At 44.8% G+C, this 121,250-nt stretch overlaps 2 protein-coding genes across 5 annotated transcripts; both read right to left on the reverse strand.

Annotated features, from left to right (window-relative positions):
- Positions 1–359: 359 nt before the first annotated feature.
- CBFB (core-binding factor subunit beta) lies at positions 360–76,867 on the reverse strand. Of its 4 annotated transcripts, none has more exons than XM_003262871.4 (6): positions 76,535–76,867; positions 76,211–76,297; positions 69,000–69,116; positions 35,151–35,267; positions 18,676–18,802; positions 360–2,707 (listed from the first exon to the last, which is right to left on the reverse strand). In XM_003262871.4, the coding sequence occupies exons 1-6, from the start codon at positions 76,610–76,612 to the stop codon at positions 2,685–2,687; spliced, it is 549 nt and encodes a 182-aa protein (XP_003262919.1). In that variant the 5' UTR covers positions 76,613–76,867; the 3' UTR covers positions 360–2,684. The 4 variants fall into 4 exon arrangements, with proteins under 4 accessions (XP_003262919.1, XP_003262920.1, XP_012360568.1 ...); XM_003262872.3 differs by having other exon boundaries at positions 18,707–18,802; positions 76,535–76,865; XM_012505114.2 differs by lacking the exon at positions 69,000–69,116 and having other exon boundaries at positions 18,707–18,802; positions 76,535–76,865.
- A 22,155-nt stretch (positions 76,868–99,022) lies between these two features.
- On the reverse strand, positions 99,023–121,177 carry CES4A (carboxylesterase 4A). Its single transcript, XM_004087306.3, is given in 16 exon segments — positions 99,023–99,751; positions 100,035–100,104; positions 102,593–102,665; positions 102,891–103,019; positions 104,017–104,170; positions 104,547–104,627; positions 105,196–105,336; positions 105,865–105,903; positions 106,058–106,162; positions 106,244–106,276; positions 106,279–106,350; positions 107,941–108,094; positions 108,407–108,540; positions 108,613–108,754; positions 113,891–114,092; positions 121,120–121,177. Coding segments are annotated over 16 exon segments (1,701 nt in total). The 3' UTR covers positions 99,023–99,637.
- Between the last annotated feature and the right edge of the window lie 73 nt (positions 121,178–121,250).

Consider the following 121,250-nt stretch of genomic DNA (forward strand, 5'->3'; position numbering starts at 1 on the left):
GAAAAGGGCTTTTCTGTTGTAGGAAAATGCCAGGAGTTTTAAGAATGTTTGATATAATACCAGCACAATCAAAACGGCTGTATATTTCCAAAACAACTAGCTTGAAAGATGGAACTAATTTGGATGTGTAATTTAAAATTCTTTCTCCCAACATCACTACTTTATGGTCATATCTCACAGGATGGGTAAATCAAACCAGATTTCTTGAAAACCATAATATACACTGCGGGATTTGTATACCTTGTGATACCTATACTTAAAGTAGTCTTCTTTGGAATCAACAGAAATTACCACTAGATGCCACTGTTGTTGCTTTCTTAGAAATTACTGGGTTAGGTCAATAAAGAGCCAAGACCCTGTTTTTACTACACGGAAGTTTATTGTGAAAGTAATTAAACAAACAAACACACAGTATGGCTAATGGTGGCAAAAGCAATCTGGTAGCTTAAGGCAAGTTTTAATGGAGATGAATTTAGAAAAGATGATGCAATGATGTAATTTTGTTTAAATATAGATTATGAAAAAATATCAAATTGCATCAATAACTTAATAGAAGTAGTTTTCAAAGCCTGTACTACTGGAGAAAAAGGGCTCATGATCTTAATGCCAGCATTAAGACAGACAGAAGCAGTACGGTGCTAAATGACAGGAAAATCCAGTATTTACATTAGGATGGTAACAGGAACATTTAAGAGCATTTGATCTTATTTACTGGTGGACTGAAAGCCCTTAGCTAGACAATAGAGGAAATGTACCATCATCATGTTATTTAAAAAAATTTAAGTGCAGAAGTAAAAAACCAAGGAGCTCTGTAATAAAGTAACATAAAACACCACTGTAAGCATCACTTAAAAAGCGATTCCCTCAGGGGAAATTAGGGCACTGAGTGTGTAAACATGTGAGCTGTACAACACCAAAACCAACCAAATTTATTCATAGTACTTATAGTTATGCAAGATCAGCATGGCCTTTAATGATGCATTATTGTTTATAACAATTTAAACACACTCCTTACCATGCATGATTTCAAATATATAACAAATATTTTTATTCGATACAGGATATCCGTTTATGAAATAAGACCTATATACAATGAAAGTAACACCTCCCTCATCAATCAAGTACAGTTGTATGCTCTTTAAATGCAATGACCTTATTCAGACTTCAGTTCATTTTCTGAATTGACTGTGTCAGTTTTTCATCCTTTAAAATAATGCCATTTTATGATAAAATACATTTTTCAAAAATTCAGAAACGTAACATTTAATAAATGTGATCATGAAAAATATTTGTAAGGAGGTGCCAAATGACTTAGCACTTTTTTCCAGTCTGTATCTAAAAAAAAAGTTGCAATTTGACAGTAAGCCTATTTAAAAAATATTCTTACATTAATTCATCTCAAAAGGTTCTATTAATAGTCCTTTTGCAAAATACCATATATATAACTGTGAATGTTTTTTCCAGAATTAATGGAAGAAAATGTATCCTCTGCACAGATGAACATTTTCTCTCTAAAACTAATCTTTCATCACCCAGCATGTTTTTATAAAAGCATGCAATATAAAATACACATAAAAGCAGCTATCTTAAACATGATTTTAATACAATATTACCTTTGTAGCTGATTCATCACTGTCTCCAGTTTAATATGCTGTTACATACATGAAGAAGCTCCAGTATCCCTTTTCTGATTGACTTTTTAAAAAAATCCCTGAATAAAACAGAAGCCAGCCTGTGACTTCTTTAGGCATTTCAGTAGAAGATCATCTATGGAGAATATCTCCAACCAAACTCATGATTACAGAACAGAAGCTAAAACAATCTGGGGCAGAGTACAGAGTTAATACCAATTTAAAACTTTTATGTTTAAAAAGAAAGAGCCTGTAATCCCAGTACTCTGGGAGGCTGAGGCAGGAGGATCGCTTGATGCCAGGAGTTCAAGACCAGTTTGGGCAACACTGCGAGACCCTGTCTCTATTAAAAAAAAAAAAAAAAAAAAAAAAAGAAAGAGTGCTGATTACTAGCATTTAAAAGGATACTGCAACTTTAATAACTGTAAACTTTGTCAGAAGGCTGTGGCAGACAGCTCTATGCTACTAGGTTTTTAGCCTGTAAATAATGCAAACAACATCAGCAGTTTTAAAATGCTATAGACTATAAAAACACAAAAGGAAATGGGGCAAACAAAATATAAGAATGCTTATCTAAAATGAAGCTGTATAACCAAAACATCTAGAAGTACCAAAAAAAAATAGAAAAAATGATTGGAGAAAACCCTCTGATATAATTTTAATTTCTTGACCTGTTTTAAATGACATGAACTTTTAAATTAAAGTGGAAGAAAAGGAGCTTTACAGTTGATAGTTTCAACTCCCTAAAATAATGCCAACAAGGTAAGCTTGCATAGAAAAAAAACTTCAAATTATTACTGGCTACATGCTTAAAAAATTAGAAATGCAGGTATTATAATCATAGTGCAAAACCATGGCAGTTTGTGATGTCTATTACTGCCTAAGGTTGAGAAACAGACCATAGTACCTCCAGTTATCACAGTTTCTGGTCTTTTAATCAATTATTTCTACCAACTAGAAGCAATGTGTATGTAAAGACGGGCAGCACACATCTGCTGTGCTATTAATTAACGAAGTTTGAGGTCATCACCACCACCTAAATTGGAACCAGGACTAGGGTCTTGCTGTCTTCTTGCCTGCAATGACAAAATCATAATTTGGGGTGAAAAAGTGTTTTGACAATCAAAATGCTAGATATACAAAATACAAGGCAGTAGCACACAGAAAAACTTCATAACTAAAAAGTTTTCAACCAATATAGTCACATGTAACAGGCAAAAAAAAAAAAACAATTAAAATTATGTCTGACATATTTTACTAAAGTTTCCTTAAAAATCAAGAATAAAAATCATTTTTATTCAAAAGACAATCACCATAAATATGTACTACGTATAAAAGAACAACAAATCTAGCACTGGGCGCAGTGGCTCACGCCTGTAATCCCAGAACTTTGGGAGGCTAAGGCGGACAGATCATTTGAGGTCAGGAGTTCGAGACCAGCCTGGCCAAAATGGTGAAACCCTGTCTCTATGAAAAATACAAAAAAATTAGCCAGGCATGGTGGCAGGCACCTGTAATCCCAGCAACTTGGGAGGCTGAGGCATGAGAATCCCTTGAACCTGGGAGGTGGAGGTTGCCATGAGCTGAGATCACACCACTGCACTCCAGCCTGGACGACACAAGTGAGATTCCATCTCAAAAAAAAAAAAAACAAAAAAAACAAAAACCCAACAACAAATCTATATTTACAGTTTTGGAAAATGAGGATTTAACTTTAACACATTAGCCAACTGCCTTAGAAGCAAACTCTTCCTTTTAGTAATAGCTGACATTTATTGAGTATCAGCAGTCTGCAGGCACTGTTCTAAGTACTTTCCATGAATTAAATAATTTTTTAGACAGATGGGGTCTTGCTATGTTGCCCGGGCTGGACTGCAGCGGCTGTTCACAGGTATGAACATAGCACATTACAGCCTCAAACTCCTGGGCTCAACCAATCCTCCTGCCTCACTCGGCCTCCTAAGTAACTAGAACTATGGGCACATGCCATGGGACCTGGCTAGAACTAATTTAATCCCTCCCAACAACCTATGACAGAAGTGCTATTATTTATCTCTATTTTACAAATAAAAAAACTGAGTCACAGAGAAGTATATGTTCTACTAATTATATGACTGAAAAATGTAGCACTTTATGATGGATAAAGTATTGTCTCATATGTTAAAAATAGAAATATAAAATTAGAGTCCTGGGTGCACTTATATTCCCAGATGTTTTTTTTTTTTTTTTTTTTTTTTTTTTTTGAGACGGAGTTTCACTCTTGTTGCCCAGGCTGGAGTGCAATGGCACGACCTCGGCTCACTACAACCTAGCCTCCCGGGTTCAAGCGATTCTCCTGCCTCAGCCTCCTCAGTAGCTGGGATTACAGGCATACGCCACCACGCCCGGCTAATTTTGTAGTTTTAGTAGAGACGGGGTTTCTCCATGTTGGTCAGGCTGGTCTCGAACTCCCGACCTCAGGTGATCTGCCCGCCTTGGCCTCCCAAAGTGCTGGGATTACAGGCGTGAGCCACCACACCCGGCCCCAGATGTACTTTTTGTTTGTTTGTTGTTTTTTTTGAGACAAGGTCTCGCTCTGTCGCGGAGGCTGGAGTGCAATGGCATAATCTCTGCCGACTGCAACCTCTGCCTCCCAGGCTCAAGTGATTCTCCCACCTCAGCCTCCTGAGTAGCTGGGACCACAGGCACATGCCACCACACCTGGCTAATTTTTGTATTCTTTGTAGAGACAGGGTTTCACCATGTTGCCAGGGCTGGTCTTGAACTCCTGGGCTCAAGCCATCTGTCTGTCTTGGCCTCCCAAAGTGCTGGAATTAAAGGCATGAACCACCATGTACGACTCAGATGTATTTTTTTTTTTTTTTTTTTTTCTGAGACAGAGTCTCGCTCTGTTGCCTAGGCTGGAGTGCAGTGGCGCGATCTTGGCTCACTGCAAGCTCCACCTCCCGAGTAGCTGGGACTACAGGCGCCCGCCACCACACCTAGCTAATTTTTTGTATTTTTAGTAAAGACAGGGTTTCTTTGTGTTAGCCAGGATGGTCTCGATCTCCTGACCTCGTGATCCACCCGCCTCGGCCTCCCAAAGTGCTGGGATCACAGGCGTGAGCCACCGCGCCCGGCCCAGATGTATTGTTATAACAATATTTAACAATTAAGAAGCTTGACTAGGGCTATAAAATAAAAATTAGAAAAAAATACTTCCTGTTGACCAAATCTGTTTTAAAAAAAGGCTTGACAATTATAAACACCAAGATTTCAAGATTCACTTTGGAGTAAACATTCCTATTTAAACCCCTTATGGTAAATTACTTAATAGAGAGACTCTCTCTATATATATATATTCTCCTTCACAAGTTCTAATTTGTGGTTATTCTATAAGCTTTCTTTACTGTCTCCAAATGTTGGCCAAGCACAAACATCTGTTTGTATCCAGAATCTGGTACTAAGTACTTTCCATGAATTAACTAATTATTATTATTATTATTATTATTTTTTGAGACAGAGTCTTGCTCTGTTTCCCAGGCTGGAGAATAGTAGCGCAATCTCAGCTCACTGCAACCTCCGCCTCCCAGGTTCAAGTCATTCTCCCGCCCCGCCTCCCAAGTAGCTGGGAGAACAGGCATGCACCACCACACGTGGCTAATTTTTAAAATATTTTTAGTAGCAATGGGGTTTTGCCATGTTGGCCAGGCTGGTCTCGAACTCCCAGGCTCAAGTGATCCACCCACCTCAGCCTCCCCAAAGTGGTGGGATTACAGGCGTGAGCCACCATGCCCGGCTGAATTAACTCATTTTTTTTTAAAGAGATGAGGTCGGCTGGGCGCAGTGGCTCACGCCTGTAATCCCAACACTTTGGGAGGCCAAGGTGGGCAGATCACCTGAGGTCAGGAGGTCGAGATCAGCCTGGCCAACATGGCGAAACTCCATCTCTACTAAAATACAAAAATTAGCTGGGCGTGGTGGCATGCGCCTGTATTCCCAGATACTCGGGAGTCTGAGGCAGGAGAATCGCGTGAACCAGAAAGGCAGAGGTTGTGGTGAGCTGAGATTGCGCCGTTGCACTCCAGCCTGGGCAACAAGAGGGAAACTCTGTCTCCAAAAAAAAAAAAAGAGAGAGAGAGAGAGATGAGCTCTTGCTGTGTTGCCCAGGCTGGAGTGCAGTGGCTATTCACAGGCACAAACATAGCACCCTACAGCCTCAAACTCCTGGTCTCAAGTGATCCTCCTGCCTCACCTTCCCAAGTAGCAACAGTTTTCCTATGTTAGATAACTGCAACTCCATTTCACCAGTTGTTTGAGCAAAAAGCTTTGCTCTGTCGCCAGGCTGGAGTGCAGTGGTGCAATCTTGGTGCACTGTAACCTCTGCCTCCTGGGTTCAAGCGATTCCCCTCCCTCAGCCTCCCAAGTAGCTGGAACTACAGGCACGCACCACAACGCCTACCTAATTTTTTGTATTTTAGTAGAGACGGGGTTTCACCATGTTGGCCAGATGGTCTCGATCTCCTGACCTCGTGATCAGCCCACATCAGCCTCCCAAAGCGTTGGGATTACAGGCGTGAGCCACCATGCCCAGCCTTTTTTTTTTTGAGACAGAATTTTGCTCTTGTTGCCCAGGCTGGAGTGCAATGGCCTGATCTCAACTCACTGTACTTCAGCCTCCCAGGTTCAAACAATTCTCGTGCCTCAGCCTCCTGAGTAGCTGGCATGCACTTCCATGCATAACTTTTTTTACTTTTAGTAGAGACAGGGTTTCACCATGTTGGTCAGCCTGATCTTGAACTCCTGACCTCAGGTGATCCTCCTGCCTCAGCCTCTCAAAGCACTGGGATTACAGGCGTGAGCCACCAAACCCGGCCTCTTTCTTAAAATTCTGATATATTTCTCTAGCATATTTTAACTGCTTTTGTTAGCAGAATGGACAATGACTAAATTTTAGCACATTCTTTTCAATTAAATAGGTTATAGTGCATAGTCACAGATCGAAAGAGCTATGGAATACATATGCATCAGAAAAGCAATTTGTGTTCCATACACAATCAATGCTAAATGTAGTGTAAGGACAGATCAATTCTGCAAAATCAGAGATGGTGATATAAGCATCTGCTTTCAGTCAATGAAGGTTAGAAAGGGGCCAAGCAATGAAGAAACACTGAGAAAAATCAATCCTAATTATATATTTATAAATCACTCTAGCCGTAGTACCAATAATACTTTGTGAAAAGAGTATTTCAGCTTTTGTGTCTTGGGGCAAAAATAATTTTCAAATTATTTTAATAATAATGGGATTACTCCAAATATATGACAAAGAACAGTCATCAGCAGCTGGAGTTTTCCCTACTGGTCACGGCTGCACAGAAATAGCCATGGATTTGTTTAAAATATTACATTTTTGATAAAAGCACAGAGAACAGGAGTAAAGAAAAGTTGTCTTGCTATTATTTGTGGGTTTCGTTTCTATTTACATTGTGAAGGCACTGTGGAAGATGTAAGGAAAGACACTGTGATGAAGAGTCAAGAGTAGGAACAAAAAGGAGGGGCCCGGGCATGGTGGCTCACACTAGTAATCCCAGCACTTTGGAGGCTGAGGTGGGAGGACTGCTTGAGCCCTGGAGTTCAAGACCAGCCCGGGCAACATAGTGAGATCCCCATCTCTTAAAAAAAAAAAAAAAGAGGGAGGAAGTCTAACAATACAAATGAGAGCACAAGAGGGAAGAATGAGAGATCTGGGAGGACATTTAATGCTAGAAGGGAAGATGTATTGACCGTCATATGAAGGAAACAAATACAGAAACAGATTTAGGTTCAGTAAAATAGCTTCCATAGGACTCTAACTTAACAGCTGAAGAAGCAGCTGCTTTAAGAAGCAGAATTTCTTACTGTGGCAGTTTTCTAATGAAGGTTTTTGAAGGATTTCCTCTATGGGTAAACTATACTACATGATGGCAAAGAAACTCTGAACTCCATCATCCTAAAAGCACAAAGTTTGTAATTTCTAGTTTCCTTCTCCTCAGTCATAGGGCCTTGACTCTAACCTTTTAATAACAGTTATTTCAGAACTGGGGTTTTCATATAAAGCACACATCCATGAGTCTGATTTCAGAACACAAATCTGTTCTTAGTATTTATGAAGAATTAATCTCAGCATTGTGCTACAGACCTCTTACTACCAGTTGCTCTCCTGTTTTCTCTCAGTATATCATCTCCCAGGAACAAAGCAAATAGAGTTGCTAGGAGGCAGTCATGAGATGACTCCAAATGAAACGAAAGAACAGACACCAGTAGCTTGAGTTTTCCCTACTGGTCAGAGCTATGCAGAAATAGCCATGAGGAGGGGGTATCCAGAATGAAGAAAATTTCCTGGTTGATCTCCACTCTTTTAATATTGAGATTTCAAAAAAAAAAAAAAAAAAAAACTGCTGAAAACTCTTCATGGGAAAATTCCCTAACAATTAAAAACAACTATATTTTATTGAGTGTGTACTATGTCCAGATACTGTAGTATTCACTTTTCGTTTGATACTTGGCTAAAAGAACAGCTGGGCATGGTGGCTCACGCCTACAGTTTACAGCACTTTGGGAGGCTGAGGTGAAACAATTACTTGATCCCAGAAGTTCAAGACCAGCCTGAGTGACATAGTGAGATCCTGCCCCTACAAAAAATTTTTAAAAATTAGTTGGGCATGGTAGCACGTGGCTGGAATCCCAGCTACTTGGAAGGCTGAGGCAAGAACTGCTTGAGCCCAGGATATTAAGGTGCAGTGAGCTATAAGACTGCACCACTTGGCTCATGCCTGTAATCCCCACACTTTGGAAGGCCAAGGCGGGCAGATCACCTGAGGTGAGGAGTTCGAGATCAGCCTGGCCAACACAGTGAAACCCCATCTCTACTAAAAATATAACAATTACTTAGGCATGGTGGTGCACACCTGTAATCCCAGCTACTTGAGAGGCTGAAGCAGGAGAATCGCCTGAACCCAGGAGGCAGAGGTTTCAGTGAGCCGAGATTCGGCCACTGCACTCCAGCCTGGGCAGCAGAGTGAGACTTTATCTCCAAAAAAAAAGATTGCACCACTGTAACCTAGCCTGGGTGACAGAATGACACCCTGTCTCTAAAAAAAAAATAAAATAAAATTCAGGGGGAAGGAAGGGAGAAAAAATAAATAAAATTCTGAACATAGAATTATAGAATTTTAGAGTGGCAAAGTACTTGAGAGATCTGATTCAACTCTCATTGTGCAAATGAGACTAAGGTTAAGTGATTTCCCCCAAGTAACATAGTTGGAGGCAGAGTCAGAACACAGAATCAGACCTACGGAAAAGATGAGCCTTTAACTTACAACTGGCATTAATGGCAGCCTCCTTAGTCACTAGTTCTCCTTATTGCTAGTTCTCCTTATTGCTAAGTCTGGAGGAGACACAAAGCACAAATTTTAAGTCCCAATATGAGAGAAAGGAATGCACTTTCCCCAAACTCATTAAAAAGGTTAAAAAGCAGCCATAAAAAAGAATGAGTTCATGTCCTTTGCAGGGACATGGATGAAGCTGGAAGCCATCATTCTCAGCAAACTAACACAGGAACAGAAAACCAAACACTGCATGCTCACACTCGTAAGTGGGAGCTGAACAATTAGAACACATGGACACAGGGAGGGGAACATCACACACAGGGGCCTGTCGAGGGGTAGGGGGGAAGGGGAGGGAGAGCATTAGGAAAAATACCTAATGCATGCAGGGCTTAAAACCTAGATGATTGGGAGGCTGAGGCAGGAGAATCGCTTGAACCCGGGAGATGGAGATTGTGGTGAGCCGAGATCGTGCAATTGCACTCCAGCCTGGGCAACAAAGGCGAAACTGCCTCAAAAAACAAAAACAAAAACATAAAAACAAAACAAAACAAAAAAACAACAACAACAACAAAAACCTAGATGATGGGTTGATAGATGCAGCAAACCACCATGGCACAGGTATACCTATGTAACAAACCTGCACATTCTGCACATGTATCACAGAACTTAAAGTAAAATTTAAAAAAAATTTTAAAAAGGGTAAAAAAAAGTCAGCAGACAATTATAAACATCTGTCAGATAAGTAGACTGCGAGAGCTGTTCCAACAGGCATGTCAAAAAATATAGTTCTTACAAAGTATGCAACCTAAGGAAAACTTCAAATATAAAGTAACATTTCAAAATGAAATAGTGGCAATTAATCTACATTTCTGGGCTTGGACCATGATGGCTCTACCACTTTAGCTACGTGACCTTAGGGAAGTTTCTTATCCTCTCAGCCTCGGTTCCTCAAAATGAAGAGGTAACTTACAAGAGCATTTAAAGATCAAATATAAAGCCAAAATTATAATGTACACTGCCTGGCACATAGGATGCACTCATGATGCTGTTATTATAACAAAGCTGCTTATCACTTCCCATTTACATTTATGAACTTCTCAAATAACTATTCAAATGTTGAAAAATCCATATCTTGCAGATGGAATAATTTTTAGAAACTAAAACAAGGCTAAAACAAAAATAAATCTTAATAAAGTCTATCGCTCCTCTGATAGAGAACCAAGACTCTCTTCCTCTGGTAGTGGGGGAAGTCAGATTTCGTATCCTTTTCCTCCTTCATTAATCTTCCGATTCTCATTCTCAGTCTGAGTTCATACTCCCAGTTCAGTCTCATCTACTGCCATTACCCAAAACACAATCCAGGAAGGCCTAGCACAGACATATTCTCATGTTGATTTATCCGTACACAAGAAAGAATACTGGTAGAGTTAGATGATTTGAAAACTGAAGTCTTTGGACATTTAAAATAAAGAGAGGCTGAGATTTTTTTCTTGGACCACACAGAACTGAAGGCCCCAAAACTATGCAAAATACAAATACAAAAACCACATAAAACTTTTTGCCTGTTTTTATTTCCAAATAGTTTCCACATAAAATTCTCCTATGATTTGAATTGTATTAAGATTGCTCATAGTAGGATAAACAATAATTTACCCATTCTCTGACATTAAAGACAACCATTTATCTGCTGCCACTTTATAATCTAACCAAACGTAGACATTTTTAAGATAATAGAGAAAATATCTTTAAGCACCCTGTCACCTTGGAGCTGAGTTAAAAGCCAAGAGTGCCATTTTACAGTTTTAGGTCAAAAGGCCAATCAAGTTGAAGGCAGTCTCTGGAAACAGAGACTAGTGTACAAGTTGCTATCTTTCCAACTCAACTATGATCAGAGCATGAAATCTGTCCTTTATTAACCTCAATCTTCCTTCACAAAAGACATCTGAATTAGTTATAGACATATATACCTCCAAAAGAAAGGTCATGGGAAACATGTCAACACTTTCAGATCAAGGAAGGATTCTCAGACAGAAAAGGCGCTAGGATGCTTCTATATAGCAACAGATGCCAATGGAGAGCATTTCACAAAAGTAACATCTGTGATTATTTTTTATTTTTAAAAGCCTTCTTTTTATACAAGTACAGAAGACTGCCCAAATTGTTAAGTATGTAATGATGAATTTTCACAAAGCAAACACACTCACCTAACTAGCACCCAGGTCAAGAAGTAACATTTACCAGAACGTGGGAAGTTCTCTTCATACCCACTTCTAGTCACTACTCAACCCCCAGAGTAACTGGTAGCCTCCAACAGAGCCAAGAAAAGTCCAAAATCCTTTACTGGTTGTTTCAAAAAACCAAACCAACCAACCAAACAAAAAACACCAGAATCTAAAATAGCTTGGCAAAATAGTATCTTTGACTTTCACAGTCTAAAGTTAGGATATGACTACTTTTACTGCTTTCCTGCCACTCGATATGTTGTGAGCCAAGTGCACAGAAAGGAGGGGTAAAGAAACTGGCTTCGACTGAGTCCCCATTCTAAGCCTCAGATACTGAGCTCTGCAACAACCTGGGAGGGAGTTTTTACTGATGAGGCTCAATGAGAACAAGCAACTTTCTCAATGCTATGTGCCAAGTAGTGGAGCCGGGATGCAAAACCTTGTGCTCATTCCACTACATCCAGAGTCCTCGTTATGTTCTGCCACCCACTGGGTTCTGTAAAAACACCCCCAGGGACACCAGAGGGAGACCAGAACAATCCCTACCCTGGCTTTGCCCAGAGCAGTGCCTTTTAAAAAAACTATTTTATACAGTGGGGCTCTGTATACAATTTCAAATGAAGGAAGGGTTTCACATAAAAAACAGCCTATATGCCAGGGAATAGAGATAGCAAGGTCTAGAATCTTCTGTTTTCATTATTCTGTGTAATACTAAAAGCAAATTTTATTTTTTTCTAAATAGGTAATTAATGATACAAAATTCATAAGGTACAGAAGATATACGGTGAAAAATAGTAATTTGCTTATTTTGTCCCCCAGGTACCTGGTTCTCCCCCATAGTTTCTAGTTCCAGTTTCTTACATAGTCTACTAGAGAATGACTATGCACATTTAAACAAAGATTACCCACAGAGTAGGAAAAATACCCAGAGAGTAAGATATTATACACAGTACTCTGTACCTTATGTATATCATTTTAATGTATATCAATGATTTAAGAGTATTTGGTAAAGGTTACTAACATAAACAATGCTTCTTCATTTCACTATAGTTTCTCATTTCAAGTTAGTGATAATCTGCCACTACCCCTGAAAGGTAAAGAAAATATTGTACTACTGAAATAGGCTGTTCCAGAAAAATGAGAAAAAGAAAACACTAAATCCTATCATGAAGGATCGAAAACTTTCTAAATTTTACACATGGTGAAATGGAAGAATGCTCAAGGAATTTTAGAACTAGTTTCAGGTTAAAAGACTCTGTTGAAAATCAAAACCCCTTGGGCCACCAACCACTTGGAGTTCTGCTTCCCCCCTTAGTAATCTTAACCTTACACATAGATTAAATACTCACGAGCACCAGTGTTACAAGTTTAGCATGGCAGGGCTGGAGGCCTCAGAAGTTATCCAAACAGTGGAGGACATCCCTAAGCCTCTGTGCTGCTAGGATCTCAAGCTTCCACAGGCCGTTTACTGACTTGCTGCCACCCACGAGTTACCACTGTTCTCTGGCCCTCCTCTCCAGTCAGGCATCAGGACCACCCACTAGAACCATTATTTTTCTTTTCTGCCTCAGTCTTCTCTATTCCAGGCAAAATGGTTCTTAATCTCTCCTGGCAGATTTTATTTTTCAGCTTAAGCATATTTACAGGTGGTGTGGAAATTAATTTCCCAGCACTAAGCTGTATTTGTGCAGGCCTCCTGGTTAGGAAACTGGTTTAAATACTCACTTTTTCTTCCATTAACCAAATATCTGAGGGAGAGCAAGTCAATTAATTTTTTGGAGACTCTCAGTTTTATCAACTGTAATAATGTTAGATTAGATGATGTTTGAATCTCTAAAGATATCTGAATCACAGAGGGGAAACAACATTTTTCTCCAATATTCTCTTTTAAGGAAAAAGAAGGTAAACTGCAAGAAAATAAGCTGACATTAGGAATTTTTTATGGATGGAAAAAAAAGACAAAGAAACAAAATATATACACGTAAAGTGCCAAAAGACACACAAACCCCAAACTCCCCTATGTGATTGCCAGTGCCTGCGCTGGAGTCAGATTCCAGCCCAATTTTCCAGATGACAGTTCTCTACAAGAACTGATGTTTTAAATTACTGCCATAAGGGACTACAAGATCTTAAATCATTGATGAAAATATAACTGTTTTCCCTATGCTCTAGTTCATAATGCAGGGAAAGTGCCTTGATACACTTCAGAGAACTAAAAGGACGTTCTTGTTAGCCAAATAATTCAATTAACTGGAACCAGCATTATGGTGGAGCTTTTAGTGCTAAAAAGAAGTACTTTAGAGCTATTATTTACTGTAGGCATACACATACCAAGCATCATACTAAGTGCTTTACAAGCATTTTCCCATTTAATACTCAATTTCTGTGAGAAAATCAGGGCTCTTGAGGCAAGTGATGGAGCAGGAATCTCAACTAGGCCTGACTACAAAGCCCATGCTCTCAATCACTGACAAAAAAACAAATAGAAACAATCTATCTGAGCAAGAAATTATGTGACACTTCTATCAACAGACTACATTTCTGTTCATATATACATATAAACTCACATACCAAAATATTCTTCCAACATTTTAAATTAGAAAAATCAAATTAACAATGTATTTATTTCTTTCTGTGGGGTCAGGGAGACAGGGTCTTGCTCTGCTGCCCAGGCTGGAGTGCAGTGTCACAATCATAGTTCACTACAGCCTCGACCTCCTGGGCTCAAGCGATCCTCCCACCTAGCCTTCCAAGTAGCTGGGAACACAGGTACATGCTACCATGCCTAGCTAGTTTTTAAATTTTTTGTAGAGACAAAGTCTTGCTATGTTGCCCAGGCTGGTCTTGAACTCCCAGGCTCAAGCAATCCTCCCTGAGCCTCCCAAGGTGCTAAGATTAAAGGTGTGAGCCACCGCAATTTAGAATAGAAAATTCTTAAGTCAATTAATCTAGAGTTTTATGTAAAGCAAAATACATACAAAAGCTTTCAATAGTTGTTCCATTAATTGTCAAATAGTTAATCTCCAAATACAATGTAGCTGAAGAGTACTTTTTAGAAAATGATTCCTATATTCATTTAAAGCCATGTTAGCTTGCTCCAGAAATACTGACCAATCACACTCTCTGACTTGGCAGGCTCTCTTACTCCTCTATGCCTTTGCATACACTGTTTGTCCTGCCCAGAATGCTTTCCCCAACTTGTGCAGCTGGCAAAACACACTTTTCCTTCAAATCCCTCTAAGTGTACTATCCTGTGAATTTCCCATGCAGAGACAGACTTAAGCTTCCTCTACACTGCCGCTGTCCCCTTTTTGAACCTCCATTATGTACGGTGGTTGCTGAAGTACACTGCAATGATCTGTTTATCCATCATTTTTCCTCAAGACTGATAGCTGATCAAAGACAGAAACGATGCATTTTCATCTATACATTTCTCAGTCCCTAATGCAGAATACAGACCAACACACTTGGGGTTTATTACTTTACTTAACTAGTTAATATAAACCAACAGATTATAAATATTTAGAATTTTTCCAGAGACCATTAATTTGTATTATCTACTTGAACTATCCTAGCAGGCTCTCCTATGATTCTAGTTTTCAGATAGGCAGGATAGGGGCTGTTTTTTGAAGATATCCAATGAACAACTAAGCAGTGTACAAAGCATTGTGGTAGGTAATGTGGAAGACACAAAAATCAGGGGCTCCATCTCATGGGATTGCCGTAAAGCGGAGGGCACAAATGTTTATAATTGTTTCAACAGGTTGTTCAATAAGAACACTAGTAGAAATAAAAAGTGCTACAGAATGGAAGGGCTTTATGATTATGACTAAGAAGAGTGAGGAAAGGCCTGACATTTAATGACAACATTCAGGTTGGGCCTTGACGGACAGAAAAGAACATTCTACATCAGGGAACAAAGAGCATGAGCAAAAAGGTTCAGAAATGTAACAAATGTATATTATACATTTTAAAGCTTCTAAATTTTACAGATACAGAAAGAAAGGGCATGGTGTGGAAGTCTTGTATTCACATATATGAAAATCACAAGAATTATAACAGCATCAAAGAAAACAAATATATCACATATATCCCTTCTCTTAACTAACAAGTATTCTTGGGGACATCCTCAGCTGCTATCAGCCCATTAGGTTAACTCACTGACAAAGAGATCTAGCAATCACTAAAAGATACTAAATTTTAGGCTGGGTGCAGGGGTTCACACCTGTAATCCCAGCACTTTGAGAGGTCAAGGAGGGAGAATTGCTTGAGCCCAGGAGGTTGAGGCTACAGTGAATCGTGTTCGCACCACTGCACTTCTGCCTGGGCAACAGAGTGAGACCCTATCTCCCCACCTCCCCCCACCAAAAAAAAAAAGATACTAAATTTTATTTCAAGTCTGGGCACGGTGGCTCACTCCTGTAATCCCAGCACTTTGGGAGGCTGAGGCAGGTGGATCACCTGAGGTCAGGCGTTTTGAGACCAGCCTGACCAACATGGTGAAACGTCGTCTCTACTAAAAATACAAAAATTTGCCAGATATGGTGGCAGGAACCTGTACTCCCAGCTACTCAGAAGACTGAGGCAGGAGAATCGCTTGAACCTGGGAGGCAGAGGTTGCGGTGAGCCAACATCGTGCCAACACACACACACACGCACGCACGCATGCACACACACACACACACACTTTAATACACTAACCACCAAATAGGCTTGATTTTTAAATGTATTCTAAGTAAATATATTTTAATACAACTAGAAATTTTATGTAGTACTTTAAATAATATTAACAATAATAATAGCATCTGACACCTAGTCAGTGGCACATACTCTAAAAGTGGTTTCACATGTATTCACTCATTTACTCTTCACAATGACCATATGAGATAGGCAGGATTATTACTCCTATTTTATAGATGAAGAAACTCAGTCATAGAAAAGTGAAGTAAGCTGTCCAAGCTGACAAAGTAAATGACAGAGCCAGATTCAGACTTCTGTCTGGCTGTAGAGTCTGGGCTCTTAGCCACTATCTGCACTCATGCATGCACACAAACACACGTACGCACACACCTGAATTTAAATAATAGTGTACATATAATTTTGTGCTTGGGAAAAACCCACAAATTTTCTTCATTATGTAACATTGACTTTAAAACTTAAAAAAAGAGTAAAATACACATATCATAAAACTTACCATCTTAGCCATTTTTAAAGCATACACTCAGTAGTGTTACGTACATTCACACTGTTGTGCAACCAACTAGAACTCTCTTCATCTTGCAAAACTGAAACTCTATACTCTTTAAATAACTAACCCCCATTTCCCCTGGCAACCACTATTCTACTCTCTGTAGATTCCAAAAGTATGTAGGACATGAATTTAACAATCTTAGGTACATAATACTGATTTTTAACACCTGGAAATGGTTCTGTTTAGTTGATTTATTATAATTATATCTTAATGTGTTTTGATTATCAAAGATGAATGTGTGCTTTTTCTATTTCTTGTATGAAATGTTCATGTTAATACAAAGTTTATAAACTTGAAGCATGATAATAGTAACATTTGACAACACTCTTCTTCAAACACATTAGTTCTTATCTTGATTATTTTTGCTAGAATATACTTTTTTTTTTTTTTTTTTTGAGGTAGGGTCCTGCTCTGTCATCCAGGCTGGAGTGCAGTGGCATGATCATAGCTCCTGCAGCCTTAAGCTCCTAGGCTCAAGCTATCCTCCTGCTTCAGCCTCCTGAGTAGCTAGGACAACAGGCATGTGCCACCATGCTGGCTAATTTTTTATTTTTTTGCAGAGATGGGGGCTTGCTATTTTGCCCAAGATGGTCTCAAATTCCCAGCCTCAAGCAATCCTCACACCTCAGCCTCCCAAAGTGCTGGGATTACAAGTGTGAGCCATCGCATCTGGCCCTAGAATATAATTTTTAAAGAAAATCTGTATTTCTGAACAATTTATATATACTTTGAATATTAATTTTTATAATTGAGGTTTGTTTAAAGCAGAGTACAATTTTGTGTAAAAAAATTAAAATTCCATTGTCAATTAAAAGACACATCAAAATTCAGAAACCAACATGGTAGATTAAAAAAAGCGGGGAAAAAAGATCAAATTTTAAAACTGGGAAAGACTAAACTTCAATGGGTACTAAAACTAAAGAAACACAAGAAATAAATTAACTATAAAAATCGAAATAATGGGTCGGACACAGTGGCTCAAGCCTGTAATCAGTCCCAGCACTTTAGGAGACTAAGGTGGGTGGATCATGAGGTCAGGAGTCCGACACCAGCCTGACCAACATGGTGAAACCGTGCCTATACTAAAAATGCAAAAATTAGCCGGGCATGGTGGTGTGCACCTGTAATCCCAGCTACTCAGGATGCTGAGGCAGGAGAATCACTTGAACCTGGGAGGCAGAGGCTGCAGTGAGCCGAGATCACGCCACTGTACTCCAGCCTGGGCGACAGAGCAAGACTCCATTCTCAAAAAAAAAAAAAATCGAAATAATGATTACTTTTGAGCAGAAATCATGAGAAAGTCATGATTAGATGTATATATGGAAGGGGCTGCTGGGGTAGCTGTCAAAGGTTTATTTATGTATTATTTATTTATTTCCTAGAGACAGGATCTCACTTTGTCATCCAGGCTGGAATACAGTGGCACAATCACTGCTCACTGTAACCTCAAACTCCAGGGCTCAAGTAATTCTCCTACCTTGGCCTACCAAGTGACTAAGGCTACAGGCATGTGCCACCACACCCAGCTAATTTTCTTACTTTTTGTAGAGACAGAGTTGCTCAGGCTCAAAGTTTTATTTTTTGACCAAACCGTGGTTGTAAGGATGTTAACCTTATAGTAATTCATTGGGCTATAGATTTTTTATTTATTATTATTATTTTTAAAAATTTATCCTAAGTAAACCAGCAAAGGAAGCTACAGATTTGTTAATGTTGATTTCTGTTTCTGTATTTTACAATAGAAAGGCTAAAAGAAAAAGTTTAATTCCGTTCTTTGAATAGTTTGAAAATATTAAATTTTCCTTTAGTTAAAATCACACAAATGACCGACAATTATAGTTATAAAATCAAGACAAATATTCATAGAAAAATGGAAAGTAATATTATTCCAGAGTTTTAATAATGTTCTAAAAATATGCAGTCTATGTTAACATAAGCTGATTTTTACAAATAATTTGAAAAATAAGAAAACAAAAGAGATTTTGGGTAAATGAATTAAGAGAAAATATACCTTATTATAGTAAATGATTTTTATGAAGACCAATGAATGAGGAATTAATGTACAACTTTAAAATTAGAATAAATTTCTTCACAGCAATTATATTTAATAAATACAAAGTCAGAGAGTACAACTTTTTAAAAATGAAAGACAAAATTAAACTATTAAAAAGCATTATGCACAAAAATCACAAACACAGCCTGAGAGTTTGGGGGAAAGTACTAACCAGTTACTGCCAGCAGCTGTGAAACTCTCACCTCCATTTCCTCCCGATGAGACCTGTCTCTATCTTCAAATTCGCGTGTCCTTCTCCGAGCCTCTTCAAAGGCCTGTTGTGCTAATGCATCCTCCTGCTGTCAGAATACATGAAACACCTATTTTAATTTTGATTTATAAAAAAAAATACAAGATTTGGGCTTTTTTTTTTTTTTTTTTCCTGAAACAGTGGCCAGGCACAGTGGCTCACACCTGTAATCTCAGCACTTTGGGAGGCCGAGGCGGGCAGATCACTTGAGGTCAGGAGTTCGAGACCAGTCTGACCAACATGGTGAAACCGCATCTCTACTAAAAATACAGAAATTAGCTGGATGTTGTGGTGCATGCTTGTAATCCCAGCTATTTGGGACGCTGAGGCAGGAGAATAGCTTAAAACCCAGGAGGCGAAGGTTGCAGTGAGCCGAGATCGTGCCATTGCACTCCAGCCTGTCTCAAAAAAAAAGGAAAAGAAAAGAAAAGAAAAGGAAAAAAAAAAAAGAAACAGCATCCCGCTCTGTTACTCAGGCTGGAGTACAAGTGCAGTGGTGGAATCATAGCTCAACGCAACCTGAAAATCATAGGCTTAACCCCATTACAGCAATTCTCCTGCCTCAGCCTCCCAAGCAGCTGGTCTACAGGCACGCACCACTGCGCCTGGTTAATTTTTTTTTTTAGTTTTTGTAGAGACTGGGTCTTGCTATGTTGACCAGGCTGGTCTCAAACTCCTGGCCTCAAGAGATCCTCCCGTCTCGGCCTCTCAAAGTGCTGGGATTACAGGTGCAAGCCACCTTGTCCAGCCTTTTTTATTCCGACGGAAACAAACAGCAGAGTATTTCTGAAACATCAACACCATTAAAAAAAATGTTAGAGGTACTTTTAAAAGAAAATTTCAGTATTTCATATTTTATGCTACACCTTGGAAACATGTCATGTTAATCATATTCTAACAATTGAAAATGCTCTTCCGTTTTCTTTACCTACTTAATCCTACTCATCAAAATAAAATCTTGATCAATACAATATTTAAGGCTAAAAAATGTGGTAAATACTTCTATCATTTGGGGAAAAGAAAGGCTCTATGAACTAAAGCCAGAAATATAAATGAAGATGAACACCACTGACTACACAAATGTTGGAAACTTCTGGACAACAAAAAGCAAATAAAATCTCAAGGGAAATTATTAAGGAAAATATATTTATTAACATATAACAAATCTGTCTTTTGCCAGTTAGTGGCTAAAGATCTGCACATGAAGGAAACCCAGATACCTCAGGACTCATTGTGTCTAAAAAGGTAACCAACTTAAACTTTCTCCTCTACTCTTTTTTGGTCTCTGTTGGTGGCACAATTTTTTTTTCTGCGAGAAATCTGAGCCATCATCTTTGACTCTTCACTCTCTCCTTGTCTGCACAATCAATCAACCGCTAAGTCCTACCCACTTGATGTCCTATACATTTTTGGAATCTTCAGTCTCCTCTTCATTCCTATAAAAAATTTCCTAGTTCAGGCCCCTAAAATCTCACTTGGACCATTGCAAAAGTCTCCTCAACAGTCTCTCCTTGCTTCCATTTGGTCACTCCTCAACCCAATCTACCACACAGCCATTGGAGTATGCCTTTAAAGCACAATCTAACCTCAATGCCCCCAACTTAAAAAAGCTCCCTCACTGCATATAGCCCAGGATGCTTGGCCTTTTCCGCCACACACTTCTGAATACTAGATTTTTTTTTTTTTTTTTTGAGACAGAGTCTCACTCTGTTGCCCAGGCTGGAGTGCAGCAGTGTGATCTCTGCTCACTGCAACCTCCCAGGTTCAAGCAATTATCTTGCTTCAGCCTCCCGAGTAGCTGGGACCACAGGTGTGCATCACCATGCCCGGCTGGTCTTGAACTCCTGACCTCAAGTGATTTGCCTGACTTGGCCTCCCAAAATCCTGGGCTTATAGGCATGAGCCACCGTGCCTGGCCAGAATACCAGGAGTTTTGATGGTACACTTGAAGAAACTAAAAGATCCAAAACAATACCAGAAAAGTCATCAATACTACTCACTTTCCTAGATTCACTGCAGCAAGGGGTGGCCACGTAACTCAGTTGTAGCCAATGAGACAGAAACACAAGTCACCTAATGGGGCTTCCAAGAAAGTTTGAGACATTTCACCATTCCACCTTCTTAGGAACTGATGCAGTGCTCAGAGATGCAGCAGCCATCTTGCAAACATAATAATGAGGACATGGTCACACAATGAGCATGGTACAGCAGCAAGATTAAAAGACCTCATATCACGTCGGGGTCAAAAAAAAAAAAGACCCAGGGCCTCTGATAACATAATTAAGTGCTATACCAGGCCTGTGTACTGCTGGATATCTTGTTCTGTGTGATAAATCCTTTATTTGTCACTGTCAGTGGGGTTTTCTAATACTCAAAATTTTCAGTGACAATGTCTATAACGTAAACAGAATGGAAAGATGTAATCAAATTCCCATTCTTATGATGCACTTACTAGCTTTATAACCCAGGGCAACATTATTTCATTTCTCTAAGCCTCAGTAAATTCACATGTAAGAAAGGCAGAGTAATACTTTATAACAAGACTGTTGTAAAGATTAAATAACACATAAAAAGTGCTTAAGCATACTGACAGCATTCAGTAAATGCTATTATTCAACGAGCACGTATGGATACATAAAATTCAAACATTTGACTGAACATCATAACATGGACCTACTATATTCTCAGGACATACTATACGAGCCAGAGGTATCTGCAAAAGAATGCTGTTCCCAATTTCCCACGGCTTTCTATGCACTTAGGTATCAACTGGGACACATCTGCTGATGACAGGAAAAAACTGTGGGCCTGGTGTGGTGGCTCACACCTATAAGCTCAAGCACTTTGGGAGGCCAAGGCCGGTGGATCACCTGAGGTTGGGAGTTCAAGAGACCAGCCTGGCCAACATGGTGAAACCCCGTCTCTACTAAAAAACAAATACAAAAAATTAGCCAGGCATGGTGGCAGGCCCCTGTAATCCCAGCTACTCGGGAGGCTGAGGCAGAAGAATCACTTGAACCCCTGAAGGCGGAGGTTGCGGTGAGCCGAGATCACTCCACTGCACTCCAGCCTGGGCAACAAGAGCAAAACTCCATTTCAAAAAAAGAATAAAAAGTATTATTAATATTTGCAGCAAAATAAGCCTGGAGATATTTAGTAGCCTTCACTTTCTTGTTCCATCTTCTGTTTTGATCTTTTCTTTACTCTCTTTTTTAGAGAAAGGGTCTCGCTCTGAAGCCCAGGCTGCAGTGCAGTGGTGTGATCACAGCTCACTGCAGCCTCAACCTCCCAAGCTCAAATGATCCTCCTGCCTCAGGCTCCCAAGTAGCAGGGACTACAGGTGTGTGCCACCAGAGCTAATTTTTAAATTTTTTATAGAGAGATGAGGTCTCGCTGTGTTGTCCAGACTGGTCTTGAACTCCTGGTATCAAGTGATCCTCCTGCCTCAACCTCCCAAAGTGCTGGGATCGCAGGAATGAGCCACTGTGCCCAGCTTGTCTTGGTACTTTCTAATGACATGTGAGACGTATGTGCAGTGAACAGAATTCACACTTTAACAAATGGTAAAATGGAAAGACAATCAGCAATTACCAGTATTATCCTGATCCTTTCCTGCTGCAATCTAACACCTCCCTTTCAAGGACAGCATAAAGGGCAGCTGCTAATAAAAACCACGTGCTCACCCACAAAGTAGGCTCAAATGGCTAGGAACAACCAACTCCATTCAGGTTTGGGTAGGATAAGGTTTTCAGTTCTTCCGTCCCCACCAGCCACTTGTTACACTACTAGTCTGTTACTCCAAAGTCTATACCACAACCTGCACAATGTAGCCAGGTGGGGTCATCATAAAACATGGTTGGGTGTAAATGAAATCCATGTGGAAAATAAAGGCTTAGCAGTTCTGTCATAGAGCATACACAGAATATTCTGACCACTCTTGTTGTAGTAATTCTCTCTTCACTGTATTTAAATTGTCTTTATTTACTGACTAAATCTACAACTATATATATTTTACAGTTCGGCATTCTTGTTGTAGTAATTTTCTCTTCACTGTATTTAAATTGTGTCTTTATTTATTGTCTAAATCTACAACTATATATATTTTACAATTCGGTCGGTAACACTTACCTTTCTGCAGCAGAGTTTAAAAACTGGAAGTTCATGCTTAATTAAAAAATTAAGAATCAAATTTGTTTCCAAGAAAGTTGATGATGAACATCTAATTTGCACAAAATATCGACATTTACTATTCTCTGTGGGGACCAGAATATCACTGATCACATGAAAACCAAAAGAAATAAATCTGCTGAAGAAGCATCAGTATTTACATAAAAGACAATCAGTATGTGCAGCTGCAAATGGTACATTTAACACATCAATCTGTAGCACGTAACTTCACTTAAATGACTCTTCCAAATTAATTTCACCCACATTTTTGTGCATATGTAAAAAGTAAAGCTGTTTATACGTTACTTCATGAACAGAAAAACCTTGCAAACAAAAAGACACTGATTTTACAGCAGTGTCATCAGGTACTTCAAATAGAAAATTCATCAATTCCAATAATGGTTCAATTTTTCTAATCCAATCATGGAATCAAATAAAACTTTGCAAGGTCATTATATTGAAGGTGAAATATTGTTTTGTGATTGCCAAAACAAAGTCATTTAAAAAGTACAACAATGAAGATAAAATTATTGGCTTATATTGGTAATACAAATGTTGGTGGAACACATATTGTATAAGAAAATACCATTCTCATTGAATTAGAAATCTACTAGGAACTAGTAGTGGTACACATATAATTTATAACTGCATCCAAAGAAATGAAACATTCTATCCTTTAGAAGTTATAGTTTATATAACTTACAAATATCTTTATATATCCACAGTTAAAGTAACTGAACTGTAGAATTTTGACAAAGCTGATGATGAATTAAAAAAATAATCTCATGACAGTACACACTGGATTTTTAGAAAACTTGAGTCTCAAGAACTATGCTAAAACCAACCTAGTTCCTACAATAATACTGACCTTCTTTTGGTAAATGAGTCTTTGTAGTAACGTTTTGTTTAAAATTAGTTGGAAATCTCTGATTATTCAATGGTAAATTGCCAAAATCTTCATATTTTTCAAGCTTTTAGAGAATTATATTAAAAAAACCAAGTGTGGCAGATCACCTGAGGTCAGGAGTTCGAGACCAGTCTGGCCAACATGGTGAAACCCTGTCTCTACTAAAAACACAAAAATTAGCTGGGCGTGGTAGAGGGTGCCTATAATCCCTGCTATTTGGGAGGCTGAGGCAGGAGAATGGTTTGAACCCAGGAGCCGGAGGCTGCAGTGAGCTGAGATCGTGCCACTGTACTCCAGCCTGGGAAATGGAAAAAGACTCCATCTCAAAAACAAACAAACAAAAAACAACCAAGTGTGTAAAGAACACATTCAAACTTAAACTAAAAGATGAAAATACAATTTAAATTTGAATCTTTATAACAGTACTCAGAAATATCTTCATTTATAGAAAAACCTTTGAAATATTTTATTGCAGTATTTTACACATATAAAAAAAGTATATGTATCTTAAGGCTATGCTGTCCAATATGACAGCCACATGCCACAGACGACTACCGCAAACTTGAAATATGAATAGTCTATTGGGTACAGTGGCACACACCTGTAGTACCAGGCTGAGGTGGGATGATCACTTGAGCCCAGGAGTTTGTGGTATAGCGAGACCTTGTCTCAAAAAAGAAAAAAAAAATTAATATCAGTTGAGAAGCAATGTAACTAGACTATACACCCTGAATTTCAAATACTCATTACCAAAATAATATATCTCAATACATTTTTATATCGGTTATATGTTCAAATAATACTTTTGGGCATACTGGGTTAAATAAAATGTAAAAATCACACTTGTTTCTTTTTCTAACTTTTAAAATGGGCATCTAGAAAATTTTATTTTTTTCTAGAAAAATTTAAATTACAGTATATGGCTTATATATTAATTCTACAGGACCGCACTGTCCTAAACTCAGCTTGATAAATTTTCACAAATTGAACTCGCCCATATAACTAGAGCCATATGAAGAAACAAAACAGTATCAGCATCCTGGAAGCCTCCTGCTCCATTCCAGTAATTAGCCCCCTCCACCCAAGAGGGCACCATAACCCTTACTTCTAAAGCATGTGTTAACGATGAATAGACTTTGGGCATTTCGGTTTCTGTGCTGCTCTACCCTGTTTCCCTCCTGTTCCTAGAGGTGACCACTATCTATAATTTTGTGAATACTACTTATGGCTTTCCTATTACCAAGAGGCGTTTTGCTTAATTTTGCCTATTTTTTACTTAGTATAAAAAGAAACAAATGGGGGGAAAAACATGTATCGGTTTTACCTGATTTTGTACTTTTACATAAATCGATTCATATAACATGTGCTGTTTTTTAAATCATTTATTTTTTTGAGGCAGTCTGTTGCCCAGGTTGAAGTGCAATGGCGCAATCATGGCTCACTGCAGCCTTGACCACCTGGGCTCAAGTGATCGACCTACCTCAACCTCCCAAGTAACTAGGACTACAAGTGTGTGCCACCATGCCTGGCTAATTTTTAAAATTTTTTTGAGATGGAGTCTAGCTCTGTCACTCAGGCTGGAGTGCAGCGGCGTGATCTCGGCTCACTGCAACCTCTGCCTCCTGGGTTCAAGCGATTCTCCTGCCTCAGCCTCCCAAGTAGCTTGGACTACAGGAAGCCACTACCATACCCAGCTCATTTTTGTATTTTTAGTTGAGATGGGGTTTCACCATACTGGCCAAGCTGGTCTCGAACTCCTGACCTTGTGATCTGCCCACCTCAGCCTCCCAAAGTGCTGGGATTACAGGCATGAGCCACTGCACCCGGTCAATTTTTAAAAATTTTTGAAATTTTTAAATTTCAGGCTCTTCAACTCCTGGCCTGAAACAACCCTCCTGCCTTGGCCTCCCAAAGTGCTGGGATTACAAGGGTGAGGCACCATAACTGGCCTGTTCTGTACCCTCAATATTTTCGAGGAACTCACACATATTGGTGTTAGTTGTAGCTTTTCATTCTCATTGTATTTGTGTGACCACGCACTTTATAAATTTCACTGTTAATGGCCATTTGCGCAGTTTACAATTTCTAGCTATTACTAATAATACTGTTATAAATGTCCTAGCACATATTTTCTGATGAATATGCATATTCACTCCTGTTGCCATCATGCCTTGGAGTAGAACTGCTAGATCACAGTGTATATGTATATATGCATGCGCAGCCTGCACATTTACAGCCAGTTTTCCAAATGTTGTGCCAATCTTACATAACCAACACACCAACTGCTGCTCTATATTCTTGTCAATGTTTAGTATTGTCTTTTTCATTTTAACCATTCTGATGACTGTGTGGTAGTACTGTAGTTTTAATAATTATTTTTCTGATGACCAAGAAAGCTGAGTCCTTTTCATTTGCATAGCCTGTTTGTGAACTGCCTGTTAAATGTCTTTCGCCAATTTCTTTTAGGTTATCTGTGTTTCCTTCCAATGAAAATATTTTCTCACTGAAATGTAAGAGTTCTTTATATACGCACACACACACATATATATGTATTTTTTTTTTGAGATAGAATCTTGCTCTGTTGCCCAGGCTGGAGTGCAGTGACGTGATCTCGGCTCACTGAAACCTCTGCCTCCCAGGTTCGTGGGATTCTCCTGCCTCAGCCTCCTGAGTAGCTGGGATTACAGGTGTGTGCCACCATACCTGGCTAATTTTTGTATTTTTTAGTAGAGATGGGGTTTTGCCATATTGGCCAGGCTGGTCTCGAACTCCTGGCCTCAAGTGATCTGCCCACCCTGGCCTCCCAAAGTGTTGGGATTACAGGCGTGAACCACTGCACCTGGCCTCTACATATTTCATGTAAGTCCTTTGCCAGAAAACATTTTCCACCACTGTTCAAGTTGCCTTTACATTCTCTTAATACTGTCTTTTGATACACAGTTCTTGGTTTTGCCATAATTCGTTATTTATCCATTTATTTACAGTTTAGCATCTTTTGTGTCCTGTTCAAGTTTTTGCCTACTCCAAGGTCACAAAATGATCTTCTCATTTTCCTTTAAAAAGCTTTACTATTTCGGCCCATGCCTGTAATCCCAGCACTTTGGGAGGCCGAGGCGGGTGGATCATGAGGTCAAGAGATCGAGACCAGCCTGGCCAACATGGTGAAACCTCGTCTCTACTAAAAATACAAAAATTAGCAGGGTACGATGGCACGCACCTGTAGTCCCAGCTACTCGGGAGGCTGAGGCAGGAGAATCACTTGAACCCGGGAGGCAGAGGTTACAGTGAGCTGAGATCATGCCACTGCACTCCAGCCTGGTGACAGAGGTAGACTCTGTCTCCAAAAAAAAAAAAAAAAAGCTTTACTGTTTCACATTTTATAAACTGCTATCCATCTGAAATTGATTTTTGTGAATGGTATTAAGGGGCTCTGATATATTTTCCCCTCACAGAAATGTTTTATTGTCCCAGCGCCATTTACTGAAGAGACCTACCGCCTGCCCCCCAACCCTTGTCTGCACTGCAGTGTCACCTTTGTCTTTGTTTATTGCTGGTATATAGAAATGTAACTGATGGTTACTGACCTTGTATTACATCTAATGCCCTGTGAAATTCACGTGTTAGTTTTCTTAATAGTTTGTAAATTATCTTAGATTTTCTAAGTACATGAATCTTCTGCAAATAACAGTTTGGTGTTTTTTTTTTTTTGTTTGAGATGGAGTCTCGCTCTGTTGCCCAGGCTTGGAGTGCAGTGGCACGATCTCGGCTCACTGCAAGCTCCGCCTCCTGGGTTCACGCCATTCTCCTGCCTCAGCCTCCCAAGTAATTGGGACTACAGGTGCCCTCCACCATGCCCGGCTAATTTTTGTAGTTTTGGTTGAGACACGTTTCACCTTGTTGGCCAGGCTGTTCTCGAACTCCTTACCTCAGGTGATTTGCCCGCCTCAGCTTTCCAAAGTGCTGGGATTACAGGCATGAGCCACTGCGCCCAGCCTCATGTTTTTTTGAGATGGAGTCTCACTCTGCTGCCCAGGTTGGAGTGCAGTGGCACAATCTCAGCTCACTGCAACCTCCACCTCCTGGGTTTAAGTAATTCTCCTGCCTCAGCCTCCTGAGTAGCTGGAACCACAGGCACGTGCCACCATGGCTAATTTTTGAATTTTCAGTAGAGACGGAGTTTCACCATGTTGGCCAGGCTGGTCTCGAACTCCTGACCTCAAGTGATCCACCTGTCTCGGCCTCTCAAGAGTGCAGGGATTACAAGCGTGAGCCACCGCATCTGGTCACATGTCTTCTGTTTCTTTTTGGGCAAAGAATCTTGGATGGAATTCCATTTTTAACTGGAAATGATTTGATTCTGAAGTAACTGAACTTGGCAAAATTTTCAGAAGAATGATAGAGACAGAATCATAAATAGAGACAGCTTCGACAGGTATCGTCTTATACCAAACTTGGACAAAAGCAGAGACAACACCTGTGAAAATATTTCAGCTGAAATAGTTATACAATTTAATATTTCAAAAATGGAATTGACTCCCTTCCATTTAGCTCTTAATACAATTTAATATTTCAAAAATGGAATTGACTCCCTTCCATTTAGCTCTTAGTTTACCAGATACTTCAGCATTTGTTAGAGAGTATTTTGTCAATTTTTTACATAGTTTACAGACACTCAATTGAAGATGTCAGCAGTTCCAAATTTACTAATATGCAACTCTGAAGCGTATTGTGGGCACTTTTATGAAGAAAATAAAAGGGGCTAGATGCAGTGGCTCATGCCTACAATCCTAGTGCTTTGGGAGGCTGTGGCAGGAGGATCATTTGAAGCCAGCAATTCAAGACCAGCCTGGCCAACATGGTAAGACCTCATCTTTACAAAAAATAAAAAAAATTAGCCAAGCACGGCAGGAGCTCGAGGCTGTAGTGAGCTGTCATTGTACCACTGCACTCCGGCCTGAGCAACAAAGCAAGACTCTGTCACAAAAAAAAAAAGAAAAAAGAGGCTCATGTCTGTAATCCCAGCACTTTGGGAGGCTGAGGCGGGCAGATCACCTGAGGTCAGGAGTTGAAGACCAGCCTGACCAACATGGAGAAACCCCGTCTCTACTAAAAATACAAAATTCGCTGGGCATGGTGGCACACGCCTGTAAACCCAGCTACTCAGGAGGCTGAGGCAGGAGAATCACTTGAACCCTGGAGGCGGAGGTTGCGGTGAGCCCAGATTGTGCCATTGCACTCCAGCCTGGGTGACAGAGCAAGACTCTGTCTGAAAAAAAAAGAAAAAAAAGAAAAACAAGACCATATTGAAAAATCTATATATTCTTCAGAAAAATATTAGATACAGATATAAATAAGAGACTAATAAAGTGCATAAGTATCAAGACTAAGTATTCTGCTTATTAATCTTAATGTTCAGAAGACTAACATAAAGATATAACTTTTATTTTGCTTTAATGTGCACGTTATTTTATTTAAAAACATATTTTTGAAAATGTTTTTTGAATGAAACAATTTTTCTAGGGCTAGCAATATAATAAAATCGATTTGTTGGTCAATAAATTTGTGGGTCAAAATGTTACATAATTTCAGTTATTTTAAACATGATCTTATACTTTTAGGAGTAATACAGTGACAATAAGTAATATGGTCACTCTCATCCTGTATCAAATTATATTACATTATGAATGATAAAACATTAACCATGAACTTAAATAACTTTTCAAAAAACTGTTTTTTGGTTAATTCAGAAGAGTTATTTCTGCCTGTGTGATCAGCAGAGAGAAACAAAACTGTGCTGGGCCGTGGAAGTGAGGCTGCCACCAGGCTCACTCGCTAGAGATGGGGCCTATTCCAGCCCAGTGAAAGAGGGCTGAAATCCATGCTTTGTGATTTTACACACTACTGCACAAGACAGACATCTGGAGAAGAGTGGAAACCCTAAGTATAAAATGCTAAAGTACAAGCAGTAACAAACAAGAGTCTTCGTTTAGGAACTGTACTGCACGCTAGATACTGTGCTAGGCACGGCCCTTTACATATGTTATCCCATTCAACTGCCCAGAATCTTGTGGGCAGCATTATCCTATCTTAGGAAGGAGAAATCTGAGGCCTGGAGAGATTTAATAACTTGCCAGCATCACACAGCTAGTGTTTTAGTCATCTCAGGATGCCATACGAAAATACCATAAATGGAGTGGCTTAAACAACAGAAATTTATTTTCTCACATTTCTGGAGACCAGCAATCCCAGATCAACGTGCCAACCAATTTGGTTCCCCATGAGGAACCTCTTTCTGGCATGCAGACATCCATCTTCTCACTGTGTCCTCATATGGCAGAGAGAGAGAGAGAGAGAGAGAGAGCTCTCTCCTGTCTCTTCTCATAAGGACACTAACCCTACTGGATCAGAGCCCCACTCTTATGCCTTTATCTAACCTTAATTACCTCCATAAATGCCCTATCTTCAAGTACAGTAACAATGGGAGTAGGGCTTCAACATATCAGTTTGGGGATGGGGTACACAAACATTCAGTTCATAAGAGCCAGTAAGTGGTGGGGCCAGGATTCACATTATACGACTATGAACTCCTGCCCCTAGCGTCTACATTTCATTGCCTCTTTAGTTATATTATCTTGCAGATGACCTGGGGACAAGAGCTATAGGGAAGTACTGATTGCTGCCTAAATAGTTGGAGTCACCTGCTCTGAATTTTTTTTACTATACATTGTATAACTCCTGTTATCATAAGAGTTATGTAACTCCATTGTGACAGCAGTAAACTATCACAACAGATGGCACTTAGTTTGTAGTGATATAGTTCAATTTGGGGACTATGGAAATAAGGCTTGGAAAACTCCAAGTATAAAAAATGTTAAAAATTTTAACCTATCATCTTAATAAAATAGTTTTTGTTGTTTGTTTTTGAAACAGGGTCTTGTCTTGCTCTGTCACCCAGGCTGGAGTGCAGTGGTGCAATCTCGGCTCATTGTAATCTCAGCCTCTTGAGTTCAAGCAATCATCCCACCTCAGCTTCCTGAGTAGCTGGGACTACAGGTGCACACCACCACAGCTGGCTAATTTTTTGTTTTTTTTTTTGGTAGAGACAGGGTTTTGCCACATTGCCCAGGTTGGTCTCAAAACTCCTGGGATCAAGCAATGCTCCCGTCTCTGCCTTTCCAAGTGCTGGAACTACAAGCGTGAGCCACTGCACCCTGTCAAAATACTTTAGTTTTAAAAGTCAATCCAATCTGAATTTTCCTTATATAAATAAAGTCTGCTTTATCACTTCTTAACAGAAAATAGACTTCTAGATTGCTGGTTGTTTATTATTTTTCTGAAAGAATTGGAAACTCATTAGCATTGTGGAAATCAGGGTAGTTAGTGCATGGATTCTTTCTTTATTTTTATGTTTAGAGATGAAGGTCTCATTATGTTGCTTAGGCTGGGCTGGAACTCCTGGGATCAAGGGATCCTCCCGCCTCAGCCTCCCAAGTAGCTAGGACTACAGGCATGTGCCACTGGGATGGCCTGGGCCAGACCAAGGATTCTTTCTTAAGAATTTTAACTTTGAATCCTAAACTTTTCACTAGAAAGTTTTAATTTTTTGATCCCCTTTAAAGAAAATTCTTACATTTCCATATATAAAGAACTATATGGGAAGAGACAACAAAGCAACAACTAAGAGTTTCTTTATATTCCTGTTATTATTTTAACTTTATTAAGAAGGTTAATATCAGGCAACAATTAAAAGACATTAATACCTGCTAAGAATCAGGTGCTTTTGTGCTTTTACATTTTCTTTGTTTTTAAAGAGACAGGGACTCACTCTGTCACTCAGGCTTGACTGCAGTGGTACGATCACAGCTCACTGCAGCCTCAAACTCCTGGGCTCAAGTAATCCTCCCACCTCGGTCTCCCAAAGTGCTGGGATTACAGGTGTGAGCCACAGCACCCAATCTGCTTTTACATTTTCTTTTGGTGCTTTTACTATGTCATCCCACAATTTTCTAGCCTCTATGATTTCAAGAGAAGTCAGCTGTTAATCTTACCGTGGTTCCTTTGCATGTGAAGAATCCTCTTTCTTGCTGCTTTCATGATTCCTTGTCTTTCAACAGTTTATAATGTGACTAGGTATGGATTTCTTTGTGTTTATCCTACTTAGTGTCCATTGAGCTTCCTGGACAATGTGTATTAATATTTTTCATCAAACGTGAGAGTTTTTGGCTACTACTTCTTAAAATGTATCTTCAGGCTTTCCTTTCCTGAAACTTTCATTACATTTATGTTAGTATGGGTGCTGGTGTCCCACAGGTCCCCAAGACTCTCTAATTTTTCTTGTTCATATGTCAGCTCTTATCTACCATTTAGTCTGTGAACTTTTTGTTACTACTGTACTTTCCAACTCCAGAATTTCTTTTTTCTTTTTTTTTTTTTTGAGATGAAGTCTTGCTCCGTCGCCCAGGCTGGAGTGCAGTGACGTGATCTTGGCTTGCTGCAACCTCTGCCTCCTGGCTCCAAGCTATTCTCCTAACTCAGCCTTCTGAGAAGTTCAGATGGCAGGCATATACCACAACATTTGGCTTTTTTTTTTTTTTTTTTTTGAGACCGATTTTCACTCTTGTTGCCCAGGCTGGAGTGCAATGGTGCAATCTCGGCTCACTGCAACCTCCACCTCCCGGGTTCAAGTGATTCTTGAGCCTCAGCCTCCTGAGTAGCTGGGATTACAGGCATGCACCACCACGTCTGACTAATTTTGTATTTTTAGTAGAGATGGGGTTTCACCATGTTAGCCAGGCTGGTCTTGAATTCCTGACCTCAGCCTTGGCCTCTCAAAGTGCTGGGATTACAGGCGTGAGCCAACCACAGCCAGCCTCAACTCCAGAATTTCTATTTGATTATTTTAATAATTTAGATCCCCTTATTGATATACTCTACTTGATTAGTCACTGCCATCATAATTTCCTTTAACATTAAAAGGAAAGAATTGTCCTTTAGTTCTTTCGGCATATTTATAACAACTACTTTGAAGTCTTTCTCACTAAGAACCAACATTTGGTCCCCCTCGAAGACAGTTTATATTGCTTGCTTTTTCACCTTTGTGTAAGTCACATTTTCATAGTTGCATGTCTCATAACTTTTTGTTGAAAATTAGGCAGTTTAGATAATATACTGTAGCAACTCTGACTTCTGATCCTTGCTTTCAGCTTGTTGTTGATGTATGTTTGTTTAGTGACTCACCTGGACTAATTCTGAGGAGTCTGTTTTCCTCAGCAGTGCACAGCCTCTGATGTCACTGCTCAGTTTTTCTTTTTTTTTCTTTTTAGAGAAAGGATCTCACTCTGTTGCCCAGGCTGCAGTGCACTGGCATGATCATAGTTCACTGCAGCCTTGAGTTCCTGGACTCAAGCAATACTTCCACCTCAGCCTCCTAAGTAGCTAGGATTACAGACACATGCCACCACACCTGGTTAATTTCTAAAATTATTTGTGGAGATGGGGTCTTACCATGTTGCCCAGGCTGGTCTTTAACTCTTGGGCTCATGTGATCCTGCCATCTTGGCCTCCCTAAATGCTGGGATTATAAGCATAAGCCACTGCACACAGTTGTCTTTTTAAGTCTTGCTTTCTGGGGGGGTTGTTCCTGGATCAGCACAGTTCAGCTGTCAGCCAATGACTGGTCAGAGGTTTTACCCAAACATCCTGAGCCAGCAGACTTCCATCTTTTGCCACTGGACTTGTGCGTAGCTTGGGGAAATGCTTTCAAAGTTCAGGGAGTTTGCCAGTCTACCTTGTGTTCACCCAGGGAAAAGTAGCATGCAAGGGCCTTCTGTGCTCTCTTCAAGAGAGCAGGTGTAAGGCTGGGCGCGGTGGCTCACACCTGTAATCCCAGCACTTTGGGAGGCCGAGATGGGCGGATCAGGAGGTCAGGAGATCGAGACCATCCTGGCTAACACAGTGAAACCCCGTCTCTACTAAAAATACAAAAAATTAGCCGGGCACGGTGGTAGGCGCCTGTAGTCTCAGCTACTTGGGAGGCTGAGGCAGGAGAATGGTGTGAACCCGGGAGGCGGAGCTCGCAGTGAGCCGAGATTGCGCCACTGCACTCCAGCCTGGGCGACAGAGCGAGACTCCGCCTCAAAAAAAAAAAAAAAAAAAAAAAAAAAGAGAGAGCAGGTGTAGCCTTGTACATGCACACAGCTTTCTGGATGACATGAGTGTAATCTTAGTAGGGTCTACTTTACCTATCACTTTCCCTGAATCTCCCTGATAAATTTATGGCTGGTCTGCCATTTTGTTGCTTTCTGCAACATTAGCTTTGCCAGATTGTTAGCAAATGAGACCTCTATCATTTTAAACAATATGCCTGGGCATGGATTTTTTTTTTTTCCCAAGACCTGCTTTTAATAAAGTCAGCTCTCTTTGACAGGACAACAGATCTACCAGTGCTCATGGCTTACCCTGCCTGCCCAGGGAAGAACCTGAGGGACCACAGAGCTGGGGAACGGGAGCAGCTCCTGACTAAAATGCCACAGACTGTCACTGATCTTACTGAGATTCAATAGCTTCCATGAGGCCTTAAATGGGCATGGTTTGTTGTTGTTGTTGTCGTTTTTGAGACAGAGTTTTGTTCTGTTGCCCAGCCTGGAGTGCAGTAGCGCGATCTCGGCTCACCGCAATCTCTGCCTCCTGGGTTCAAGCGATTCTTGTGCCTCAGCCTCCCAAGTAGCTGGGATTACAGGTGTGCGCCACCATGCCTGGCTAATTTTTATATTTTTAGTAGAGATGGGGCTTCATCATGTTGGCCAGGCTTGTCTCGAAATCCTGACCTCAAGTCTCAGGTGATCCGTCTGCCTCAGCCTCCCAAAGTGCTGAGATTACAGTCGTGAGCCACCACATCCAGCTTTTTTTTTTTTTAAACAATTTTTGTGAAGTTTTATCATTGCTTTCTTGGGAGAGGACTTGCTGAGCTCCTCACTCAAGCATTCCAAAAGCACGGCTCCTACATTTTATTTTGAACTGTTTTTTCTTTTTTCCCTATTCATGTTCTAAAGATCAAGAACAAATATTTTAAAGAACTACTTACTGGACTTCGAAGCCCCCACTGAGCAGATACGAATAACCCATGAAATTTAGAACTGCTGAAGAAAAAACTTTCCCAAAATCAGGATCAGAATTTGAGTCAACGTTTTCAGGATTCTTTAATATTGCTTCAACATAATACTTTCTATACTTACTCTTAAAGATTGGGTAAAATAGGTCCCCAGACAAAGGCAAGATTAGGGACTAAAGGGACCATGCTCAATAAAGCCTGATGTCACCCTACCTGGGCTCGCTCCTCATCAAACTCCAGACAGCCCATACCATCCAGTCTTTGGAGATCAATCCAGCCTTTCCAGATAACACAGACTCCATTCAGAATCATGGGAGCCTTCAAATATACCTAAGACACAGAAAAGGATGAAAATAATTGAAAACCATCAGACACATGAAAATAAAAAGATTAAACTTACTTATATAAACTCTGTAGAAAAGATGAATAAAATTATGATTGACTGATTGATTGAGATGGAGTTTCGCTGTGCTCCCCAGGCTGGAATGCAGTGGTACGATCTAAGCTCACTGCAACCTCTGCCTCCCGGGTTCAAGCAATTTTCCCGCCTCAGACTCCCCAATAGCTGGGATTACAGGCGCCCACCATCATGCCTGGCTAGTTTTTTTTTTTTTTTTATTTTTAGTAGAGATGGGGTTTCACCATGTTGCCCAGGCTGGTGTTGAACTCCTGAGCTCAGGCAATCTGCCAGCCTTGGCCTCCGAAAGTGCTAGGATTACAGGCGTGAGCTACCATGCCCGGCCAGACACTTTGATTTTAGAATGTTGGGTAGAAAGATGGAAAACAATTGGAAGCCAACACCCTCTGAAGACAGCATGCACTGCTTCCCTCAACGTGGGTTCCTGGAGCCATGTAGGATCAGGCTCTTGATACTCCCTTCAGTTTTATAAACTATCTCATAGATTCCTGATAATTAATCTTTTTTTCTTTTTATTTTTTTGTCTTATTAGCCAGAGTTGATTTCTACTGCTTTTAACCAAAGAACTTTAACTGGTATAATATTTACTATTATATCACATTAAGTAGTATGTGGTTATCTTTAGGTGTCCATAAATAATTCGGAACAAAACACTGCTATCCTTTATATGGGATTTATGAAATTTAATTCAAGCTATTTCACAGTCTTTTATTTATTTATTTTTTACTTTTCCCAATAGGCAAGAGTAAGCTGAATCAGTCTTTTAAATATAGTAGAAAATTTTAAGGTCACAGGGTTTGACTACATGTATGAATCATTTATCTAGAAACTGGTAAGTTAACCCAAAATCTACTTATTTCAACTCCCTGTTGAAATTATTAAATACTATAACAAAATCAACTAAGACAATAAGGCTAGGCACCAGTGGCTAATGCCTGTTATCCCAGTACTTTGGGAGGCCAAGGTGTGAGGATCACTTGAGGCCAGGAGTTCAAGACCTGCCTGGGCAACATAGACCTCACCTCTAAAAAGTAAAAAAATAAAAATAATGAATAAACTTAACCAAACATCTTGAATTCTTAATAAATGGAAATGTGTTTATTCCTTACACATAATACCTTTAGATGAGAAAATTAGCCAGACTTCGTATTGTATCACATCCAACAAGTATATCTACTTATACATTAGAGAAATATCGAAAATAAGTATCCTAGGATATGGTAACGTCTCACATCACTGACAAATTAAATATGTTCACTATACTTCACGCACTGAGATTTTAAAAAGTACCAATAAATTTTAAAAAGATCTTCAAGACTGCTGAAACCAAAAGTATCTCTCATCTAGTGAACCTTCAGCTTTATGAGAAAACTCCTACATCCTGGCTAGGTGCAGTGGCTGATGCTTGTAATCCCAGCACTTTGGGAGGCCAAGGCGGGCGATCACTTGACGTCAGGAGTTTCAGACCAGCCTGGCCAACATGGCAAAACCCCATCTCTACTGAACATACAAAAATTAGCCAGGCATGGTGGTGCAGAGCTATAATCCCAGCCATTCAGGAGGCTGAGGCAAGAGAATCACTTGAACTCGGGAGGCAGAGATTGCAGTGAGCCGGGATAGTGCCACTGCACTCAGCCTGGGTGACAGAGTGAGATTTGTCTCAAACAAACAAACAAACAACAACAACAACAAAAAAGAAAACTTCTTTTACACTTTCATTAGCTTTTCTTCTGAAAAAAACCAAAAAAACAAAAAAACAACAAAACCCAATTTCTTCACCATAGTTTTTCAAGTAAATAAATAACTCTAGGATAAAAATTGCTTTAGGTATACATCATACCCAAATTTAGATCATTTTTGATCACCAAATTAATTCTCATATTGGCTCAAAATACAATTGTTCCCAAGAGTAACTATCCACCCCAGAAAGGATGATGCTAATTCTATCATCTGAGGTGAATATTTTATTGTGATAGAGATAAACAATATAAGAGAAATTTATTACAGTTTCTACAATCTTCCCACTCCTAATACCATACTAACCTAATAGTTACTTTGAAAAACATAATTTTAGGGCCGGGCACGGTGGCTCATGCTTGTAATCCCAGCACTTTGGGAGGCTGAGGCGGGTGGATCACAAGATCAGGAGTTTGAGACCAGCCTGGCCAACAAAGTGAAACCCCATCTCTACTAAAAATACAAAAATTAGCTGGGCGTGGTGGCGGGTGCCTGTAATCCCAGGTACTTGGGAGGCTGAGACAGGAGAATCGCTTGAACCCAGGAGGCAGAGGTTGCAGTAAACAGATTGCGCGACTGCACTCCAGCCTGGGTGACAAAGCTACACTCTGTCTCAAAAACAAATAAATAAACAAGCAAAACACATAATTTTAGGTCTTCTCTACCTTGTTTAACATGAGTTTCTGAATAAACCAGCATAGGTTAATATTTACTGCCTTGAACAAGACATTTTTAATGCAGAGGAAGCGGGAATTCTTTAGTGAGTTTTCAAAACTGCAGATTATCAAATATATCTTTACCAACGAGGCTTTTCATTTACCTGCACCAAATTTATTTTCTTTGGGAAATCCAGTGCTTTGTGAGCTAAAATCTGGCATTATTTATTACCTGTTTAATTATATAAAAATTTGTAAAACAGTCTCTCATTTTGAGGAAAAAGCTGGAAGCATCTTTTTTTTAAAACTCGTATCAGTAGTCTCTTCAGACTCTTGGATTCTTTTTGTTTTTAGAGATGTTTATAAGAATAACTGACTGCCAATAATTATAAATATGATAAAAAAATTTTCTCTGAGATACCTTTAAAATAGTACTTACAGAATTTATACCCTCTGGCTGGCCACAGTGGCTCATGCCTGTAATCCTAGCCCTTTAGGAGGCCGAGGCAGGAGGTCATGAGTTCAAGATCAGCCGGGCCAACATGATGAAACCCTGTCTCTACTAGAAATACAAAAATTAGCTGGGCGTGGGTGTGTGTGCCTGCAGCCTCAGCTACTCGGGAGGCTGATGCAGGAGAATTGCTTGAACCCGGGAGGCAGAGGTTGCAGTGAGCTGAGGTCGCATCACTGCATTCTAGCCTGGTAGAATGAGCAAGACTCTGTCTCAAAAAAATAAAAAATAAATAAAAATTTACGCTTTCCTGGTACATATTTGTATCATTCCCCTTCACTACTGAACCCAATAATTTCTGCTAAGGGCTGCAATAAACCACATTGAACCAATTTCTACTTATATTGGAAAATAACCAAAATACAAAAGGTTCCATTTCTCCTCCTATTTGGACCAAGGGAAATAGTCTTCAGTTACAACTGAAACCGTTTAACCACACATTTCCTTCTGTTCTGATAAGTGCTCATTCCCTTCCATATGTGCATTTAAAACTCCACCAATGTGCACCAAATCAAACAAGTGACTATGCCGACCTCTGCTCAACCCCTCACAAAACCTAAAAACAATAACCCTTATTTCATCTCAGTGAATCTTGATTTACCATCTCTCATGAAGATTTCCATCCAGAAATCTTCATTAATCTTAAATCCTGTTAGAAGGCTAACAGGGGGACGGAGTAGCATGCACTGGGGATTGTCATTTCACCTATTAGCACATCTCATTATAAATTCTAATCATGGAGACATCTTTCTAATAGCAAAGTCAACTTTATACCACTTTAATTGGATTTTATATTAGTCATCAATGATTTATATTCTTTAGAACTGAAGATTCCACATTCTCTTAGCTTATTCTTTTTTTTTAAATTATTATTATTTTTGAGACAGAGTCTCACTCTATCTCCCAGGCGGAAGTGCAGTGGCATGATCTCGGCTCACTGCAACCTCTGCCTCCTGGGTTCAAGCGATTCTCCCTGTCTCAGCCTCCCGAGTGGCTGGGATTACTGGTACACGCCACCACATCCTGCTAACTTTTCTATTTTTAGTAGAGACGGGGTTTCACCATGTTGACTGGGCTGGTCTCGAACTCCTGACCTCAGGTGATCTGCCTGCCTTGGCCTCCCAAAGTGATCGGGTTACAGGTATGAGCCACTGCGCCGGCCAGCTTATTCATATTAATGTCCATAGTCAAAAATATTTTCCTGGCTGGGCGCGGTGGCTCATACCTGTAATCCCAGCACTTTGGGAGGCCGAGGCAGGGCGGATCACCTGAGGTCAGGAGTTCGAAACCAGCCTGGCCAACATGGCGAAACCCTGTCTCTACTAAAAATACAAAAATTAGCCGGGCGTGGTGGTGGGCACCTGTAATCCCAGCTACTCAGGAGGCTGAGGCAGTAGAATCACTTGAACCCGGGAGACGGAGGTTGCAGTGAGCCGAGATCGTGCCACTGCACTCCAGCCTGGTGACAGAGCTAGACTCTGTCTCAAAAAAAAAAAAAAAAAAAATTTCCTTATAAAATTACTAAATTTTTTTTTTTTTTTTTTGAGACGGAGTCTTGCTCTGTCGCCCAGGCTGGAGTGCAGTGGTGCAATCTCGGCTCACTGCAAGCTCCGCCTCCCGGGTTCACACCATTCTCCTGCCTCAGCCTCTCCGAGTAGCTGGGACTACAGGCGCCCGCCACCACGCCCGGCTAATTTTTTGTATTTTTAGTAGAGACGGGGTTTCACCGTGGTCTCGATCTCCTGACCTCGTGATCCGCCCGCCTCGGCCTCCCAAAGTGCTGGGATTACAAGTGTGACACCGTGCCTGGCTAAAATTACTAAATTTTTTAAAAGCCCATTTATTATTTATTTATAAATGTTCTTTCATGACAAAGAAAACCAACGATCTGTTTTGAGAAATTTCTAAATGGTTTCAGAAAATGAGTAAAATTCTTTGTTTTTTGAGATGGAGTTTTGCTCTTAACGCCCAGGCTGGAGTGTAGTGGTGCGATCTCGGCTCACTGCAACCTCTACCTCCCGGGTTCAAGGGATTCTCCTGCCTCAGCCTCCCAAGTATCTGGGATTACAGGCACCTACCACCACGCACCGCTAATTTTTGTATTTTCAGTAGAGACGGGGTTCACCATGTTTGCCAGGCTACTCTTGAACTCCTGACCTCAGGTGATCCGCCTGCCTCAGCCTCCCAAAGTGCTGGGATTACAAGCGTGAGTCACCACGCCCAGCCAGAAAATGATGACAATTTTTAATCAAGACTAATGTCTGCAATTATAATTAAAAATAATATTTAGATGATCCTACTGATTTATTTAGATGTTCTCATTCAAATAAATACAGTTTTATGTGTACATCTTCAAAGTAAATGTTTGGTGCTTTCATGTATTCATGAATACCAAACTTCAAAGTATAAAGAAAATAAAATTCTGTCTCTTAACAGTTTGGCATTTTATAATGTAATTCAATAATGTCATTTAATACACAGTGAAATGCTTCTGTCAAAAAAAAAATGTCATTTAGGCACAAAGACAGTTTTTCACTGAAAATGATTCCTTATTTCAAACTTTAAAAAGTTATTAGAATATGAACTAGGGATTAAACCCATTGTCCTAGAACAATGAAATATTTTATACAAAATGGATTTAAAATGGGTAAACAGGCCGGTCGCGGTGGCTCATGCTTGTAATCTGTAATCCCAGCACTTTGGGAGGCCGAGGTGGGCAGATCCCGAGGTCAGGAGATCGAGACCACGGTGAAACCCCGTTTCTACTAAAAATACAAAAAATTAGCCGGGCGTGGTGGTGGGTGCCTGTAGTCCCAGCTACTTGGAGAGGCTGAGGCAGGAGAATGGCATAAACCTGGGAGGCGGAGCTTGCAGTGAGCCGAGATTGAGCCACTGCACTCCAGCCTGGGTGACAGAGCAAGACTCCGTCTCAAAAAAAAAAAAAAAAAAAAAAAAATGGGTAAACAGATGCAGCTAACCACACATGAGAAAAACAAGAAAACAGTTTATCTTTCCAAAAGTAAAATATCACAAATATGTTTGAGACTTCACAGCAGGTTAAAAAGTGACTATAGTGTCACATCTTGTGTTCTTCTGGAAAAGCAAGGGAAAAGCTAGTTTAACATAATTTTAATCATCTCAAGCTCTAAATATAAGTATTTGTGATGTTATATTCAATTTAAATTATACATGATATCACCTAATTTTCACATTCTGCAGCTTTAAATTTCCCACCACTCATGCAGTAAAGCTTCAGCAAAAACATGTTTGTACCATCAACTGTGGTATCACCTATACAATGGAATATTATTTGGTCATAAAAAGGAATGAAATGTTTATACACACAACAACACAGAATGAACCTTGAAAACATAATACTAAGTGAATGAAGCTAGAAAAAGGTTACATATTATATGAAATGTCCAGAAAGCTGGCTGGCATAGTGGCTCATGCCTGTAATCTCAGCACTGTGGGAGACCGAGATGGGCGGATCATCTGAGGTCGGGAGTTCCAGATCAGCCTGACCAACATGGAGAAACCCCATCTCTACTAAAAATACAAAATTAGCTGAGAGTGGTGGCACATGCCTGTAACCCCAGCTACTCGGGAGGCTGAGGCAGAAGAATCATTTGAACCCGGGAGGCGGAGGTTGCAGTGCACCAAGATCGTGCCATTGCACTCCAGCCTGGGCAACAAGAATGAAACTCCGTCTCAAAAAAACAAACAAAAACAAAAACAAAAAACCCCTCAGAAACGTCCAGAAAGCTAAATCTAGAGCAACAGAGCGACAGGAAGGAGATAAGTAGTTGCCAGGGGCACAGGGGAGTGGCAAATGAGGAATAATTGCTACTATGTATGGGATTTCTTTATGGTGTGATGAAAATGTTTTGAAATTAAATGGTAATGATGGTTGCAGAACTCTGAATGTACTAAAAATCAATGAATTGTACACTCTAAAAGAGTGAATTTTATGGTATGTGAATTATATCTCAATGAGCTGTCATTTTTAAAATTTGCTGCCAGGAGTGGTGGCTCACGCCTGTAATCTTGGCACACTTTGGGAGGCCACGGTGGGAGGACTGCTTAAGCTCAGGAGTTTGAGACCAGCCAGGGCAACATAGTGAGGCCTCATCTCTACAAAAATTTTAAAAAATTAGCCAGGTGTGGTGTCACATAAATGCAGTCCCCGCTACTCTCTGCAGACTGAGGTGGGAGGATCACCTAAGCCCAGGAAGTTGAGGCTGCAGTGAGCCATGATCATGCCACTGCACTCCAGAGTGGGCTACAGAGTGAAACTGTCTCAAAAAAAAAAAAAAAAAAAACGAAGAAAGAAAGAAAGAAAAAATAGGCCGGGCGCGGTGGCTCACGCTTGCAATCCCAGCACTTTGGGAGGCCGAGGCGGGTGGATCACGAGGTCAGGAGATCGAGACCACGGTGAAACCCCGTCTCTACTAAAAATACAAAAAATTAGCCGGGCGTGGTGGCGGGCGCCTGTAGTCCCAGCTACTCGGAGAGGCTGAGGCAGGAGAATGGCGTGAACCCGGGAGGCAGAGCTTGCAGTGAGCCGAGACTGCACCACTGCACTCCAGCCTGGGCGACGGAGCGAGACTCCGTCTCAAAAAAAAAAAAAAAAAAAAAAAAAGAAAGAAAAAATAAATTAAAAGTCTGCAACAATTTTTATCTGCTCCATATAAGTGACATCTATGAGATATCCAAATCAAGATTTTGAGGAGGCAGTTACATAGGGGATTCCAGCATTCTGAGAATAGATCCGGGCTGTTATAAATCTGGCAGCCATCAAAAATACCATAGTATTTAAACCCAGAGGAAAGGAAGAGATCCCTGGAGCAAGCAGGGGAAAAGAAGGAGACCCAGGAAGAATCTGGAGGAAGTCCAACTTTTAGATGCTGGGTAGAAGAAAAAACCCCAGCAGGGCAGGCTATGAACAACCAGTTAAGAAACCTGAAGGAGGGCAGGCTAAAGGTTGTTACAGGCCCCATTTAAAATTTCCCCTTTGTTGGCTGCATTAGATGGAGTTCAGAAAACCTACAGGGGTTTGGGCTTACAGATACGTTTCAAGAAGACCAGAAACTTCTCTGTGCAAAAATGTATGTGTTTGAGCCCATGTGCATTTTTCTAATGAAGTCCATTGCTTTCATCAGATGCTCCAAAGGGGTGTGCAAGGCAAAATGGATTCAATTATGATAGAAAAACTCCATTCTTCCCTTTCTCTCATAGACACAAAGATCTTTCTAATACAGAGCCTGAGATGGTAAATGTTCTTTTAGTAAATGAACCAAACTTAAGTAGCTAAATATTACTAATCCGGTGTTTTGAAATTTAAGTATCAAAGGAAGAACCTAAGTCTACTTCTCATGTATTAACCTGTAGAAATAGTTCTTTGAGAGTCTCGAAGCTACTTATTCTATGAATATCTAAATTTGGAATAAGCAGTGGCATCCTTACCTGTCTTTTCCTCTACAATACTATATAACTTACAGAAAAGATCATAGTTTCTAGGTAGCCGAGATGAGAGAGACAAAGGTACAAATGGATGGCAGAGTTCCCTTTTTTGAGTGATTCTAAAGAAGAGAATTTCAAGGCAATTAAAACAGAATAACGACAGATTTGCAAACAAGACCCCCATGCACATCAGTACTGAGTCATAAAATCAATACACACAGAAACCAAGTGTCAAAGCTATTGACAAAAGCAAGAAGCTGAAACTTCACTGTCAAAAAATCCCTTTCGATTGGAAAGGATATCTCGATTCTCTGTAATAAGTTGTTAGAGCTTAAACACTTGTGGCTCTAGTTTATAAATTGATGTATTAAGAAAACGTAAGAGGGTGTGATCATTCATCACTCCTTAGGTTCTCAGTAAATATTTAAATACTGATTAATAGAAGAACAGAAAACAGCTAGAATCCAGAATTTTTTTCTTGTAAGTTTCCTATAATAATTTCCATTTGAAAAGATCCACCTATTCCACAAATGTTTATTATCTGTTAACTATGTGCAGGAAATGCTTATAAGGGCAGTAGGGATATATGATGAGTTAAAAAAAAGATGTATTTCACCCATCCAAAAAGAGATTTCAGCACTACAATAGCTCTGCTCATTAAGTTAAAGTTTTTAATGAGGAAGAGCTGAATATATAAAAAAAGAACTGTAGGTCGGGCGTGGTGGTTCACGCCTGTGATCCCAGCACTTTGGAAGGCTGAGGCGGGTGGATCACTTGAGGTCAGGAGTTGGAGACCAACCTGGCCAACATGGTGAAATCTGATCAATACTAAAAATACAAAAATTAGTTGGACATGGTGGCACGCACCTGTAATCCCAGCTACTCAGGAGGCTGAGGCAGAAGAATCACTTGAACCCAGGAGGCAGAAGTTGCAGTGAGCCAAGATGGTGTCATTGCACTCCAGCCTGGGCGACAGAGCAAGACTCCATCTCCAAAAGAAAAAAAAAAAAACAACACAACAACAAAAAAAAACGATTTGAGTAACTGGTGTGATGTCATATTCATGAATGGAAAGACTACAAATGACAATTTATCCCAAAGTAATCTTTAACGAAATTCCAATGAAATACGTGAAATATCAAAATAATGTTTTTTAGAATTTGGGAAGTCTACAGTTCACATAAAAGAATCAGGCCATCCATGAAAAATTAGAGAAAGAATAATCTTTTGTCCTTTCAGATATTAAAACATATAACACAATCAATAAATATATAGGAATGCTGTGGCAGTCAGCTACAACTTAATGGAACAAAACCAAAAATTTCAAAAATGAAACCAAGTATATAAATACTTAATTTATGAAAAAGGCAATACTTAAATAAATAGTAAAAGGATATTTTATTTAACCAATGGAGTTGAAAAAACTGGCTAACCATGTGGAAAAGAATAGTTTAGAAAAAATTAACATAACTAACCAAAAATTATGAAAAAAGTTCACTAACAAATATATTAAATCAGAACAAGATAACTATTTTAAAACAAATATTAAAATAAATTGAAAAACATTTTAACAACATGTATCAGGAGGGAAAACAGGTTATATTACATTGTCGGGGGAGGGTAAACTGGCTAATGATTTTGGGAAGGCAATTTGGGGGAATAAGGGTGCATTTTCCTTTGACCCAGCAATGCCACGTCTGTGAATGTAGCCTAAAACTTAATCAAAGATGTACAAGAAATATTCTATTACAAGAATGCTCATTCTCAAGGGATTTTTGTAAATAATGGCAAATGATCAGAAATAACCTAGACGCCCAATGATAATGAGCTGAATAAATAAACTTCCAAATTGAACACTGACCTTTAAAAAGCCTGCTAGAGGCTAGGGGCGCTGGCTCACGCCTGTAATCCGTGTGCTTTGGGAGGCCGAGGCGGGCGGATCATCTGAGGTCAGAAGTTTGAGACCAGCCTGGCCAACACGGTGAAACCCCGTCTCTACTAAAAATACAAAAATTAGCCAGGCATGGTGGCAGGCACCTGTAATCCCACCAACTTGGAGGCTGAGAAAAGAGAATCGCTTGAATCCAGGAGGCAAAGGTTGCAGTGAGCCAAGATTGCACCACTGCACCCCAGCCTGGGTGAAAGAGTGAGACTCCATCTCAAAAATAAAAAGCCTGCTAGAGGCCGGGCATGGTGGCTCACGCCTGTAATCCTGCACTTTGGGAGGCTAAGACGGGCAGATCACGAGGTCAAGAGATCGAGACCATCCTGGCCAACATGGTGAAACCCCGTCTCTACTAAAAATACAAAAATTAGCTGGGTGTGGTGCCACGCACTGTAGTCCCAGCTACTCAGGAGGCTGAGGCAGGAGACCTGCTCGAATCCGGGAAGCCGAAGTTGCAGTGAGCTGAGATCATGCCACCGCACTCCAACCTGGTGACAGAGCGAGACTCTGTCTTTAAAAAAAAAAAAAAAAAAAAAAAAAAAAGCCTGCTAGAATCCAGGCAGGTCTGCTGATCCTTGACCACCAAAAACAAGCATCCCTCACCACCAAAAACAAGCATGTTACACGGGATGTTTACATTATGCTGTTAATGGAAAAAAACACAGTAAAATACTAGGTAAAGAAAACCATTAAGCCTACACACACACACACACACACACACACACACACACACACACACACGACTTGCCATTGTTATACTCTATCAAATCTACATGAACACTGAATTAGTGAACACTAAACCACTGTACCTAGGGGAAATGCAGAGGTAGGTTCCTTCTAGCCTAACATCTTCCTCAACTGATCAAGACATAATCTTGTTTTATGTATGCTTCTGTTCAGACATCGTCTTCAATATATATTGCTGATTCACTAACACTGAACTCAACGGCCGACAGCACTGTAACTCATGACTGAAGGGAACTTATCTAACATATACATTTTCTCCATAAGGCACATTACGGCCGTCTTGCATTTAAGGAATACTAGACAGCACTTTAACATTATGCTTGTGGGCCATTTTAAACAGTGAAATCACCAACAAAAAGCACAAAATGAATAGACCTCGAAAAAGACACGTATTTACAGTATGAAAGCTGAGACAAGAAGAAGGCAGCGCACCACTTTTGTTCTACCTCAACTGGGAACATGCTCTGAATGTTACTCATTTTTTTGCTACTCTGTGTAAGTTTGCAAATGGCTACCAATGATCCTCATTCTTTGTGGATTCTGTACCTGCAAATTCATCCACTACAATTTCTTTGTAAACTCAAACTCAATACTCACAGTGCTTTCACAGTGATTCACAAATATGCCCATGTGTATTGCATTGCACTGCATTGTATTTCATTCTGTCACCCACCCAGGCTGGAATGTCATGGTGCAATCGTGGCTCACTGCAACCTCAACTTGCTGCCTCTCAAGTAGCTGGGACTACAGTTGCATGCTACCATGCCAGCTAATTTTTAAATTTTTTGTAGAGACGGTGGTCTCACTATGTTGTCCAGGCTGGTCTTGAACTCCTGGACTCAAGCAATCCTCCCGCCTTGGCCTCCCAAAATGCAGAGATTATAGGCGTGAGCCACCATACCTAGCTATATATGTTTTGGGTTTTTTTTTGAGACGGAGTCTTGCTCTGTCGTCCAGGCTAGAGTGCAGTGGCGCAACCTTGGCTCACTGGAACCTGTGCCTCTCCAGTTCAAGTGATTCTCCTGGCTCATCCTCCTGAGCAGCTGGGACTACAGGCACCCACCACCACACCCAGCTAATTTTTGTATTTTTAGTAAAGATGGGATTCACCATGTTGGCCAGGCTGGTCTTGAACTCCTGACCTCAGGTGATCCTCCCACTTTGGCCTCCCAAAGTGCTGGGATTACAGGTGTGAGCCACTGTGCCCGGCCATGTATTTATTTTTAAAAGAAAGAAAATATTATCCACTATGCTAACCTCAAGACAGCATGGGAAGAGTGAAAACAAAATGTGCTTTGGAATAAAAAAAAATGTGAGTTTAAATTCTAGCTCTATTAAATGTGTCTGGGGCAAAGATTTCTTACATATAAAAAAATCGGGCTAAATAATACTCCTTCATAGGTGATGATAAAAATTAGACAAGTCAATATACAGAAAACTTATAAAACATAGAGAACATCACAGCAACACTGACAGTGATTTCTTTCCAAAGGAGAGACGCTGTTTTTTCCCTGACAATGAAGAGTTGTTCCTACCCACAGACCAACAAATCAGCCAACAGTAATACTGGGATGGCCATAGGCACCCAAGAAAACAAGATATTCCACTGAAGAAGTATGCACCCTGTCGTTTGCTGTAATCATTTCTGTAGTCTATTCAACAGATTCCTTTAGAAGATACTTGGTTCTGACTCATCCTCCTTTAGCCGCATATACCTCCCTGTTCATAAATGGACAGTCAGCTGCTCAACTGCCAGATAATCTCTACAGTCATTCAATCTTGTTTGCCTCTGAATCATAACTGGGTTGCATGTATGTGTAAAAATAGCTTCTTCTATAGTGACTTAATGTAATGTACTGATCTTCTTACAGTTCAAAAGAGAAATCATAAAATGAAAAACTAAAGAAAGTGTCTGGAGGCCGGGTGCGGTGGCTCACACCTGTAATCCCAGCACTCTGAGAGGCCAAGGCAGACGGATCACGAGGTCAGGAGATCAAGACCATCCTGGCTAACATGGTGAAACCCCATCTCTACTAAAAAAATACAAAAAAATCAGCCGGGCGTGGTGGCAGGCACCTACTCAGTAGGCTGAGGCAGGAAAATAGCGTGAACCCAGGAGGCAGAGCTTGCAGTGAGCCGAGATGCGCCACTGCACTCCAGCCTGGGCGACAGAGCGCGACTCTGTCTCAAAAAAAAAAAAAAAAAGTGTCTGGAATTCAATAGATTTAATAGACTGTGTGTGTATACACATATAAATACATATTCAATAAATGGATACTAAACTCAGACTTTTGTCAAGAATTAGACATTCCGAAGTCATAAAAATGTATTAACTTGTCACCAATATGCTCTCCACATCATTATTTTAATTTGGTTTCACTGTATTACTCTTTTCTTAAATGAAAAGCTGAGCCAAGATAAATTCTGACTTTCACACTTCAGTTGTAGCCCCCATTTCCTCTGAAGTGATGTAAAGTGGTAAAAATCTACCAGCTAGATTCTCAGATAAAATGCACCCAATAAACAAGAAGAGGATACTAACAAAAAAGGAACATTTGTAGCACACACAAAAAAGAGCTCTCGGTGAAACACTGTCTCTACTAAAAAAAAAAAAAAAAAATACAAAAAATTAGCCGGGCGTGGTGGTGGGCACCTTTAGTCCCAGCTACACTTGGGAGGCTGAGGCAGGAGAATGGCGTGAACCCGGGAGGCAGAGCTTGCAGTGAGCCGAGATCGCGCCACTGCACTCCAGCCTGGGCGACAGAGCAAGACTCTGTCTCGAAACAGACAAACAAAAAGCTCTATTGAAATATGATAGTAGAAATTAAGACCCAATATAAGACTTTGAAGATAAAGTAGAGGAAATCTTCTGGAAGGCAGACCAAAAAGACAAAAGAGACAGTAAGAAAATAAGGTAACAGGATTATTTCTGTGGGTCTAACATCCAAATAGTAGGTGGTCCAGAAAAGAATAGAAAAAATATAAGAAAGGAAGTCATCAATTAATATAAGAAAATTTCTTTACGAAGGACACAGCTGCCATACTGTAAAGGGCTGGCAAGTACCCTGCACAAGGAATGACTGTGGACCGACACTTGGTTACATCATAGATAAATACCAACACATGGAGACAAAGATTTTACAAACTTCCAAAGACGGGGGAAATTGGTCACAAACAGATCAGGAAACAGAATGACTTCAGAGATTTTCAACTGCAACATTTAAACCAAGACAATGAAACAAGGCCTTCTTAATGAAAATAATCTCTAACCTCAAGCTCTAGAACAAGACAAACTTACAATAAAGTATGGTAGAATAAAGACACTTCAAACATGCAAGAACTCTGTTATCCATGAAGAGACCATAAACCAAGAAACAGGAAGACAGAAAAACCGAAAAAGAAACAAAAACAAAAAAACAAAAAAAGAAGCCCTTCACAGCAGAGGATGAACACAGAAGCCAGTATGAAAGCAGTGCACTGGATATAGAGGACAATCAGTCTAGACTGAAGAGATGGACGTTCTGAGGATGGTCATCACCAAGATCCTGAGGGCAAAATGCTCATATATAAGCCTTTCCCACTGCTGGGACCAGCTAAGGACACTCATTTGAGCTGACAAAGGTGATGTGCTTTGACTTACTCCTGTGAAAAGAAGGTAGCTCTGGAATGAGACATCAATTTTGACAAAAGAATTAAAAAAAAAAAAAGGATAAAAGAAGATAGGTCGGCCGGGCGCTGTGGCTCACGCTTGTAATCCCAGCACTTTGGGAGGCCGAGGCAGGCGGATCACGAGGTCAGGAGATCGAGACCATCCTGGCTAACATGGTGAAACCCCGTCTCTACTAAAAATACAAAAAATTAGCCGGGCGCGGTGGCGGGCGCCTGTAGTCCCAGCTGCTCGGGAGGCTGAGGCAGGAAAATGGCGTGAACCCAGGAGGCAGAGCTTGCAGTGAGCCGAGATAGTGCCACTGCAGTCTGGCCTGGGCGAAAGAGCGAGACTCCGTCTCAAAAAAAAAAAAAAAAGGTAGGTCATGGTGAGCCTAGAAGCAGAAAATACCAGAGCAGCTGACTCCCTCTGACTATATTCCTCCAGATCTCTGGCACACGGTGAGCAATGGTTTCACAGTGTGCCAGATGCCCTAACTCCAGTGTGAGCCCTAGGTTTCCCATAATCCACTCATGACTGTGCTCACAAGCTTCCCCAGGGAGGCTCTAAAAATTCACAGGGAAGCTGAATCCAGACTTGACCCTAAGATTCTGTTCAGCTCATCTTCTAGGAGCTGCATCTGAAAGTGACATTAGAAGACCGGGTGCGGTGGTTCACGCCTGTAATCCCAGCACTTTGGGAGGCCGAGGAGGGTGGATGACAAGGTCAGGAGATCGAGACCAGCCTGGCTAACACGGTGAAACCCTGTCTCTACTAAAAATACAAAAAATTAGCTGGGTGTGGTGGTGGCGGGTGCCCGTAGTCCCAGCTACTCAGGAGGCTGAGGAAGGAGAATGGCGTGAACCCGGGAGGCGGAGCTTGCAGTGAGCCAAGATCGCGCCACTGCACTCCAACCTGGGTGACAGAGCAAGACTCCTCTCACAAAAAAAAAAAAAAAAAAAAAGTGACATTAGAGTCCTTTGTTTACACTGCCCTGAAGTGTGTGCTTCATATTTTTAAAACTAAACAATGCATTATTTAGAGACATATGCACAGGAAATAAAATGACAAAGAAAACTAAGGGAACAAACACATCAATCAGGATAGTGATTATTTTGTAGGGGGAGACGGGTTGAGGAAAAGAACTGTAGGCCGGGCGTGGTGGCTCACGCTTGTAATCCCAGCACTTTGGGAGGCCGAGGCGGGTGGATCACAAGGTCAGGAGATCGAGACCATGGTGAAACCCCGTCTCTACTAAAAATACAAAAAAATTAGCCGGGCGTGGTGGCAGGCACCTGTAGTCCCAGCTACTTGGAGAGGCTGAGGCAGGAGAATGGCGTGAACCCGGGAGGCGGAGCTTGCAGTGAGCCGAGATTGCGCCACTGCACTCCAGCCTGGGCGACAGGGCGACACTCCGTCTCAAAAAAAAAAAAAAAAAAGAACTGTAAAGTTTTCTTTTTTTATTTTTGAGATAGCATCTTGCTCTGTGGTATGAACACAGCTCACTGCAGCCTTGATTTCCAGGACTCAAGGGATCCTCCTGCCTCAGCCTCCCAAGTAGCTGGGACTACAGGCCTGTATCACGACACCTGGCTAATTATTTTATTTTTTTGTAGAGATGGGGTCTCACTTTGTTGCCCAGGCTGGTCTGTAACTCCTGGGCTCAAGCAATCCTCCCTCCTTAGCCTCTGAAAGTGCTGCAATTATAGGTGTGAGCCACCATACCTGGCCAACTGTGGAGGCAGTACTGTTCAATAGAAATATATAATGTGAATCACAAATGCAAGCCACATATGTAACTATAAATTGTCTAGCAGGCATTTTTTTTTTTTTTTTTTAAGAGACAGGGTCTCCCTCCTTCCCCCAGGTTGGATTGCAGTGGCACCATCACAGCTCACTACAGCCTTGAATTCCTGGGCTCAAGCAAACCTCCCACTTCAGCCTCTCCAGGAGCTAGGACTACAGATACACCCCACTATGCCCAGTCACTTAAAAAATGTTTTTATTTTGTAATGACGGGGTCTCACTATGTTGACCAGGCTAGTCTTGGACTCCTGGCTTCATGCAATCTTCCCACCTTGGCCTCCCAAAGTGCTGGGATTACCAGGTATGAGCAACTGCACTCAGCCTAGTAGGTATTTTTTAAAAAGTAAAAAGAGGTGAAATTAATTTTAATAATGTTACTTAACTCAAAACATCTAAAATTTTCAACATGGTATCAAGCAAGCAATATCTTGGGTCAGGCACAGTGGCTCACGCCTGCAATCCCAGCACTTTGGGAGGCTGAGGCGGGTGGATCACTTGAGCTCACAAGTTTGAGACCAGCCTGGACAACATGGGAGGAGGGCTTGAGCCTGGGAGACAGAGGTTGCAGAGAGCTGAGATCGTGTCATAGCACTCCAGCTTGGGTGACAGAGCCAGAACTTGTCTCAAAAAATATATATATATTCCTATTGCTATACATATATATTCCTATTGCTATATGTATGTATGCATGTGTGTGTGTGTGTGTGTGTATATCTATATATATGCCATATATATATACATGCCATATATATATGCCATATATATATACATGCCATATATATATATACATGCCATATATATATATATATATGCCATGTATATATATACGCCTATAATCCCAGCTACTCAGGAGGCTGAGGCAGAACAGCTTAAAACCCAGGAGGTGGAGGTTGCAGTGAGCCAAGATCACGCCACTGCACTCCAGCCTGGGCAACAGAGCGAGACTCCATCTCAAAAAAAAAAAAAAAAAAAAATCACCAAAATCATATAATACATTTAACGTAGACTTGAAATAAGGCTCTCAGCTTAAATATTTTACCTACATATGTTGGACATTTAGACATTTCTCACGTTTTACATAAACGTGGCACGTTATGCTATTCATGATGACACTTAGAAAACTAATTTAGTAAGTTGATAGAAACAGGTACAAAAACACACTGCAAAACAAACCCAGGAAAAAATAATTGAGTATAAAACTGGATCCATATATGTATGTATGTGTGTGTGTGTGTACATACATATATATATATTTATATAGCAACATATTACATTATTTTGGATATATATTTTGGATCCATATATATATAGCAATATATTACATTATTTTTGTTTTTCACACCAGGTTTCAAAATCTGGTTTGTGTTTTTTTCACACACATTGCATGTGAATTCCCACTAGCAACATTACAAGTGTTCAATAGCCACATGTGGATTGTATAATAGCTACCATACTGAACATCAGTCCTAATATACCTATGTTCCTTTTATTATTATTCCTAAAATGTACATGTTTTTATCTGTTCTTTGTAAGACACATCTAACAAATGAAAAATGACTTAGCAGAATTCTTAAAAGGAAAATGCATCAAGTACAGTAGTCCCCGCTTAGCCGCAGTTTTGCTCTCCATGATTTCAGTTACTCACAGTCAATCACGGTCAAAAAATATTGTATGAAAAACTCCAGAAATAAACAATTCATAAGTTTTAAATTGCACTCCTTCTCTCCAGAGAGGTGAATCATCTCTTTGTCCAGCACATCCATGCTTTATAAGGAATGTGTCCATTAGTTACTTAGTAGCCATCCTGCTGCAGTATGGCAGTGCTTATGTTCAAATAACCTTAATTTTACATTTATTATAGTGTATTGTTACCAGTGTTCCACTTTATTTTTTTAAACTTAGTTTTTTGGAGACAGGGTTTTGCTCTATTGCCCAGGCTAGAGTGTCATGGCTCAATCATAGTTCACTACAGGATCAAACTCCTAGGTTCAAGCAATTCTCCCACCTCAGCCTCCCAAATAGCTAGGACTACAGGTGCATGCCACCATACCCGGCTAATTTTTAAACTTTTTTGTACAGACAGGGTCTCATATTGCCCAGGCTGGTCTCAAACTCCTAGACTCAAGCAATCCTTCTGCCTTGGTCTCCCAAAACACTGGGATTATAGCTGTGAGCAGCCTTGCCCGGCCATGTTCTACTTTATTATTAGTCATGGTTGTTAATCTCTTACTGTGCCTAATTTATAAATTAAACTTTATCATAGATGTATATATGTGTATCTATATAGGAAAAAAACAGCACATATATAGGATTTGGTACTATCAACAGTACAGGAATCCCTGAGAGTCTTAGAACATTTTATATATATATATATATGTGTGTGTGTGTCTTAGAACATAATGCTGTATATATTAATATTTATGTATTATATATTTATATATTATATATAATTTATGATATATATTATATATAAATTATGTGATAAATTATATATATCACATATATTATATATATCACATATAATTTATATATGATATATATATGATATATATACCAGTAGAGTAACTTGGTGGACCAAAATAACTTTAAATAAGGCTTCGGAAGATGGTATGTGGAGTTTGCATCAACTTACCTATTACTTATTAGCAGTAGAGTAGTATGCAAAGAACAGACTTAGGGGTAAAAAATAAGTGGGTCTGGGTCCTGGCTCTACCAGGAAACAGGTAACATGACTTTTGAAGGTTAACTTAGCCTCTCTGGCCTCTGTTTCCTCAGCTGTAAAATCAAGCTATCACCAGATATGTTCTAAAATTAAACACTTCTTCTATACAGTGCAGTATTAAGAGAATTAGTGATAACGTAAACCATTTAGCACAGTGTCTGGTGGCAGCGATCACCATAAAAACTGCTTTGCAGTTCTCAAAAAGCATTTAAAATGGTTCATGGGAGGCCAAAGTGGAAGGATCACTTGAACCCAGCCAGGAGTTCGAGACCACCCTAAGCAACATAGTGAGACCCCCGTCTCTACAAAAAGTAAAACAAAACAAAAACAACAGCTAGTGCGGTGGCATGTGCCTACAGTCCCAGTGAGGTAGAATAATCGCTTGAGCCTGGGAGGTTGAAGCTGCAGTGAGCCACGGTTGTGCCATTGCATTCCAGCTTGGGCGACAGAGTCTGTCTCAAAAATAAACAGAATGGGGCCGGGCGTGGTGGTTCATGCCTGTAATACCAGCACTTTGGGAGGCCAGGGTGGGCAGATCACGTGAGGTCAGGAGTTCGAGACCAGCCTGGCCAACATGGTGAAACCGTCTCTACTAAAAGTACGAAAATCAGCCGGGTGTGGTGGCGGGCTCCTGTAATCCCAGCTACTCAGGAGGCTGAGGCAGGAGAATAGCTTGAATCCGGGAGGTGGAGGTTGCAGTGTGCCCAGACAGCGCCACTGCACTCCAGCCTGGCAGACAACAGACTCTGTCTCAAAATAAGTAAATAAATAAAAAATAAATAAAATGGTTCAGAGTTCTGAAATATTCACAAATTAGATAATGGTGATGGTTGTGAATATATTAAAAACCACTCAGTGGCCAGGCCCGGTGGCTCACACCTGTAATCCCAGCACTTTATGAGGCCGAGGTGGGCATATCACCTGAGATCAGGAGTTCAAGACTAGCCTGACCAACATGGAGAAACCCTGTCTCTACTAAAAATACAAAAAATTAGCCAAGCATGGTGGCACATGCCTGTAATCCCAGCTAGTCGGGAGGCTGAGGTAGCGAACTGCATGAACACGGGAGGGGGAGGTCGTGGTGAGCCGAGATCGCTCCATTGCATTCCAGTCTGGACAACAACAGTGAAACTCCATCTCGAAAAAAAAAAAAAAAGGCTAGATGAGGTGGCTCACGCCTGTAATCCCAACACTTTGGGAGGCCGAGGCAGGCGGATCACAAGGTCAGGAGATCGAGACCATCCTGGCTAACACAGTGAAACCCCGTCTCTACTAAAAAAATACAAAAAAATTAGCCAGGCGTGGTGGCGGGCTCCTGTAGTCCCAGCTACTTAGGAGGCTGAGGCAGGAGAATGGCATGAACCCGGGAGGCAGAGCTTGCAGTGAGCCGAGATCGCGCCACTGCACTCCAGCCTCGGCGACAGAGCGAGACCGTGTCTCAAACAAACAAAAAACACCATTCAGTTGTGAATTATAGCTGTGAGCAGCCTTGCTTAAGATGCTGACTTTCGTTTCAATTTTTAACTTTATGTAATATCTTATTTTTATATTTTATAAATAGCTTTTAAAAAAGTAAGTATAGTCTCATTGAGAAGATGTGTTAGGAAGAACCAAAGACCTTAATTCTCTCCCCTGGTCAACTGCCTTTCTTTTTTTCTTCATATCTAATGTTTTCATACAGAATATTCAGGATGGATATTTTAACCTTGGCCAATACATTTAAGGAAAATAAAAAATCTTTTAGGGTTTTTTTTCCTTATTTGTTTGGAGATGGAGCCTTGCTCTGTCACCCAGGCTGGTGTGCCGTGGTGCCATCTTTGCTCACTGCAACCTTTGCCTCCCGGGCCCAAGCAACTCTCCCGCCCCAGCCTCTCAAGTAGCTGGAACCAGAGTCATGCGACACCACGCCTGACCGATTTCTGCATTTTTATTTTATTTTATTTTTTGAGATGGAATTTTGTTCATTTCCCAGGCTGGAGTGCAGTGGCGCGATCTCGGCTCACTGCACCCTCTGCCTCCCAGGTTCAAGTGATTCTCCTGCCTTAGCCTCCAGAGCAGCTGGGACCACAGGCATCCGCCACCACGCCCAGCCAATTTTTGCATTCTTAGTAGAGACGGGGCTTCACCATGCTGGCCATGCTAGTCTTGAACTCCTAACCCCAGGCGATCCACCCACCCTGGCCTCCCAAAGCACTGGGACCACAGGCGTGAGCCACGGCACCTGGCCCAGTAAAAAATGGCCAAGAAATGTTCTGAATAGCAAAGGGATGGATGGAAACTCAGGACTAAAAAGCTGGTGTGAATAAACAATATCCTAAAAAAAAAATTTAGAGGGCTCTCCCAAAGGGCTCATTACTTAGAACACTGTTCTGCAAAAAGGGCCACACGATTATTAGAAACTATCGTCGTTATTATATGGAACAAACTTAGAACATCTATGATATGGGCAGAAGATTTGTTTATTTGAAAACATCTAAATTCTTCTAATGTAAATGTCGAAGTCACAAGTTTCTAGGCCATCCTTTTGTTTTCATCTGAAGATTAACCTGCCTTTACATCTGAAGTTTTAAAACAGAAAAAGGCTCAGTACCGACTGCATACATGGGTAAAAGGTTTCTTCATCCACAAAAACAACCTGCCAACCATCCCCAGACTCAGCCCTTTCCTTCTTAGGTACAGCCTGCATTAGAGTCCTGAAAGCACAGCAGTACTGCCAAGAGGCACGTTTTATTTTTTTAATAGTTTCCGCACACGGCACTGAAGCACATTTCAAATGGTATTTATTTATTTATTTATTTTTTGAGACAGAGTCTTGCTGTGTCGCCCAGGCTAGAGTGCAGTGGCATGATCTCAGCTCACTGCAACCTCTGCCCTGCCAGGGTTCAAGCGATTCGCCTGCCTCAGCTTCCGAAGTAGCTGGGACTACAGGCGCCCACCACCATGGCTGGCTAATGTATTCTTTTTTTTTAGTAGAGACGGGGTTTCACTATGTTGGCCAAGCTGGTCTTGAACTCCTGACCTTGTGATCTGCCCGCCTTGGCCTCCCAAAGTGCTGGGATTACAGGCATGAGCTACTGCGTCCGGCCCTTCAAATGTTATTTAAAATTCTGAGTTCCTAAATACACATCAATTTGAGGAGGTCCAGCTTAAACTGAAAAGCTTAAAATAGATAATTTCCAACTGTTCACATTGTATACTTTCATAAAAATAGGAACAATAATTAAAGTCTACCATATCACTATTATACTTTAGCTTGTCTGTAGCTTCCAATCCTCTGTAGAAAACTAAGTATCAAAGAATAATATTGAAGAAACAAAGTCTCTGCACCTGAAGGTAAACAGCATTTTTATGCTGTTAAAAAGAAATGACAAATGTTTTCTCTTCCCTGTAAGATGAGGATCACAAAAGTATCAGTGCATGTATGTCTGCATCAATTAGAACACTACCTGCAAGGGGGCATAAGGGAACTTTCTGAAGCAATGGTGAACTTTGGTGGTGGTTATACTACTGAATACACAGTTGTCACAGACTTGTACACTTAAAATAGGTGAACTTTACTATATGTAAATTATACCTTAATAATGCTGACTGAAAAACTACAAGTGAAAATGGGAAATAGTAAAACTAGGGCATAGCAGTGCTACAAAGAAATTAACATCTTCAGTCAACAACATTTCAATAGTCTTTATCCTGGCAGCATTTGAATTAACCCTTAAAAAAAAATGATGGGTACTGTCAGGCCCCTGAGCCCAAGCCAAGCCATCGCATCCCCTGTGACTTGCACGTACACATCCAGATGGCCTGAAGTAACTGAAAATCCACAAAAGAAGTAAAAACAGCCTTAAATGATGACATTCCACCATTGTGATTTGTTCCTGCCCCACCCTAACTGATCAATGTACTTTGTAATCTCCCCCACCCTTAAGAAGGTTCTTTGTAATTCTCCCTACCCTTGAGAATGTACTTTGAGAAATCCACCCCCTGCCCCCCAAAACATTTCTCCTAACTCCACCGCCTATCCCCAAACCTATAAGAACTAATGATAATCCACCACCCTTTGCTGACTCTCTTTTCGGACTCAGCCCGCCTGCACCCAGGTGATTAAAAGCTTTATTGCTCACACAAAGCCTGTTTGGGGGTCTCTTCACACGGACACGCATGAAAGGTACAACATGCCTGTAATCCCAGCACTTTGAGAGGCCAAGGCGAGAGGATTGCTTGAGTCCAGGAGTTTGAGACCGGCCTGCGCAACATGGTGACACCCTCGTACCTACAAAAAAATTACCTGGGCATGGTGGCGCATGCCTGTGGTTCCAGCTACTTGGGAGGCTGAGGTGGGAGGATCACTTGAGCCCAGGAGGCAGAGGCTGCAATAAGCCGAGATCACACCACTGCACTCCAGCCTGGGTGACAGAGAAAGAGATCTAGTTTCAAAAAAAAAAAAAAAAAATCAGGCCAGGCACAGTGGCTCAGAGCACCTACAATCCTAGCACTTTGGGAAGCCAAGACAGGCGGATCACCTGAGGTCAGGAGTTTGAGACCACCCTGGCCAAAATGGTGAAATCCCATCTCCAATAAAAACACAAAAATTAGCCAGACGTGGTGGCGGATGCCTGTAATCCCAGCTACTTGGGAGGCTGAGGCAGGAGAATCGCTTGAACCCAGGAGGCAGAGGTTGCAGTGAGCCAAGATTACGCCCACTGCACTCCAGCCTGGACGACAGAGCAAGACACCACCTCAAAAAAAAAAAAAAAAATATGTAGAAAGTAGAAGGAAGAAGGGGAAGAGTGAAGGATGCTCTTCTCAGACATATTATTTCTGCCTTTTCTCACTTAGAATATGTAATTCAGGAAAGGTCATGAATCAGAATTTCACCTTTACACTAAAATGGAAATAACGCAATCCAAAAGAAGGGAAAACGGGACTTCACAATCTTCAAGTGCTTCAGAGGTGCATTTACCATATATGCAGATTCATGTACTCTAACTGGAAGGTACTATGACATACTAATTTTAAAACATTTTAATTTTTTTTTTTTTTTTTCAGACAGAGTCTTGCTCTGTTGCCCAGGTTGGAGTGTTGTGGTGCAATCTCAGCCCACTGCAACCTCTGCCTCCCGGGTTCAAGCAATTCTCCTGCCTCAGTCTCCCGAGTAGCTGGGATTACAGGCACATACCAGCATACCTGGCTAATTTTTTGTACTTTTAGTAGAGGTGTGGTTTCATCACGTTGGCCAGGCTGGTCTCGAACTCCTGACCTCAGGTGATCCACCTGCCTCGGCCTCCCAAAGTGCTGGGATTACAGGCATGAGCCACCCCACCTAGTCAAAACATTTTAATTTTTTCAGAAAGTCGACTTCCTCTCTTAGATTGAAAAATAACTAAAATAAAAACTTTTCTTTAAAAATACAAATGCTTTTCCAGATACAAAGGTGTCAAATATATATATATATATATATATAAGCTTGCAGCTACCAGTTCTAAATTTTATGATTCAGTTATTAATTACAGTATATCTAAAACATATTTTTAAAAACCAGATTTCAATACACTAAACTGTCAATAACTAAGTGCTGTCAATTCATATTTAGGTTGAACTGAAATACTTAAAATCCAGATGTGACAAGGTATTTGTAAAGTTGTCTCAATTTCTCTTGAAGAAAATCACACTCCAAAGCTTTACCATAGAGATCTTTTATTTGAAATGACTGGGCTATCTACAGAGAAGGAACTTCTTGAGCTTAAATAGGGATTTCTCAAAGCTAACATCAAGAAGTCCTGTAAACTCTGCCAAATTGTGGATGGTATATAAACAAACACAATATTTATTTTGGGACAAAGATCCTGCAGGCAAGTGCGTAAATGGTTCCAGAAGAAACAGAGTCATAGACCTTTATTACAAAAGGCCATTTAAAATAAAATTCTGTCCTCACTCATTAAATCCAATCTTGTTAGATTTTGCTTTATTTTATGCTCTTAAAAATAAATTAAAAGACTTTTAAGTATAAAGTCCAGAAAGAAAAAAAATACAACTTATCAAAATTTTTAAAAGTAGCTACTCTAATGACATATACTTAAAAAATACTTCTCGATGTCTGATATGAATGTATTTGACTATCAATTAAAATCATAAGCTATAAACAAGAATGTAACAACCATAAAAAAGTTTAACCTCTCTTTTTCTGAGGTCAGCGTGGTAAAAACTAGATAGCATACACAATTTCCACAGAAAAAAATGAACAGTAGCACTGTAAAGTTCATTTTTTTCCTTTTATGAAATGATTTTCATACCCCTTATCTTTAAAGTCATAAACTGGGATCGCAAAGTACATCCAGTCATTATTTCAAAATCCCAGTGAAGCTTTATGAGACACAAATACATGTAAAAACCATCAATCTGACCACTCAAGACTAATAATTATGGTCAACCATAATCACTTGCATTTATTTGAAATAAAAGTAATTGGAAATAAGTCTTAAGAAGAAAGATCAAAGGAATTGGAGTTGCCTGGTCTATACAATTTTAACTTAAGAATGATTTAAATTCTGATTAGTTGCTTTTCCCTTGTCTTTTGACAGCCAAATTAGTTTAAAGAATTAAGAACATTTTGGCTGCCAGTGCAACACACCAAGATGTAACACCTGGGAAAGATGTAGTGTTCCAACATTGTTCAACTACCTGACATGAAGCTTACCTAAGGCACGCTGTAGCACAAACACTCTTATCAATCAGTTAGCTATAATCTCACCCTACAGAACCATCAAATAGCCTAACTGTGGATAGGGGTTTACAATTTAAAAGGCATTTTCACATATTCTGGTACTACATTTAATTCTCACATGAAGCACACGAATAGGGCAGACATTCTGATCCTCATTTACATGTTAAGGAAAATAGTTATGATTGTCTTGACTCAAATCTAGAGCTCTTTCTACTATACTGTATTAATTTAAATCATTTCTGAGAAAGATCCTTATTAAGAGCCAATATAGACAGCTCACCAGGTACCTGGGTATAAAAGTTTCAAATATATTTGAAGGATAGATTATAAAATTCTGTGCTCTAGCCGGGCGCAGTGGCTCACGCTTGTAATCCCAGCACTTTGGGAGGCCGAGGCGGGCGGATCACGAGGTCAGGAGATCGAGACCACGGTGAAACCCCGTCTCTACTAAAAATACAAAAAAAAATTAGCCAGGCGTAGTGGCGGGCGCCTGTAGTCCCAGCTACTCGGAGAGGCTGAGGCAGGAGAATGGCGTGAACCCGGGAAGCGGAGCTTGCAGTGAGCCAAGATTGCGCCACTGCACTCCGGCCTGGGCGACAGAACGAGACTCCGTCTCAAAAAAAAAAAAAAAAAAAAAAAAAATTCTGTGCTCTGACTTGGTCATATGTAAGGTATATACTTATAATCAGTCACCTGTTAACAGACCTTCCTTATGGAAGCTCTTGATTTGAAAATATTCTACAGCCACATAAGCAACAGAATGAATAAAAGGACTGATTTCTATGAGCCCATTTTCTTAAATCATAAAACTGTATTTCAAATAATAGACAATATAGAGCTTTCTGTTTCCGCTCTATTAGGATTCTAATTTTTTCTGAGTTCAATAAATTTAAGTGAGTATTATTATAGCTGGCCTCCAAGACGGCCTCAATGATCCCAGCCTCTTGGTATTCATATCCCTGTGTAATCCCTCCCTCCCTGTTGAATGTGGGCTAGACTTAGTGACCAGCTTCTAATGAACAGGCTAAGCAACAAGTGACTCAAATAATAGATCATAAAAGGTATGAAAGTGACTTGAAGAATGGATCATAAAAGGCATGGTGGGCCGGGTGCAGTGGCTCACATCTGTAATCCCAGCATTTTGGGAGGCTGAGGCGGGCAGATCACCTGACGTTAGGAGTTTGAGACCAGCCTGGCCAACATGGTGAAACCCCGTCTCTACTAAAAATACAAAAATTAGCCACATGTGGTGGCATGTGCCTGTAATCCCAGCTACTTGGGAGGCTGAGGAAGGAGAATTGCCTGAACCCAGCAGGCAGAGGTTGTAGTGAGCTGAGATTATACCACTGCACTCCAGCCTGGATGACAGAGCAAGACTCCGTCTCAAAAAAATAAATAAATAAATAAAAGGCATGGTGGCTTCACTCTTTTTCTCTCTAGGAAGAGGCATGACTAGCAAGTGAAGCCACCTACCAACAGGCAGATCCTTCAGTTCTAGTCAAGTCTTCAGAGACTGCACAGCCCCAGGCAAAAGCTTGACTGCAACCTTATGAGAGACACTGAGGCAGAACCACCCAGTCCAGTCAGTCCCAGGTTCCTGCAAAGGGGCACAAGGAAACCTTTGGGGGGTGACTGAAATATATCTTCACTGTGGTAGCATCTACACAGGTGCATACATTTGTTAAAACTCAGGCTGGATGCAGTGTCCCATGCCTGTAATCCCAGTACTTTGGGAGGCCAAGGTGGGAAGATTGCTTAAGGCCAGGAGTTAGAGGCCAGACTGAGCAAAATTTTTTTCTCTACAAAAAAATTTAAAAATTGGCCAGATGTGGTGGCAAATACCTGTTGTCCTACTCAGTCAAGAGACTGAGGCAGAAAAAATAATGAAACACTTAGAAACAAATGATTTTTTAAAAAGCCTGGGCGTGGTGGCTCATGCCTGTAATCCCAGCACTTTGGGAGGCCAAGGCAGGAGGATCACTTGAGGTCAGGAGTTCGAGACCAACCTAGGCAATATAATAGAACCCCATCTCCACAAAAAATACAAAAATAACTTCAGGCATGGTGGTGCTGGGGTTATAGGTGAGATGCTGTGGTCCCAGCTACTCGGGAGGCTGAGGTGGGAAGATCACCTGAGCCTGGGACATTGAGGCTGCAGTGAGCCATGATGGCGCCACTGTACTCCAGCCTGGCAACAGAATAAGACCTTGTTTTCTCGGGGGTAAAAAAAAGGCAGGAGGATCTCTTGAGCCTAGGAGTTTGAGGTTTGAGGTTACAGTGAGCTATGATTGCACCACTGCACTCCAGCCTGGGTGACAGAGTGAGACCCTCTCTCTTAAAATAAATAAATAAATAAATAAACAAACAAGCTGCAATAACAAGCTCCCACCACAACCTCACATGCGCTAAACTGACCTAACCTGTTGCTCAAAATTGTTCCAGCCAGTCTTCCCATCCCGATGACAGTAACCCCACAGTCCCAGTTTCTCTAGCCAAAAAGTTGGAGTCATTCTTTTTTTTTTGAGATGGAGTTTCACTCTTGTTGCCCAGGCTGGAGTGCAGTGGCACGATCTCAGCTCACTGCAACCTCCCCTTCCCAGGTTCAAGCAATTCTCCTGCTTCAGCCTAAGTTAGAGTCATTCTTAATTCTTCTCTTTCTCACACGCCATATCCAATCCATACGCAAATCCTGTTGGCTCTATCTCAAAATACATCCAGGATATGACCATTTCTCACTACCTCTACTGCTACCACCCTGGTCTCTCACCAAGATTACTGCAATAGCCTGCTTCACTTTTGCCCCCTATAACCTATTATTAACCTAGCAGCTAGCATGTCTGTCAAAACCTAACGTAGATCATATCATTCATCTGCTCAAAAGCCTGAGCCAGGTGCAGGAGCATGCCTTTACTCCCAGCTACTTCGGAAGCTGACCGAGAGCATAACTTGAGTCCAGGAGTTTGAGTCACCCTGGGCAACATACCAAGACCCTGTCCCTAAAAAATAAGCAAACTAAACACTCAAAACTATTCCCCATCTCATTCAGAATAAAAATCCCATGTGGTTACAATGTCCTACCATGGTCACATGAACTGGCTCACTGTTATTTCTGATTTCATCTACTACAACTTCTTTCACAGTCTATTCCAGCCACAATGGCCTACTTGCTGTTGATCAAAAACAGGGTGCCACTCTGGGGCCCTTTATAATGGCTGTTTCCTTTGTCTGGAACATCTCTCCTCCACTCCCAACCCCTGTAGGGCTCATCATTCCCTAACCTCCTGTGTGTCTTGGTTCAGGTATGATCTTCCTTACCCAGACCACTCAATCTGAAACTGCAAACTTCCTGGTCATTGATCATCCTTATCCTATAATACCTTTCCTTTTTCCCAAAGCTATTGTCACTTTGTAAGCTATTACGTAACTTATTATGTATATTGTCTATTAAGGAAGATCTCTGGTCACTGATTGTATCTCAAATACCTAGGACAATGCTCAGTACACATAACAGGTGTTCAACAAAGACCTTCTGAATGAATAAATTCTTTGATAACTGTGACAGGTACAGTAGTGGTCAAAACGCTTTACATACACTATTTCAGTTACTCTCAACAGCAACCCTGGGAAGTACCCATTAATTTCATTTTACAACTGAGGATTATAATGATTAAACAACATGCCCAAAGTTACATTGTAGTAAATGCAGAAGCCAGAACTTAACTCAATTTTGCCTAACTCTAAAGCCTTTACAACTACAGTTCCTCAAAACTGCATATGAACGGGACGAGAACTAAGCTGCTTCAGGAGGTAACTCAGTTGAGAATATGGAAGAAGGAATCCAATATAAGGAACAGAGGCAAATAATTAACATTTGGAGAAGTTCTTTCAATTTTCTTTGCTTCCAGTCCTAGTCCTGTGGGGACAGAAACAAAACCTAATGGTTATAATAAAACAGACCATAAAAAGAGAAAAGAAATTCGAGACCCCACAGTCTGAGCTCCACGGATGAGAAAACACAGGGCAATGCCTTTTCTCTAAATTCACTGGAGAATTTTATTACAGTGGCATGGAACAGTACAGTAGGAGTTTTTGCCTTAAAATGCTTTTTTTTCTTCTAGAAAAAAAGTAGTACAGAAGTAGTACAGATGTTGGCAAAATTCTATTTGAGAAATACATGACCTATGCATAAACATTTATAGATTTACATCTGAGGGAAAGATACTGATTTCTACTAGTGTCACCATTTATGGAACACAGCCACACTCAATTGTTTACATATTGTCTAGGGTCCCTTTCACACCACAACAGCAGAGTTAAGTAGTTACAGAGATGAGTAGTTGTGACAGAGACTGAAAGCCCGCAAAACTGAAAACATTTACATTTGTCCCTTCACAGAAAAAAAAACTTCTAAAACCAGTATTAATAAAATGTACATTTCCTGACAGCCTGCATCAGTTCTATCACTCTTCCTAATAGAATTAAAAACATATCTTTTTAATACATTCATGCATTGCTTTAACGTTTCAGCCTAAAATGGATCACATATATGACAGTGGTCCTGTAAGATTATAATGAATCTGAAAAATTCCTATTGCCTAGTGACACCATAGCCATTTTAACATTGCAGTGCAATTGCTTAATTTTTATAGATTTAGTGTGGCCTAAGCGTACTATGTTTATATAATCTACAGAATCACATTCATTCACCACTTACTCAACTGACTGACCCACAGCAACTTCCAGTCCTGCAAGCTCCATTCAAAGTAAGTGCCCTATACAGGTATACCATTTTTTTTTTAATATTGTATTTTTACCATATCTTTTCTATGTTTAGATACATCAAGATACACAAATACTTACCCTTGTGCTACAGTTGACTATAGTATTCAGTACGGTAACATGCTGTACAGTACAAGTTTGTAGCCTAGGAGCAACAGACCTATACCAGATAGCCTAAGTGTGCAGTAGGCTATACCATCTAGGTCTGTGTAAGTACCCTCTATATATACACAATGATGAAAATCACCCAGCAACACATTTACCAGACCATATCCCTGCCACTCACACATGACTGTACTAGAATAAACCATCTCACATTTTTGTTATTTTTGGTCATATAACTAAAAACATCTCAATGGTTTAAGTCCAAGGATAATGTGGTCTTCACACTAGTGAAGCAGTATCATTAAATTAATTCAAGCAAACTTAACTTCTGGTAGAGTTAACAACCCATTTACTAGTTATTAAATACTGGAAGACTTCAGTAACACTGAGATGTTGCTCTTGAAGTCTTAAAATAATTTTGGGCTAAAGCTGACAGAAAACAAATTTTTTTTTTGGTTTATGTCTTTAGTATCTGAGCTACCATGTTAAACAAACTTTAAGGAAGTATTCAAACAAGAAAAAAAAAATTTCTTTAGTCACACATACACGCACCAGGAGCACAAAAAAAACAATAATCCTACAAGGACTTCTCAAATTCTTCCTTATATACTGTGTAAGAATTACCAAATAGTAAAATCTGGACATTCACTTTTAATTTTCCAAGCAAACAAGCTAATACACAGGAAAGCAAACTGCTTGCTTATTACTCATTTTTTAAAATCTTATAATCTATTTTCCCTTTTCCAATCCAAAGATTGTTTTGTCATGCACAAAAGATCAAATCTAATTCTATAGAATTGGAGAAAACATTCATTTTATATATACATATATATGCATATACATACACATATATACACACATATATACATACATATATATACATATATACACACACATATATACATATATACACACAAGATTAAAAATCTTTTTCTTAATACAAAAATCTTTTAATTTTCTCAAAGGAATATTTAGACATTTCTCACATTTTACATAAATGTGGCAGGTTATGCTATTCATGATGACACTTAGAAAATTAATTTAGTAAGTTGATAGAAACAGGTACAAAAACACACTGCAAAACAAACCCAGAAAAAATGAGTATGAAACTGGATCCAAAAGGGTGTTTTGAATATAAAACTATATTTAAAAGAGTGTTTCTTCTTTAAAAATTTTATTTCTAGAAGTCAACTCCTTGACTTCTCAATTAAGAATCAACCAATCCAAGATGCTATTCATTAAAATTTCACCAGGCCGGGTGCAGTAGCTCACTCCTGTAATCTCAGCACTTTGGGAGGCAGAGGCGGGTGGATCACATGGTCAGGAGTTCAAGACCAGCCTGACCAATATGGTGAAACCCCGTCTCTACTAAAAATACAAAAAAATGGCCGGGCGCGGTGGCTCACGCTTGTAATCCCAGCACTTTGGGAGGCCGAGGCGGGCAGATCACAAGGTCAGGAGATCGAGACCACAGTGAAACCCCGTCTCTACTAACAATACAAAAAACTAGCCGGGCGTGGTGGCGGGCGCCTGTAGTCCCAGCTACTCGGAGAGGCTGAGGCAGGAGAATGGCGCGAACCCGGGAGACGGAGCTTGCAGTGAGCCGAGATCGTGCCACTGCACTCCAGCCTGGGCGACAGAGCGAGACTCCGTCTCAAAAAAAAAAACAAAAAACAAAAAACAAAAAAATTAGCCGGGCGTGGTGGCACACACCTGTAATCCCAGCTACTCAGGAGGCTGAGGCAGGAGAATAGCTTAAAACCCAGGAGGTGGAGGTTGCTGTGAGCCAAGATCACGCCACTGCACTCCAGCCTGGGCAACAGAGGGAGACTCCATCTCAAAAAAAAAAAACACACACACACAAAAAAACAAAACAAAACAAAAAAAACTTCACCAAAATCCTAATACATTTAACGTAGACCTGAAATAAGGCTCTCAGCTTAAACATTTTACCTATATTTTTGTATCTTTAACCTAAACTTCTAACATCAAAAATGTAAGACATGTTCCCAGAAACTTTTTCTCAAAACAAAACAAATGTATTTCCAAGTTAAAGTTTTCACATTGTTTTTCTCAAATGTAAATTTGCTCTGTTAATGGAATTAGAAAGTTACCTATGAGCTATTTCTAAATACTATTAATTTTTAAATCTAGAGGGCTTTTTTCTGTTTTCCTCTTAATTTTATTTTTATAGCACTATACTTACATATATTTTTGTAAACAAAATATATCTTGTCAAACTTTTAAAGAAATTGTTCTGTTACTTTCCTTAAGGGTTAGAATGTTCTACGACAAATATTATGTACATGAAATTAGGAATGGAGTGATATAAAATTTTAACAGTGGTTTTAAAAAATTATATTGGCCGGGCACAGTGGCTCCTGCCTGTAATCCTAGCACTTTGGGAGGCAGAGGTGGGTGGATCACAAGGTCAGGAGTTCGAGGCCAGCCTGGCCAACATGGTGAAACCCCATCTCTACTAAAAATACAAAAATTAGCCAGATGTAGTGGCGGGTACCTGTAATCCCAGCTACTCGGGAAGCTGAGGCAAGAGAATCGCTTGAAACTGGAAGGCGGAGATTGCAGTGAACCGAGATCACGCCACTGCACTCCAGCTGGGCAACAAGAGCGAAACGCCATCAAAAAAAAAAAAAAATTGTATTACATCCTTATAACATGGAATGAAAACAAATCTGAGCATATGCCGGTATAATCAGATCTGTGATCTTTATTAAAATGTAAATTACCAGATAATCTCTAACAAAACAACCGACAGTATTTTAAATTGCAAAGAAACGTTTCCTACCTTGCCTGCTTCTCTTTCTAAGTCGACATACTCTCGGCTAGGTGTTTGTCGCTGTTCTCCCTGCCAGCTGGCCGGAAAAAACTGGAGAGACAGATTGGTTCCTGTGGCCACAAAAGCCTTTTAGAAAAATCAATACAAACAGGATCAGGAGCAGGACATTACATAAATTATGCAGGCAGTCATTTATTTTTACATCAGTTTATGTCTTAAGCCAGGCAGCACAGAGAATACTTAAAAGTAAAAAACACACACTCATCATTTTTCTTAAGTATTAAGTTACAAACATCTGATTCCATTTTGAGGACATTTGCCATTGGCTGCTTAAATATAAAATCAGACATGGAATCAATACTTTCTTTCAGGTCATTTTTTTGCTGACGTTAGGATCTCATACTGCTAATGTCTAACCAGAAGCCACCATCCATCTTTGCATTTAAAAACTTCTATTTTTAAATGTAAAAATCACTGAAAATCTAAAGATTTTGAATTTTAAAGACCACCACAATTTAAAATTGTATAAATGAGACACTTTAATTTTCCTTGATTTCCCTTGCTGAAACACTGCATAGCAGGCAGTACATAAAAAATGCACTTGGAATTGTCCGTCCTCTGATAAACCATACATTGGCATGGGATGTGACAGTACTCTCTAAAACCCTACATGATTTTTAAAAATATGTCTTTTCTAACATTTGACTTTAGGAGAACTTGATCTGACTACAACAAAGAGAAAAGTATTCATCTAATATTTATAAAAGATTTGGATGTTAGAGCTCAACAGATGAACAATCTAAAACCACTTCAATAAAGTGTCATTTTATGTAGCCCTTGAGCAAGTTACCTCTATATTTCCCTCATGCAAAAAAGACATTACCCCTTTCCCAAAGGAAATTAAGAAAAAAAGAAGTAAAAGCATTTTTGAAAAAATACATTTTTCTTCATCTAAATGTAAACTCTTCTTTGCTGAAACCAGAAAAAGTTTTTTGTTCGGTTTATTCTACTAATTAAGTTCTGAAGCATAATTTGTTTCCATGCATAGAGTCTTCATCTCAAATCAAGAGGTTCACTTTTGGGGCAATTTGTTTAAAGCCATCAACCAAGTTAGCTATCCAATAGTTCCCCTGATGGCTAACAGTTTAGATTCTTTAGAGGTAAAAATTATACTTCCTATTTCTATTACTGGCACTGTCGGTACACTTGTCAACCTAAATGCTAAATCTCTAAACCTCTTTGATGGCATTTCCCTAATCAATTGGAGTACCATTTTCATGTGGTAAATGTTTTATATGCATAGAAACTGAACTAACATCAATATTACAACATCATTTTAAAAAATCTTTCAGGCCAGGAGCGGTGGTTCACACTGCTAATCCCAGCCCTTTGGGAGCCGAGGCGGGTGGACCAACTGATGTCAGGAGTACAAGACCAGCTTGGCCAACATGGTGAAACCCTGTCTCTACTAAAAATACAAAAAATTAGCTGGGCATGGTGGCAGATGCCTGTAATCCCAGCTACTTGGGAGGCTGAGACAGGAGAATCACTTGAACCTGGGAGGCAGAGGTTGCATGCAGTCAGCCAAGATCGCACCACTGGGCTCCAGCCTGGACAAGGCAAGACTCCATCGCAAAAACAAAAAAAACTTCCCATGCACTATGAGCATAAGTCTTAACAAAAAACCCCCCAACACTAGTTAAAAAAAAAAAAAAAAGTTTCTGGGAGGGAAACTGCCCAGGCTGTATGACCTGAAGCGTACCTCAGTTTCCTCACAAATTAATTATTTGTAAAGTGCTTAAAACAGTACCAAGTAAATGCTATGAAAGTATTTGCTGAATGATATGAGAAATAACTTTAAGCTCAACAAGAAAGCCAACTGTTTCAGCTTCAGATAATGAAATTCTCAGAGCAGAGTGGTGGCAGAAAAGACTGAGCCCATGAATGAATGCCCTGTGTCAAAATCCCTGTGGCTTTTTTCTTCAGTACTCACCTAGTAGCAAATCCTTCCACCTCCAATGTACCCCAAATCAGTTCTGTGCTAAGACATTGTGCAGATCGTATTACCTCATCTCCTGTCTTGATGCCAACCTCAGAAGAGATTTCCTGCATCACTATATGCCCATTATCTCATAAAGATCCCTCTCTGAGACAGAAGTGGTAAACACAGATCATTCTAGAATAATATTTTCCAAACTTATCTGACCATGGAACTCTTTTAATGAAATACCTACATATACGTAAGAGTTGGAAAAAGTCTGTTCCAAAATATTAATATGGTGTCAACATTGTCATAGGAAAATAAAGAAAAAAAGAAACAAAATGAAAACATTAAAATGCTACACTAGTATGACGCCTATATTTAAGATTTCCACGTTGTCTTATGTTTTATAGGTTTCATAAATTATAAAATAGCATACCTTGTGCCAATCCAACATACTTTTTACCAATCTTTAGAAGTAGAAATATGTATTAGTTTTTACTCTTCTCACCATAGAGCAACCATACTTCTTTTTTTTTTTTTGAGGCGGAGTCTCGCTCTATCGCCCAGGCTGGAGTGCAATGGCGCAATCTCGGCTCACTGCAAACTCCGCCTCCCGGGTTCACGCCATTCTCCTGCCTCAGCCTCTCCGAGTAGCTGGGACTACAGGCGCCCGCCACCACGCCTGGCTAATTTTTTGTATTTTTAGTAGAGACGGGGTTTCACTGTGGTCTCGATCTCCTGACCTCGTGATCCGCCCGCCTCGGCCTCCCAAAGTGCTGGGATTACAAGCGTGAGCCACCGCGCCCGGCCGCAACCATACTTCTTATAAATATTTTTTCTTTAAATGATTATTAGTGTTGAAGACATCTCCAACATTCTTACTACATAAGAATTGGCAAGAACAGGCTAGGTGCGGTGGCTCAAGCCTGTAACCCCAGCACTTTGGGAGGCCAACACGGGCGGATCACGAGGTCAGAAGTTTAACACCAGTCTGACCAACATAGCGAAACCCCATCTCTACTAAAAATACAAAAAATTAGCCGGGTGTGGTGGTGTGCGCCTGTAATCCTAGCTACTCGGGAGGCTGAGGCAGGAGAATTGTGTGAACCCAGGAGGCGGAGCTTGCAGTGAGCCGAGATCACGCCACTGCACTCTAGCCTGGGCGACAGAGCGAGACTCTGTCTCAAAAAAAAAAAAAAAAAAAAATGGTGAAACCCTGTCTCTACTAAAAATACAAAAACAAAATTAGCCGGGCGTGGTGGTGGGCGACTGTAGTCCCAGCTACTCGGGAGGTTGAGGCGGGAGAATGGTGTGAACCCAGGAGGCGGAGCTTGCAGTGAGCCCAGATCGCGCCACTGCACTCTAGCCTGGGCGACAGAGCGAGACTCCGTCTCAAAAAAAAAAAAAAAAAGAAACAAAGAATTGATAAGAATAAATCAAGGCTGGGTGCAGTGGCTCACTGAGGCAGGCACATCACTTGAGGCCAAGAGTTGGAGACCAGCCTGGCCAACATGGTGAAACCCATCTCTACTAAAAATACAAAAACCAGCCAGGTGTGGTGGCAGGCGCCTGTAATCCCAGCTAGTCAGGAGGCTGAAGCAGGAGGTGGAGGTTGCAGTGAACCGAGATGGCACCACTGCACTCCAGCCAGGGTGACAGAGTAAGATCCAGTCTCAAAAAAAACAATAAATCAGATTCTACCACAGATTCTTCTACCCGTGTTCACTTTTATTTAATGCTGATTGGGTTTTACAGTTAAAATCTCAATTGGCATAAAATAAGGAGGCTGAGTTTTATAGTTAAAGAGAGATGATCAACACAGCCCTTAAATTATTTCACATCTAAATGCAAAATGAGGCTGGGAGTGGTGACTCACACCTGTAATCCCAGCAGCACTTTGGGAGGCGGAGGTCGGTGGATCACCTGAGGTCAGGAGTTCGAGACCAGCCTGGCAAACATGGTGAAACTCCGTCTCTACTAAAAATACAAAAATTAGCTGGGCGTGGTGGTGTACACCTGTAATCCCAGCTACTCAGGAGGCTGGGTCAAGAGAATCACTTGAACCTGGGGGGCGGAGGTTGCAGTGAGCCGAGATCGTGCCACTGCACTCCAGCCTGGGCAACAGCAAAATGAATTCTTCATTAACCTCACTGATACATTAAGGAGATGTTCCAAATAAGAAGAGGAAAATTGGGGCAGGAGAAAGGTTGGGAATAGTTTTGAGAACTATAGATATCCTTGCCATTTATGGCTGCTGTCAAAACAGGCAAAATAATGCCTTTTTCCACAGCCAAATAGGAAGAAACCACAGCCTGTTCGTAAGTCATAAGATAAATTTCAGGCATTAAATTAAGTAGCCTCTAAATTCAAATAATCAAGTACCTCTGATATAAAAGGTATTGTGAAAAACAGCTGTATCCAGAGGGGTTTATACAGAATTAATGAGGTCTCTACCCTCTAGGAGCTAAGGATCCTGTAATTAAATGTGGGTTAACACTGAATTAAAGGAGGGAAACTAGAAAGAGAGAAAACTAGGAAATGTGAAATTCCTCTCCAAATACCAATAGTTACATTATTTAACAAAATAAGACATGAGCCGTCTTAAGTGCAAACCTCACACAGCATTCAATCTACCTTCTTTAACCTTTAATACTTCTCAGAAATTTAAAACTTGTAAAATCTGTCGGATCAGATATTTGTTTTATTTTTGGAGACAGGGTCTCACTCTGTCACCCAGGCTGGAATGCAGTGGTGCCATCATGGCTAACTGCAGCCTCGACCTCTCGGGCTCAGGTGAGGATCAGATATTTGGAAGCGGGGAAGGTCTAGAATGTCTAATTCATCCTGGAAATAAATTCATGACAAACACTAACCACCTATACTACTACTATAATATTACAGCATTTCAGATACCCTATGGGTTGAATTCATAATTCCATTCAGCAGTCTGAGATGACAGAAAACACCCTACTAGCTATGATCCACCAAATTTCCAAAAAAATTCAGCTTTCAAAGATAGTGATAATAATATAATACATGGGGCTGCGTATGGTGACGCTGAGCCTGTAGTCCCAGCTATTGGGAGGCTGAGGCAAGACGATCGCTTGAGCCCAGAAGTTTGAGGCTGCAGTGCCTTATGACTGTGCCTGTGAACAGCCACTGCACCCCAGCCTAGACCACACAGCAATACCTCTCTCTTAAAAAAAAAAACGAAACAAGGCCAGACGCGGTGGCTCACACCTGTAATCCCAGCACTTTGGAAGGCCAAGGTGGGAGGATTACTTAAGGTCAGAAGTTCAAAACCAGCCTGGCCAACATGGTGAAACCCCGTCTCTACTAAAAGTACAAAAAAATTAGCCGGGCATGGTGGTGTGTGCCTGTAATCCCAGCTACTCAGGAGGCTGAGGCAGGAGAATCACTTTAACCCGGGAGGCGAAGGTTGCAGCGAGCCAAGATCACGCTGTCGTGCTCCAGCCTGGGTAACGGAGCGAGACTCCGTCTCAAAACAAACAAAAAAGCAAACAGTAAGAATACAAGTACTTTGTATCTTATATATTATACTTGCATCCTTTACCTCCAGGAAATTCTATCGTCAGGTGTACCACCTTCCTTTTGCAAAAGGTAACTCAGGCAAAGGATGACACGATCATCGCACCAGCTAATGAATTCTTTTCTTATACCACTCAGTGCCAAAACCTAAAAGTATGTCTTATGCACTTCAATCATATAAATACTACAATTACTCAAGAAACTTGCAAGTGGGCTAAAAGCTTGAGACTGTCTTTCACAACATGCACTAATGATCAAATATTCAGGAGCTCCTCATAAATTTAACCAGTATCTTCTCACTATTACAACTCTAAAAAGCCTTCACTTAAAATATCAAAATATTCTTTAAAAATAGAGTTCAGTGATGTAAAGGGAGAATTTTATGGCATATGAATTATATCTGAATAAAAATAAACTGGTTTTTATATAAAGGGGGTGGGAGGAGTAAATTTCCAATGTCTTCCTACTGCTAACCCAAATTCAAATCGCACCTAGCTTCAAGCCTCTAACAATGCAATAAGTCCAAGTCACCGAGCAGAGAGTAACAACATTCCATCAGACAGTGCTTCAACTTTTTAAAAAATAATCAGGCCAGACGCGGTGGCTCACGCCTGTAATCCCAGCACTCTGGGAGGTGGAGGAGGGCGGATCACTTGAGGTCAGGAGGCCAGCTTGGCCAACATGGTGAAACCCCGTCTCTACTAAAAATGCAAAAATTAGCTGGGCGTGGTGGCAGGCACCTGTAATGCTAGCTACTCAGGAGGCTGAGGCAGGAAAATCGCTTGAACCCAGGAGGCGGAGGTTGCAGTGAGCCGAGATCGAGCCACTGTACCCCAGCCTGGGCAACACAGCAAGACTCCACCTCAAAAAATAATAATAATAATCAACCTCTTTTCTTGGTTTCTTCCTACCATTCCCTCCTCATCAGCACCTCCAACAACGCAAACCAAAAAGAGATGACAGGAACTAGGACCCTTGGATTTTTTTTTTTTTCAACCCAAAGTCTGGTGAAGACGCACCAAATCTGCCTCCTAAAACAAGGACCTCGAGATCAACCGTGGGTTTCGCCCATCTGTGCAGTTTTTAGGAACGGCAGCCCTACTCGGGACATGGTGATAATGGTTTCTTTCTGATTCTCCTGAAGCTTAACATTCTAAGAAAATGACACTTTTAGGGCCTTTTTCCCCCCTCCCCTCTCTATTAGAATAAATAACTGGAGGAAAGATTTCTTCTCGGCGATCTGGGAGTGAGACCGCTTGACATAGAGAATTATCGACAGATCTACCTTCTAAGAAACAAACTATCGCCGACCTTGAATGAAGCTCCAGTTCTTTTTCCGAATGGGGGTTTGCTTGCTACAAATACCCTGAACCCTTCTTCGGTGTCGCCGCCTAAACAATGCCCTTCGCTTGTTTGGTCTGGCTCGGGTTCGAGCTCCACTCGCGGTGCTCCGTTGGCCGACATGCGCCACCGCGGCGAGCCCCAGGGAAAGCGTCTCCCCGCGAGCACCGGCCCGCGGCACCTGGTTTCGCATTTTGAATCCCGAGTAGGAAGTAAGACGGCGCCCACTCAGTTCCGGGAGCCGCGGCAGCCGCGCCGCCGTCCGGAACCGGCCTGGGCCGAAGCGGCCCCGCGCAACAAGTGACCCGCGCGCGCCCCGGTCTGCGCCCCGGGCCAGCCGACTTACGATTTCCGAGCGGCCGTCGCGGCAGGCGTTCTGGAAGCGCGCCTGGCGTTCCTCGTGGGGCCGGTCCCTGAAGCCCGTGTACTTAATCTGCAAGGCAAGACGGCCCGAAATCAGGGGCCAAATCTGCGGCGCCGCCCGCGCGCCCGCCCTCCCAGCGCGGCGCCGATAAGGGCAAGCGGAGGCTGCGGGCGATGGCCGCCCCGGCAAGATTGCCCCTCCGCGGGCGCACCGACCGGGACTCCCGGGGACCGCGCCGCCCAAACTTTTCTCCGCCGGGGCCCACTCGGGGCGCGCTGCGGCCTCCTAGCCGCCCGCCCGCCTCACCTCACACTCGCGGCTCAGCTTCCTAAAGAACTCTTCGTTCTCGAACTTGCTTCTCTGGTCGGGCACGACGCGCGGCATCTTCCCGCCCTGAGGCCGCGCCGGCCGGCCGCGCTCGGGGCTTGCGCGGGCACCCGCTGGCTGGCTCCGCACTGACCGACTGAGCGCCCACCCGCGGCGCCCGGACGCCCGCTTCCCTTTGTTTCAGGCGCCCGCCCGCGTGGGCTCCCGTTCCGGGGAGTCTGAGGCGCCACCGCCCGCTCGAGCCCAACCCACGCCGCCGCCGCCGCCGCCTCAGCCGTTGCCTGCCGCCCGCGCAGCCCCAGCTCTCGCCGCCCCCAGCCGCCGCCGCCGCCGCCGCCGCCACTTCCTCTCACCGCCCACCCCGCCCCCGCCGGCCCCACCCCTCCTCCTCGCGCGCCCGCCCGCCCGCCCGCCTCCAACTCCGGCAAACAAGACGCACCATTCACAACTCGCGGCCCGCGCCACGCATGCGCCACCCGCCCGCTGGCGGAGCTGCCCGGCTGTGGCGCACCGGCGCTCCTTCCGCACCGTGGCCCTTTTCCCCTTGCTGGCCCGCGGCCACTCGGCGTGGAGCTGCCTTTGGGGGATCCGCCTGGCCTTTAGCAGACGGGAGTAGCCAGCGCAGGCCTTTTCTTCCGCCCTTCCTCGGCCATCTGGAACTTCTGGGTTCCCCAGGTGCGCGGAGTAACCCCAGATTGTCACTTGAACGCGAGGAAACCTAAGTCCTTGGGGACTTTTCGTCCCTACACCGGCAGGGGTGTAGGCTGTGCAAGTTGAAGACTGAGGTGGAAACGGACCAAAGAATCCAACCGAGTCATGGTGGAAAGGTCGTGGCTGTTGGAGTCAGATGGGTCTTAGATGGGATCCCACTCAGCTACACTACCTGCTGGCTGGGGCCTTAGACAAGAACTGGACCACTAAACCTCAGTTTCCTTATTTCCAAAATGCAGACACTCCTAGGTTTGCAGTGTTCGCGTGAGAACCTTTATGTGGATCTAGCACACAGTGGGAGCCCAATAAATTTAAGTTTCTAAAGAACAAGCTGGCCGGGCGCGGTGGCTCACGCCTGTAATCCCAGCACTTTGGGAGGCCAAGGCGGGCGGATCACGAGGTCAGGAGATCGAGACCATCCTGGCTAACACGGTGAAACCCCGTGTTAAACCGGCTAAAAAATACAAAAAATTAGCCGGGCGAGGTGGCGGGCGCCTGTAGTCCCAGCTACGCGGGAGGCTGAGGCAGGAGAATGGCGTGAACCCCGGGGGACGGAGCCTGCAGTGAGCCGAGATCGCGCCACTGCACTCCAGCCTGGGTGAAACAGCGAGACTCCTCAAAAAAAAAAAAAAGAAGAATAAGCTGAGTTAAAAATGTAACCGATTGCCAGTCCATATACTTAATGTGCAATCAGCTGCAAAAAATAAGATCCATAAATTCTAGGGAAGTTGTTTAGCCCAAACTGGAGAAAGCCTGACATGGGATTTATGGCAGAGTTTGATTCAAAGTTAGTCCTGTGGCCAGGCGCAGTGGCTCATACCCGTAATCCCAGCCTTTTTTTTTTAAACAGAGTCTTGCTCTGTCGCCCAGGCTGGAGTACAATGGCGCGATCTCGGCTCACTGCAGCCTCCGCCTCCTGGGTTCAAGTGATTCTTCTGCCTCTGCCTCCCGAGTATTTGGAATTACAGGCGCCCACCACCACGCCCGGCTAATGTTTTTGTATTTTTGGTAGAGACGGGGTTTCGCCATGTTGGTCAGGCTGGTCTCGAACTCCTGACCTCAGGTGATCTGCCCGCCTCGGCCTCCTAAAGTACTGGGATTACAGGCATGAGCCACTGCGCCTGGCCTAATCTCAGCACTTTGGGAGGCCGAGGCGGGCTGATCATCTGAGGTCAGGAGCTCGAGGCCGACCTGGTCAACATGGCAAAACCCCATCTTTACTAAAAGTACAAAAATTAGCGGGGTGTGGTGGCACACGCCTGTAGTCTCAACTACTTGGGAGGCTGAGGCAGGAAAATCGCTTGAACCCGGGAGGTGGAGGTTGTAGTGAGCCGAGATGGTGCCACTGCACTCCAGCCTGGGCCACAGAGCAAGACTCCGTCTCAAACAGCTACTCGGAAGCTGAGGCAGGAGAATCGGTTGAACCCGGGAGGCAGAGGTTGCAGTGAGCCAAGATCGTGCCATTGCACCCCAGCTTGGGGGACAAGAGCATAACTCCGTCTCAGGGGGAATAAAAATCCACGAGGAAGCACTCTTGCTCCACAATGGGTCCAAGGAGGGCTCACAGACCTCCAAGTTGATCTTGGCCAAAGACTCTAGCAATAATTGTTTCTGCCATGGGAAATGTGGAATAAATAAAAGTTGAAAGAGCTCTAGAATGGCCTTGGTGGCCATGAGCTTAGGCAAGGAAAAGGTCAGGGTCAAGGGAGCTAGACCTGGAGGGGTGAGAATGCAGAGCAGAGCAGGGCAGGGCTCTCATTGTCAGCCTCATGGAGGGGAGGAATGATGTCCTAAGGGAAAGGGACAGCAAAGCCTGCCAAGCAGACCCAGAACAGCAGCCCCACAGACAGCCTTGGGCAACTCCAGGCCACAGGGTAACCCACACTCGGCATAGTCTGGCATCCAACAGCCAGGATGACCGGGAAATAAGCCACAGGCTGAAGGAGGCCATCTCCTCGGCTGACCTCTATATGCCTTTTTGGTTGTTAATTTTTTTTCACTTATTTTAAAAAACTGAATTAAAGGAAATTTATAAAGGAAATTTTCACCCATGTAAGGTACACTTAAGTCTGTGCTCCTAACAGCTTTGGCAGCTGTTGAGTTGGGTATGGGTTGGCCCAGACACCATGCTATGGGTGCTTGCTAAGGGGGTTTGCTAAGATCCAGCTCTACTAAGGCCCACTCATGGAAGCTTAGAGGTGTCTCTTCTGTGCCAAGAAACATCTGCCTCCACCGTCCCAAAACCTGACTGAATTATCTGAAGTCCTGTCATCTAGAATCTTCCTTTCGTAGGGATTCAAGCCAATCAAGGGCCTCCTCTGAGTATCTCCCTAACTTCCTAGGTGGGTGGCTGCTCCTGCAGGATCCTAAAGCTGATCTTGGGTGGGTAAGTAGATAATACACAATGAAGCTGAGCAGAGCGCAGGAACCCTCACTTGCCTAGTGCAACTGTGAAGCTCTGTTCAGGGTGCCTTCATGCACCTTATCACAGTTAATTCACACAACCACTTTCTTTCTTTTTCTTTTTTTGAGACGGAGTCTCACTCTGTTGCCCAGGCTGGAGTGCAATGGCGCGATCTCGGCTCACTGCAACCTCCGCCTCCCGGGTTCAACCGATTCTCCTGCCTCAGCTTCCTGAGTAGCTGGGATTACAGGTGCCTGCCACCACGCCCAGCTAATTTTTGTATTTTTAGTAGAGAAGGGCAGGCTAGTCACGAACTCCCAACCTCAGGCAATCTGCCCACCTCAGCCTCCCAAAGTGCTGAGATTACAGGCGTGAGCCACCGCGCCCAGCCCACACAACCATCTTCTAAGTCAGGTCTTCTGTCTCCTTCTGAGAGATGAGGAAACAGACTTTGAAAAAGTAAATAAGGCCAGGAGTGGTGGTTCACATCTGTAATCCTAGCACTTTGGGAAGCTGAGGCGGGTGGATTGCCTGAGCTCAGGAGCTCGAGACCAGCCTGGGCAACACAGTGAAACCCCGTCTCCACTAAAATACAAAAAATTAGCTGTGCGTGGCAGCGTGCGCCTGTAATCCCACCTACTCTGGAGGCTGAGACAGGAGAATCACTTGAACCCGGGAGGCAGAGGTTGCAGTGAGCCAAGATCGCACCACTACACTCCCGCCTGGGCGACAGAGCAAGACTCTGTCTCAAAAAAAAAAAAAAAAAAAAGTAAAAGTAAAAAAGGACAGTGACGAGACCCTGATCCATTTGAAATATCAAAATGGGGGCTGGGCGTGATGGTGCACACCTGTAATCTCAACACTTTGGGAAGCGGAAGTGGGAGGATCACTTGAGGCCAGGAGTTTGAGACCATCCTAGGCAAGAGGGTGAGACCCCCCCCTACACACTCTAAAGAAACTAGCTAAGCATTGGGATACATCATCTTCATTCCTTCCTCACCACAACCCTGTAAGTTTAGTATTATTGATCCTATTCTACAGATGGGCCAATTGAGATTCACGGGGGCTAAGTGACCCCAGGGTACTGATTTTAATCATTCTACTCTGAGACCTAGTGGAGATACCAAAAGTCCTGCCTGCTGCCCTCACTGAACTGCAAACTCATAGAAGGCTATGTCTGGGGTTATCCTCTGGGAGCATCCCACCATGTTGTAGAAGGGTCCCCACAGGTTGAAGAAAGGGATTCTATTGTGAGCCTTGGGGCAGGATGTGGGTCTGCCCTTGAGGACTGTGCATTCCTATCTCTGAGCCTGTTTGTCCCTTCTTGGCTTGGAAGGTCAAAGTCTAGGTGTCCTGCCTCCGCAGGCCCAGCAGAAAGGATGGTTTTATCCAGGTCTGGTGTCAGCAGCCACCCACCTTTGCCTCTCCTCACAGAGGAAGTCTCTGAGCCTCTGATGCATTTTTTCTAAGGAAATAGTTTCCCTTCAGTTACTGAGAAAATATTGTACCATCTTGAAGCTGAAATAGGATCTGGAGCCACAAATGAGACTTGAGAGGAATGGGAGACAAAGAAAATTAGTGGCTGGCACATTGCCTAAAACCCTGGCTCCACTCAGCTTCTAGTTTTTAGAAGGCGATGGGCCTTAATCCAGGATAAGGGTGTCATCTGCCCGAGTGTGGCAGTTTCCTGGGCCCTAAAGAATTTTTTTCTTTTTGAGATATAATTTATATACCGTAAAATCCACCCTTGGGCCCAAAGAATCTGCCCTCCCTCCCAGGAGCATCTCCCCCTTCTGAGCCCTCCAGCCACCCTCCCCCAGCTCAGCCATCCCATAGGGAAAGGAAAGCAGAAAGGAGCAAGTTTCCCCAGAATAACATTTCTTTAGTGTTGGGATCAATAAACCCGTTTGCTTAAAAGGAACCAGATGATTTCATCCTTGTAATTATAAGTTTGACGTTTGCAAATCTTGCCTGGGCTCCAAATGAGCCTCTTTGTCATGGGTGTTGGGGGTGGAGGAGTTTGTCTGGGTGCCTGGGGATGGCAGGACTGAGCCTACTGGTGGGAAGAGGGCCAAGCTGGGGTCAGGAAGCCTGGCTGATGATCTTAGAGGGCTGCCTTGGACTGCTCCCCTTCCCCTCTCCTGCTCTCCTAGTTTCTGACAAGTGACAGGAAACAGACTAGACTAGGGGGCTAGGGAATAATAATAATGGTAATAACAATGATAATGGTAGTAATGATAATAATATAATGTGATGAGAGCTAGGTTGAGCTCTAACCACACCACCCTTTTGCTTAAGACCCCTTCCCCAAGATTGAAGAAACTTGGGGCAGAAAGACAAAGGCCCTCAGCCTAGCATTCATGACCCCCTGACAATCCCTACTTTCCAACACTATCTCCCATCGTTTCTCCCCATGGCACCCTGCAATCCAGCCATACTGGCCTGTTTCCATTCCCCACATGCCCATACCATGACTTCCTCCTGTTTCTCTACTGGGAAAACTCATCTTTCTTCTTTCTTTCTCTTTTGGGGCAGGGTCTTCCTGTTTTACCCAGGCTGGAGTGTAGTGGTGCAATCATGGCTCACTGCAGCCTTGACCTCCTGGGGTCAAGCAATCCTCCCACCTCAGCCTCCTGAGTAGCAAGTAGCAAGTTGCTGGGACTACAGGTGCCACCATGCTTGGATAATTAATAAAAAAAAATTTTTTTTTAGAGATGGGGTCTATGTTGTCCAGGCTATACTTCTTCTTTAAATATTTTCATGGGCCTCTGATTGTCCTCCATGGAATGACTGCCCCACAGCATCCATTTATTCATTTGGCTCCATGCTATGTGCCAAGGAGATGGTCAGCCCACCTGGGACATAGCAGTCCCCTGGATTCTGGGAGGATTTAGTTCTACACTAATTTGTTTACTTTACTGTGAAGCCTTCATATGAAGGTCTCTCCCCTCACCCTTAAGACTTTTTAAAGTTATTTAAAACTTGTACTTTTTTTTTTGCAGAAAATTTAGGACATATAGGCTGGGTGCGGTGGCTCACGCCTGTAATCCCAGCACTTTGGGAGGCCGAGGCAGGTGGATCATGAGGTCAGGAGATGGAGACCATCCTGGCTAACACAGTGAAACCCTGCCTCTACCAAAAATACAAAAAATTAGCCGGGCGTGGTGGCGGGCGCCTGTAGTCCCAGCTACTCGGAGAGGCTGAGGCAGGAGAATGGCGTGAACCCGGGAGGTGGAGCTTGCAGTGAACCGAGATCGCGCCACTGCACTCCAGCCGCCTGGGTGACAGAGCAAGACTCCGTCTCAAAAAAAAAAAAAAAAAAAAATTTAGGACATACAGAAAAAGAATAAAGGAATCCCACCATCTCAAAGTAGTCATTGCCAACATTTTACTGTGTTTCTTTTGGACTCATTTCATCTGTATTTTTTTCACTTAGTTATGACATTCCGTATGTGCAGCTTTGGATGCTCTGTTACCACCCTAAACCTATGGCATAAATATTTCCCCATATCATCATTTAAAATTCCTAATGGGATTAGCTGGGAGTGGTGGCATGTGCCTACAGTCTCAGCTACTTGGGAGGTGAAGGTGGGAGCATTACTTGTGTCTGAGAGTTTGAGACCAGATTGGGCAACATAGGCAGACGCTGTCTCAAGAACAGACAAACAAGCAAACCAACAAACAACGCAGTACAATTCCTGATGGCATCTTTTTTTTTTCTTTTTTTTTTGAGATGGAGTCTTGCTTTTGTCGCCCAGGCTGGAGTGCAGTGGCGCGATCTCAGCTCACTGCAACCTCCGCTTCCCGGGTTCAGACAATTCTCCTGTCTCAGCTTCCTGAGTAGCTGGGACTACAGGTGCCTGCCACTACACCCGGCTAATGTTTGTATTTTTAGTAGAGACAGGGCTTCACCATATTGGTCAGGCTGGTCTCGAACTCCTGACCTCAGATGATCTGCCCGTCTCGGCCTCCCAAAGTGCTGGGATTATAGGTGTAAGCCACCGCACCTGGCCCCATTTTTTTTTTTCAGACAGAGTTTCGCTCTGTTACCCACGCTTGAGTGCAGCGGTGCGATCTCAGCTCACTGCAACCTGGGCCTTTTGGGTTCAAGCAATTCTCCTGCCTCAGCCTCCTGAGTAGCTGAGATTGCAGGCATGCACCACCATGCCTGGCTAATTTTTTTTCTTTTTTTTCTTTTTGTATTTTCAGTAGAGACAGGGTTTCCCCATGTTGGCCAGGCTGGTCTTGAACTCTTGGCTTCAAGTGATCCACCCACCTTGGCCTCCCAAAGTGCTGGGATTACAGGAATGAGCCACCGTGCCCAGCACCTAATGGCATCTTTTAGCTCTACTGTTACTTGGCAGATCCCCTATTGTTGGGCATTTAGGTTGTTTCCTATTATTCACAAATTACTAATTAGGCTGCTGTGAATGCCATGGTTCTTAAGGCTTTTTCTTAAAAGTTCTGAGCCAGGCGCAGTGGCTCACACCTGTAATCCCAGCACTTTGGGAGGTCGAGGCGGGTGGATCACTTGAGGCCAGGCGTTCGAGACCAGCCTGGCCAACATGGCAAAACCCTGACTCTACTAAAAATACAAAAATTAGCTGGACGTGGTGGCACGCACCTGTAGTCCCAGCTGCTTGGGAGGCTGAGGCACAAGAATCGCTTGAACCTGGAAAGCAGAGGTTGCAGTGAGCCCAGATCATGCCGCTGCACTCCAGCCTGGGCAACAGAGCGAGATTCTGCCTCAAAAAAAAAAAAAAAGTTCTGGATAGTGTTTTTAGGATCAATTTCCAAAAGTAGAACCACTAGGTCAAAAGATATGACATTTTAAGGTTCCTGATGTATGTTGCCAAATTTCTCTTTGACATCACCTCTTCTCTTTTCTTGAGTCTTAAGAATCTGTTCCTCCTCCTCCTCCCATTTCTCTTATCAGTGTCTGAGACACAGGAAATGCCAACTAAGAATAAACCGAGAGCTGCAGATAGAGATCAATGGATCAATACAGGAGTTTGAATAATTCAACACTCGCTTCTGGCTCATTATTGACTCTGGAATCTAAATGCCTCTTTTACCTTCTCTCCTTTTGTGTCCCAGCTGATAACGCCTTGATAACCTGCCATGCTCTTGGATTCTTTCCCAAACTTTCCAAGCTCGGAACCATCAAAACAGGCAGGGTTTCTCATCATGCTGTAATATTACCTTGTAAATAAGCGGAAATAATTACTAGCCCACGGACACCTCACCAGCCTGCTTCCCCTCCAGGAACACAAAAAGGGCAATTTAGAAAGCAGACAATCGTTCTTTTCCCTGAGATGACGACACTACTGAGTAAATAGGCAAGGAATTCAGCTTTGGTCTGCTCCAGCCCTGGCTAAATTCCCTCTGTCTAGCTTGTCTTTCTCCCCTTTCTTGGCCAGACCAATTCACATTCTTCATTAAGTGTAGTTCAGAGAGGCCAGGCTCAGTGGCTCATGCCTGTAAGCCCAGCACTTCAGGAGGCCAAGGCAGGTGGATGGCTTGAGCCCAGGAGCTCGAGGCCAGTTTGGGCAGCATGATGAAACCCATCTCTACAAAAAAATACAAAAAATTAGCTGAGTATGGTGGTGCAAGCCTGTAGTCCCAGCTACCCAGGAGGCTGAGGTGGAAGGATCATCTGAGGTGGGGAGGTCAAGGCTGCGGTGAGCTGAGATTGTGCCACTGCAGCTCTTCAGCCTAGGCAACAGAGTCAGACCCTGTCTAAAAAAAAAAAAAAAAAAATTCCAGACGCGGTGGCACACACCTGTAATCCTAGCACTTTGGGAGGCCAAGGCTGGCAGATCACCTGAGGTCAGGAGTTCGAGACCAGCCTGACCAACATGGAGACACCCTGTCTCTACTAAAAACACAAAATTAGCCGGGTGTGGTGGCGCATGTCTCTAATTCCAGCTACTTGGGAGGCTGAGGCAGGAGAATCGCTTGAACCCAGGAGGTGGAGGTTGCAGTGAGCCAAGATCGCGCCATTGCACTCCAGCCTTGGCAACAAGAGTGAAGCGCCTTAAAAAAAAAAATGTAGTTCGAGCCAGGGCGGTGGCTCACACCTGTAATCCCAGTACTTTGGGAGGCCGAGGCGGGCAGATCACCCGAGGTCGGGAGTTTGAGACCAGCCTGGCCAACATGGTGAAACCCTGTCTCTACTAAAAATACAAAAATTAGCTGGGGGTGGTGGCACATGCCTGTAATCCCAGCTACTTGGGAGGCTAAGGCAGGAGAATCACTTGAACCTCGGAGGTGGAGGTTGCAGTGAGCTGAGATCGCGCCACTGTGTTCTAGTCTGGGCAATGGAGTGAGACACTGTCTCAGAAAAAAAAAAAAAGTGTAATTCAGAGGCCCCTGACAAGGCTTTCTAAACTATGCTGGGCAGAATGACTGCCCCTCAGCATGCCCTCACCAATGCCTATGAGACAAGACTGGACTCAACCACCTCAAAGGCATCCCACAGACTTGATAGCTTCCCTAGTCCCACCTTATGCTAACTTCATCTTGCTCCCTCCTGCCCAGGGGGAGCTCCCAGCATGCTTTGCAGTTTAGGTAGTGTTGGTGACGGAGATGGACACAAAGATGAACAACCCACGTTTCCCTTCAGTGAATAACTCCTTTCTTTTCTTTTCTTTTCTCTCCTCTTCTCTTTTCTTTCTTTCTTTCTTTCTCTTTCTCTCTCTCTCTTCTTTCTTTTCTTCTTCTTCTTTTTTTTTTTTTTTTGACAGGGTCTTGCTTGGACAAGTGCAGTGGCATGATCCTAGCTGATTGCAGTGTCCAACTCCTGGGCTCAGGCGATCCTCATCTCAGCCTCCTGAGTAGTTGGGACTACAAGTGCACACTGCCACGCCTGGCTAATTTTTACATTTTTTTTTCAATATAGGGTCACATTCTGTTAGCCAGCCTGGGGTGCAGTGCTGGCATCATTGCTCGCTGCAGCCTCAAACTCCTGGGCTCAAGTGATCCTCCTGCCTCAGTCTCACGATAGCTGAGACCACAGGCACACACCACTCCACCTGGCTAATCCATGCTTGCTTGCTTGCTGCTTGCCTGCCTGCCTGCCTGCCTGCCTGCCTGCCTGCCTGCCTTCCTTCCTTCCTTCCTTCCTTCCTTCCTTCCTTCCTTCCTTCCTTCCTTCCTTCCTTTCTTCCAGAGACGGGGTCTTGTTACGTTGCTCAGGCTGGTCTCGAACTTCTGGGCACAAGTAATCTTCCCACCTTGGCCTCCCACAGTGCTGGGGTTACAGGCATAAGCCACTGCATAAAGCAATTTTCCAACCACTCTCTCACTGGCCTCTCCTTAATTTCTTCAAGATAAAAAGGGAAGGCCAGGCGCGGTGGCTCACGCCTGTAATCCCAACACTTTGGGAGGCCGAGGTGGGTGGATCACGAGGTCAGGAGATTGAGACAATCCTGGCTAACACCGTGAAACCATGTCTCTACTAAAAATACAAAAAATTAGCTGGGCGTGGCACATGCCTGTAGTCCCAGCTACTCTGGAGGCTGAAGCGGGAGAAACGCTTGACCCCAGGAGGCAGAGGTTGCAGTGAGCCGAGATCGTGCCACTGCACTCCAGCCTGGGTGACAGAGCGAGACTCCATCTTAAAAAAAAAAAGGCTGGGCGCGGTGGCTCACGCCTGTAATCCCAGCACTTTGGGAGGCCGAGGCAGGCGGATCACAAGGTCAAGAGATCGAAACCATCCTGGCTAACACAGTGAAACCCCGTCTCTACTAACAATACAAAAATTAGCCGGGCGTAGTGGCGGGTGCCTGTAGTCCCAGCTACTTGGGAGGCTGAGGCAGGAGAATGGCATGAACCCAGGAGGTGGAGCTTGCAGTGAGCCGAGATTGCGCCACTGCACTCCAGCCTGGACGACAGAGTAAGACTCCGTCTCAAAAAAAAAAAAAAAATAGAAATAAAAATAAAAATAAATAAATAAAAAATAAATAAATAAAGGATAAAGAGGGAAAGAATTACTGTCCTATTTTGTAGCTCTTGAAATTGAGACTCAGAACAGGTGACTGACTCATTCAAGGGCATATAGCCAGGTAGACTCAGAGAGAGAGAGATCCCAGAGAAGTCCTGCAGTTGAAGAAATGCAGTCACTTAACTCTTTAATTTTTTTTTTCTTTAGAGGCAGGGGGGTCTTGCTATGTTGCTGCTCAGGTTAGTCTTGAACTCCTGGCCTCAAGTGATCCGCCTTCCTCAGCCTCTCAAAGTGCTGGGATTACAGGTGTGAGCCACAGCACCCAGCCTATTTTATTTTATTTTATTTGTTCAAGGCTGTTTCTCAGTGTGAGCTATTTCATTTCACTATTCCTTTTTTTTTTTTTTTTTTAGAGATGAGGTCTTGCTATATTGCCCAGGCTGGAGTGCAACAGCTACTCACAGGCACGATCCCACTACTGATTAGCACAGGAGTTTTGACCTGCTCCATTTTCAACCTGGGCTGGTTCACCCCTCCTTAGGCTACCTGGTGGTCCCTCGTTCCTGGGAGATCACCATATCGATGCCACACTTAGTGCAGACACCTAATCAGCATAGTGAATTACAGCCCAGAACTCCTGGGCTCAAGCAGTCCTCCTGTCTCAGCCTCCGGAGTAGCTGGGACTGCAGGCACATGCCACTGCACCTGGCTAGTTTTCCGTTTTACATTCCTTCACATGCTGACTCACCCTCAAGCGGTAGCCATTCTCTTTCCTGATGTTTCTACAAAAATCTTGAGATTGAGCTTAATAGTCCAAGTCTGGGTTATCTGGTCATCCCTGAGCTGTGGTGTGGACACGGTGAATTGCTGGGGACAGGGTGGTGTCACGGGAAAAGGAATGGCTGTACTGTGCAGGCAAAAACATCAGAAGGTACCTGGGTTAGTGTCCAGCACAAAGTTGTAAGTTCTCAAAGAACGGTGGCTATGACAGTGTTTATGGTCCCTTCTAGCTCTGAAATGCTATGAGTTGTACAACGCTTTGGTTGACACGAAGCCATCTGTAAACGTTGGCAGTAAGGGAAGCACAGGGTAACAATTTGAGTTCACATAAGGTCTAGCCAAAATGCCATACAATGAGCTGAAAGGCTGCCTGAAACCAGGCGCAGTGGCTTACACCTGTAAGCCCAGCACTTTCGGAGGCTGAGGCAGGTGGGTCATCTGAGGTCAAGAGTTCTAGACCAACGTGGCCAACATGGCGAGACCCCATCTCTACTAAAAATACAAAAATCAGCTGGGTATGGTGGCTAATGCCTGTAATCCCAGCTACTTGGGAGGCTGAGGCACGAGAATAGTTTAAACCTGGGAGGTGGAGGCTGCAGTGAGCCGAGATCGTTCCGCCACACTCCAGCCTGGGCGATAGAGCAAGATTCCGTCTCAAAAAAAAAAAAAAAAAAAAAAAGAAAAGGGTAACTGCCTGTGGCCTGCCTCCTTTTCGTTTTTCTTTATTCTCTTTTTTTTTTTTTTTTTTTTTTGAGATGGAGTCCTACTCTGTCACCCAGGCTAGAGTGCAGTGGTGCGATCTCGCTCACTGCAACCTCTGCCTCCCAGTTTCAAGGTTTCAAGCAATTCTCCTGTCTCAGCCCCCCTGAGTAGATGGGATTACAGGCGAGCACCACCATTCCCGGATAATTTTTTGTATTTTTAGTAGAGATGGGGTTTCACCATGTTGGCCAGGCTAGTCTTGAACTCCTGACCTCAGGTGATCTGCCCACCTCGGCCTCCCAAAGTGCTGGAATTACACGCGTGAGCCACTATGCATGGCCTGGCCTGCCTCCTTTAGTAGTGCAGCAGGGACTGTGGCAGTGCCAGAACCAGGGCATGGCCTGGAAAGGACTTCCTGAGCCTCTGGGGCCTGCTACATCCATAGCTCTTTCAAAAGATCCTGCTTCTATCAGCATTAAATGATCTGGCTGGACCTGGGACTGGACCTGCTCTGGGAGCTGAAGGGAGCCATGCATAGCTAGAGCGGAAGCGCGGGCTCCAAAGCCTGACCAATGTGGATGCTTTAGGTTAGGTGGTGATCGTGATCAACCAATTAGAGCCTTCTCTGAGGCACGTGTGTGATGTGAGTGTGCCTATGGATACCAAGCCCAGAGGAGGCAGTCATGAAGCTCAGGTTACATTCAGGCCTCATTCAGACGGTAAACCATGGAAATGGTGCCCCCTGGAGGTGTATGCTGCAACAGCTATTCTGTCGGCCATACCTGGATGCTGGCAGGTGGGGCTGCTACCAGAATAATGGGTTCCACATTCAGGCTGCCTCCCTGCTTCGCACATGAAACCTCCCACTACCAATGATTGTTTGGGTATAGTTGCATCCTCACTCTTCAGAAAAATATTCTTGTCTCAGATATACTGAGTATTGTGGATGTATTGGTCGCCTAGAGGCCAGGCAGGTTAGGATTTCTCCTGGCAGGGAGTATCAGAGAAGCCAACTGAGTGTCTGAGATCACACAGCAGAGGGAAGAGTTATATTAAAACCCAAGACCCCCTACTCATCAGCAGCCTTTCCTAGCACTGCAGAATCCTGTGATTTGGGAGCAGCAAATCCATGGTGGCACCCCTGCCGGGTGCTGAGAGGCCCAGCAACAGGGCCAGGGATCTGGGGTCTCTAGAAGGCCCTAGAAGCTACCAGCCCTTCCCCCAGGTCAGAGGGGCTGCCTCTTTGGCAAGAGACACGAATCGGCCACAGGTGCCTCCGCCAGGTTTTGATGAATTTCCCTGCCACTGGTGCTAATTTCCTGAAAGGCTTTTTCTTTCACCTTCAGGCTCCCCCTCAAAAGGGTTCTTGCTCTTTATCGGCAGGGGATCCATAATGATCACCCAGCAGCTCCTTGGTGAGGTCACCAATGTGCTCCACCAGCAGCTTCTGTGGCTGAAAGGGTTGGGAGTGGACAGGGGTCCTGGACCATGGCTAGAGGGGGCTGAGGCCAGAGTCCTGTCCTAAAACAGGACTTTCTTTTCCCAAAGAAAGTCTGGCCCAGAAAGGCAAGTGGTCTGCCTGAGGACACACAGAAGAACAGGCCCAGACAGGAACACACATCTCCCTAAATTCTGCCTAAAAGGCGTGGTGAACCCTGCTCTGTGGGCCATGTGATCTCAGCCTCTGAGTTCTTTGTGGGCTCAACTGGGCCCTCCTCCCCTACCTACTGGCTCCCCAAATAGACCCAAGCCTAACCCCTCATGGCAGTGGAGTCATCATCGCACAGAGGGCTGATGGTGGGAGTTGAGAGTGCTGTCTTAACAAGCTTTCTGTGGGGTGGGAGGTCTGTTTATGCCTCCACCCTGGACTGGACACCTCTTGGGGCTTTTCCTGGGCCCAGTGGGTAGATGCCATGGTCTCCCAGGCCTGGGGAGGGGCCAAGTGAGTTCCCAGACTTGGCTGGGTGGGAGTGTGCTAGGCCAGAGTACACCAGGGGCCATCCTGTGAGTGGGGGAGGTGAGTGATCAGAGCTGACTTCCCACCTTGGCCTAAAGTTCCTTGGAAAAACAGGACACTTGCCCTTATGTGTCACTAGGTCCTGACCATCTACTTTGGGAACTTGCTTGCTTGATTCCACGAACTAGACCCACTGTCTAGTTCTCCGCCACCATCCCCTGGTCTGCCCACTTCCACTCTCTCTTCCTCCAGTATCTCTGTACTAGGTAACCTCAAAGACCCTTCTGGAAGGTAAATCTGACCAAGACATGCCCCTCCCATGGCTCCCTAGTGCCTCAGCGTAGAGTCCATGCTCCCTCCCAGCTTACAGGCCTGGTGCTCCAGTTCTGGGCCATTTCCTCTTTCAGTTTTTCTGTGGGGGGCCATCTAACTGACACAGCTGCTGGGACTGAACAAGCCAATTCCTGCCTCCAGGCCTTTGCTCCTGCTGTGCCCTCTGGCTGAGATAGCTTCCCCTCCACTCCCACCTTCACTCCCTCCACTATTCCCTATAGGTCCTTTCAAAGGCTCCTCCAGGAAGCCCTCTCTTTCCACTAGCCTCCCACCCCAAGGTGTCTCAGTGGTCAGACAACTGTGATGAAAAACAGATCCCTGCCCATGGCTACCTTCTGAGTGTCCAGGCATGCCCCCTCTCTTGTCTGAACTGCCCCAGCACTGCCGTGGCTCTCTTTCCATTTGTCTGGCTGTGTGTCCACCAGCTTCTACCTCTTTCCTCCACCCCTGACTTTTTTTTTTGGGGGGGTCTCACTCTGTCGCCTAGGCTGGAGTGCAGTGGCACAACCTTGGCAACCTCTGCCTCCCAGGCTCAAGCGATTCTCATGCCTCAGCCTCCCGAGTAGCTGGGATTACAGGTATGTGCCACCACACCTGGCTAATTTTTGTATTTTTAGTAGAGACAGGGTTTTACCATGTTGGCCAGACTGGTCCAGAACTACTGATCTCAGGTGATCCACCTGCCTCGGCCTCCCAAAGTGCTGGGACTACAGGCATGAGCCACCATGCCTGGCCTTTTAAAAAATCTTGTCTCACTGCAACTTATTTTATTTATTTTATTTTATTATTATTATTTTTTGAGACGGAGTCTCGCTCTGTCACACAGGCTGGAGTGCAGTGGCGCAATCTTGGCTCACTGCAAGCTCTGCCTCCTGGGTTCACGCCATTCTCCTGCCTCAGCCTCTCCGAGTAGCTGGGACTACCGGCGCCCGCCACCACGCCCGGCTAATTTTTTGTATTTTTAGTAGAGACGGGGTTTCACCGTGGTCTCGATCTCCTGACCTCGGGATCCGCCCGCCTCGGCCTCCCAAAGTGCTGGGATTACAAGCATGAGCCACCACGCCCGGCCCTCACTGCAACTTCTGCCTGCCAGGCTCAAGCCATCCTTCCAGCTCAGCTTCCCAAGTAGCTGGGGCTGCAGGGGCATGCCACCATGCCTGGCTAATTTTTGTATTTTTCGTAGAGATGGGGTTTTGCCATGTTGTTCAGGCTGGTCTTGAACTCCTGGGCTTAAGCCATCTGCCTGCCACAGCCTTCCAAAGTGCGGGGATTACAGGTGTGAGCCACCGTGCCCAGCCAATCCCCTGACTTTCTTGGCTGATTGTTCCATCATCTCTTACACCTGTCTCTGTCCTTTTCCTCATTCTTTAATGCAGCTGCAGCTCATTCCACTGGACTCAAGGTGGTGTCATTGTCGCTATGTTCCTTCATTGTTCAGTCTGCATTCTCCAGTTTGTGACAGGGGCTCTCTCCCTCTCCACACAGTTAATGACCTTGGTGGAAAGAAGCAGTTCTGGTTCTTTTAGAGACATGGTCCACACTTTCCCAAAGAAAGTCTGGCTCAACAAGACCTGAGTAAATGGGCCGGGCGCAGTGGCTCACGCCTGTAATCCCAGCACTTTGGGAGGCTGAGGTGGGCGGATCACGAGGTCAACAGATCAAGACCATCTTGGCTAACGGTGAAACCCCGTCTCTACTAAAAATACAAAAAATTAGCCGGGCGTGGTGGCGGGCGCCCGTAGTCCCAGCCACTCGGGAGGCTGAGGCAGGAGAATGGCGTGAACTCGGGAGGCGGAGCTTGCAGTGAGCAGAGATCGCGCCACTGCACTCCAGCATGGGCGACTGAGCGGCACTCGGTCTCAAAAAAAAAAAAAAAAAAAAAAGACCTAAGTAAAGTTCCAGAGCACGTAGCAGGCTCCCAGCCCTCCAGACCTGAGGGAGCAGAGGGAGAACACACAGAAAAGGCCACTGCATCCAGGACTGGTCCAGCCTCAGCCCTTCTACCCCAGTCCCTTGTGGCACTCATGGGGAAAGAGCAGGATCTCTTTGGTCGACCTCACTTGTGGGCTTTCCTACTGAACCCTCTCCCACTTCTTGTTCTAGAAACTTCTGCCTCCTGCAGAGGATGTACTGGGCTCAGGCCCACTTTGTCCCTTACTCCTGGGCCCCAGTGTGACCAGCTTCAGCTGGAAGGGGGTTCTTTGGGGGAAGGGGAAGCCTTGACAGGTGGCATCTGTCCCCTACAACTCCCTCTTCCAGCCCCCCCCCCATTTTTTCACCCGATGCCTCCCTCCCTGCTCGGGGCTTTCTTTAGCTTGGGGTCCTAGCCAAGCTCCTGGAGCCTCTGCCCATGCAGCCTGCAGGCTCCTGGAAGGCAGGACCCATCCCTCTTGGGTCTCCCAAAGCCTATAGGTGGGTAAGTCAGGTTGTGCAGGGGAGGGACCCAGGGGAGGAGGTTCATGCATTCACTGTCAGTAATGAGTGCTTGTGTCCCTGTGCTGCCCACCCCCTATCCTGCCTACGTGCCTGTCGTGGGGCACGATCCAGCACTGGCCGTGGCTTTCCAAAGCCTGGCGCTGCTGTAGCCACCAGTGGGGAACTGCTCCACCTCGGCTAGCCCAGAACCGGGCCTTGGAGGTCCGGAAGAAGCAAGGAGGGCCATGAGAAGGCAAGAGGGCTTGGGCCGAGCCGCCCCCGCCTGGAGACTGCTGGCGGGCGCCAAGGCGCAGGCTGTCGGGGGCGCGGGAGCCCTCGCAGTGGGGCGCAGCCCACTAGCCCCCACCACCCAGCGGCGGCGAGATTCAACTCCCGGCGCCTGCACGTCCGCCCCGGCTCTGAGCTGGCGCCAGGCGGCTGGATCCGTGACTGCAGTTGGCGGGAGGCCGGACGGCGCGTCCCCCGGGGCTCCCAGGCAGCCAGAGCTGTCGGCCAGGCCAGGAGGGCTGTGGCAGTCGGGCGGGCGGCGGGAGGCTGGGGGCCCGCGGCAGAGGCAGCGCTGCGTGGGCTGTGGTCAGCAGGGGCTCCGCAGAGGGGCCGCGTCTCCTGTGCTAATTGGCCCTTTCCCAGCCGCCTGGGCCGATAATTGCTGCTTCGCGGGTGGAAGGTGGGGGCGTGGCGGGGGAGAAGCTGGGGCGCTGCTTCCGGAGCCTGGAGCCAGGCTCAGGACCAGGTGGGCGGCCCGGCTCGGCCCGGCCGGCAGGGGGCGCGTGTGTGCGCTGTGCCTGCGTGAGCTTAGCGCCCGCACTCTTTCGTACCCGCGATGGCGCCGGCGGGTGGATGAAACCCGGCGGTGGGGAGGGCGGCTGGGGGCAAGACTCAGAAGTGTCCTTGGGCTTTCACCAAGATCCAGTCTGTTCTGCGCACCGATCCACGCAGGATGGGGCCTGGCAGCAGCTTCAGGAGAGACTCCAGGTGGCCGTGGGAGGACCTGAGTGGGGACAGGAAGACAAGGTGGGACGATGGGGCAGTAGTAGGTAGCCCTCCCGTCTCCGTCATCCAGCAATGCAACCCGGGGAGGAGCTGACGAGAAGAGGGACACCTTCCTGGGTGTATGGGGAGGGTGTGGAGCTGGGGCTGTGGGAGGCAGGGGCCAACCCAGCATTCAGACTGCCCACTGGGGTTCTCCCAGGCTTGGATTCCTATGGAGGGTCCTAGGGTTTCCTCAGAGCTCTTTATGATTGTCACATCTGCTACAGCCAGCCTGGACCCGACTAAGCCCTGGCTCCTGCTCACCTGCACTTCCTCCAGTTGGGGGAGGAGGGCCCTGGGCAGGTGGCCGTTAGAGGCAGCTGCTCTCCCCACAGACCCGTGTGAGAGAGCATGAGGAGGGGCGTTCAAGAAAAATCATTCATGATCCTTGTTAAAGCTCAGTAAAGCAGACTTTATTCAGGAGCATCGAAATAGGCATAGGGGCCGAGCCGTTAGCTTGTGCCTGTAATTCCAGCACTTCTGGAGGCCAAGGCGGTAGAGAGGGTCTCACTCTGTCACCCAGGCTGGAGTGCAGTGGTGTGATGATCATAGCTCACTGAAGCCTCGGCCTTCTGGGCTCAGGCGATTCTCCCACCTCAGCCTCTTGAGTAGCTGGGACTACAGGCATGTGCCACCATACCTGGCTATTTTTTTTTTTTTTTTTTTTTTGAGATGGAGTCTCACTCTGTCGCCCAGGCTGGAGTGCAGTGGTGCAATCTTGGCTCACTGCAAGCTCCGCCTCCCGGGTTCACACCATTCTCCTGCCTCAGCCTCTCCGAGTAGCTGGGACTACAGGCGCCCGCCACCACGCCCGGCTAATTTTTTGTATTTTTTAGTAGAGACGGGGTTTCACCGTGGTCTCGATCTCCTGACCTCGTGATCTGCCCGCCTCAGCCCTCCAAAGTGCTGGGATTACAAGCGTGAGCCACCGCGCCCGGCCTAATTTTTTTAATTAATATTTTTTTGTAGGGATGGAGTATTGCAGTGTTGCCCAGGTTGGTCTCAAACTCCTGGGCTCAAGCAGTCTTCTTGCCTCAGCCTCCCAAAGTGCTGGGATTACAGGCATGAGCCACCGTGTCAGGCCCAAAAATTAAAAAAAAATTAGCCAAGGCTGGTGGTGGCTATCTGTGGTCCCAGCTATTTGGGAGGCTGACGTGAGAGGATTGCTTGAGCCCAGGAGTTTGAGGCTGCAGTGAGCTGTGATCGCACCACTGCACTTCAGCCTGGGCAACAGAGGAGACCCTGTTTCCAAAAAGAAAGAAAAAAGAAAAGAAATAGGCATAGGGACTGCCACAGTGGGGTTTTGCAGTCAGGCAACTGGGGAGAGAGATTGGGCTCAACTCTGAATACAGCATGGACAAGTGAGAATTTATAGCCAAGGAGCAAGGTGGGGTCAGTGGATGGAAAAATTACTAAGAGGAAATATCAGAGATAAAGGGGGGAATTCTGGCTAAGCCCATCCAATAGGATTCTTGCTGCAGGCAGGCCAGGGTGACCAGACATCACCTTGGGGATAATAGAGGCTAAAGAACTTTTATTTTTTATATTTTTGAGGCAGAGTCTTGCTCTGTCACCCAGGCTGGAGTGCAGTGGCACAATTTCAGCTCACTGCAACCTCCTGAGTTCAAGTGATTCTCCTGCCTCAGCCTCTCAAGTAGCTGTGATTATAGGCACCCGCCACCACATCTGGTTAATTTTTGTATTTTTAGTGGAATGGGGTTTCACCATATTGGCCAGGCTGGTCTCGAACTCCTGAGCTCAAGTGGTCTGCCTGCCTCTGCCTCCCAAAGTGCTGGGATTACAGGCGTGAGCCACCGTGCCTGGCCGAGGCTAAGGAACTTAATTAGATTATGGAAGATGATCAGATATCAAAGGTGGGGGGCTCTGGTTAAACTGACTTAGCAGGAATCTTGCTAAAAAGTCAGGCCTAGCTGAAAAAGTTCAGGAAAGTCTGAGTAGAGTTTGGTCAAGGAGATAATCTTTGTCAGGGGGAGAAATCAGGCGAAACCATCAGAGGCAGTCCTGGGCTAGCTCCTGGGCTGTGCCAGCAGGTCCCAGGGTGAGTAGCCGAGGACTTCCAGGTCAGGTTGTCCCTTGTGGACACTGGAGTGAAATCAGGCTCAGTTGGAGCTGAGCTCCTGCTGCGTTCTGCACTGGCTGCCCCAGGACCACCTTCCAGGGGCTGAACTAGCAGCCCTCACTCTGGCTCCTTACTGATGAGTGGCTGTTTGGTTGCCTGGGACATCCTCCGGCTGTGCTTCCTGAGACCAGAGCTGCCACATCTCCTGTGGTAGCCACCCTCCTCAGGGATTGCTCCAGGTCTGGATGGAGGTGGCAGGGTGCCTCAGACAGGCCTGGATCCAATTCCTGCTCTGCCTCCACCAGCTCAGGCCCTTGGGCAAGGCTTTTTAATGTCTCAATGCCTCAGTTTCTTCATCTATAAAATGGGGATAATAAGATCCACGGTTGTTGTGAGGATTAATGGTTGCTTGGAAGGGGCTTCGGCCCTCTTCCACCGTCCCTTTGCTTTGGGGGTTAGATCCTGGGGTATGGGGAATTAGATGTGCCTCATCCCACAGATCTGTGCAGCTTCCATTTGCCCCAGAGACTTAGGAACCTCTGGGAATAAAGGGCCTAATCAACACTAGTTTGGGACAAAAATACTGTGGGACACTATGCCAGTGTTCATAGCAGCATTATTCACAATAGCCTAAAGGTGGAAAGAACCCAAATGCCCATCACTGGACGGATGGATAAACAAAATGTGTTATATACCTGCAATGGAATATTATCCAGCCTTAAAACGGAAGGAAATTCTGATAGATGCTACAGCATGGATGAAACTTGAAGACATCATGTGAAGTCAGATAAGCCAGACACAAAAGGACAAATACTGCCTTACTGTACTTATATCAGGCACCTGGAAGAGTCAAGTTCATAGAGACAGAAAGCAGAATAGGGGTTACTGGGGGCTAGGAAGAAGGGGTAACAGCAAGTCATTGTTGAATGGGTACAGAGTTTCAGTTTAAATGATGAAAAAGTTCTAAAGACAGAATAGTGGTGATGGTTGTGCAATGATGTGAATGTACTTAATGATATTGAACTGTACATTTAAAAATAGTTAAAATGGGCTGGGCACAGTGGCTCACACCTGTAATCCCAGCACTTTGGGAGGCCGAGGTGGGCGGTTCACGAGGTCAGGTGGGCGGTTCACGAGGTCAGGAGATCGAGACCATCCTGGCTAACATGGTGAAACCCCGTCTCTACTAAAAATACAAAAAAAAAAAAAAAAAAAAAAATTAGCCGGGTGTTGTGGCAGGCGCCTGTGGTCCCAGCTATTCGAGAGGCTGAGGCAGGAGAGTGGCGTGAACCCGGGAGGCGGAGCTCACAGTGAGCCGAGAACGCGCCACTGCACTCCAGCCTGGGCGACAGAGCAACATTCCGTCTCAAAAAAAAAAAAAAAAAAAAAACCCACAAAAAACAAAAAACAAAAATAGTTAAAATGGTAAAATTTGTCATGTGTATTTTACCACCAAAAAGCCCACAGTGGCCAGGCATGGTGGCTCATGCCTGTAATTCCAGCACTTCGGGAGGCTGAGACTGGCGGATCACCTGAGTTCAGGAGTTTGAGACCAGCCTGGCCGACGTGATGAAACCCTATCTCTACTAAGAATACAAAAATTAGCTGGGCATGGTGGCGGGCATCTGTAATCCCAGCTACTTGGGAGGCTGAGGCAGGAGAATCGCTTGAACTCGGGAGGCTGAGGCTGCAGTGAGCCGAGATTTCGTCATTGCACTCCAGCCTGGGCGACAAGAGCAAAACTCTGTCTCAAAAAAAAAAAAAAAAAAAAGACCCACCAAACAACGGAACAAAACTGTGGGACAGGCTGGGATGCACACGGGCTGCAGGAGAGGCTAGACGAATCTGGAGGTGGCACTAAGACCTAAACTGATGGACAAGTGAGCGTGGAGTGTGACTGTCCTGCTGTCCTGAGGGGTGCACTTGAGACCATGAAGGCAAAAGGCAAGTGTTTTGTACCCCAGGCAACTTTGCAGTAGCATCCTTTGACTGAGTGTAGCATCCAGGCACAACCCACTAAGGAACAGGAAGCAACACTTCCTTTCTCTCAGGGCTCAAATTGAGACACCATTCACTTCACGCACCCATTTTATAGGTGGAGAAATTCAGGTCTAATCAAGACTTCTTTATTGAAGAGACCACCCCTGTGTATAGACTTTGGAGTGGCCCTGGGGGAGATAAGTGTGGGTGGGAGAGAAGATCCCAAACTACCAAAAGTTTGCTCCATGTCACAACCTGCCCTAGGTCTCCAGGCCAATGTGAACAGACAGGGACAAGGTTGAGCAGGATGGATGGTAAATGCCAAGCTGGGTGCAGTGACAGGGGCAGTGGCAGTCTGGGTCGACCTCCCATAAGAAGGAGCCACAAGGAGACATTGAAGGGTGGGAGGATTTGAAGAAGGGAAAAAAAGAGGTTGTCCTGAGGCTGGAGAGCTGGGCACAGTGTGGTGTTGACAGGGCCTGGCCTAACTGGATGTCAACAGTGAAGTAGGGGGACATCATGGGATGTCAGGCTGGAGAGGGCGGTGCAGGTCCCACACAACAGGCAAAAGCTCTAGCTTTGGCCTGGAGGCAGCAGGGAGCTCCTGCAGTTCTAAATTGGGGTGGGTAGAACTCCTGTCCCCAGGTATGTCCATGGCTAGTCTCCCCAGGGCCTGGGTGGTGGGGCAAACCCCTCTTTGGCTCCTTCCTGCATAGCCACCTTTAGAATTGCTTCTGCTTCTCAGGTCTTTGAGACTGGTACAGGCTCATCCAAAAAGCTATCTTCTTCTTCTTGAGCTTCGTGCCCACTCTCGTAGTAAAATCTAGCTGCAGGTACTTTTATTTATTTATTTGTTTTTGAGACGGAGTCTCGCTCTGTTGCCCAGGCTGGAGTGCAGTGGCGCGATCTCGGCTCACTGCAAGCTCCGCCTCCTGGGTTCACGCCATTCTCCTGCCTCAGCCTCTCCGAGTAGCTGGGACTACAGGCGCCCACCACCACGCCCGGCTAATTTTTTTGTATTTTTAGTAGAGACGGGGTTTCATGGTGGTCTCGATCTCCTGACCTCGTGATCCGCCCGCCTCGGCCTCCCAAAGTGCTGGGATTACAAGCGTGAGCCACCGCGCCCGGCCTGTACTTTTCATCCTTGTCGTAGCGTGGCCAGTAGGGCAGATTCCCATCATTGGGGTTTCTGCCCAGAAATAAAAAAGAGAGGATTACCTGTGTTCCTTTTCATCCTTCTTCTTTCTTTCACCCTTCCCTCATTTAATTTGCCCTTGGGAATTGGGGTTCCAGAGGGCTTTACGGAGATGATACTTAGAACTTTAAGAAAGAGTAGGAAAGTGCGGCTGGGCGCGGTGGCTCACGCCTGTAATCCCAGCACTTTGGGAGGCTGAGGCGGGCGGATCACGAGGTCAGGAGATCGAGACCATCCTGGCTAACACGGTGAAACCCCGTCTCTACTAAAAATACAAAAAATTAGCTGGGCGAGGTGGCAGGCGCCTGTAGTCCCAGCTACAAGGGAGGCTGAGGCAGGAGAATGGCGTGAACCCTGGGGGGCGGAGCCTGCAGTGAGCCGAGATCACGCCACTGCACTCCAGCCTGGGTGAAAGAGCAAGACTCCGCCTCAAAAAAAAAAAAAAAAAAAAAAAAGAGTAAAGAGTAGGAAAGTGTGTATTGGGGTGGGCTTTCCAGGCAGAGCAAACAGTATGTGCCAGGTTGAGTGATATAAAAGACCTAGGCTTTTGGAGGAAGCACAAGTCAAGAGTTAGGTAAAAACAGAGTGTGTGTGTGGCCAGGCGTGGTGGCTCAGGCCTGTAATCCCAGCACTTTGGGAGGCCGAGGCGGGCGGATCACGAGGTCAGGAGATCAAGACCATCCTGCCTAACACGGTGAAACCCTGTCCCTACTAAATATACAAAAAAAAAAGCCGGGCAAGGTGGCGGGTGCCTGTAGTCCCAGCTACTCGGGAGGCTGAGGCAGGAGAATGGCGTGAACCTGGGAGGCGGAGATTGCAGTGAGCCGAGATTGCGCCACTGCACTCCAGCCTGGGTGACAGAGTGAGACTCCGTCTCAAAAACAAAAACGAAAACAAAAAAACCAGAGTGTATGTAAAAGGGATCGAAGTGGAAAGGAGATGACATAGGAAAGATTTTGAAAGGCCTTTCACGCAAGGTTGAGGGGCTGGGACTTTATCCTGGAGGCAGAGAGAAGCCATGAAGAGTTTTAAACAGGAGAGTGACTTGGTCAGATGTTATTTCAGAAAGACCCCTTGGGCTGGGTATGGTGGCTAACGCCTGTAAGACCAACACTTTGGGAGGCATAGGTGAGAAAATGGCTTGAGCCCGGGAGTTGGAGACCAGTCTGGGCAAAATAGCAAGACCTCATCTCTACAAAAAATAGAAAAATTAGGCCAGGTATGGTGGCTCACACCTGTAATCCCAGCACTTTGGGAGGCTGAGGCGGGCAGATCACAAGGTCAGGAGATCGAGACCATCCTGGCTAACATGGAGAAACCTCGTCTCTACTAAAGATACAAAAAAATTAGCCAAGCATGGTGGCAGGCGTCTGTAGTCCCAGCTACTCAGGAGGCTGAGGCAGGAGAATGGCATAAACCCAGGAAGCAGAGTTTGCAGTGAGCTGAGATTGCACCACTGCCCTCCAGCCTGGGTGACAGAGCGAGACTCCATCTCAAAAAAAAAAAAAAAAAAAAAAAAAATTAGCCGGGCATGGTGGTGTGTGCCTGTAGTCCCAGCTACTTGGGAGGCTGAAGTGGGAGGATTGCTTGAGTCTGGAAGGTCAAGGCTGCAGTGAGCTGTGACTGCACCACTACACTCTAGCCTGGACAGCAGAGTGAGACCCTGTCTCAAAAAAATTTAAAAAAAAGAAAAAGAAAGACACTTTGAGTGTCATAAGGAGGATGAATTAAAGGAGAGAGGCCGGGCACAGTGGCTCATGCCTGTAATCCCAGCACTTTTGGGAGGCCGAGGTGGGTGGATTGCTTGAGGTCAGGAATTCAAGACCAGCCTGGCCAACGTGAAACCCCATCTCTACAAAAATACAAAAATTAGCCAGGCGTGGTGGCCTGTAATCCCAGCTCCTCGGGAGGCCGAGGCAGGAGAATCGCTTGAACCTGGGAGGCAGAGATCGCAGTGAGCTGGGATTGCGCCACTGCACTCCAGTCTGGGTGACAGAGTGAGACTTTAAGAAAATAGTCACAAGGCTGGCCAAAGCTCTCTTTACATGTCGCCTGCCCCCCAGGCTGGGCCAGACACCTCCTCTATGCTCTCAAAGTGCCTTGTGCTCCCCCAGTACAGCTCTCAGCATACCAGATTGTAATTTCCTGATTTTATGTGGTGAGCTGCTGGAGGATGGGGCTCATGTCTGCAACATCCTTGAATTCTAGCTCCCAGTACTGGGGCTGGGCCCAAAAGAGTGCAGTGGTGAATGACTGTAGAATGCTTGAGTGAATGAAGAGTGTGGGTCATGGATCAAGAAGGACACATTCTAGAGACATTTAGGATCTGGTGACTGGGGAAAGCTGAGGAAGAAGGGGCACTCTGGTTGGGCCGACTGGGCAGTTCCTGTAGGACATGCTGGGGCAAATATCTGAAGCAGCTGGCCATCGGGTCCAGCACTGGGCAGGTAGAATGCCCAGATGTGCTGGGGGGCAGACTCACCCTGTGCAGGCAAAGTTGGCCCAGTATTTCATCATCCAGAGGCTAAGTGCCTTCTCCTTACCCGTGGAAAGGCCTGGGGGCAGAATGGGATGTGGGATTTCGGACAGAGCAGGGGACGCTGACCTCCCACCCTACTCCTGCTGCTTCTGCTGCTTCCGGAGCAGAAGACTTTCATTTGGGAGAGCATCACAGATTAGGAACTGGTGAGCTCCCTGTGGCCAGCCGATGGAGGGGTGGGTCTGCATCCAGAGGTGGGAGACTGGACACCCAGTAGGGGTATCAGGTGGGGTCTTTGCACCTGTGGCGAAGGGGCCCCCAGAGAGGAAGTACATCTCATCCCCATGGTCTGCCCCATCAGTGCGGGGTTTGACGATTATTCCATGAGCGTGGTGCTCAAATTCATACAGGTAGACAGGAAGGCTGGCATCTGTGAATAGGGAAACTGAGGAGGGATGCAGGAAAAGCCTCCACCTAGGCTTCTCATCCACCCCATACCTCCCACTCACCTGCATCAAGCAGGAAAAAGAGCTTTGGCTTCAGAATCAAGGGGGCAGACTTGAATCCTGTCTGCACTACTCATTCGCTGTGTGACCTAAAGCAAGTTGCTCTACCTTTCTGAATTCTATCAATAATTCTTTATCTTCAGACTGAGAATACTGAAACCTAATTCACAGGATTGTGGCCAGGATCATGGAAGCCTTCCTTTTCCCTGTTCTGAACCTTCCTTTCTTGGCCTCATATTGAAGGGTCTTTGGTGTCTGCATTTTCCAGCCCACCCTTTAACCTGTTACCTACATGTTCCCCTAGCCCCAGTCAGCCTGAACTTTCAAAGTGCCCCTAAGCCTGTCCTCTCAGCCAGGAAGCCTTCCCTGACCACCCCAGGCTTCTCCTCTGGACTGTTTGAGGTCCTGCCCTTGTTCCTAAGGAAGAACAGTTCCTCTCTTATACTTTTTTTTTTTTTTTTTTTTTTAGACAGAGTCTCGCTCTGTTGCCCAGGCTGGAGTGCAGTGGTGTGATGTCGGCTCACTGCAACCTCCCCCTCCCGGGTTCAAGCAATTCTCCCGCCTCAGCGTACTGAGTAGCTGGGACTACAGTCATGCGCCACTACACCCGGCTAATTTTTTTGTATTTTTAGTAGAGATGGGTTTTCACCATGTTGGTGAGGCTGGTCTAGAACTCCTGGCCTCAAATGATCTGCCTGCTTCGGCTTCCCAAAGTGCTGGGATTACAGGCATGAGCCACTGCGCCTGGCCCCTTCCCCTCTTATAGTTGATAGCATGCTGCCTCCTCTGTGGCATCTTAGAATCCTATACTAGCCCAGAAGTACAGAGAGGGTAGGGGAGCAGTCGATAAGCCCAGTTGGTAAACAGCACACCTGGAGAGTGGACGGGGCCAGTGTGGCCACTCTTGGGGACCCCGCATACCTCGGTGGTAGTGAGCAGTCTGCAGCGTGGCGTACACGAAAGTGGCATCTTGAACTATGTCCATCATACGGTTTCGTAGCATCTTCCAGTCATGCTCATTGACATTGTCCAGGCATTCCTCCACCACAAGTGGTACCTGCTCCTTGGTGATATTCTGGGTGGGGAGGCCACACTTACCTGAGGTCTGGGTGCCAGCTGGGCCAGAGGTGGGCCCACCAGTGACTTGGATCCATGCTCAGCCCCCCCGCCCCCGCCAGGAGATTTTGGCCTGGGAGGGGGAAAAAGGGAGCTTCCTGGGAAAGTTTCTGTCTCTGCTGATTGTAACTCCTGATTTTGCTGCGTAACTGCCCCTATGACCCTGAGCACCTTACCTATAAGCAGTCATCTGATCCCACACCAGACCCCAGACCCTCCAAGAAAGATCCTTACCCTGGCTGGGAGCCCCTTTGCAAAGAGCAGCTACTAGGTTAAAAAAAACGGGGGGGTCAGCCCTGTCCGAACTGAGCACCCCTGCCAGCTGGGTCCCTCACCAACAGGGTGCGGGTACTTCAGAGCATCTTAGTGATGGTTTCCTTTCTCATCGCCTGCCAGTTTAGCGGGAACTTCATGATCTGTTCACAAGACAAGGACCCCAGTGTGGGTCAGGCCTGAGCATTAGGAGAGATTCTGGCCAGAGCCACAAAGGCCCCAAGGGTCTTGCCCATCTAATGATGAGTTATCAGACACAGCACACAGCCCAGGAAGGGCCCGTGACTCTCTCTTGCCCCCCTGCTCCCATTCTGCTCATCACTACCACCTGGGCCAGAGCTGAAGTGGTACTGAGCGGGGGTCTATCTTGAGTTGGGGCATCTACCCTGACCCAGGAGCAAGGGAGGGCTTCAGGATTTGCAGTTGCCTAGAGGCTTGGGAATGAACATCATAACCTATCTAAACTACGATCTGAGAATTTGTGGCCCTCAAATCTCCAACAGGCCATACTTCTCCCTTCTTCCCCTCCATCATTCATGGCCAGTTTTCACTGTACAGGGACTACAGGAGGCTCCCAAACATAGGGCATCCACGGAGGGGCTACTGGCATCTGACCTGGTGCCCAGCACCGTCCAAGAGGCATCCTTCCCTGCCTCCACTGTGGTACTCACTTACGTAAGGCAAGAGCCAGTTGAACTTCTATTCACTTACATAAGGCAAGAGCCAATTGAACTCCAGGTTGTTGACACCTAGAAGGTAGGGCACAGATGAAACCTGCCCCTGGGTCAGGAGCACCAAAGGGTCATCTGGGATCACCACACCATCCACCACAGGGCTCATGGACCAGATAATCTACAAGGCAAAGGACATTTCCAGCCAGTCTCCTCAAGTATCCTCCCAGGGTCCCTGCGACCTTGGGTGCCCCTTCAGAGGCTGCTCTAGCCTAGGCTCTTTGATTGGGAAAAGGCTGGGGCTGGCATGGTGAGCCCCAGGAGGATGGGTGTTGGAGGGGAGCAGGCTAGGCAGGACCAAGTTACATGGAATTGGGATGGCCGCGGGTATCTGTATAGCTCACTCCTTCACCTCTTGAAAATCTTTGCTAAATTTCACTTCACTGAGTCCTATCCTAGCCATCCTATTTAAAAGTCCACACCTCCCAACATGTCCAACCCCTTTACCCTCTCCATTCCTTGCTATTCACTTATCACCTTCTAAGGTGGTGGACAATATATTTATTTATAGTGTTTATTCTCCTTCCCCACTGGAACATCAGCTCCACTAGGGAAGGGATCTTGGCCTGAACAATTCCCTAAGTATCCCAAGTATCTGGCAAAGTAGGTGTTAAATAAATACTCAAATTGCAGAATGTGGCCTGATTACCTCTTCAGAGTCTCTCTGGAAGTTCAGTTGGAGGAATCTCTGTGGGGGAGAGGAAGGGATCAGAGTTAAAGGAAGTCTCTCCCATGTGCTCTTGAGACAGGGTCCCTGGGGAAGTAGTTGAGGGTGGCTGGGTACCAGGATAGGAGGATGGCCTTCAGGCAGCCAGGTCAGGCAGCTGGAATGTTCTACCTACCATCTTGTTGGACACACGCATCACCTTGGCCCCTGATAGTGCCCTCAGGCAGTTTACCAGGATCTGTGTGCTGTTGTGGTTGCATCCAGCCAGGTGGGCAACCTTCTATAGAGAGAAGAAGGGATGCTCAGGGGTGCTTCCATCCTGCCCCTCCTTGCTGAGCCCTGGGGAAGGAGAGGCACCCACCTTGGCCACTTTTAGTGGGTTACGAGTGATGAAAAAAGTCTGAGTAACACGGTGCCACTCTGGGAAATGGCCCGATGGAAGAGACCCGAGGCAAGGGGTGACATCATCTGCAAGAACAGGGAGGAAGACACCCATGAGATGCCCAAGTAGGGACACCTGGGCTGTTCTGGGCTTCTGTCTGGCCATGGGCAGGCAGCCTGAGTGAAGCCAGGAAGGGCAAGTAGCTGGGAGGGAGTCAGAAGTTCTGGGGTGATGTCCGAGACCTAAAGCCAGTGGTCTTCCTGCCTCTGGTCTGTACAGTGGGCCCCAGCGGGTTCCAGAGGGGATGTGAGATTGTGGGAGGGAATCTGCTGGTGTGGAAAAGGGGTCTCTGCTTTGGGGCTAGAAATGAGGGGTAGGTGGAAGGGACCTCATGGTTTCCCCAGGTTGTTACCTGTGCTGACAGCTGTTAGGCTCTCTCCACTGCCCAAGTTTGGGGAACAAGTACATCTAGGGCCTCCCATCCTGTCCCTTGAATACCTCAGACTTCATGTGCCCCAAACCTGCTCCAGCCAATCCCTGTCTGGGTGGCATTCCTTATCCCATACCATCCCCCAGCCCCAGGGCTTTCCCTATCTTTGCTAATTACCACACGCCAGCTGCCCGAGTCCTGCCCACTTGCCCTCCTGGATCACGCTGAGCCATCCTCTGCTCTCCATCTTTCCTGCCCCTGCTTTACAGCCAGCTCCCATGATCTCTCCTAGGATATATCCTATCCCCATCCCTGCCCCTCCCAGTAGCTCTCCGAGTCTCTGCTCCTGTTTCTTGCCAACTCAGTCCCATGCAGCAGGCTGAGCCATCTCTCTAAATGCACATCTGATCGTGTCACTTTGCTGCTTAAAATCTTTCCCTGCTTTGGAGAATCGCTTGAACCCGGGAGGCGGAGGTAATGGTGAGCTGAGATCGCGCCATTGCACTCCAGCCTGGGCAACAAGAGCGAAACTCTGTCTCAAAAAAAATTTTTTTTCCCCTGCTTTTTAGTGAATTTTGGATAAAGTTGCTTAATTCTCTGGGCCTTCGTTTCTTTATCTGTAAAATGGGGACAACAGTACTTTTCTTTTTGGACTATTGAAGGAATTACATGGATGACGACACATAAGGTGCTTAGAAGAATGCCTGGCACACAGGAAGTGCTCAGCTATTGAGTGTTATTATGACTGTGGCAAGCAGGGTCCTGTGTGATGTGTTCACTTCCCAGCCATATGCCCCTCACAGGGCACCTTACATTACACCCACATTCCAGGCACATCCCAGGTCAGCAGTCACACAGGAGTCAGGGGCAAAGCCCGCCAACTCATGCCTCTGGCTCACAGGCCTGGTGTGAGGTCCTAGCCTTGTCCAGGGGGCAGATGGTGGGCTCTGTTCAGGGGATAGAGTTCTGAGGGAATGTGGAGAGGCAGGAGGTGCTGGGTAGCACCTGGATTCACTGATTACCCCAAGCCTCAGCACTACCCTTCAGTTTTCTCATCAGTGCTATCCCTCAACAGAGGAGACATCCTTGGCTGTGAGGGGCGGTACCTTGGCAGGGGCGAGGGCATTTTTGTGGCAGGCACGTTCATGTACACGCAAATCTGCACATGGCCTGTGCAGTGGAGGATACATTTGTGGGAACGCAGGAGCCTAAGTCTGTGCTGGGTCCGTCTGGACATTGCTCTCACCAGTCCTGAGATGCTCATGGCCCCCGCCGACTGGCCGAACAGGGTCACATTTCCTGGGTCTCCCCCGAAGGCTGCGATGTTCTCCTGCACCCAGCGCAGAGCCGCCATCTGGTCCAGCAGCCCCCAGTTCCCGCGCGCGTGGCTGTCGTCCGTGCTGGGCGTGTGGGGTTCACTGTCAGGGTCCCTGGCCTCGACAGTCGGGGCGCGTTGGGCTGCCCTCCTGGGCTTCCTCCACCCAGCCCAGCCTTGCCCCTCTAAGACCCAGTCCTGCGACCACACCCCCTTTCTTGGAGTTAGCTCGCCCCATCCAGACGGTATGGAGCGCCCGCCCCTTCCACCGAGCGCCAGGCCCCGCCCCCGCCTAGCGGCCCCAGCCCCCATCCCCCCAGGCCCCGCCCCTCCCTTCCCACCCAGTCCCCGCCGCTCCGGCCAGAGCTGCGGTCCCAGAGGGTCCCGGCCCCGCCACCTCAGGAAGCCGAAGATGCCAAGCCTGTGCCGCAGAAACACCAGCACCACTTTCTCGCGGGCAGCCAAGTCAGAGCCCTCGTACGAAGAAGCAGCGCCCACGATGAAGGCGCCTCCCGGGAACCAGACCATCACCTGGACGAGGAAGGCCGGGGCCTGAGCAGTGGGCGGCGGTGGGACCGCGGGCGCGGGAGGCCTGGCACTCACCGGCAGCTGGGGATCCCCGGGCGCGCGCGCCGGCGCGTACACGTTCAGGTACAGACAGTCCTTGCTGAAGCGCAGCCACTTGCACCGTTCCCGCGTGCTGACGTACGTGGAGGCCAGCTGGCCCCAGGACTCCTGCAGGCACCTGCGGGCACCAGGTAGCGGCGGCGGCCGCGGGGAGATCGTTTCAATCCAGGGTCCGCAGCGAGAGGACAGAACCCAAAGCAAAATCCAGGCAGCGTCTGTGCGCGTGCATGTGCGTGCGCATGTGCGTGCGTGTCCGTGTCCAGGGGGCCTCCGCCAGCCCTAGGGCCCAGGACTGGGAGGCAGGTTGGCCTCTCAAGAACCATCCCCTCCCTGCCCGGCGCCTCAGTCCGTGGAGAGATTCCTGCTCCTGTTGGTGCTGTCAAGGCAGGAACCAGCCTGCCCTGGGCACCTCCCTGTCTTTCATGCCCCACCCTCCCCTCAGTCTCCCTTCTGCCTCCCAAACAGCTCTGGAATATGGTCCCTCCCCTCCATCCCCATCTCTGGCGAGATATCAAGGCCATCACCGTCTCTGGTCTGGACAGTACCCCAGCCTCTTCCCACTCCTCCTATTCCTCGGCCACACTCTGGCGGACTATGTCACTCCTCTTCTTCATATCTTCCCTAATATGTACAACTATGATATATCAATAAAAACAAACAAACAAATCAACAAAAATCTTCCCTGGCTCTCCACTGCCCTCAGGATAAAGTTCAGATACCCAGAGTACCCAGGCCCTCCTTTCCATCCAGTCATCTCTGTCGCAGTCACCCTTTGCTGTAGATACATGTGGCCCCTTGCCTCCCACCTCCAAGCCCCTGGGCCTCAGTCCTCTCAAGCAAATGTCTTCTGCCCTGCCCAGCAAACTCCTATTCCTGTTTAAGGCCCAGCTCAAGTGGTGTCTCCTCTCCTGGTTACTTCCACTTCTGTGCCTCCTGATATCCTGTCTACTTTTTTTTTGAGACAGAGTCTTGCTCTGTTGCCCAGGCTGGAGTGCAGTGGCACAATCTTGGCTCACTGCTACCTCTGCCTCTAGGTTCAAGCAATTCTCCTACCTCAATCTCCCTAGTAGCTGGGACTACAGGCACGCGCCATCACGCCCAGCTAATTTTTGTATTTTTAGTAGAGTCGGGGTTTCACCATGTTGGCCAGGCTGGTCTCGACCTCCTGGCCTTAAGTGATCTGCCCACCTCGGCCTCCCAAAGTGCTGGGATTATAGGCATGAGCCACCATGCCTGGCCTCCTGTCCGCTGTTGACCATGTCCTGGTTGGAGTTATTTCAGTTGGCTGTTTTTCTCCCCAAGTGACCATGCACTTCCCAAGGGCAGGAATGGAGGTAGATTCATCTGAGTACTGGCACCCAGCCCAATGCCTTATACTGTGTGGATATTTGGGGTATTTTTGTAGCATGAGCTCTCCAGCCATCTCACCTTTTCTCCCTGCTGGCCCAACCCCTAGGTGGCTATTCTCATAACAGCTGGGCCTGGACCATGTGACTGGGCGCAGGACATCCTGTTTGCCTCGCCTGTTCCTCTGCTCCCTTCTGCTCTTGTCCTAGCCTAGCCTGTTCCCAGAGCATCACCTGCTCCCTTTCACCAGTCCTTCCCTACAGCATTCCAACACTCCTCTGGCAGCAGCTAATGTGGTATTAGAATGCTGTCTAGTAAGCCACGTCTAGCATCTCACCAGGAAAGCCAGGGCTCTGATAGCCGGGAACTGGGATTATGAACAGCCAAGGCTTCTGTGCCCATCCCACCACCAGAGCCATCCTGCCATGGTCACCAGTGACATCCATCTTGCTAAATCTCTGTCATTATCTTACTTGCCCTGACAGCCCTCAACATGGTTGACCACATTATATTCCCCTTTGCTCCGTCTCCTTCTCTCTTTCTTTTTGTTTGAGACAGAGTCTCGCTCTGTCAGCCAGGCTGGAGTGCAGTGGCACGATCTTGGCTCACTACAACCTCCACCTCCTGGGTTCAGGTGGGAGATATCAGCTCACTACCTCAGCCTCCTGAGTGGCTGGGATTACAGGCACATGCCACAACACCTAGCTAATTTTTGTATTTTTAGAAGAGACAGGGTTTCGCTATGTTGGTCAGGCTGGTCTCGAACTCCTGACCTCATGATCCATCTGCCTCGTCCTCCCAAAGTGCTGGGATTACAGGTGTGAGCCACCGTACCTGGCCTCCTCTCTTTCTTTAGAGACAGGGTCACCCAGGCAGCAATGCAGTGATATGATCATAGTTCACTGCAGCCTTGACCTCCTGGGCTCAAGTGATCCTTAACCTCCCAAGTATCTAGGACTACAAGCACGCACCATCACACTGGATAATTTTTAAATTTTTTGTAGAGACAGGGTCTCACTATGTTGCCCAGGTTGGTCTGGAACTCCTAGCCTCAAGGGATCCTCCCACCTCAGCCTCCCAAGGTGTTGGGATTACAGGTGAGAGCCACCGCGCCCGGCCAGATTATCTTTCTCGAACAGCTTTCCTTCTCTGGGCTTCTGTAACACCCCGCACTCCTGATTTTCCTGCCACCTCATTGGTGGTTCCTCCTTCTCTCCAGTCCTAAGCATGAGAGTGCCCAGTCCTCAACCCTCAGTTGTTGTTTTTTTTCTGACCATCCTTTCTCCCATTATCCAGGCGCAGGGGCTTCACACCACTGATGTGCTGATGATCAGTTTGCCTTCTGTCTCCTCTCTCCAGCCACCTTACCGCCCCTCCACATGGAACATCTGTCAGCACGTCAAATTTAACAGGCCCCAAAAGGAACTCTGTCTGTGTGTATGTGTGTGCGTGTGTGTTAGATAGGGTCTCACTCTGTCTCTCAGGCTAAGTGTGAGTGGCATGATCACAGCTCACTGCAGCCTCAACCTCCCAAGCCCAAGCGATCCTCTTACCACAGCCGCCCAAGTAGCTAGGACCACGGCACTGCGCCCAGCTAATTTTTTAAATTTCTTGTAGAGACAGGGTCTCACTACGTTGCTCAAGCTGGTCTCAAACTCTTGAACTCAAGTGATTTTCCTGCCTTGGCCTCCCAAAGTGCTGGGATTACAGGCATGAGCCACTGCTCCTGGCTCAAAATGAATTCCTATTTTGCCCAAACTTGCTCTTGCTCCAGTTTTCCTCATTTTGATAAATGGTACCCCTATTTCCTTGTCTGCTGTGGCCAAAAACTAGTCATTAGCAGTGATTCCTCTTCTTTCCTTGTGGCTTATATCCAGTTCTCCAGCAAATCCTGTCAATTTTACTTTCAAAATAAATTTGGAGTCTGATACCTTCCTTCCACCTCTCCTGTAACTACCCAGGCAGAAACTATTATCTTTGACACATCCTCCTCTCCCGCTGCCCACCCCAACCACCACCCCATGGGCTATTCTGAGCAATCCACAGATTCTTACACTTGACACTCCGTTTCCAAACAGCCATTGTTCTGATAGCTCATGGTCAGTTTCTGACAACTGATGCCCAGACTTCTATACAGTGAACACCCTAACCTCTAAATCTCTGATCTCCAGGGTTCTAACAGTGGCCATCCCATGTTCTGTCACCTGATCTTTGGGATTCTAAATAAGTCACAGAATGTTCAGGATAACTGGGATCTTTTTTTTTTTTTTTTTTTTTTGAGACGGAGTCTCGCTCTGTCGCCCAGGCTGGAGTGCAGTGGCGCGATCTCGGCTCACTGCAAGCTCCGCCTCCCGGGTTCACACCATTCTCCTCCCTCAGCCTCCAGAGTAGCCGGGACTACAGGCACCCGCCACCACGCCTGGCTAATTTTTTTGTGTTTTTAGTAGAGACGGGGTTTCACCGTGTTAGCCAGGATGGTCTCAATCTCCTGACCTTGTGATCTGCCCGTCTTGGCCTCCCAAAGTGCTGGGATTACAGGCGTGAGCCACCGCGCCCGGCCGATAACTGGGATCTTATCAGTGACAGCCAATATTCTGACAATGAACACCCTGGTATTTTAGTAACTGCTGGTTGTGTTCTAACAGTGGACAACCTGCTTTTTTTTTTTTTTTTTTTTTGAGACAGGGTCTCACTCTGTGGCCCAGGCTGGAGAGTGCAGTCAGTGGTGCACTCATGGCTTACTACAACCGTGACCGCTTGGGCTTTGATCAAGTGATCCTCCCACCTCAGTCTTTAGAGTAACTGGGACCACAGGTGCTCACCACCACCCCCAGCTATTTTTTAAAATTTTCTGTAGATATGGGGTCTTGCCATGCTGCCCAGGCTGGTTTTGAACTCCTGGGTTCAAGCAGTTCTCCTGCCTTGACCTACCAAAATTCTGGGATTACAAGTGTGAGCCACTGTGCCCAGCCAACAACCTGTTTTTAACAGCTAGACACCTGGGGTGGTCTTTGTATCTTTTTATATCAGCTGATACCCAGGTTCTCAGACATTATTCTAAACCCTGTGCTTTAACCAACTGATGCTGAGCATTGTTAATGATTGCCACAGAATGTTCTGGACAGTGGATTACTCAATAGTCTGAATAAACAGTAAATACACTTGTTCTGGGTAAATCGCCAAGCCCAGTGCTTCAAAGGGCAGTCATTGTTCCAATTATGCTTCTGTGACTCAGGGCTCAGCCCCCAGAGAGAAGGAAGAGCTCAGGACTGGGTCAGGGGGGTGATGTGAGAGTGAACACTGCCCCTCAGACACATTTAGGAAAACGCAGCTCCCCAGCAGGTGCTGGAGCACGGTCAGTGACAGCCTCCCCCTCGCCTGGAGCTCTCCTCTAAGAAACCAACAACAAGGCTAGGCGCGGTGGCTCATGCCTGTAATCTCAGCACTTTGGGAGGCCAAGGCAGGTGGATCACGAGGTCAAGAGATCGAGACCATCCTGGCCAACGTAATGAAACCCTGTCTCTACTAAGAATACAAAAATTAGCTGTGCGTGGTGGCACTCACATGTAGTCCCAGGTACTCGGAGGCTGAGGCAGGAGACTCGCTTGAACCCAGGAGGCAGAGGTTGCAGTGAGCCGAGATCATGCCACTGCACTCCAGCCTGGCGACAGAGCAAGACTCCATCTAAAAAAACAAAAACAAAAACCAACAACAGCATTGTCAGTGACTTAAACACCATCGGGACCAGTTTGCTCATGATATGGGTCTGAAAACTGAGGCCCAGAATGGGCCCCAGGCCTGCCTGTGATCACACAGTGAGTTCTTCTCGGTGAGCTGTGCAAAGCCCCACCCAGATGCAGGCATAGGCCCACTGCCCCCTCCCAGTGGACAGGGCTCTGACTCTTACGCAGGCGGGTAGGTGGTAGCATCTCTGATTCCTTTCCAGGGCTTTGGGGGTTCTGGAGGTGCAAACCTGAGGACACCTAGAGGAGGTCTGGAGAAGGGGACTCCTAAAAAGACTTGGATGGGTGTCTTCTCCACATGCATCTGTTTTCCTTGCAGGGTTCCATATTTGGTGACCACTTGAGGCTTCTTGGTGTGCAAGGCACCTGGGAAGAGAAGGGAAAAGGGTCACCCCTCCGCAGCCACTCAGCCACAAATGGGACCCTGGCCCATCTGTCATGGGAAGCAGTGGCTGCTTTTCATAACAATTGATCATAACCATTGTGTGTCTGTCCACTGTTTCTTGTGCTTCTCTCAGAATTTTTTCTCTCCTTTAACGTTTCGTTTATTTATTTATTTATATTTATTTATTTATTTATTTTTTGAGATGGAGTTTTGCTCTGTCGCCCAGGCTGGAGTGCAGTGGCGCGATCTTGGCTCACTGCAAGCTCCGCCTCCCAGGTTCATGCCATTCTCCTGCCTCAACCTCCAGAGCAGCTGGGACCACAGGTGCCCACCACCACACCCAGCTGATTTTTTGTATTTTTAGTAGAGGCGGTATTTCATCATGCTAGCCAGGATGGTCTCGATCTCCTGACCTCGTGATCTGCCCGCCTCGGCCTCCCAAAGTGCTAGGATTACAGATGTGAGCCACCACGCCCGGCCCTCATTTATTTATTTATTTATTTTTTTAGACGGGGTCTTGCTCTATCGCGCAGGCTGGAGTGCAATAGCCCAATCTTGGCTCACTGCAACCTCCACCTTCCAGGTTCAAGTGATTCTCCTGCTTCAGCCTCCTGAGTAGCTGGGACTACAGGCACACAGCACCACGCCTGGCTAATTTTTTTTTTTTTTGAGACAGAGTTTCGCTGTTTTTGCCCAGGCTGGAGTGCAATGGCGCGATCTCGGCTCACCGCAACCTCCGCCTCCCGGGTTCAAGCCATTCTCCTGCCTCAGCCTCCCGAGTAGCTGGAATTATAGGCATGCACCACCACGCCTCGCTGATTTTGTATTTTTAGTAGAGACAGGGTTTCACCGTACTAGCCAGGATGGTCTCGATCTCTTGACCTCGTGATCCGCCCGCCTTGGCCTTCCAAAGTGCTGGGATTACAGGCGTGAGCCACTGTGCCCGACCTCATTTAACATTTCAAATCCCTGTTGGTAAGCACATAAAAGTTCATGTCGGCTGGGCGCATTGGCTCACGCCTGTAATCCCAGCACTTCAGGAGGCCAAGGCGGGTGGATCACGAGGTCAGGAATGGTGAAACCCCGTCTCTACTAAAAATACAAAAATTGGCTGGGCGTGATGGCACACACCTGTCTGTAATCCCAGCTACTCAGGAGGCTGAGGCAGGAGAATTGCTTGAACCTGGGAGGCGGAGGCTGCAGTGAGCCGAGATCACGCCACTGCACTCCAGCCTGGGCAAGAAAGTGAGACTCCGCCTCAAAAATAAATAAATAAATAAATAAAATAAATAAATAAATAAAAATTTATGTCTATTATATGGGCTATTTCTCTGCGTCATTTAATGGCAATAAATGCATTATTCATTTTGATTTCTGTTTGTCTGATATTAATATAGCTACACCTCTGTCCTTTTTTTGAGACGGCGTCTTGCTCTGTTGCCCAGGTTGGAGTGCAGTGGCACGATTTCAGCTCACTGCAAGGTCCACCTCCCAGGTTCATGCCATTCTCCTGCCTCAGCCTCCTGAGTAGCTGGGACTACAGGCACCCGCCACCATGCCCGGCTAATTTTTTGTATTTTTAGTAGAGACAGGGTTTCACCATGTTAGCCAGAATGGTCTTCATCTCCTGAACTTGTGATCCGCCTGCCTCGGCCTCCCAAAGTGCTGGGATTACAGGCATGAGCCACCATGCCCGGCCTATAACTCTGTTCTTGTTGTTAACATTAGCCCAGCATGTTTCTGGGAAGAAATCACACACGCATATATGCATTCTTACTCATATGCATACTCGCATCTAATACTCACATGTACATGCTAATTTATGATATAGGTACATGTGAGCACAGCTCATCTACAAAGGAACATGCAGAAAAAGGCCAGGCGCAGTGGCTCACGCCTATAATCCCAGCACTTTGGGAGGCCGAGGTGGGCAGATCACTTGAGGTCAGGAGTTCGAGACCAGCCTGGCCAACATAGTGAAACCCCTGTCTCTACTAAAAATACAAAAGTTAGCCAGGCGTGGTGGCGGGCGCCTGTAATCCCAGCTACTCGGGAGGCTGAGGCAGGAGAATCGCTTGAACCCGGGAGGCGGAGGTTGCAGTGAGCCGAGATTGTGCCACTGCACTCCAGCCTGGGTGACAAAGCGAGACTCCGTCTTAAAACAGACAAACAAACACTCCAAGAAACATGCAGAAACAGAAGAGTAAAATGCATGTCCATATACATACATACATATGCATGCAAGTGCAGTTGTAGATAGGTGACAACAAATCTGTCTACCGCATACTTATTACGCACACACACAAGCACACATACACAGTGCAAGCAAACTTACACCATAGCCAGCTCTTGGCATAGATATGAAATAGGCCAAGTTGAATCCAACTTCCCGTGGATACTCTTTTCTTCCTCTTCCAGGCTGTCATCCTGCCCCACTCCTATTGCCAAGAGTTGTTGAAGCCTCACATCCACTGTCCCTTCCTGAAGTGCCCTTGTCTATTTCTTCCCCCTCCTCCTTTTATCAAAACTGTACTGGGCTGGGCGCGGTGGCTCACACCTATAATCCCAGCACTTTGGAAGGCCGAGGCGGGTGGATCACCTGAGGTCAGGAGTTCAAGACCAGTCTGGCCAACATGGTGAAACCCCATCTCTACTAAAATAATAATAATAATAATAATAATAATAATAAGCCAGGCACAGTGGCACAAGCCTGTAATCCCAGCTACTCAGGAAGCTGGGACAGGAGAATCTCTTGAACCCGGGAGGAGGAGGTTGCGACGAGCAGAGATCACTCTGTACTCCAGCCTGGGCAACAGAACAAGACTCCATCTCAAAACAAACAAACAAAAAACCAAACAACAAACAACAAAAATCCAAACTGAATTGTTCTGTGCTCCGGTCCTATGGAGCTCATTCTGTAAAGTGACAGAAAGCAGACCTGATCCAAATAATTAGTGAACCTGGCTGTGCATCAGAATCACCTGGAGGATCATTGCAAAAATATGTATTCCTTGGCCCCACCCCACACTCTCTGATGAGAATCTCAGGGTTGCAAGCCTCCCCAGATTTTGATGCAAATGGTTTTTGGAATAGGATTTGGAATTGATGCAATAGAGCACACCTTCACACTCCCAGCTGCAGGTGGCCAAAAATGCCTCTCTGCCCACGCTCCCAGGTCTCTACAGGTCTCACATAAGCAATATCTGGGCACAAAGAAGTGACTGCAATGGAGACCCTTCAAGCATGGAGGCAGGCCAGCAGGGGTAAGGGCCAGCTCAAATCTCCCGTTTGTGCAGCCTTTGCAGTTTACAAAGCTCTTTCACATGGGCTTCCCCACTGGCCTTGGGAGGAGCTGGGGGAGGCCTAAAGACCCAGAGAGGGGCCGTGACCAGCCTGCGGTCTCATAGGACACAGCCAGGAGGCCAAGGTCTAACCCATTACCTGGATTGGCCCTGAATCCAGGGTCCACCACTATTGGCTATTGGTGGAATAGCCAATAGCTATCATTTACTGGGCCTTCATTATAGCCTGGCACTGTGCCAAACATCTTAAATGATCTCATTTTTTTCTTTTTATTTTTTGTAGAGACAGGGTCTCACTTTGTTACCCAGGCTGGTCTTGAACTCTTGGCCTCAAGTGACCCTCCCACTCTGGCCTCCCAAGGTGCTGGGAGTACAGGCATGCATGAGCCACTGCGCCCAGCCTCACCTCATTTTTCTGAAAACCTTATAGGGCAAATGTTATTGTTATAAAACTATACAAATGCGGAAGCCGAAGCTCAAAGGGGTTATATAAGTTGGCCGAGGTCACACAGAAAAGTATCTTACATCAGAGCAGTGCCTTAAACCATGTTTTTCTGTTGGCTCCCCAGCCTCCAAGGGGCACCCAGCCATGTAGCAGAGTTCTCTAGACCCCTGAGCAGGAGCTGCCATGGAGTGGTCCCCATCCCAGCTCTGCTACCCAGAGGCAGCATGTAAGCACCTATGAAAACAATATTCCACCTTACTGGTGGTCATAAAGTGCTAACTAAAACCAGGAGTTACAACTTAGACCTAATAAATTTAAAAGTGATGGCATCTAATTCTGGTGAAGATACAGTGAAAAGGACATTCACATACACTGTTGGTGGAGGATAAACTGATACAATGCCTTGGGAAAATAATTTGGCAAAATGTATAAAAAGCCATGAAAAGTTCACATGCCAGCCGGTGTGGTGGCTCAAGCCTGTAATCCCAGCACTTTGGGAGGTCAAGGCAGGTGGATCACTGGAGGTCAGGAGTTCGAGACCAGCCTGGCCAACATGGTGAAACCCTGTCTCTACTAAAAATACAAAAATTAGCTGGGCGTGGTGGTGCGTGCCTATAATCCCAGCTACTCGGGAGGCTGAGATAGGAGAATCGCTTGAACCCAAGAGGTGGAGGTTTCAGTGAGCCAGGATCACATCACTGTGCTCCAGCCTGGGAGACAGAGTGAGACTCCATCTCAAAAACAAAACAACAACCAAAAAAAAAAAAAAGAAAGAAAGAAAAGAAAAGTTCATATGCCTTCACTCAGTAATTCCACTTCTGGGTCTCTCCCCTGTGAAAATAGTCAGAAACACATGAAAACAAAGACCTTTCTGAACTAAATTTATCTATGCCATAGTGAATACTGGAAGCATCATTTATATCTGGGGACCAAGCAAGGCCAATATAACAATAGACTCAAACTTTAAACTGCTTTTGATAATAACTTAAATTAAAAAAAAAAGAGCCAGGCGCGGTGGCTCACGCCTGTAATCCCAGCACTTTGGGAGGCCGAGGTGGGCGGATCACGAGGTCAGGAGATCAAGACCATCCTGGCTAACACAGTGAAACCCCCGTCTCTACTAAAAATACAAAAAATTAGCCGGGCAAGGTGGCGGGCACCTGTAGTCCCAGCTACTCAGGAGGCTGAGGCAGGAGAATGGCGTGAACCCCGGGGGCGGAGCCTGCAGTGAGCCGAGATCACGCCACTGCACTCCAGCCTGGGCGACAGCGAGACTCCGTCTCAAAAAAAAAAAAAAAAAGAAAAGAAAAAAAGAAAAACCCCAGAGTATAAAATTGTGTTTATTCATTCATTCTTTCTTTTCTTGTCTTTCCTTTTTTTGTTGTTTTTTTGAGACAAGGTCTCCCTCTGTTGCCCAGGCTGGAAGGCAGTGGCATGATCATAGCTCACTGCAGCCTCCACCTCCCAAACTCAAGTGAGCCTCTCACTTCAGCCTCTCGAGTAGTTGGGACTGCAGGCATGCACCACACCATGCTTGGCTAATTTTTAAATTTTTTGTTCAGATGGGCTCTAGTTATGTTGCCCAGGCTGGTCTTGAACTCCTGAGCTTAAGCAATCCTCCCACCTCAGACTCCCAAAATGCTGGGATTATAGGCATAAGCCACCACATTTGGCTTAAAATTGTGTACATTCTAATAGTACAGCTATAGATAAATACACAATGAAAAGGTGAAAAGAGGCTGGGCACGGTGGCTCATGCCTGTAGTCCCAGCACTTTGGGAGGCCGAGGCAGGTGGATCATCTCAGGTCAGGATTTTGAGACCTGCCTGGCCAGCATGGCGAAACCCCATCTCCACTAAAAAAATACAAAAATTAGCTGGGCTTGTGGTGTACATCTGTAGTCCCAGCTACTTGGGAGGCTGAGGTGGGGAAAATTGCTTGAAACCGGGAGGTGGAGGTTGCAGTGAGCGGAGATGGCACCATTGCACACCAGCCTGGGTGACAGGGCGAGACTCTGTCTCAAAAAAAAAAAAAAAAAAAAAAGGATGAAAAGAAAATACACCACAATGTTAAAAGCGGAGTAAGCAAAGTTTCCTTCAAATTTAAAAAAATGGATATGTGTATATACAGGCAAAATTTATTTATGATAGAGGTCAGACTAGTGGTAACTTTGAGTATTGACTGAGAAGGAGTACATGGGATGCTGGAGATGGTTTTTTTTTTTTTTTTTTTTTGAGATAGAGTTTCGCTCTTGTTGCCCAGGCTGGAGTGCAATGGCACGATCTCGGCTCACTGCCACCTCCGCCTCCCAGGTTCAAGCGATTCTCCTGCCTCAGCCTCCTGAGTAGCTGGGATTACAGGCATGTGCCACCATGCCCGGCTAATTTTGTATTTTTAGTAGAGACGGGGTTTCTCCATGTTGGTTACGCTGGTCTCAAACTCCTGACCTCAGGTGATCTGCCTGCTTCGGCCTCCCAAAGTGCTGAGATTACAGGTGTATCCCTGTAAGTTAAAAAAGCTTTTTTAAAAAAAGGTTTTTAAAAATAGAGACAGAGTCTATTTACCCAGGCTATGTCTCACTATTTGCCCAGGCTGGTCTCAAACTCCTGGGCTCAAGTACTCCTCCCACCTCAGCCTCTCAAAGTGCTGGAATTACAGGCATGAGCTACCATGCCTAACCCACTGGAAATGTTCTAAATCTTGATCTGGATAATGGTCATCATATATATATATATATAATTAATATAATAGATATAATTATACAGTGAAGATGTGTGCATCTTGCTGTATACATCTTATACCTCAGTAAACTTTTGTTAATGTATTAGATCGTTTTCACAGTAAAAAGTGTAGTACTCATTTTAAAAAGAAAGATATTAGGGAGAAATTTGAAGGTGGTAAAGAGGTTCATGTAGCAGAGAGTGGGCAGAGACAGGCCTCCTGCTTAGGAGAGGGAAAGAAGGATGGAAGGAAGGAAAAAGGTGAGAAGGAAGGAAAGATGTGGCCATGTTCTTGGACCCCTTCACTGGTGCCTGGAGGCAGGAAATGCAGAGAAGCCCTGAGGTTCAGAGAGGCTAAAGGACTTGTCCAGACTACCAGCTGGTAGATGGTTTAGTGTCCTGAAACCCTACCCTCCATTTGCCCAGGCCTTGTCTAAGTGCTCCTGCCCTGCTGTCCCCAGGAGAGGTTGAACTGGGGCCTGTCCCTGCATCCCTTGTGCCCGTCTTGCCTGACACCCTCGGGAAGGGGTGGGGGTCTTACCCAAGGCCGTCTGCGCCATCAGGCAGAGGGTGAGGCTCCAGCACAGAATCCACCTCATGTTCCAGCCAGCTCCTGCTGTGGGCAGGAGTGATGGCAACACTGTGGATGGCATGGTAGCCGTGTCTACAGTG

This window comes from Nomascus leucogenys, chromosome 2 (assembly GCF_006542625.1).
Source record: "Nomascus leucogenys isolate Asia chromosome 2, Asia_NLE_v1, whole genome shotgun sequence".
Taxonomy (NCBI): Eukaryota; Metazoa; Chordata; class Mammalia; order Primates; family Hylobatidae; genus Nomascus; species Nomascus leucogenys.

What these genes read in the sequence shown, in the direction of transcription:
- CBFB (XM_003262872.3), bottom strand. Translation starts at nt 76,612, where the DNA reads ATGCCGCGCGTCGTGCCCGACCAGAGAAGCAAGTTCGAGAACGAAGAG. An exon ending in TTGATGAGGAGCGAGCCCAG is followed by an intron (nt 18,803 to 35,150) that starts GTAGGGTGACAT and finishes GTATTCTGACAG; the next exon opens with CAGGAGGATGCATTAGCACA. An exon ending in CTCATCGGGAGGAAATGGAG is followed by an intron (nt 2,708 to 18,706) that starts GTGAGAGTTTCA and finishes TTGTCATTGCAG; the next exon opens with GCAAGAAGACAGCAAGACCC.